Source organism: Monodelphis domestica, chromosome 2, assembly GCF_027887165.1.
Source record: "Monodelphis domestica isolate mMonDom1 chromosome 2, mMonDom1.pri, whole genome shotgun sequence".
Classification (NCBI taxonomy): domain Eukaryota; kingdom Metazoa; phylum Chordata; class Mammalia; order Didelphimorphia; family Didelphidae; genus Monodelphis; species Monodelphis domestica.
Window position 1 is genome coordinate 6837969 of NC_077228.1, and position 116909 is coordinate 6954877.

A 116909-nucleotide genomic window follows, 5' to 3' on the forward strand; every position below is an offset into this window, starting at 1 on the left:
TCTGACACCCCTGTGGGGAGCTCGGGGTGGCCTCGGCTGGCCCCTCTCCCTAGCAGATGCTTCATGCCTCGAGAGGACGTGGATGGATCCCAGCGTTCAGGGTCATCGTTGCTGGTTTTCAAAGAAAAAAATGGGGCCAGAAATGGATCGCCACCCAGTCTAGTCCGAGTTGTTGGGCAAGGCAGAGCCAGGTAGTGCAGGGGTTAAGACGATTCGATTCGGTCCAGGGTTCAAATGTGGCTTCAGACACTTCTTGGCTATTTGTGGGAGACCCTGGCCAAGTCATTGAACCCTGCTTGCGCGGCCCTTACCCTTCTGCCATGCGACTTCCCATGTTTGCTTCAGAAGGAAACGGGCTCCAGTCCTTCCATTGTCAAAATAAGAGCTTTACAGCGAGGTCAGGCTAGATTGGCCCCGGGATGGCCCCTGTCTGGACAGATGGAGCTTCTCCATCCGACCCTCTGCCCCCCCCCCCCCCCCCCCATGGCACTGTCCGAGGCAGGCGGGGAGCCCTGGCTTCTGGAAGGAGGTCAGCAGTTCATTACTGACAGGCTTCACGGCAATAAGAACAAAACCCAATAAAGTAGCTTCCAAACAGTTTGGTCCAAGAACTGCTCAATGGCCACTTGCCAGGGGAGCCATTTGGTCAAGCAGAATCCTCAAGGCGAGATGCCCCACCTGAGATCTTTCCCCACCAGTGGCTCCTCCTGGGGTGGCCACGTCAGGGCTGCGCTTCCCCTGGGCTGCCCCCCTCCCAAGGGAAGGCTGCGCTCCCAGAAGGGCTTCTGTCCCGGATCCCTCGGCGCCACTTCCAAGGATTCCAGCTCCCCCCGCAGACTGTCTGCCCAGGAATAAGCCGTACCTCGTCCCCCACCTTCACTAGCCACACAGGCCGGGGGAGGACAGGTAGGGCGAACACGGGAGGAAAGAGCCGTCCCCGTATCTGAGCAGATCCTTCCTTCCAGGTTAGACACAGTAGCTGGGCCCTCGGCAGGGCCACAGCGTTGCCCTGGCTAGGCAGAAATGCTCTGCGCTTTCCCGTTGGGTTGCACTGCCCGAGCTTGACCAGCCTTTAGACAGGAACAAGACGCTGGCGGGGTTCAGAGGCTCTTGGTCAGAATGGGGGAAGTGGCGGGAGGATCCAGTCTGCATGGAGTCCCCAGGCTTTCCCCAAAGGGACTCTGCTCAGGGGGCTGCGTGGAGTCCAACCTCGGGACGCGCGGCGACACTGTCCCCCGCACAAACTTGGGCGCGTCACCCGCTAGCCTGTGCCCTGCAGAGATCTGAGCCAATAAACACACACTTTTCTGATAAAACCAGTTTTATTAAAATCAATTTTACTACCAAATACAGAAAACTCGGTGGTTTCGGTGGGGTCCCCCGGTGAGCCCATTTACTAATTCAAAGGCTCCCAGCAAAACGTTTTCAAAAGTGGCATCTACAAACTAAAAAGGGCTTTCAAAACTGTCTCCGGGCAGAATGGAAAGCAAAGGCCCCCTGGTGCCTCCCTGCTGGCCCCCCCAGGCGACCCTCCCCGTCCCCCAGGGCCGGCCAGAAGGGGGAGGCGTCACGGTGCAAATAAACACAAGTGCAGTTTCTAGGAACACGAGCTTCGTTGAAGGGTTTTATTATCAAAGTCTTGTAAAACAACGGCAGAAACTGTACATCAACATGGCACGGACGGGGAGGAGCTTACTCGGCTGGTACCTACGGAACAGCTTGGCTAACAACTACGCATCTAAGCGGCGCCGCGGCCGGCCCAACGGGGTCTGTCTACAAGGCGAGCTCGGAGCAAGGGACGCCGGGACTCTCCAAAGCTACAAGCGCCCCCCCCCTCCCCGGCATCCCCCCCGCACCTTCCCAGTCGCACCCCAAGAGAAGCCCAACCAGACTGTGCCCGGGGTGGGGGGGCTGGGGGGGGCTCTCGGCTACGGGGGGGGGGGAGGGGGGGGCGGGTGGTGAGGGGAGAACAAAAGCCTAATCGGTCAGGAGGGAGTCGGGGGGCATCTGGAACCTGGAAAGCCAAACCAAACGCACAGGAAGAGGAGGCGGGCGGCGCCCCGAGAACATGCGGTCGGTGCATTCCCTACGCGGCTCTAGACTGGAAGGAATCAAACTCTAGAAAGGTTCTACGCGAGCTTAGTTTAATAAGGAGATCATACAACATCCACAATCCATGCCTGCTGGAGATGCATGCAGCTGGTCGTCGGGGCCCCGCGGCGCCCGCACGCGGCAGGCAGGGCCTGGCCGGGCGGCTCCGGGCCCCGGCCGGCGCGAGGGGCGGAGCTTCCAGCCGGGCTAGCTCGGAGCTCGGAACATCTAGGTGGGGGCGGACGGGGCAGCGAGCGGGAATGACGCCGAGGCACGGGCCGGGCCGGCCCTCAGTCGCTCATGTCCATGTCCTCCTCGTGGTGGTCGTCGCCGTTCACCTTGGACTCCCGCAGCGCGTCGCCGCCGGCACCCTTCTCGTTGGGCGGCTCCTTGGCCTTGGGCGAGGCCGGCTCGGGCGGCTTCTTGTCGTCCTTCTTGTCCTTCTCGCTGTCGTAGCCCTGCTCCTCCTCGTCGTAATCTCTCGTCACCTGCTTTGCCGGGGACACGGGCCAAGTCAAGCTCTGCCGGGGGAGGTGGGGGGGGGGCTCCCCCGGGGTGGCCCGCCCCGCCCCCCGCCAAGCCCGCCCTCCACCTACTTTGACGTCCTTGTCGCTCTCCGACTTCCTCTCGCGCTCCTTCTCCTTGTCTTTGCTCTTCTTCTTCTTGCTGGTGGAGCGCTCCCGCTCGTCGCGCCGCTCCTTGTCCTTCTCTTTCTTCTTCTCTTTTTTGTGTCTGAGACACAGGGAGGGCCGAGGGTCAGAGGCCGCCCCGCCCCCCACGTCCCCCCCCCCCCGCCCCGCCCGAGCACTCACCTCCGGGGAGAGGGCGAGCGCGACAGCTTCCTCTTGGGCGAGCGCGGCTTCTTGGGCGAGCGGGTGCCGCTGCGACTCCTCCGGCGGCGTCTCTCCCTGCAAGGACAAAGGTGTGCGGCTGACCCGATGCTCCTCCAGGTCCTCCCTGTGCCAAGTGCTCGAGACCCCCCAGCCACCCCCAGCTCGGGCAGGCGCTCCCCTGCGGAGGAGGCAAGTCGGCTGGCCAGAACTCAAAGACGCCCCCCCCCCCCCCCCAGCTCGATTCACAGCCCTTGGCTTAAATAAAAGCAGCTGAGGAGTCGGAGGTCATGTGATGCAGGAACAGTCTGATGGGGATGGGGGATGGGCTGCCGAAGGCTGCCCCACTTGGGTTGGTTTTCAGGACCAGCAGGAGCTCCGCAGCAGCATCTTGGAGGAGGCCCCGCTGCCCTTTGGGGCTGCCCTGGTGGTGCTCCCACCTCGGGGAGGCGGGCGGCGCTCGCCAGCCCCGGATCAACGTCGAGCCACTCACCGGCTGGTGCTCCGTGACCGGCGGGCGGTGCTGTAGCTTTTGGGTGGCGTTTTCGAACGCTTCTTCTCTTTCTCTTCTTTCTTTTTGTCTCTGAGGTGGGAGTAAAAACAAGGCTCAGAGGTTCTGCCGACGCACACAGACAACGTAAAACTCTCCAGTTCTCTTACGAGGAGACAAAAACGTTGCTCTAAACGGGGTTTTCCCACTGTAGGCCATCACAAGGGTGTCAATTGGGGATTCCACAGCCCCCCCCACCCCCCATGATCTAAAAAACCCCAAACTGTGAGAAGAGCCTGTGATAAGCCGGAATCTGGGAAAGGCCCAGCCGCGCCCCCCCCCCCCCCAGAAGGAGGCGGAGCCTCACTACCCAGGCCCAGGAGGAGCGCATGGCCTGCTGGGAAGGTCCTTGGCCGAGCCCCACCTGGTCTTGGACGTGCTCCGGGACCGCCGGCCCCGCTCGCGGGAATGGGACCTCCTCCGGCGCGGACTCTTCGATCGTCGCCTACTTCTCGATTTGGAATGAGATCTCCTTCTGGATCGGCTTCTCGACCGTCTAAGGAGGAAAAAGCCACACGGCGTTGCCCGTTAAGAACGGGCGAATCGGTTCCTTCAGGCCAACAGAGACGAATTCTGAGACTGCCGGGACCGCCCAGCACGGAGCCGGCATCCGGCCAGCTCTGAGCCAGTCTTGGCGGCCTCCTGGCTAAAGCACCCCCCCCCCCCCCCCGCTGGGGCTCCCGCCGGCACCCCTTTTGAGCTCTGCTGCCACTTCCGCTCCGCCTGCCGAGCGGGGACCCGTTTAGACTAGGTCCAGCCCAGCCACGTTCAAAAGATCTGCTTATGACCGTCCAAGAACCAGGCCTCGGCCAAGGACGGGTCATGGAACAAGCTCGGCTCAAGGGGACGAAGGGCATTCACAGGCGGTCGCACGCTGCCCAAAGGGAGCGAGGGGGGGGGGGGAGGGGGATGGGTGTGGGCCAGGCTGGCACTCCAGGACCAGACAGTGAGGATGTCAAGGGGCAGAGCGCAGAGAAGGCCGAGTTCCTACTTGGCCTCAGACTCTCTGAGCCCCGCGGTTGGAAGGAGGGGACACGGTGCCCCGAGGCCGAGCTGGCGGCGTCCTTGGGGATCAAAGGGGAGTCGGTAAAAGAGGAAGAGCAGACTAGGGGCGAAGGAGCCCGAGCTGCCGTGCGGCGCCCAGCCCAGGGCCGGCCCTCTCCAGGAACGGACCACCTCCTGCTGCCCGCGGGCAGCCTCCCTGACCTTCTGTTCAGCACCTGCCCATGCTGATCAGGCTCAGCAAGACCCCTGGACAGGCACTGCTAGAGGCAAACGAGGGGGAAACAGGGCTCTGACCTGTGCCTGGAAGATGAAGGCGTCCTCCTCCTCCGGGAGCGCGACCGGGATCGGGAATGCCTCCGTTTTTCTTCCTTCTTATCTGCAATGAGCGGCCATCAGGTTTGTGGCGTCCCCCCGGAGGCACGACCGCCTGTCCTTATCCCAAGCCTCCATCCCCTCTCCAAGACTAATTCTCGTAGCAAACGTTCTGAGGAAACAGGCTCGATTTCTCTTGTGGGTCGCCCAGGAGAGTCCCGCCACTGGCCCTCAAGCCCCCGACCTGGCTCAGCTCCTCAGAACCGAGCGGATCTCTGTGCCGGGCCTGGAGGTGTTCCCTGGCTTCCCTTCAACTCCACTCTTTCACTATCGCTTCTGGGGGGCAGAATCTTCACTGGACCCAATAAGGCATCTACTATGGGAGACCTTAAAACTGTTTTTGAGATCACGCTCAGAGGGGAGAACTCTGAGGTTAGACGGGATTTTCTGGGGCTTCATTTTATCACTCAATTAAGGAGTCCAAGAGAAGACCGTGAAGGCCCCGCTGCTTCGAGCGGCCCAGGCCCCGGCCGAGCCGAGCGCCTCCCCAGGTCTCTGCTCCACAATCTAAGGCCAGGCCCAGACCCCCCCCCCCCCCCCCCGGTCGCGGACGGGGCGCTCACCTGGCTCGATGGCGGCCGAAATCAGCGACTGCGCTTCCCTCACTCTCTTCATCGCCTCCTCGATTTCTTTGCTGGAGGTGTCGGACTTGAGACTCGGTGAAACAAGGCCTGCGGCTACATGGTTCAACCTGAAATCAAGCCAAGCGCTCAGTTTCTCGAGCCCCCGAAGAGGGAAAGCTGCAGGGACGGAGCGGAGCCGGGAGGGCGGCGCGTCTCAGCGAGACCATTCGGAGCAGGCACGGCTGCCGGGATGCTCCCCCAGAACGCCAAAGCCCTCTTGGGGCAGGAGCTCGGCTTCGCCGCGGCCTCTCTGACCAGGCCGAGGGGTCCGCTGTGCCCAGGGACGCCTGCCTGCCCCCCCCCCCCCTCGGTGGGGTCTCTGGAAGCTGCTCGGAGGCCGGGAATGCGGGCCTTTTCTCATACTTGCACCACCTGAGCCTCGGCACAGGGCCTGGCACAAAGAAGGGACTTCGTAATGCTCACGGACTAGGGACAAAAGCCCAGACCCCAAAGCGGGGATGGGAGCGAGCCTCCCAAGCAGCCGAGGCCAAAGGCAGACTCGAAAGGAAGCCTTGAGCCCCCTTTCGCACCGGCCTGCTGCTGCCCCTCGAGGGCGCAGACGCTCGGGGAAATGGCCCATGGCAAGAGCCGGACAGGCGAGATTTCCCTAAACGCCCAGCGAATGGCCCAGCACACCCCGGCCGCCAGACCCCCGCCCCCAACCGCAGGCCTGAAGACCCCGCACGTTCGGGCCGTCCAAAGGAAGGCGCAGACTTTACAATGGCGACTCTCCCCCACGGGCAGGAGGACCCGTCACAAGCGGAGAGCCCCCCCCCCCCCCCCCCCACGAGACTTTTACTTGTAACACTTACTTGGGATCAACAGTGCTCATTAGCTTCAGTAACTGATCTGCTGCGAGAGACTGTAAAAAAGAAAAGGAAAAGGCATTTCCAACAGAGGAAAGACTGGCCAAGTGTTAGATTCCTCAAAGGCTCCTGGGTGGGGAGGGGCGTGCAGGGCTCTGTATCACCCCCCTCCCGCCTGCCATTTGATAGTCCCAGCCCCCCCCCATCCCGACCTTTCATCTTAGACTCAGTGACACTGTACTGGTTCCAAGGCAGACGGGGGGAGGCACCTGGGATTAAGTGACGTGCCCAGAATCATACAGCCAAGGCCACATTTGAACCCAGGACACCACCCATCCACGGAGCCACTCAGCTGCCCCATGACACAGTTTTCATTGTTCCTAGCCATGTCCTCTAAGGGACGATGAAGATGGAATGGAAGGACAGCTTTTCACACACTCTCAACATTTTAAAATTCACCCCCGCTAAGAGTACACAAAGTGCAACTCCGCGACAGTATAATAACCGATAACCCAAAAGAGAGCTGTGAAAGAGGCATCTTTCCAAACACCAAGAGTAATCAATGCTCATTTCTGTGTCTCGACGAAGCTCCCAGCATAGACGATGTGCCCAAATCGACACAACGCTTGCAGCTATAAGCACTGTAATTCTGAGTGGGAACCAGTAAGTCTGAACAGCATTTGGGCCTCAGAAGAAAACGAACTCTCTCTAAGTATCTCAGGCACAGAATCGCAGCTTCAAAATACAGTTAACACTGCCTTATGCTTGGGGGATGCAGATCAGGGAAGAGGGAAGGAAACTAGACCTGAGAGTTCAAGTTTGCTCCAGGAAGCCCAAGAGCAGCAAGGGCAGGGTCCAGAGCAGGGGCTCCCAAAGCAGCCAGAGGGACAGCACCGATCTGTGGGAGACATAAAGGAGGGAGTCAGCTCTGTGCCTCGAGTGTGTTTCCCAGTCATTGATAGGGAGGCACACAATCGGGTACAGAATGGTTACCAAGTCTTTGGTCCTGAAGCATTACTGGAGAATGTGCACCACAGGCTAACGCAATAGAAGACTAGGATACATTTTAATCCAGAAAGAACTTGGTTCCTCCAAATCCACATGGGTTAGGTCCTGTTATCAAGGGGTTCACATTCAAACTGATTTTTCCACAACCAACGAGTCACTTACATTCTCTGGATCTCAGTTCCTCTGAGTGGACGAGCTTCTTCTCAGGACCCTAGTCAGCTCTAAAATCACACAATTCTTACAATTGAGTGTTTTGTAATGTTTGTTGCAGATTCAGTTTAATTTTCTCTAGACTCACATAGAACTACCAAGAATACTTACTGCAGCTACCAAACACCCTTCAAAAAAACAAGGCACAAATCCCTGGACCTATCAACAAGTCAAAAGACTTGGAGCAGAAAAAACTTGATGTGTAGCCAGCCGCCCTCCCCCAAAGCCCAGCTCTTTTTATTGGCCAAGCTGTGGAAGAGCAACAGTTAACAGCTCCTTTTCTCATCTTGGTCCTACGGGCTGGAAATGAGACCGCAGTTAAAATGTTAGGAATGATATTTAACAGTGTATTTTTATCAGGATTATTTCAATCACAGTTGTTTTCTGAGGTTTTCTAGAGCATGATCCAGATAGTTAAAAAAAAAGAAAGGAAAAGTTTTGCTGCCACGTGCCACACAGCTCTTCACTACCCCAACCCCGGCACTTAAGAAGAAAACGAACTGGTCAAAAACCATCTGCCGGGTAGCCAGTATTAGAGGTGGCCCGAGAAGCCTACAATCCTGGGTTTAATCCTGCTTGCCTCTGGCTCACACTCATGGACTCTAAGGATCCAGCGGGTTAACAGTGTGATGGACCCAAGTGCAGGACAGCAAAGGCAGCAGTCTCACAGCTGGCAGATGGCCAAAGCCTGGAGGGTAGCCTGTTCAGTTGTGGAATGGCTTTCACACCTTTAACTCCTCACACTGAAATCCCATGTCCAGTCATAATCGATCACCCTACATCCCCCAAACAGAGGCACCTTATGATGTCCCTTTCCGTTACTATAATGACCTCTGTTCCTCGTAACTGGTCTCATCTTATTCATCCAGTCAACTGAGCCACACTGACTTCACCTCAACATGCATCCAAGCCCTTCCCCCCAGTAGTCCCTAACTTGTGACCCCCGCGCCTTTAAGTGATCTTTCTATGTGGGCTGCCATAGTTACGATCTTTTTTTTAAAAAAAGCATTTCAAATTCAATTTTATCTTTTCCATCACCCCATCTCTCATTCTTTACCTTCCCTCGCCCCAAAAGGGGACGATGCATGACCATAAAAGGTCCTGAGGGAGGGAGTTCACTTTTTCCTGACTTTCTCAGGGACCATTGTGGAACCAACCAGAATGGATAATTTAGTTACTTTTGCAGAACTCCAAATCGCAATATCCAAGTGTTGAACCACGTTTTAGTTCCAAGTCCCCCTGAATGGAAACTTTTATCACTTTTGAAAAATTAAATGGCATGATGGCAAACCCCTATTTTAGTAAGCATTTCTTTATTACTGATTTGTAGGATTTTCTCATATAGTTAACTACCTGAATTCTTTAATTTCATTGTTTTAGTGAACTTGTAGCTCAGCACATTCTCTGAAATTTAAGGGGCTTAGAGAGCGGTGCCTGGGGAACACAGTTCATGTCAGGAGGTAACCAAGCCTTCCTGATTTTAAGCTCCACTCTAATTCTGGAATCTGATGGAAATGTTCTCTTCCATTTTAGATATTTAGGAATTTTAATTTTAGGAAGTAAAAATTATCTTACTGTAGAAGGTTGATGTTTTTTATTCTTTGTTAAGAATCATGTAACCTTGTATACCATAAGACTTAAGACAATGGTTGGAATCTAACTTCCACCCAATTGTTTTCCAATTTCCCCAGAAGTCTTTGCCTCTACTCTTTCTCCTGAAAGAACTTCTTCAATTATTTGTTCTTGAGACTAGAAAATATCAGGGTGCTTAGATTTTTGCTTCTCCATTCTGTTCCATCATATTAAAAAAAAAAGGCTCAAGTGTTGACATTTGCTGTTTTAAAATCGAGTTTAAAGTATGGCAACACCACACCTTTCAACTGTTGAGCTTCATCTTGATGTACTAGGACTTTCATCTTCCAAATGGATTTTGTCTAGTTCGAAAAGGCTTCTCTGTGGGTACTAAAAGTCACACAATCCTAATTCTGTAAATTAAGGGTGTTTTGTGAAGGCTATCAGCTCAGCCTGATCAGGAGCAACGACTCTCTCCAGTGATTAAATATCCCCCCCCCCCCAATGTGTTTTTGAATTGCATTTATATAAATTATGCCTAAGTCCTGGCGGGTTCATTTTCAGGTAGTTCAAAGAACTCTGTAATTATCTAGAATATAATTTCTTATTTCTTCATTTTTATTTAGTACTAGACATAGAAATCAAAATAAGTGCAGGTAATTTTGCTGGACTAATTTTATATTCTGATAACTTTCTTTACTGAATCCCTAGGGTCATCCAAGTATACTGTCATGCCAGCTATAAATGAATCAATTTTGACTTTGTACAATTCATATGTATCTTTTTGTTCTTTTGTTATTCCTTGAATTATGTCAACAAATAATGGTTGACAGAAGAACATTTATAAGTGGTATACAGACTTTCTTTTACATTTGTGTAGGACAGTGAAGAACACCTAGATGAGGACCTAAGACAGTCCCCAAAGTGTAGCCTTATGAATTATGGGCCACATGACCACAAATCCTTATATTAAATCCAATCGAGTTACTACCATAATGAATTATACTGACAGTTATAACCATCAATTCACAAAAGCACGAGACCAGGCAGCAGCAGCCGACATTTTTGTAGCAGTAAGCACAGCCGGATATTTAGTTCCTACTGGCTTGATGGACGTGTTCTAGCACACCCTTCCTTGTCTTTTGGGGGCAAGAGAGTTTTGACATTCCAAATTTTATACAATGTGATTATATTAAATCTGTAGTAACCTTTTATATCAGCACAAATATGAAAATAATTAATGGAGAAAACACTACACTGTTAGCTCTCTAAATGAGTGAATGTCTCCTACTTGTGATGTAATGAGATCATGTCTTACAATGGCTTCATTCATGATTTTACATTCTTTCTCATCTTCTCCAAAGTTGACAAGGAGCCATACCTGGGTAAGGGGGTTTGGAGTAGGCAGAAGTCCACCACCAGGCAGAAGACCTGCCACTGCATTAGCTGGTGCCAACAGAGACAAAGCCTTAGTCTCATCAGGAATAACTCCTGCAGAGAGATAGCCATGCATTAGAATACATTCTTTTTCAAGACAGAAAACACACAAAAACACCCAGAAAATGTCTCCCTGATACACCACCTGAGTTTGTTGAAAGTACTTATGTTGGCTAAAATATAAAGCTTGATTTCTATTAATATTTATCACTAATTTTATGTCAGAATGAAACTTCAATGTGTGAAAAATTGACTTCCTTTTTCTCTACAAATGGTTAAGTTTCTAGAGTAAAAAAAAAATAGCACAATACACACTACTTTTTTGTTAACACTGCCAAGATTTCATCACCTGTACTCGATTTTTAAGTCATGAACCAAACGTAAGCAAGCACAGTCGGTTCTCCAGGGGTGTGCTCTCAACTTTCAAAAGCTGTTTTATGAACAACGACTCGTGTCGGCTGCTTCACTATAAAGCACACAGAAAAATCAAGATACACAAGACAAAAAAAGTTTGATTTAGGGGTTAATAATATGGTACAGTTCACTATGATTTTTTTTACACCTACCATACAAATTTTGTAAAAATTAAAGAGAAGAAAGGTATGTAAGGAAATTTTCTGTCGAATCAAGCGTAGGGCTTTTGCTGACTCAGTGAATCTGAATGTCTCTGAAGATCTCTGAATACACACTGGGTGCGTGAAGGGTCTATACTTTGGCACATTCCTTACCTGTGCAGTAAAATGCTTTCTGTTCCAATCTGTGCCAGACTAACTGTACCAAAAAAGTCTGCTACTTCTTGTCAGTTAAAAAGCGAACTTTGGCCCAAGCTCTGGAAGCCACGAGAGACGAGTATGTCGTCTGGGTATTCAGTATAGACATTACAAAAGGTCCTACCGTCAATGAGACATATACTCAGGTAGACAGTTTTAGTCCTATCCAACAGCAAAAGCCCTAGAGATAGATGGACCAATCTGTTGATGTGCCCAAGCCCCCAAAATGAGAGTTCAATAACACAATGTAACTACATATTTGCAAATACCAGTAGAGTTTCGGTAAAACATATTAAGAAACTGCATCTCATCATAAACATACAATATGTACAGGGCACTTAAGAGAAACTGGACAAGCTGCAGAAGAAAACTGTTGGGTGGTATTTTCAGCAGGGCCTGGTATATAGTTCAGGCTGAACCAGGGAAAAGAACTGTAAAACACAACAACAAAAAAGAAAAACCACTGTTAAATAAAGGTCACGGTTCCTTCACCTACACTGCGAGTGCCGATAGATAGATAGATAACATCAACAAGCGCTAACACACAGCACCCTCATCTGGCTCGTCTGGGCCAGAGCGAGACTTACAGAGGGAGCGGGAGCGGGGGAGGTCATTGGGAGGGGCACAGGGCACTGCGTGGGCATCTATAGTATAGATATTAACATACCTCCGGAGATTGATCAAGGGGAAATTGTGCATGCAAAACTCTGTCTCAGGAAGAGGATATAGATAGATATGTAGATATCTATGTATGTATATATCAACTAGCAACATTTCTGGCAGGCTAAATCCTCTCGGGCTTATTGTGAGACACCTCATAGAAGATCTGCATCCATTAAAAAAGTCATGCATCCGATCCTCGGATTTAAAAAAGGGAAACTATCGAAAGATAAAACTACAATGGGGAAATAGCAATGAGGCCCCTCACCAGTTATTTTCATGCGTCAAGAGTTTTTTTTACTGCGGCTTTGATAGAACCATGAAATACTGCATGAATGTGTAGAAATGAAAGAAAAAGAAACAGACAAAAAGAAACAAACATTAACCGAGGAACCTAAATTACCCCCCATCCATTAATATCACAGCTCCTTCCGAATCTGACTACAATCGCGCTGTTACCAAATTCGGGGCACGCCTTCCCCTTCCCCACACTGTGTGTGTGTGCTTCAAGCACGTGAAGCGAGAGCCGCCACCAACGGGGAAGAGTGAAAAATGGAGCAGGTGGGGCTGTGCGCCAGGGAACGCGCACCTGTGCAGCAAGACGCCTGGGGCCAGGCAACATTAACACCGCACAGCACTAAGAGAAATACACCAAGAAGAGGGAGGGATTGGAACGGAAAAACATCCAGAATCCAATAGACTAAAAAATTTCACTTTCAAAAACATCTGAAAAAGTGAAATGAAGAGCTGCTCTCATAAGATCTGCTCCATTTTATTTAGCATCTGGAAATGTGAGAGAAGGCTTAGCCAACAAAAGATTGCTTTTTTCTAGAAAGGCCTCCCTAAAATGTCCGTACAAATTCTTTTATGGGCATTTGCCCCCAAAGACCTGCCCCAAGACCCATCGGTCAGGCTCCCGGTCTGAATTTCTTTGGGTGCCAGATTTCGTCTCCAACAGGCACAATGACAAAAAGAAAATGGTTTAACCAACACACGCTGCCACCCCCCCTCCCCCCCGGAAGATCTCACTCTTTAGGACTGAGATGGTTATGCTAGATTAACATGCCTTTGTTTGCCTGGAGCAGAAAATCAAGGCAGTTTCTTTAGAAAAACAAAATCCATCTCTCCAAGTTTCTGGATATCCAATTATAAGGCATGGTGCAAATTCTCAAGTTGGTACTGAGTGAGGTAAGGTATCTTCCTTTTAGAATAGGCAGTATCGAGAAGTTAGTGGCCCTGACCAGTTCATGGAAGGAAAAAAAGGGATGAATTTAAAATGCCTGGCCAATAATGCAGCGATTATACATATTTATTACCTAATTCCAGTAAGTCTCTTATATTTCACTTAATCATATGCTATATTTATAAAGAAATTAAGTCAAGTAACGGTACATTTAGACTAAGGTATGCCTTAAGTTTCAGAAACTGGCTGTCAAAGTGCTGTCTTGTCCCTTTAAGATCCAACCCCCCCCTTGCTTTTGTCCTGTCCAATTACTTTAACAGCCTAAAATGTAAAAAGAGAGAAAATGTGGTTAACATTTGGTTACACCAGGAAAACACCTGGGGGGCTTGAGCGGGGCTTGCTGGCCTTTAGTTATTGTCTAGAATCCCCTGTAGCGGCAGAGGACCCACTGTTTTTCAGTCATCTGGAAGGGCTTTGCATTTGCCTTCTCCACTACAAAAATCACACACACAAATAACAGAGAGAAGAGTTTATTATTTAGTGAAATTCTATAAAGTATAGCAAGGCTGAACAGAATAAAATACCCAGTGCCCCTCTGGCACCTAACCTATAGGAATTTTTGGCTTTTCACACAAACCACAATCATTCAACCCTTGGTATACTGGAATCTACAATTCGGTCAACTTAAGTAAGTAAAAGTGACTGCTGAAAGGAAATGATGGCTCCCATCTGTTCTCATTTGTTATTAAAGTGGAATTCCAAGTCATGCATTTAGTTAAAGGCATCTATAGGAAGGTGCATATAACGGACTGCTTCTTTTGAATGACTGCTTATTGGAAGGTGGGGAAGGGGGAAGGGTTAAACTCAACACCAATTAAGATAAGAGCTTATTAAATGTCTTTTAGGAATTGGAGTTAAGGACAGTTATTTCAGTCTTACTAATAAAAACAACTTAAACTAGAAAAATTGGAACCGATTCTAATGTTCAGAATTAAGATCAACTAAGAATTGGCTGCAAAGTAAGCCAAAAGTACGGACCACAGTATACCAAGGGTCTCCATATGTTAATTGCTTTCATTTTTCACATGCTACTATTACTCACTCTACAAAACTAGACTGAGGTAGACGGTCATCGAGAGGATGGCCACATAGGCAGTGAAACAAAGCACAAACCTTCTGCATAGGGTACGACTATCAAAGCTCTGTCAACGAATACAGTGTTTGTCAGATGCTGGGCCACAACTGCTGAGTCTGGGTCATGGAACTTTACAAAACAGACACGTGATGAGACTGGCAAAGGCGAGTCACTAAAAAAGAAAAAACAACAAATCAAAAGGGAGAAAAGAGTTTAGCTACCACAGAAACGGCATTATTACCAAAAACCAATCACATGCAGGGGCCAGAAGTGAAGTTTTCAAATACGGTTCCGAATCTAGAACACAAAACCCATATGCACATTGCCACTTCACAATTGAATAAATAAAGTTGTTAAATCTCCCAAAATACATATTTATGGAAATAGGTTTAGTTAGCTAAGACATAATATTAATTGATAGTGTAAAGTAGCCTCAAAGGAAATGTCCAATTTTCACTACAGCAAAGAGCTGGGATAGTTTTGCTCCCAAGACAAATGGATGCCCGTAGTCATTAATCAATTCCCTTGGCCTTCTTCCTCTAGGCTTCACTTTCCCCTTTCTTCCATATAAACTCTTGACCAAAAGAAATTTATAATCAGACAGATTTAAGAGCAGATGGCCCAGGTTTTGGGAGGTGTAGATCTAGAAAAGTGAACACCACACCACTTTATCAATCTGATATTGGTATACTTCAGGGAGGGGAGGCTTATTTTTCTTAAGTAAGCAATTCCAAATTTGTAAAGGGTACTCACCAGCTTTACTTTTGACTTTCAAGCCCAGAGAGCACAAGTCTCAATTGATTAGACTTGATCTCATTTATCCTCTAAACAACTATGAGGTTTTATCAGGCTTAATAAGGTGACCAGGGGGTGAAAGCTCCATGCTCACACATGCTTACATATGTAGCTTACTGCTATCTATGCAACATACAAAAAGGAGTCTATTCTAAACTCCCACTCTAGCTGTGCTGGCTCTTTCCATGATACACCTTTTTTTAAAGGAAGAAAAAAAAAGTACAATTAACCTTGGAAATAATGAAGAAATCAAGATCCTTCAGCCAGTAAACATCCTGCCTTGTACATTTAGTTGAATTACAAACAAAAACATCTTAATTATTTCATGTGCTGTTTTGGAGTGGAAAGCACACTATAGAGGGGAAAAGAAGCTCAAAGCTCATCAGTGGTTGGTTACAGCTCCTTGAAGGCTCAAAATTGTCAAAAGCACTTGAAGTGGGAGTAGGGATGAAACTACACTGGTTTGGGGAAGTCCTAAGTAAGGAAAACTGTCTCTTCCAGAGTGGGTCACTTGCCTCTTCTGAAACTACTCTGGAGAGAGTTGCCCAGGGACAGGAAGAAGTTAAGCAACTTGCCTTTAGTGGTGACATTTGAACCCAAGCCCTCCAGGTTTCAAGGTTAGCTCTCTCTTTCAGCAGAAGTGGGTGGCTCAAGTCCCTAAAACAATTTTCCCCACAGAATACACTCAGGAGCCCCTCTTCCCAGAGGAGTGACTCTTGACTAAAGGTGGTACTCTGAAAAGCATCTTTCCAAGGATCATCTCAGGAAGCAGCTAGAAGGCAATAGGAGTCTCTAGCTTAGGAGTCTAACGTAGGAATTCAAATTACCCATGCTACTGAGAAAGGTACAGCCCCTTCTGAGCTTCAGAGGATAACAGATTTGAATCTCCAATGGATCTTAAGCAATTGTATGGCTCAAACCATTCATTTAAAGAACCTGAGATCCAGAGAGATAAAGGGATTTGCCCCAAGACCCTGTGATTTTAAAACCAGTGCCCTGCTCTTTCCACTATATCAAGATCTCAACAATGAAATTCTGTATCTGGTATTTTTACTTTCCTTGTAACCACAGGAAAAAGTTACTTGAGCTCTGAACCTCAGTTACTCCAATCTATAAAATGAAGTAAAACACTACATATATAACATCTTGTGTAAGGCCCAGATCAAATATCTGTAAAGAGCTCGGCAAACCTCAAATAGCTATATTATCAAATTTAAATTATAGGCAAGACTTTGACCCATTTACCTGATTTATTTTCCATCTAAGGACAGCAATAGCACTAAGGTGAAAGATAACATGAGGCTTCAGATCCAAAAGATTAAATTTAGAATCAAGTAAGTCATTGTGCTTTATATTACCACAGGACTTTTATTTATTTATTTTTTAAATTAATTCAGAAGAGAAACTTCTGCAGAACCTCAACTGAGCCATCACTTCTTAATTTCTTAATGCTGGACAACTTAAAGCAAATGGCAAAAATAGCTGGGGGGGGGGGGGGGGGAGAGGACTTATATGGTAGCCAACAGGCTTCAGAATTTGTTTTAGAATAAAAAAGAATTCATTAAACTAACATTTCTTCAATGTTTACCAAAGCTGAACTCTTTTTTTTTTTTACACTTTGGAATTTCCAACAAGTTCAGTGCTGATGCACATACTTTTTATTTCATTTCCCAGTCACACAACTTTCCAGAAACAAAAGGTGTGCCATGGTGTGAACAGCAATAATCCACCCACTTTTTTCTTCTTCTTTTGAAGAGCTAAGCCTATTGAGGCAGAACATTATACTTCATGGATGTAGTATTGAAAATGGGAAGAAAAGAAAGCTGTTCTTATCTTTTCCAGAGCTGTATCTTTCAAAAGCAATATACTTGTTCAGTACGCTAATCAGCATCAGTAATCATCAAATCAAGAAAGGACTGAGCTCTGAGGTGGCTTGTTCTCAATTCATCTAGATCACAGGTTATCAAAATGAGTCCCCCACTGATGCCTGGGGTTCAGGACTGACTCTAATAAAGGTTAGAAGTACTCTGATGGGCACATTTTGGGGACCATCTCAGCAGCTAGAAGGCAATAACAGGAAACACAAGATTGGAATCAGGGTTATAGCACTAAATTATACTAGTCACTATTGTGTTCTTTGTAGGCACAACCACCCAGTAAAAACAACAACAAACCAATCTGTCCATTTAAATCCTTGATGTAACAGTGTGTATGAAATGTTGGCACCCCACCCCATCTTCTTAATAGTCTGTAGGGCATAATGGTAAGTAGTCGTTAAGACCATGTGCCATTATATAGATATGTATATATACACACACACATATATATACCATTGGGTATATACCCAAGTAGGAAAAGGTGCCCTTTAAATTTAGAGCTCAAAACTGTTATTCGAACTTGGGGAGTATGTAGTATATTTGGCAGATACAGTTTGAAAAAAAAAAATGTAAGCTTTCAAGCTAAGATTTGATTTTTTAGAAAATTTCTACCTGCTATGGCTTTGCTAACTTCCCAGTACTTAGGACTTTTCAGATGAGATTTTTGGTGACATTAAGAGGACATGTGTTAACACACGCAAAATCTAGATAACCAGTATTTTCCAAACGAACAATCTGTGAGATATTACAAAAACCACCCACAGATGTAGAAGTTATATTCATGGATTCATAAAAATTAACAATATGGCTTTAGAGCTCAGATGGCAACTATGAGTAGTTGAGTTTCTGTGCAGTATAGAGAAAATAACATTCACAATTATCTGGCAGTTTTAAAGTACTCCTCCCTATGCAACTACTATCTGTCTGAGGCTAGATTTTCTTCATATACCTCAACCAAAACAACATATTGCGATAGATTGAAGAAACTAATAGGAGAATCCAGGTTGTCTTCTTTTAAGCTAGATATTAAAAAATGCCATCTTTTCATTCAGTGTTCGGTTCTGGAAAAGAGATTTTTCATTAAAATGTTAAGTTAAAGTAAACGACACGCATTAAAAAAATTTATATTTTAGTTTCCAATACAGTAACTATCAGTAGATAATAAAACAGAAGCTCTTTATGTTTTTCTAAGTTTATTTAAACTTTTTAACTTCAGGTGGAAGAGCAGGAAGGGCCAGGCAACGGAGATTAAGTGATTTGCACAGGGTCACAAGTATTTGGAGATCTAATTTGAACCCAGGGCACCCTGGCCTGGCACTCTTATCCAGTGAGTTCCCTAATCCTCAATCATTTTAAGAGCTTTGAGGCGGCTTGAGAACCTTTGCTTTTGGTCAGGATGAGGAAAGTGAGGTTTCTAAGACTTGTTCGCAATGTGTGGTGGTAGAGGTATGTGCGGAGCCAAGGTCTCTGGGCCCCTAACTTGCATTTCTTTTCCACCCTGCTCCTCGATTGCTTTGTTTCCTCTTCTAATGCCTGCCTTACTCTCGAGATCTATGGGAATAGGCCAAGTGGCGGATGGCTGGGGGCACATCAAGAACTGCGAGCTCTTCTGCCTGCCACTAAACTCAAGTGAAGAAAACAAAGTGCCACAAGGGAAATGAAGAGCCCATCCTGCTGCACACTTTGTTCTGCCAGAAATCTGTGCCGGCCCCCTCTAGCCTTCTTGGTGTTCAGAAACGGCCCAAGGCACACCTGGCTTTACTTAGTGACCTGCCATTTTGTCTAAAGACAGCAGCCACAAGCACAAAGGCATAAACAATCCCTCAGCGCACCCAAAGCCTGTCAGGACCACCAGTAGCCGTACTGTAAACAAGGAAGGAGGGAACCTAAGCCTTTTCAGAATATGGCCACTGGGGCCAAATGGCCCCAGGCGGCAGAGGGCCAGAAGCCAGCTGATTGGCTGAAATCAAGCCAGCTCTCCTAGGCCCCGGGAGGGGTTTGTTTAGCGCCTCAGCAGGGAAAGAGCTGATCTCCTAGGCAGGGGCAGGGCTCGCCCGACAGCCACCCCGCGTCCCCCACTCCACCTGTGTCCGGGTACTCTTGGAAGCAACTTTCTACAGAAGAGCGAGGAGGAAATCCCGGCTCCCCTCCCCCACCAGAGTGGGTGGATCGCCTCCCGCCCTCCCCGGCCCAGCCAACGGCCGCTGCCGCTACTCACTCGGGCGGGAAGAGGCGCAGCTCGTCAATCTTGCCCAGGAAACCGAAGAGGGTCCGCATCTGCTCCGAGCTGGCGCTCGGGGACACGTTCGTCACCTGGATGACCTCGGTGCCGCTGCCGCCCACGCCTACGCCGCCGCTGCCGCCCCCGGGGCCGCCCACGCCCACACCGCCCGGGCCGCCGCCGGCGCTCGGCCCCGGACCCGGGCCTGGGGCGCTGGGGACGACGGTGGGCGTGCTCATGGCGCTCTCGGGCCTCGCTCGCTCCTGCTTTAACACATCAAACACACAACAACAGTGAGAGGAGGGGAGGGGGAGGGGAGCCGCTCGGTCCGCCGCCAACGCCGCCGCCGCGCCCGGGAAGGAGGGGGAGGGAGAGCTCGACCACGACGGGGTGACCAAGGCCAAGGGAGGGCCGGCCAGGCCACGGACCGCGCGCAGGCCTACGCACGCCCACAACAAACGGCCGCCCCACTAGCTCGGGCTGGGCCGCAGCGTCCCACAATGCCCTGCGCCGGCGCGTGCGCGGTCCCGGCCTGCGCGCCGCGTCACGGGTACGAGCGCCGTCATCCCACTGACGTCACTTGAACGAGGGCTCAAGCCCAAACCTCTCCCGGCCTACAGGCTACCCAGGCCTCGGTTAGTTTCCAGAACACGCCTAACCCCTCCCTCCTTCCCATTAGCCTGGAAGCTCAAGGGCGGGATCTGCATCCCCAGCCACGCTCTCCAAGCGCTGATACCCCCCAGCCCTGCCGGCGGGTTTCCCGGGGGTGTTACTGGCAGGCCAGATGGAAGGAGGAGGGGGAGGGAATGGGGTGGTGTTTCCTGTCTTTTCCACCACGCTCTTCCAAAACTAGTTATTGCCATGGCGTGACACATTCTATTTTTTATTTTACCTATATGGGCTTATCATTCAATTACCCCCAAAGCCTAATGGTTTCTGCTGCCTCAGGAGCTCTGGGGCGGGTGTCCAATACCTCAGTGCTTTTCCTTAAAGGGCATTTCCTTCTATAGATGGAACCTTTACCGCTGGGAGGTCAAAATGGATAGAAACAGGCCCTGCACACCCTAAGGATCCCTGCCAGTTGGCTGCATTTGACTTAGGAAACCACACATTAACGTTGTTTCTACAGTGTCTTTATGGATTTTGTTAACTATTTCCCAATTTCATTTTTGGGGCCTCTCTGGGGGCTTGTTTGACACCTCTGCCTAAAGTAATCTCAATAGGTGACTACTTTATAATGGCCTCTCAATAATTTGCTTGATAATAACCCACGGAATGCTCCCCAACAGCCTCTGGGATGATGGAACCACACCACCCCAGCTAAGGACAATTTAAGTCCCTTGGGAGGTGTTTCTCTCCCTGTAACTATCTAGAATTTAATTTAGCACAATCCCAGGAGCACGAGAAACGTACCAGCTTTTGGACATTATAAAAACAAAAAGGCCAAACTCACCTGCTAATACACAGTTTTCATCCAATGAAATTAAAATGCAGTTCCTATCAGATACAGGTTTTTTGAAGAATCCTGTGCCCTTAAATGGATGCTCTACAAATGAAAGATACAAACCATTCAGGCACAGATAGGACAAGCATGGCTTCCAGCTTACCCACATCGGTGACAATTGTCTCCAAAGGGATTCAAAGCAAGTCTACACATTGTACCTGCTATTTCAACTAGTTATGGAAGAGTATGTTCACACATTTATGAAGTACCTGCTGTGTGCCAGGCACTGGGCTAAGGAAGCAAAAGGGATACAAGTACGAAGAATGAAACAATCCTATGCACTGAGGAGATCACATTGTAACAGGGGAGACAACAGACATAGAAGTAGATACAACATAAACATATAAAGTTAATAAATACAAATATATACAAAGTAGTTAAAGAGGAGATAGATTGGAAGGGAGGGCACTAGCAGTTGAGGGGAATCTGTCGGCAGAATTACCTGTTAGAGGAGGAGAAAGAAATTTCTGAGGTGCAAGTAAGGAGTGCATTCCTCTAACACCTGACAGTGCAAAGGCACAAAAAGGGGAAACAACCCAAAGGCCAATTTGGCTCCAGTGTGGAGTGTGGGAAGCAGAAGCAACATCCAAAGAGGATGGATAAATAAGATCAGGGCCAAGGGGTTGTAAAAGTTAAACATAGGAGCTTCTATTTAACCTGGAGGCAACAGGAAGCCACTGGGGGGTAGAGATATGTTTAATGAAAACTATTCTGGGTCATGGTGTGCAGGATGGATTGGAGTGGTAAGAGACTTGAAGCCCATCCAGGAGGCTGATGCAATATGTCAGGGTGAGGGGCAATAAATGCCTGAACTAAGGAAATGGCCACATGACCAAAGAGGGATTGGATAGCAGAGTTGTGGAAGTATAAACTGGCAAGCCCTGACAACAAATTGGACATGGAAACAAGGGAGAGTGGAGGGATAATGCTGAGCTTATGAAACTGGGAGAATGGAGGGCTGGTGATATCTTCACCAGAAATAGGGAAGGAAGTTTGGGAAAGAGTTACTGTGGGGTATAAATATAATGACATCATTTTGGACATATGGGTTTAAGATGGCCCTGGGACATCCAGTTTGAAACATCCAACAGGCAACTGGGCATGTGGGGCTGAAGTTGAGAGGAAGAGCCTGAAGCTGGGTATGGAGATGTGGGATCCACTGGCATAGAAGATAGTGTGTCCACATACAGAGATATACAGAGAAAGAGAAACTTTCATTAGGCAAGGCAAATTAGTAACTGTTTGATTAAATCCTATTGGTCTTGGCATTAGGCACTTTGTATATATCAGGCATAAGGCAAGGAGAGGGAAAAGGTCTCTGACCTCAAGGAGCTCACATTTTAATGGGTCAGACAAAACAACATGCAAACAGTAACACACATCAGAGGGAGACAGAAGGGATTCAGGGTGGAATCTGGCCTATGGGCACTCCAGGTCTAGGGCACCAGCCAGGGCAGATATAGAAGTAGATGGAGTATTTCATTTCAGACCTGTCTTTATTCTAGAAATATGCAGAGCAATGAGGATCTATCTCTTCTTTTCAGACCTGTCTAGAAAACAAACTCATTTTAATTTCTCAGACACAAATCATATTTTTAAGTCTGCCAAGGTTTTCTTTCCTTATTCCCTCACATTTTACATGAGGGGCCCAGCACCAGTAGAACTCAAGAGATGAATGGCCTTAAAAATCAAGAACAATGTCTTTGTTCAAAAAACTGAGCATGTACCTGAATATTTGTCTCCTAGTTTTCTTCTCCCTTCTACCCCATGTCTATGTAAGTTACAAATGGCAAAGGGAAATTATTCTCAAGATGTCTTTATTTTCCCCTTAAAATGGAAATTAAAAAAAAAAAGGGGGGGGGAGAGTGAACCTGTTTGGGGCATAAGTTACTCCCGCCCACATCCTATAAATATGGGCTTATTCAGTGCCAAAATAGAAATAAGTCAGTGTACACCAAAAATCTCCTAGAGATTAAGAATTAAGAAATTAAGAAGTTCTTTGTCTATGTCGCTTCAGATTTTGTTTTACATTTGTGGCTATGTGGTAACTAAAGGGTGAATACTAAGTGGAGGAAGATCTGAGTCAAGTACTTAATAATCCCCTGAAACTGTGACCTTTAAAAAATACTTATCTCTCCAGTTCAAACTTTTTTTAAAAAATGCAATCTGAATTGAAAAGGGGCCGTGTGCAAATCTTTTTATAACTGTGTAAAAATATATCAGACAGCATAACAAATGCACTAGTGCTCCTCAGAAGAATGTTTTCCACTATTAATTTTAATTCTACCGGTATATGCATAAGCTTAATGTTATATTATTTGAGATTTAACTTCAGTCTGCTTTTTTTCTTGAAAAAAAAAAGAAAGAAAGAAAAAACCTTTTAGGAGAGTGAAAAATGACCTTGAAAATTATTTTACACATCACATTGAGAAACAGCTAGTGTCCTGAAGTCAATTCTAAGTGACTTTGGTACCAAAAAAATGACAGTATTTCCATCTATACAAGGAATAGCTTTCTTTTGTTGTGTATGATTTGGGGAGAGGGGTAGAGCCAAATAGTTGTGCAGCCATTTCTTATTAAGCATCTACTACATATGTGCAACAATTCCCTTTATATAGAAGTCAAGACAAAAATGTCAACCTTACTGATGTTTTATTAATGAGATTAATATTAAGTTTGTTGCAGGTGATATTGTTCTTGACAGATAACATGATTAATTTCTAAAAAAAAATACATAATTTATAAAGTCACTTTATATCTGGCACTCCAATCTAAACCTATGTTTAAAAAATTAAAAGGTATATGGAGTAACAAAACAAAACAAAACCCCTTACCTTCTGCCTTAGAATCAATACTATGTGTTAGCTCTGAGGCCGAAGAGTGGTAAGGGCTCAGCAATGGGGGTTAAGTGACTCAGGGTCACAAAGCCTAGGAAGTGTCTGAAGCCAGATTTGAACCAGGACTTCCCATCTCTAGGCCTGGCTCTCAATCCACTGAGCTACCCAGCTGCTTCCTAGAGTAAATTATAAGAGGGTAGGCTCACAGGGTTGATTGCTGAGGAAGAATGTAGCTTTTTTTAAAGTTATAAACTTAGTCACACAAATGAGCATTATTGCAAAGGAACTCACTCAAACTATTTGAACTGCAACACTAAAGGGAATATCAGACCTTTCACAATTTCTTGATTTGTTTTAGAATTAAGTAAAACCCAAACCATTAAAAATTCCATGCTTCATATTAATATGAAACTTTTAAGATACTTCTAGTTTCCTACGGAGTAAGAGGGACCTTTCTGTGCCATGCGCTTTTTAAAGCAGCCTAGTGACAAATGGCAGACCCCTCTTTCAAAACAAGATAAAGTGCATGAAAATAAAATACTTAATTTACAAAGGAAAGCAAATTGCATTGAACTACAGTTTCAAATATATTTTTTAAAAATGAATTAATGGTTAAGAATTCATATTCTAAAATGATCCCTTAAATGTAAATATCAAAAGTTTTAAATATGCACATGTTTGTATTTGATGAAAAATTTCCACAGAATACTACTGTAGTGATTTGACAATTTAGAATATTAACATTTATCTCTGAGTGGGGAGCTACTGGTCATGGTCTTGCTGGAAACAAATTGTTAAAATACTAGGGATTGCCAAGTACCTAGTGCTAAATAAATGCTGGTTCTTGTGGCCCAAGTGGCCAAAATAAAAGTCTCTCTCAAAATGCTCCAAGGCCCAACAACAGAGGTTTACTCAAATTTATCTAACAAAGTAAATCCTCTCTTCAGAGAAATTTGAAACTCTAAGAACCCTTTGTTTTCCTCTGGGCTTCAAACTCCCCTAGTCTCAATAAAGTATGGTTTACTGTTAATTTCAAGCAATAATTAACTTTTGATTAGAGGTTTAATTATCCAGGTCCTAACCAGGGAAAAGAGAGGGTTGGGGGGGGGGGGGTAGGGAAAGAAAGACAAGAGAAAAATGAGAAAATGAGAGTAATTGAAAGGAAAATAGAAAGGGCCCCAGGAGCTAATGCAACAAGCCAACTACACATTTTTTTAAAAAAGGTTGAAAGGAACAATTTGGTTTGAATAGCAACTTTAAATATTTGTTAGTGTTTATACATTCTTTGAGCCAATAATGAATATGCTTAATTTTTAAAATCATAGTCCTTATATGCAGGATAAAGAAAAATATCTTAGGAAAGGCTCCTTCCACCCTTCCCCAAAGGATCCAGATATCTTTTAAAGGAGAGGTGTCAAACTCATGCCAATAAAACTAAATGCAGCCAGAACCAGACAAAAATGTCATTGGGGTATGTTTAACAAAATAAAACTACAGCATAGACATTAATTTGTGCTTTTGTAAGTCAATGCAACCTGCAAGGATCCATTTATTGCTTAGGATTTGATTGATTTCTGAGAAAGATTACAGAGAACTGAAGTTCTAATGCTCCTATTATAATGGTCAAGTTATATAAGGTTACAATATTTTAATCCAGAAAGATAAGCTTATGCTTTGGAGGCATGGTGTTATACATTTCTGCTCTTATTTTTGTTTTGCTCAAAGCTAAAAGATGTCAGGACTGTATTCTAACTTTATTCTCAAACCATGTTTTGTAATCTGTTTCTTAAAATTAAAGTTTAAAATTGGTCTGAGACCTCTTTTCTGAAGGAAATCATTCTAAAGAAACAACAAAGAAATCTTAATTATAAACACAAAAACACTATATAAACATACATATTAGCTGGAGGATGGCATGGGTGGGGGGGGGGAAGAAAGGAAACATTTTCAGTTATCTATAATGAACATAGTTTTTAAAATCAAAAAAGTACTTTTATTTCTTGAGATCAGTACCATCCTGGGAAAATAGGGTTATGTGGATACTTAACAAAATCCTTTAGGGGAAGAGAAAGACCCCAAATTACTGAGGTTCAGGTCTTTTTAACAAGCCCAAATCAGAATTCATGACGCTCTTTCTCCCACATCACAAATCTAAGGGACCCTACTTGACCCTTCTGAGCACAAGCTCTTTGTGCAAAGGCCATCCTTACCCCCCCCCCCCCCCATACAATCAAAGTCCAAGTCCTGCCATTTTGTTTTCACAATCTTTCACATCCTTCTGTTCCCTTCAAGGCCACAGTCTCAGCCCTCATGAATTCTTGGCCACATTATATGGCAAGAGTTTCATTATCAGGGCTGGCACTAACTGCTAACTCCCCACTCCCAATCTCTCTCCTCTCCAAAAATGACTGCACTTACAGCACAGGCCCGACAGACATTAGTACATTAATCCTGGAGAGAAGGGGGGAGGGGAGGAAGAGTTTGAGTAGGTTCTGTAGTCTCAAAGATAATATACAAACTCAGCACTTCAGGACTAGGTTCCAACCTCTTAATTACTTAACCATCCTCCTTCAGGGCTGCTCCCCAGGGTAGTCACACACGTCTACTTCCTCTCCCCTGCACAGGACATTCCATCCCCCACTGCAGTGCATTTGCCTAAAATGCTCCCTCAGCATTCTGACTGTTGGGATAAACAGGCTTTTCCTGAAAGTTGGATCCCTTCACCCAAATGGCCATATAGTCAGAGCTTATCTGTACTTTGTACTTATTTATGTGTGTCTGTGTGCATCCAACAGAAGGTGAGTTTGTCTTACGTTGGCACCATGCCTACTTGGATAGAAAGGCTGTTTAATAATGCCTGCTGACTAGACTGTCCTGTAGTCCCAGGAACTTTTTCAATAACCCAACAAACCTGGAATTCCTTAACGGAACAAAAAAGTTCAAGATAACTTCCATTTTAGAAAGCTCTATTTTTTATCTTCAATCAAATGGAAAAGACAATCAACATGTAAGGGAAAAGCCAAGATTTTCTTAATGCTGGGGCCAACACTTTTTTTTTTATGGTGGAAAGTTTTAAAAAGCCTGAGCAGACAGAGAGATATTTACTAATATTTGAAATATTTGAGGCAAAACTACATAAAAGGCAAACATTTTTGTGATGTTCATATACATTTTTAAATTCTTGGGGATGGATGTGAGAATTACACTAAAGATTTCCCCTTAATGAGTAAAAAAAAAAAAGGAACTATCTGAGGCAAAACTAGTCCTGCAGAGCAAATGACTTCTGTATCAACTGAAAAAGTAGGAATGCCACAAGCTAAATTAATATTCTTATTTTGACATGGAACAATTATTTTACTTTGTTGGCAAGGTCGTGTATCAGAGGGAAAAAAGATAGAAAAAGTAGCACCTCTACAGTCTCCCCCCACTTGAGGATACAAGTAAAAATGTATCAATAATATTTGTGGTTATCAAAGAAACAAGGTACTTTCCTGAGCTAATAGGAGCTTACTTATTTTTTAAAGGCATATTATTTGTACAGAAAAAAAAATACAACATAGGGATTGGTTTAATCTGAATTTTCACATGAGAATTTTCTTTTGGAAAATGAGAAATAGGGGAGGACTCAAGCTATCAATAAAATTTCTGAAAGAGAGAGCACACAAAATATGTTCTGAATAGTTTCATTTTCTGTTTAGATTTATTTAAAGTAAAGATTCTCAAATTTTTTGGTACCAGGACTTTTCATACTCTTAAAAATACCAGGGTCTGCTTATATGGATTATTTATTAATATTTATAAACTGTTAGAAATAAAAATAATTGTAATATTATGAAAATAGCTACCCTTCTTTCACAGGATAGAAATGGGGCCAGGCATTGTAACAAAACTGTATTTAAAGAAAAAGTATGTGGTGAAGCAGGATGGCCCAGGAGTTAGGAAGGCTTTGGGTCAAGTATTGCCTCTAAATACAAACTGGCAAAGTGACCATAGGCAAGTCTTTTAACCTTTGTCCCCTAGGCACTTCTTTCAGACAGGGTAGTTATGCTCGAAGAAAGAAAAATGTAAATCTGCTTTGGTAGAAGTCCCCTTATCAGGAAGCTTCCTTGGCTAGTGAAATGATAGGTTCAATCCTTAACTTAAAAAGTATATATGAATGCAAAACAAAACTTTTTTTGCATATCACATAAAACAAATTAACAACCCACATCAATATAGGAATTATGATGTTACAAAGGAAAATGTCAAAATTTATCTAATGACCCACTTTTAAAAAGATAACCGAGAAAGGTAAAAAAAAAATGCACATTATAAGACTTAAAATTTTTTTGATATGTTTAATACCTCCCTCCCAACGACTCAAATCAATTTCACCCTCCAGACCTTGGAAACATAGCTTATGCTTGGGTGAAAACTAGTTCAAGGATTAAAGTGTTGTTTTTAAAATATATCTAAATATTTACAATGTTAACCGTTGTTTAAACCAAATCTAACAAATGTCTTCAAATACAGTTGTATTTAAATGTGTTACTGTTAAAGAGCTATATCTGGAAGACTTTTTAACATTTTCCCCACTATGTGAAATAGAAATTATTTGTTGACATCCCCCCCCCCCCTTTAGAGAGAAAACAAAAGCACTGAAAACTTATGGATGCAATAACTTAGAAATTCAAGTTCATATCCCTTCCTAATTTTAACACTTTGAAATGGTTATTAATAATGGATTTAAAACATGTTTCCGATTTAAATGTTAGAAGAAACTACAACGGTTGTATTGAAGCCTCGGGTGTCTGTGTGATTATGGATAATGAAGCATTATCAACATTAGATCTGTATGCACCAAGTTATAGCAACCAGAGTTTTAGAGGGGAAAAAAAACAGAGATACAGATAGAAATAGATAAAAAAAATTATAATAGCAAAGGACTTTTTGATTTCCCCCTGTCAAAACTAGAAAAATCTAACCAAAAAGCCATCCCTATATTAATCGAAACTTTTGTACCCTGGTCTATAACTTTCCTTGTCCAGTGATACCAAACTCAAATAGGAATAGAACCTTAGGTTAAATATTTCTTAATTTCTTAAATTAAATTTCTGGAGTCCCCTACACCTACATGAAGATTATAGATCTAAGCCTGAGGACACCCATAGTCCACATAGTTTTTAAACTGGAAAAAAAGAAAATATTACTTTAAAAATTTTCTCCATAACACATTAAGATACCATATCCAGAAGTGCTTCCTTCCATTCTCACCGGCTAAATAAAGTTGAGTACAAGAAAAGATTGGTCATGGGAAAGGTGTCAAACATACAGCCCTACCTCAACACTCCCAAAGTGAAGCCCAAAGTAGATTAAAATGTTAATTGGGAAAGATTTAACAAAATAAAAATGCAAACTAATATTACTTTTTAAAAGGCACATAAGGATATTTATGTGGTCCTCTATTCCTATTTGAATTTGGTATCACTGGACAAGGAAAGTTATAGATGAGGGTACAAGTTTCAATTAATAGGGATAGTTTTTTGGTCTTTTTTTTTGGCCTAAATTCAGAAGTCTCATCACAATTAAAAAAAAAAAAGTCAGATCAATATTTGTTGTTATTGTTGAGCAAAAACAAAACAGAATGCACAATGACATTACAGGTATGTATAAGTAGTTTAAATAAATAAAATTTGAAATAAAACACTGCAAGATGACAGTACTTAAGACAGTGAGCTAACTGCTGTTAAGTATACCTGTTTCACTAAGGAAACCAAATTCAAGCTGTTAACATTTCCATCAACTCAAAACAAAAATTGTGGTAGTTTTCCTATATTAATCCAGTTGAATGATAAAATATTTCATCCCTATATATCAAGTTCCAAACCCTCTACTTTGCCAAAACATTACTTAAAATAAACAAAAACATCAATAAAATTTTTATAAACATTAGTCAATACTTTCCATTTTCTGCCCCTGAACTTAGCCCCATGAGTCAACTTTAAATAAATGCTTCTTGTGTGTGTTCAGGCACCATGCTAGGTGCAGAGATGAAGTAGTATATTTCGTTGGTATAGAGCAGTGATAGCTAACTTTTTAGAGTTAGTGTGATGGGCCCGGCCCCACTCCACCTTTACCACACACAGGGTAGGGAGGAAGTGCTTCCATTAGGCTGCTGGACAGAGCAGCAGGTCATGTGAATAAAATGTTATGGGGTGGTAGAGAGGGGGAAGGGAGCAGCACCACCGAAATCCCTCTGCCTTTCTAGCAATTAACTTGGGGGCATGGAGGCTTTATGTCCACAGAGTGCCCTGAGTGCCATAGGTTAGCCATCAGTGGTATAGACACTCTCCAAGTAAGGAAACCCCTTACTCTAACAACATAGGTCAAAGCTTCTGCAACTTAGTGTGAGAAAGGTGCCTAGAGTACAGAACCATTAAGTGACTTATCCATTGCCACACAGTATGTCTTAAAGAGGGCACAATCACAGATGTAGAATTGGGAGGGACCTCACAGACCACCTCCTTCAGCTTTCATGGTCAGGGAAACTAGGGCTTAGGGTAATTAAAGGATTTGCCAGTCACAGAAATTGTACATTCAGAGGAATGTCCAGACAATACCCAGCTAAAGTCTGGCCTCAAAGGGTTTGCATGCTGTTCCAGGGGACTTCTCCACAGTGCATATAAAGTATAACAACAATTTTTAGAAGAGGAATTATATATAGGGAGGGAGAAAAGGGATCAATTAACTTGCAAAAAATAATTACCAATACCTCAGACTATTGCTTAGTCTGTCACAAATAAAGCAAAATATTCTTCTTTCTTTAAATTGAACCATTTCCCCAATATTATTATTGTAATTCAACATCAATAATGAAAATGTTAATTTCTAATAACAATATCTGCAATTCTATAATGAAGCTATTTTTTTTTTCTGTATTAGAAGTGAAATAAGTATACTAACACAAAATTAGAGGCTAAGGTTATTTTTTCCTTCTAGCCTTAATTATATTTTAATTGTCTGACAATCTCTTTATCCCAAATTTTAGCCTTAGTGACAAGCTGGTGGAGAACTATAACTGTGCATTTGTGCGAGTGTTTGCACTTCTGGGAAACTGCAGAGCAAATCATATTATGGGTTAGACCTGAGTTTAAGCTGTTTCCCAATGAGGTAAGACTTAGGCAAGTCTTAGTTTGTTTATAAAACAAACAAAACCCCGCCTTACCTTCGGTATTAAAACAAATATTAAACACTAGTTCCGAGGCAGAAAAGATAAGGCCTAGGCACTTAGTGACTTGCCCAAGGTCAAAACAACTAGAAAGTTTGGGGCCAAATTTGAACCTAGAACCTCTAGACCACGCCCTCTAACCACAGAGCTACCTCAGGGTTCCACTTTGTTAATCTTTAAATGCTCTCGCTGTTCATCCACCTACTGATTTCCATGGCTTTCCAACTAAAATGCCACCTTCTAATAGAAGCCTTTCCCAATCCCTCTAGTTTTCTATTTTTCCTGTCGATAACTTGCTTAGTCTATATGTTTGCGCGTGGTCTCTCTTTAAACTACAAACTCCACGAGATAATAGATAACCAACTCCAGGAGGGCAGGGACTATTTGTGGTTTGTCCCGGAACCTAATGGACGGGCCATCTCCCAGCAATAGGTGCTAATTAAGGCACACGCTTTAGATCTCGGTTTGCCTTCTCTCGGACTAATCACTGAGTCAAAGGAATAGCCTCCTATTCAACAGATGGTTAAACTGAAGCCGGAGGCTTCGAGAACTCAGCTCTTTGCCCTCGCCGGGGGCAGTTTCCGTCGCGGGGCTCGCCCTCAGGAGATCGTCAGGAAGCGCTGCCCTAATATCCGTGCCCAAGTTCTCTCTCCAGCCAGTCTCGGACACGTCTACACCCTTCTGGTGAAACCCAGAGGCCTGGCTCAGGAGCAGCGCCTCCTGTGGGCCCGCGGCGACCTTTCTCGGCGGGAGGACGGTTCTGAGGCCTTACGCACCCCTCGCCCCCAGACCTGACCCCTGACCCCGCTAACATGGGAACGAAGAGAAAGAGTAGGGGCCCAGGGAAACCCAGACATTTGCCCTCTCCCGAACCAGGCCCGCACAGTGGCCAAGGGCCTTCGGCGCGGCCTGGGGCCTGCGCGCTCGGCGAAGCCTTCCCCGGCCCATAGGCCGTCTCCGCTCGCCGGCCTTCGCCCGCAGAAGGCCTAGGCGCCCTTGCCCGCCCCCGCTCCTCGGTCTCCGGTCCCGGGCCCTCGGCCTCTACGCCCGCTTACCTAAGGAGGACGCTGGCTCTGAGGAACACGCAGTCAACCCCGGCACCTCTCCAGAATCCTCCTTCCTGCCTCCCTCCCTCCGGGCCCGCGACGCCGCTGGCTACGTCACAGGCGCGCCAGTCAATGCGTCATCGCGTGCGGGCTCCACGTCCGTATGACGCTTCCCTCCCTCAGAGCGAGGCCCAGCAGGCGGGGTGGGGCGCGTATTTTTTACGTCACAGGCTAGAGGTGATGGAGCGGGGGCGCGCAGATTGTACGTCACAGGACATGTGGGGCGGGGCCTTAGAGCTAAGGCGCCAATCGGTTAGGGTGGATTGCGGCGTGGCGCGGCGCGCCCTTTGTATGTCACAAGGCCAGAGCAAGGCTACCCTGGCTGAGGCGGGAGCGTCAACATGTCGCGGCTAAAGAAGCAGGTGCCGGGCTTTTGCCATGAACGGGGTGACAACTGTGCAGTGGTTCCACAGGGGCTGCTGAAGGCGGCGCGGAAGAGCGGACAGCTCAACCTTTCGGGCCGAGAGTTGAACGAAGGTGAGAGCCGGCTGTGCCAGTCGTGACTCCGAAATCGCGCCGGGCCGAGCCTACACCCTCCGCTCACCCCCCCCCCCCCCCAGCCCCGATTCCTCAGGCCTTCGGTTACTTCCTCTATCTCTCCTCATTAACCTGCACCCCTCACGAAGGGCATCACCAAGAACTCCGAGCAGCATTAGGAGGAGAGGGCTCAGCACGGACATCTCTCCATTTTCCACCTTGCTGCACCATTTCAGGACTTCTCTGACTTCTCCACTGTGCCCCCTATCCCGCCCCCCCCTTCCCTTCTCTCCTCACACTTTTCAGCTCTGTGTTATCTGTCCAAGTTAAACTGTGAGTTCCTTAAAGGTGTGGATCTTTTCTTCCCTTATTATGCATTCTCTGTGATTACTTAGCACAGTTCCTGGCATATATAGTAGGTATAGCCTTTATTTATATATATACACACACACACATATAGACACACATATATATGTATATGTATATGACCTAGTGCCATGATGGCAAACCTATGGCACACCTGCTGGAGAAGGCAGGCAGTGACTTTTCTCTGGGCACTCTGCTGGGGTTGCCTGCCAGTTAGGTACTAGAAAGGCAGAGTGACTTGGACTGAGCAGCTCCTCTCCCCTCTCCATCTCACCTCCCAGCCCCTGTTCTCTGCAGCCCAATGAAAATGAAAGCAGAGCACCTGGGCCACTCCCCTTCCTTTCTCCCTCCCTTCCAGGTGCTGAATGGGGGCAGAGCAGGCAAGCAGTCTCTAAAAGGTTTGCCATCAGTGGCCTAGTGAGTTGGGCAGGAGAGTAATGTTTAAGAAGTCTTGAAACGTGGGAAGAGATTTAAATGCCAAACAGGAGTTCCTGCTTGATCCTGGAAGTTATAGAGAACCAAGAGCTTCCTGAGGAGTGCTGTGGTCAGACCTGTGGTTTACAGAATCACTTTGGTGGCAAGTATATGAAGGTTGAATTGGAGTGAGGAGAGATTTCAATTAGGAGGACTGTTTGGGAAACTGTTGTCTGTAGACCCCAATCACCTCCTTTCTTTGAGCTTGATACCTGGCTTTAAATTTTTCTTGCCTTCCCAACTCCTACACTCATTAAGGAACTTCAACATACCTATTAATTCTCCCTTAAATACCCTAAGCAGATGAGTTGGGGAAGAAAATGGGGAAGGGGAGAGGCAGAGAGCATCATTCACATAACTGAATTAGAGTTAGGAGCTCTCAGCGGCATATCAATAAAGGTGGGAGAAAGTTGGGGGACAGAAATTGGAGGTCTTATTTTTTTAAGGTTTCTTTGAGAAACATTAACTCCTATCTGTGCCACTTTAAGATTAGTTCATGAACATGTCCAAATAATCTCAAAGTTATAAATAAAACTTCAAACCCTTTATCTAAAAGTTATCAGCATTTTTTTTTTTTAATATTCTGCTGGTCTGGAGTTGTGAAGATGTAGATTTTATTTGGAAATTGCATATTGTAGGACCAGAACTTTGACAAATAGCCCATAGGTTGGGATTTCTCCTGATTTGGCACTTATTGCCATGATGTGAAATTTAGTTAATATATGATAAAATTTGTAAATTTGCTCCTTTGGTCTTTGGGATAGTTTGTACATGACTTCCAGGTTCCCCTTTGCAATCTTATTTCCTGCTAAAATTTACTGCACTGACTAGAAAGGGAAGAGGTGGTCAGGGAGACCAGAATAAAATGCAATTTTATCATAGTTCTAATCCCTCTTCAAACCTTTCATAGTTCCCCTTTTCCTTACCCTTTCAGCTGGGAAACTGGCCTCATGTTTTACGGAAAAAAAAAAATTGAGGCCACTCACTACTTACCTCCCTTTTGGTCATCCTTCTGCCACTCTCTCCTATGCTTCTGTTTCATATGATGAAGTCACCTTACTGCTTTCATCTCATCATCTCTATCAGATTGACCCTTCTCTCTATCATCCCATTCTTTCACTTATTTTCAATCTCTCCCTCTCTGCTGGCTCATTTCCTACTGCCTACAAATATGCCCATGTCTCCCCTAAACTGAACTAACTCTCACATCCTTCTCTGCTAATTATCCTCTATCTCTTCTGACCTTTGTAGCTAAACTTGAAAAGACTGTTACAATAGGTACCTCCACGTTTACTCTTCTCACTCTCTTATTAATCCCTGTTAATTTGACTTCAGACCTTATCATTCAACCCAAACTGCTCTTCAAAGTACAAATGATTTCTTAGTTCTCAAGTTCAACATCTTTTTCTTAATCCTCATCCTCCTTGACCTTATTGGTATAGCTGGTATTTTGTTGTTTAGTCATTTTTCAGTCATGTCTGATTATGCCTGGCCCCATTTAGGGTTTTTTTGGCAAAGACATTGGAGTGGTTTGTCATTCCTTCTCCAATTCATTTTCCAGATGAGGAAACTGAGGCAAACAGAGTTAAGGGACTTGCCTAGTGTAACAGCTAGTAAGTACCTGAAGCTAGGTTTGAATTTGTATCTTCCTGATTCTACTGCAGCACCTAGATGCTTACAAGCACTATTAAATAATAGTGGTAATAATTGTGAATCCTTGCTTTACCCATGATATTACTGGGAAAAACTTTAACATTTTTCCATTATATATAATGTTTGCTCTTGAATTTAGAGAAATCTTTTTTTTTTAAGGGACAGTCCACTTATTCTTATTCTAGAGTTTTAAAAGTAGAAATGATTGTTGAATTTTGTCAAAAACCTATTCATCATATATGTAATCACATATTATTTGTATTATTAGCAGAATTTGTTATATATTTATAGTTTGCCTTGTTGAGCTAGTCTTGCATTTCTGGTATAAACTCCACCTAGTTTTCTAATATGTTTTTGTAGCCTGAAAATGTTCACTTCTGTGTTCATTAGGGATAATTTGTTAGTAATTTTCTTTCTTTGTTTTGTCTCTTCCTGGCTTAGGTTACAAGACTATATTTGTCTTCTAGAAAATGATTGAATGGGTGTCTTTTCATCTTACTACAAACAGTTTGTATAGTATTGCAATTAATTATTCTTTGAATGAATAATAGAGTTCAATGAGAGCTTAACAATCTTTATTTTTTCTGAATTCTTTCTTAGAAGCATAGCATTATATATGAGCTAGAAAGGATGTCTAGGAGATCTTGAGGATATCTCGGCTCGCCTTCCTTATTTTATAGATGAGTAGCGGTAATTGATATTTATCAGAAAAGAGAAAAGACAACTCACAATAACCTGTCTTGGTGCTGAGGATTTAAATTCTGTTCCTGTCACCCCAAATCCATTGTTCTTTCCAGTCACCAATACTGTTTACTCCTAATCCTTTCCTTATTTTTTTTTAATTTTTAATTTTTTTCCTTTCCTTATTTTTTAACAGAAACAAGCTTGAAAAAATTTTTTTGTTGGTACTATACTAATCTGTGATTTTCATTTTTCATAAACATTAATATTAATTGTAAACTATTAATGTAATTACATTTTTTTCTTCTCACTTTTGGAAAAAAATAGTCCCTCAAATGGTCTGGCGAATAAATCTGGATCTTCCTGAGGAAGCGAACCAGAATCATTCCTTTAATTCTTCTGAACGGTGGTGGGAGCAGACAGATTTGACTAAGCTAATCATATCCAACAATAAACTTCAGTCACTTTCGGATGACCTCAGACTTCTGCCTGCACTGACTATTCTTGATGTAAGTAAGTTGACTGACTGCTTGATTGAAATATAACCTGACATTGTGAAGAGAAGATGTGGCTCAGCTTATTTCTTGAAAATGAAGTAGGAAGGGAAAGGTTTCTACTTCCTGTTGGTGTAATGCAGGAAAATCATGTCAAAATTATGGCCTTTAAGCAGACTGGAATCTCACAGCTCACTAGGGCTTGGTTGAGAGAGCTGCACCCTGCAGCATATCCCTATTCTCTCATAAAAAGTGTAGTTTTTGTCCTTGCTATTTAGAATATCTCAAGTGAAACCTCTTTAAGACATCCAGCCATCATGACAAAGCTTTGTTTTAGAGATTATAATGATTGAATAACTTCATGGACAATGAATTTTGATACTACAGACCATATTGTGAATTTTTTTCATATGGCATAATATTTTAGATCTCTAAACACTATCAGTTTGAAATTTAGAATCGATAGGTTTTTTAACTTGACAGAACAGGAATATTTTTACTTTCCCTTTGGATTTAAATTAAAATATTGGGTTAACTGAATTTTACTGTTCTTTCTGAAACCAGATTTTTAATTTTGACATGCCATATTTTCAAGCTCATTGAATCAGTAAGACTTTATTTCTATGATTTGGGGGCTTGTTTTACCTCAGCCAGTATAACCACTCTTACTAGCTTATTCTTTTCCTTGCATGTTTGCACCAGATCACTGAAAATGAAAATCCAAGAAAATGTGGAACAAATTGGCAGTGATTTGTATGATAGACTCAGAGTGTGTGTGTGTGTGTGTGTGTGTGGTCCTGTGGGTAAACTGGAGCAGGAGTCAGGAGGAATCTTCTCTCCTTTACTGCCTTATTCGCAGCTGATAAGTTCATTGCTTCTGCCCAGGAAAGGAGGTTTGTCAGTTTCTAGACCCCTCTTAGGCAGTAGCAGTTGACTAACTTATGTGTGGAAGTTGGATTGAGGCTTGAATCAGACTTCCTTGTATCTGACCACTTGAGCAAAGCTTCAGTCAGCATCAAGGAACCTTCCGCTTCCAAGGATGATTTTGCATCAACAGCCTCTTTTACTTATACCAAAATTAGAAGGAGATTAAGGGAATTGGCTAAGTTGAAAAGTGGTAGTAGAAGGAATGGTGGAGAAAATTGGGAGCAAAGGACTAGAGGTAAGAAGAAACATTGGTTATCTAAGTCTGAATCTATGGGCTTTCTTTCCAGATGCATGATAATCAGCTGACATCCCTTCCTTGTGCTATAGGTGAACTGGAAAATCTTCAGAAGCTTAATGTCAGGTAAGGCTGAAATGCACTTATTTCTAATTTTGATAATTGTAGGGAAGAATTTAAAATTAGTTTGGTTTTAATTTTCTAAGTAATGAGAGAGGGAGGAAGAGGGGAAGGGTGAGGAAATTGGGCCAGTGTTCAACTCTGGAGGGTCTGTACATACTCTGATCCTGGGAAGGCTCTTAACTTGGGTTTTTTTTTTCTTCAAGTTTTAAAACTTTTTAAAACCAGATAAATTGACCATCAGTAGGGAGTTTGCATGCTGTGAGTACCCTTTGTGGGAGAAATCACAGGTCTACCCTGGAGGCAAATAAATAAATAAAGACAGCAGCCTGATTTAAAAACCTACTTCTGCTGTGATTTGGGAAGTCACAACATTTAATTCATCATTTATTGATTGACAACAAATTTACATTTTTTAAAACCCTTTACCTTCTGTCCTAGAATCAGTATTATGTATTAGTTCCAAGGCAGAAGAGTAGTAAGGGTTAGGCAATAGGGGTTAAGTGACTTGCCTAGTCACACAGCTAGGATGTGTCTTAGGCCAGATCCTATCTATAGGCTTGGCTCTCAATCCACTGAGCCACCCACATACCTCTCTATGGAGGTATAAGAATTTTAGTTTTGAAAATCAAAGAATAATTTTTTTCTCCTGTTCAAGTTACCTAAACTTTTCTTGGCTGATTATAAATTTAACCCCATTATGAAGACGATCTAATTGCTGCTAAACTTTAATCTTATTGATACCATGTTTGGTTAAATTCAGTAATCATCATTTCATCCATCTACTTTGGTCTGGCTTGATTTGCTTTTGTTCCAACATCTAAATTACTTTTCAAGCCCTGTTAATTTTACCTTCACAATAGCCTTTATATCTGTCCTTTTCTATTCTCTTTCCCATTGTAACCGCCCTTCTGCCTTAGAACTGATTCTAAGACAAGATAAAAGTTTAAAAAAAAGTTAGAATTTGAGATGAGTCTTAAAAGAAAGGCCAGGCAAGCCAAGAGGGAGAGGTGAAAAGAAAGGCAGAGGGGATATGTGTGAGGAACAGCAAATAGACTAGTGGAACTAGATGGAGAGCAGTAAAGAGGAATTAGATAGGAAAGATAGGAGGGAGCTCAGAACACCAAACAGCAGTTTCATTTTGCTCCTGGAGGCAGTAGTGAACCTCTGGAGGTGATTGAAGAGGCTCTGTATGATGTGGTCAGAACTGGACTTCAGGAAAATCCCTGTGGTAGCTGAATGGTATACAGAGTAGGAGTGGGGAGAGTTTTGAGGCAGATAGACCCCTCCAGCAGTTACTGCATTAGTTCTGGTATGAGGTGACCAGAGCCTACACCAGGATGGGGGCAGTGTCAGAGGAGAGGAGACATATGGGGGAGTAGACACAACACACTCCAGTCAGGAGACAACATATAGATGGCTAGTGAAGATGGCAGAGAGAGGGAGAGTGATGGAAGGGACAGCCTTGACTGTCTAGGACTGGAGAAGATAGGATGCAGTGGGTCACAGGTGCATGCCGTGGTGGTGGTGGTGGTGGTGGTGGTTTTTTACCTTGGAAAGGAAAAGAACCACCTCTTGATGTGAGACGGAGGCAGAGTAGATAGCAGAGGGGAAGTTGAGGCATGTCCAGTGAAAAGGGGGAGCTCTCAGTGAATAATAAGGTAAGGTCCTTAGCTCAGAGGACTAAGGAAAGGGTCATTCTTTGAGACATGAGGGAAGACATATTTGGAAGAGCTACTGTATGAGTGGGCAGGTGGTTAGGGACATAGTAAAGGATTGCCATACCACACTGATGGCCCAGCTGAGGTTATAAAATAAAAATGTATACTGGTCCGATGGTCAGCAGTGCTCTTTAATCTTTTCTAGCTCTGCAAAGCAACCTGTGACTAGGTGAGCAACTTGGACAACTGATCTTATAAAATGTATGCCTACTACTCTGAGAGATCCAGGGGAGAAAGGCATTCTTAGTGTGAGGCTAATGGAAGTAGGGGTCCCTGATTGGACTTTTAAAGGCAGGTAGGCTTTCAGCAGGGCAGGGAGGGGCACTGCCTGAGCAGAGGCTTTAATGGGCATAGAGTAGTGGGTTTGGAGTCAGGCACATCTTGTCCATAGGGGAGAGCAATGGGAATGAAAGCAAGAAAAATAGACAGGATCCTAAGTGGGAAGGGCCTTAAATACTAGACATGGCAGTTTTTGGACTTTCCTGTTGTAAGGGGTAAACTTAGGGTTTTTTAAAACTGAATATAAATTTAGTTGGTCACTAGGGATTAATTCAAATCCCAATAAAAATACTCAAGTCAGTTTGGGAATTTTATGGTGGTTTAATTAATATAGAGGGAAGGAATTAAGAAGAGAGAACTTGAAAACAATGTGTCCATCGATCCAAATTGAATGCTTTCAGTTAACTGTGTATGATAGTGTTACACAAAGCATTTAGTGCTTTTCTAGCATTATGAGTGTATATGGGCAGGCATCCAACTATCTATGTCTATAGAATAAAGCCAAAATATTCCACCACAGCAACCCCCCTCCCCCATTAGAGAAATAATAAACCTAACTTGCTAGTATTTTTTTGGTTTAAAATAAATGTGCATTGATACAATGTATAATATGTATTTGGGTTTTTTAAATATATATATATATATATATACACAATTTTTTTAAAACTTGGAAAAAAAAAAGAAGAAGAGAGAAAGAGGTATAAGGATTTTCTGGTCTAGGCTATGCTAAGGGAAGTTCAGAGACCTCAGCCACGAGTCCTCCTCCAAGATTAAAACTAGCTTGGCTTCCAGCCAGGAGGTCTACTCCAAGATGAGGGGCCTCCTAAGAGGATAGTGCTTTTCAAGGTAAAGGAAAAAGGAATCAGTCTAAACTCACTCACCTAGCACTCTCAGGCCAAGCCCAGACAAGAGTTGCAAGTACACCAAAACGCCAAGATGCCCAGCATGCTCCCACTAGCCATGTCTCTGCTGTGAAAGAGAGAGAGCCACGTCTCCGTGAAAAGAGGTCGGAGAGAGGAAGTGATGCGAAATATATAGACCGTTTTTTACATCACTTCCTGCATCTCACATGTCTCAATGGTAGCTTAAGCTTGACTTAGGACAGCCCAAGGGTTTTGTCAGTTGTTTCTGATTTGTCACTTGCTAGCACATGTCTGTCATAGGCCATCTTTCTCAACACTTAATCCTTAAGTAGGGGTGTAGACATTCCTGATTGCTAGATTAAGCAGGGTGGAGTAAATCTAAAAGTCATACTGTAAGGACTAGGGAGTGATTGACAAATTTTGAGCAGAGGAGGGAGTGCTAGCACAAGTTCTTTGCTTAAGAAAGATTATTCTGATGGGGGCAGGGAGCAGGGTGGAGAACACTGCAACAACAGTAGTGGATGGTATTTCCATAGCTCTTGAAGGCTGGCAAAGCACTTTACACATCTGATCTCATTTGATCCTCACAATTACTCTGGGAGGAGGTGCTATTTATTCCTATTTTATAGAAGTGGAAACTGAGGCTCATGGAAGTTAAAGGTTTTCCCAGGGTTCTTGTCAGAGTCTGAGTCTGGTCTTCTGACTCTTCAGCCACACTGTATCACCAAGTCTCATTCACTAGAGGCAGCACAGAAGAGGAGTTGGGAGTGAGAGATTTGAAGAATGTGGAGTTGAAAAGACATGGTTGTTTATTAGATGTGATCTGAGGCAGAGGGAGGAGTCAAAGGGAATCTCCCAGTTTTAAGGATTGAGTGACCTGTAGTGCCCCTAGAAACAGCCATGGCCCCAGGACAGACAAGTTAGGCTCTGACTGTCTGCCCACTTCTTGTCTTCTCTCCCAATCTGTCCTTTGTGAGGAATTTTCCTGATGCAGGCAGCCTTGCTCTGCTGGCCCAAAAACTTTCACCAAATAAAACCCAGATTCCTTAATTGAAGATTCTTCACTTTCTAAATTCTTATTCCAATATTTTACTTTCTACATTTACTGCATTCTATTTTTGTTTTTAGGAGAATAGACTCTGACTTTTCCTTTGATCTCCAAGTCTAGACACTGATCCCTCTGTTAGATTAGTTCTTCTCCATAGCTCCTCATGATGAAATATTTCCTTGGATTCAAAACTCACCTTGAGGGCCCCTTCCTCTTTGAAGTCTTGCCTGATTCTCCCACCTCAGATCCTAAATTGCTCTCTCAGGACTTTTCCTATGCCTTTAATCATGTTCTCTCTCGCATTATCCCCATATTCTTAACTTTATAAATTCCTTAAGATCATGATTTGTGTTTTTTAATGTATTAAGTATCCATGAGTGGACTTTGCAAAGTGATCTGTAGCTTCACCTTTGGGTCTGTGTCAGCCACAAGAAGGCTGAGCTAGAAAGAACCAAGAATTTCCCAGAATTCTTTAATCCAGATTCCAATACATTTTAGATTATAGGTATTTTAAAAGACCTTTATATCTAGTTTAGTTCATATAATTAATTATAATTAAGAGTTAACTATAAAATATATGAAGTAATATGAAGAAAGAATTTCCCTTTCTCCTTTGAAATGTCTAAAAGGTCGCCTTATTATTGTCTTTTAGTGCTCAGTGTCATGAAAGAAAATGGAAGTACATTTAAAATAATAACAAATCAAGTTTTAGTAAGGCCATGTAGTTTGGTAACAAAAAGTGACCCAAAACTTTGGTATATTTTCTTAAATTTTTTCTTTGAGTTATTTAACATTTATTTTTATCTGTTGATAGTCATAACAAACTGAAAATGCTACCTGAAGAACTTACAAAATTAAGAAACCTGAAGGTCCTGTTTCTGCAGTACAATGAACTTACTTGTGTCCCTGAAGGATTTGGAGGCTTGGACAAATTAGAGGATTTAGTAAGTTGTGCTTTTCTAATCCTGATGTGTTTTTTACTTAAATGAAAAATTATTCATCGGCTTTCCAGTGTCCTGTCAATAAGTTCTCTTTGATCCTCTGATGCTTTTGTTTCATTGTTTCAAACCAAAGCCCCTTCCCTTTAGCCTCCTTCACCATCTTTTTTCCAAACAGGGTTAAGAGCCCTCTAGATGCTAGAAAAGAAATGTTTTGCTAGATGAGACATAAGGGGAATGACTAGAAGAGAATAAAAGCAGTAGACTCCCCAGAACCAATTATTGTTTATTGGCATCTGAATGGAGCACTTGGAACCCAAAGAGAACATGAAGCTTTAGCTGGAGAAGCAAAGCCAGAGCCAGGGTCAGATGCCACCTCAGATGCTCATTCTGTATGGGAAGTGACTTCTTTATGCCCCAGATTCCTCAGCTATGTAAGGGTTAAATTTAATGGTTGGACAATAATTTTATGAAATTATGTGGTTGCCAATATTTATTATATCTCGAGTCAGAAACGTATCTACAAATATGTACAAATAGAGAAGAAACAATAAAGAAGAGAAATGTGAAGAGCTTAGAGAAGTTATCTATCCTATCTTAATTCAGGCAGAAATTAATTAGCTCTCAACCAGGAAGGCCACGTGGCCTCCTCCAAGATGGAAGCTAGTCTTCAGAAACTAGGAAAGTAGTCAACCTTTCACTCACCCCATGAAGTAGTCCAGGAGTCAGAGTCCAAGTTGAAGCCAAGCTCCAAGCCTACAATCCAAGCTGCAGTCTCCAGTGAAGCTCCCTTGAAGACTCTCTAGTCAGGGGATTATCTTCATAAGACTGACTCAAGCCGAAGGATTCATGGCTTTTATGGTGCTAGCACTGCCCAGGGGGCAGTCTTTATGGGAACCAGTTCTCACCTTCTGGAGGGGTGAACTCTTATCAAAGGCCTGTGAAGGTATCTCTGACCATAGGATTCACAGGTTTCTGGAGTTATCACCCATTGTAGTAAGTAAGTGACTACTGAACTCCTGCATCTAGTTCAAGTTTTTGTTGATTCAATCCAAAAGTGCACAAAGAAGAGTTAATCCTGTTTTCACAATCTAGGGAGGTACTAAGTAGGGGTACTTACGTTATTGTTTAACTAAGTATTAACTCAGAATAGACACAGGGAATAAAGAATTCCCTTTTACAAGTATAAACTCAGAAAAGAGAACAAAGAATTCCCTTTCATGGCTGTCAAATGAAGGACTCAAATGAAGAATTAATTCCATGGTCTTCTAGCCCCAAAGGTCCCTTCTACCTCTAACTCCATAATTCTATGATAAGTGTACTTAGCATTTACATTGCAATGCATTTTGGGACATCGTTTCACAAAGGGGACTGACATCAAGTAGATCCCATATTTTTAATGTTTAATGATGGAGGTCTGCTTGTCTTACCAAGCACTCAGAGTTGAAAAAAACAAAACCAGAAACGATGAACAGTATGTGAGGAAAGAAAAGACTGATTAGAAAAACACTATTGTAACTTGAAGTAAATAGCAGCCATGCTGGCCAGTGGCCCCACTGTGGTGACCCATCTTTGTACTGACCGTAAGTATCATGACAGCTCTGCCACACTAGAGGTTTGAGCTAAGTGAGGCATCAGGTACAATCTTTCATGACCCTGGTGATAGAGATGATGCACTGTTAAGTGGGAATAATTGAGGAATGGGTAGAAAAACTTTCCGCGGAGGTTTTGATTAATGATTGCTAAAACTATCAGACCATTCCACAGACCTTTAACCTGGGCTCCACGTGTCATAAGTGTGCTTATGGAATAGTTTTGTCATGTTCAGTGATCACTGGGGTATTTCTCTTGTTGCAGATCATTTTTTTAAAATGGTAAACTTATCCATATTTGGCATTGGCAAATTCTACTTCCTCCAGGGAAGTTTGAATTAGGAAGCTAAGAAAAGTGTGAGGAAAAAGCCATTTAATCTACGTGTTCTCATCCTTGAGGGCCCCTGGTTGTTCAATATTTAGTTGTTATTGTAGCACTGAATTGAAACTATAGTCAAAATAATGACTAGCACATGGACACACTAAAAAGGAGCTTTACAATGTCTCTCATCAAATTGCTAAGACCGATTACCTGACAATCTGGTCACCCTGGAATGATGCAGGTATTGAGGAAAAATGGACATGAAAATTAATTAGGCAGCCTTGGCTCCATGAAAGATGGGAGTTGGCCATACTGGCAAGTTTAACCCTGGCCTTTTATAAACATTGAGTAAGAATACTTTTCTTCACACCTTTTTTGGGTCATTCTTTCACCTTCCACTTTCAGTTTTGAAAGTCTAAAGCTAAAGAGGAGCTACATGACTTAGTAGATTGAGAGCTAGGCCTAGAGATGGGAGGTTCTGGATTCAAGTGTGACCTCAGACACTTCCTAGCTGGGTGATCCTGGGTAAGTTACTTAACCCCCATTGTCCAGCCCTTATCACTGTTCTGCCTTAGAACTAATACACAGTATCTGATTATCCCCAAAAGCCAAAGTAAATGTTAACACCTGGTTTTATATAAATACTTGGGTGAAAAATTAGAATGATTTTAAAAAATAATCCCACTTAAGAGGTGATAGTTGGAGATAGAGGGGTAGAGAAGGAAGCACTCCACTGTGAAATGGTTCTTTTTCAAAATATGCTTTGCACATCCCACAAGAATCTCAAAATCACATGTTAAAGCACCTTGGAAGGAGCCATTTCTTAATTTTGTTTTTTACTTTTTCAAAAGGATCTTTCCAACAACCGCCTTACAACTGTTCCAGCTAGCTTTTCTTCTCTCTCTAAGCTGATGAAACTCAACCTTGCCAGTAACCAAATGAAGAACTTGCCAGCAGAAATCACCAGGATGAAAAGTAAACTTTCTCCGTGTTAAACTATTTAAAGTTGAATGTTGCATTTCATATATTTAAAATAAGCTATTTTGTTACAGTTGTCTTGATCCAGGAGCCCTCTTTTCATGGGCTATGTTGCACTTTGGCTGTTTGAGGTAGAAAAGGTAAACGTATTGAGAAGTCCGTTTTGTAGAACTCAAAAAGAGAAATGAATAAAGTTCCAATGGCTTTGGCACACCTGTACAGCTGAGTAGCTGATTAGTTTGGGGATGCTTGCCATGACTGTGTCTTAACCGCCACAAGGTGGTTAGACCCTGGTCAGAGCAGAGACAGGGAAGCATAATTGCAGCCATATGGCTTTGCCAGTGAAAAGGTCAAGGACTCAGTATCTTTTGCCTGAATTCTCAGAGAGTGACCTTCTGTTGGAGCCCAGAGGATCATATAATTGATTTTGTAACTTCAGAAGAGAAACAATATGGCTCTTTAGCCAACCTGTTAAGTAGCCAACCAGAATAAGCATTAAAATGACCTCATCGTGGTGTGGTTTTTGAAAGTGCTAGTGGAGTGCTTCTCTGGCAGGTCCTTCCATCTGGAAAGGCTTTGAGTCCAAGCCCAGTGATGTGTTCCGTCTGTCACAAGGACCAGCAGAACTACATTCAGCCTGGCTCCTCATTTTAAATAAGGCCTCTGGGGGAGCAATTGTTTTAGCCACAGAAACTCCCCAAGACTGTTTCCTAAGGCAAAGGAGGTTGTAACCTGGTCTTGGTTGGTGGAGAGAATTCCTATATTAGCTAAATCACAGATTTTTGAAGCATCAAAGTAAATGTTTTTAAAGCTATATTTTTGAGTCAATTTCTAAACACATGAAGTAAAATTTGATACCTTTTTCTCTAAGAGTCTTCATATTTTCTTTATCATTTCACCCAGAATTTGAAATTTGGCATAAAAAGCCTTTTCAGGGGTTGGTCCTTAACTTTACACCTGGCTTAACCCCCACATGTCAGCAGGAGATGCTTTTTCTTGCTTACTTAGGCCATTTGAACTCCTTCTCAGGGAAGGATTGCAACAGAAGAGAGAAATCAAGTTCTGTAAATTGTTTGGACAGTTTGCTCTTTACCTCATTCCCATCCTCTCTAATTACAGGATTTTCTGCTGGTCTGCCTCTTTATTTTTATTTATTTTTTTGAAGACTCAGCTCTACACATTATTTCTCTTCTCATTCACTCTACCTGGGAGCTTGTTTTAAAACATGCAGGAATTTACTTGGGTCCAACTCGGACATGAGCAGGGTCAGTCTTAGAGACAAAGATTCCCAAAGCTATTTCCTTTTCCCGTTTTCTCCTCCACAAAAACTGTGAATATTAATGAATGTAAGAAAAGCTGGGTAATCAGCCCTTGAATAATAAGACATTCAACACAACCTTGGGGAAAAGGATCATTTTCTCAGTGTTTTTTTTCTCCTGTCTTGTAAAATAATAACAATCATGGTTGGTTAGAGTCTGGTAATGATGCTGAGGTTGTCCATTCATTTCCCCACAGGCTGAGCTGGCATTATATATAACGAAGAGGTACTATCTCTCGTGTTACCCACTACCAGTAGTTTGAAAAGAATTACCAAATGAAGAATTTTAGAAAAATGAGAAGCATAAAAATAGGTTATCCACCATACTGCTAATGTCTCTTTCTAAGCCACTCTTGTCCAAGGGAGGAAAAAAGCTGAAAAGCACCCTAACCCCAATTCATATGGGTTTAAATGTATTTTGGCTCAAGAAAGGATAATGTTAGTAAGTGAGAGTACCTTTCTTGGATATTATTTATATATTAACTGAGCTTTTTGTAGACATATATATTAAAGCTAAAACTGTTTTTTGATAGCTTGAATTTATGTAAATCCATTGGGTTTTGGGGAAGTGGGGGAATTAATTGATTATAAGAATTCATTTTGCTGTAGTTTAACATATTTTCATGGTGAATTTGTGGTTCATTGTTAACAAAGGTTTGTGAATTGGCAAGTTTTGATCTTTTAAAAAAATCTGTTTTTCACCAATTATTTTCTATAGGATTAAAGCATTTGGATTGCACTTCAAATTACCTGGAAACTATCCCTTCTGAATTAGCTAACATGGAATCACTAGAACTGCTTTATTTACGGAGGAATAAACTGCGTTTTCTACCTGAATTTCCTTCTTGTATGTTATTGAAGGTACCATCTACTGTTTAATATAAAACATATTGCTTTTTGAAATACTATTTAATAGGATGTCTTACTATACAGTCACCTTTAAAAGTGCTTTTTCCAAAAGCTGTAATCAAATTAGTGATGCAGATATTATTGTTGATGTATACTTCCTAAAGAGAAGAATTAACTTAGTTTTAAAAATAATGACCTATTGTGTGTGTTCTGACCATTCTTCATATTTAGCCATTGATTAGCAGGTCTCTTAAGAAATATTGTAATTTTCTTTTTGGAAATTAATGCTAAAATCACTTTGTAATTCATGATATTTTGATTTCTGTTTATGAGGTTTTAAACACCCACTCATAGAACCTCAGAGTTGGAAGCTTTCAGAGATTTAAACTGAAATCTGAGTGGATACTCCTTGTACAGTATTGGCAAGAAGTGGAAATGTAGCTTTTCTTTGAAGATGTATAGGATGAGGCACTCACTACTTCCCATGTGATCTAACGTCTATTTCTCTCTGACTTCCTGTTCTGTGCTTCAAAATCAAGTAAAATAAATCTAATTTCTTTGAATGGGTTGTAATTTTGTTAAGTAACAGTGACATCCCTGAAAGATATTTATCATTTAAAAGATGATGAACTTAGTGGGACACTGACATCTCAATAGTCAATAAAAAGCATTTCATGTTTTGGTTTTAATATCCTATCATGAAATTGAAATTTCATTGAAATTTTCATTTCATTGAATCATTGAAATTCATGAAATGAAATGAAATACTTATTTCATTAAGTAACACATTCTTATGATCATGGCAGCTTAATTTGCACTTAGAAACTTTTTATTATTGGTTTTTTGTATCTTCAAGAAGGTCCCAGGCACATTAGGTAGAACCACTGTGGCCAGTTTAGGAGAGATTATGGGCAGGAGTTGCCCACAGTGGACAGGCATGATTGGCTAAGAGCTGCATCTTGAGAAGGAATAGCCAAACTGAGATCCCATGGCCCTTTGAGTACTTAGGATAGGGAGGCATTTTGGGGGACAGGCATTCAGATGGGAATTCAGGTAATCTGGATTCATTTATTGTTCTAGGCCAGGCTCTGTCACTAAATTCTTTTCTTTAACCTTTGGCAAGGCCTTAACCTTTCTTGGCCCAGGTCCTTCTACCACTCTGTGAATCTAGTTTATTGAATTAATTGCTGCTCTGCCCTTTCCCCTTTTATATAGCTTGGCTAAATTGTTTTTTCCCTCCTTTATTTCTGAAACTATTCTTCATAGAAGCTTTGTAAGAATTTTAAAATTATAACCATCTCTAGAAACTTTTCCTTTAAATCTTTTTTTGTTCAGCTGTGAAAAAAAAATTTTATTTTCACATTATGGAAAATTTGAGCAAATAGAAGATCTATGTCCCTTGTCAGTAATTTGAATTTTATTTTTGAATCATTTGAATTTGTTTGCCTTTAATTGACATTTCTTCTTGTAGATGATGAACAAATTACATTTACTAAGAAGAAAAGAAGTATGGATAACTGTTCTTTCCTTCTTGTAGGAATTGCATATTGGTGAGAATCAAATTGAAGAAATCACGGCAGGACACCTTAAACATCTTAAATCAGTCCATGTGCTAGACCTAAGAGATAACAAGTTAAAATCGATTCCTGATGAAATTACCCTACTCCAGGCCTTGGAAAGACTTGATCTAACTAACAATGATGTCAGGAGGTAAGCTGAAAAGAAAAAAACACAAAGGAAGTAGGGGATAAAGGGCAGGAAATAATGTCTGTTTTATTTAAAGAATTATAACTAATGTTTACAGACCACAAATAAAGATTTTTCTCAGGTATTTCAGTTATATGGGGCAGCTGAAGTGACTTTTGATGCTACTGCTGGCAGAGCAGTGTCTCCCCCACAGAAGCCCCTAGACTAATGAAGTGACAGGCTTAATTCTTGTCCTTCCATTCCCTAGAATGGACATTAGCCACTTTACATAATCAACTCCAGATAGTCTACCTTTTATAAAAATTTGTAGAAATTACCTTATAAAGTTGTATATTTACTTGAAAAAGGATCATGTTCTATGTTATATTCTTATTTTTTTAAACCCATAACTTTCATCTTAGAAAGCAGAAGAGCAGTAAGAAGTATGCAATGGGGGTTAAGTGACTTATTCAGGGTCACACAGCTAGGAGGTGTCTGAGGCCACATTTGCACCCAGAACTGCCTGTCTCTAGGCCTGGTATCCTAGCCACTGAGCCACCTTGTTACCCCCATTATATTCTTGTTATATGTATGTGGCCATGTCGGATAAGGATCAATTTTTTTCCCTGTCTCTTATCCAAAATCACATTGAAAATAAATTGGTCATTTGCTCTTAAAAATAAATGTTATTGTTTTCTTGCTTCCTCCAAAATTTTCTGTGTATCATTTCTTCCTTTGGCCCTTTTGCCACCCTTGACATAGACACATTGTTATTTAATGAAAATAAAAGTTAAAATAAAATAAAGACGCTAAACCCCACTCTGCAAATTCATGGGTGTAGACTTGGGTGTTGTGGCTCTTCTCCAGATCTTTGTTCCTAGAGAACAGAAGTCAAAGCATGTGAAGAGTGGCTGTGGTCAGCCAGTGTACCGCAGCTGGTTAGTAAATCCTCAGGCTCTCTTAAGTTTGGAGAGGAATTCTTTTTATTTAAATAAATGAGTGACTGCATCTGGGATGCAAGTGAGATCTCAGAAGAAAGTCTTTGGATTTCATTTGTAATATGTCTTCCAGTCCAAATGCTTTATTACTTAATGGGACCATTAGATAATGCCTGAGGCATGGCTGTTAAGGAGGGCTGAATCATTCAAAACTGGCTTTGCAAACAGATATTTTAATTTTACAACTCAATAATTATTCAATAATAGTATTAACATTTTTCAGAGCTCATTTTTTTCACATCATACAACTATTAAGTACATTGTTCCTTTTTGAAAGTGAAGCTGCCATTCAATGAGGAAATATCATAGGCCAGACTTACTCAGGCCTGCCTTTTGCAAATTAACAGTAATGTTCCCTTCACTGTCTTTGTTAGTTTTGCAGTCATCCATGTAGTTGAATTATATTTATATTTAACAGGGTTTGTTTTATTTTTACTAGTTTGCCCCATATATTAGGAACCCTTCCTCATTTGAAATTCCTGGCATTAGAAGGAAACCCTTTGAGAACTATTCGTCGAGAACTCCTAAATGTAAGTGTTTTTGGAATTTAAGTTTATGTTTTATTCATTTCACATTTAGCCGTTTATTTTGATCTTATGTAGAAAACTGCAGAGGTCACTCTGAGTGATGGTTTTGTTTTCTCCCCCATTTAGAAAGGAACGCAAGAAGTCCTCAAGTATCTAAGAAGCAAAATTAAAGGTATCTTATCTCCTTTTGTATTTTCAGGCTAGGAAAGCAGCAGCCAAAGCTTTTCATATTAAATTAGCTTCGCTATGCTACTTTTGATTTTATTTAATAGGAATTAAACCCCTGGAAGTCTAGAATCTGGTCTTAAGTCGTTTGAGACGAAGTATGTGATCATGGATTTATATAGATACAGATATATGGATGCATGCATATAAATATCTTTCAGACCAATGGTGCTTAACCTGGGGTTGGTGGACTTAAAAAAATGCTATCATAACCTTATTTTAACATAATCTGTATCCTTTCCAATCCTAAATATTTCATTTTATGTATTTAAAAGCATTCTGAGAACAGGTCTAGGCTTCACAAGATTGCCCCTGGTCTCCAGGATACAAAAATGCTGCAGAAGCAGGGTTTTAAACCATGTTAGACTTACTTTAGAAATTCATATTTTTTAATCTCTTGATTTATGCTGCATTCATTCCATAGATTATTTTTAAAAATAGCGTAGTCAAAAACATCTCCTTGAGCCTGGCTCTGTACAAGAGCTTATTAAGCCCAGTAAGTGCAGAGCACCTCTTCAAGAGATAAAAAGTCCCCCTTTTCCTGTGGTGTCCTAGTCAGGTGCAAATGTGAGATAAAGAGTTTTCATTTCTCGTATTTAGATGGGGCTCCTTGAATAAGTCTTATTGAATTCTTTCATTTCTTTATTTGAATTGACCAGTTGTTTTAGATACTGTCCAAGTTGGGTTTGGATTCAGAATTATTTTTGTCAAGACTGTGAGCCATTCAGGAAATCATGTTGGGTGGCACACCTCAATTCAAGTCCTGCAGCCTCTCTCTGACTCACTCCTTCTTAGCTCTCCCACTCTCACCCATACTCTTGTTGTTGAGTCGTTTCAGGCATGTCTGATTCTTTGCAACTCTATCTGGGGTTTTCTTGGCAAACACTGTGCAGGAATTTGCCATTCCTTCTCCAGCTCATTTCCTAGATGAGGAAACGGGGTGAAGTGACTTACATAGATCACACAACTAACCCATGTCTAAGGCCATATTTGAACTCCTATCTTCCTGACTACAGGTGCAGCTCTATCTACTGTGCCACTTGTCTCTATACAGAATAAAACAAGACCCTGACTCATGGGGAAGGGACGCTATGATACCTTGACATAAGATCACTTGGAGCATGCTCTGAAAAGGGTGCTTATGTCCCTAGTTTAAAAATATTTTATTCAAAACCTTGGTTTGAGCCAAGTAATTTTACTAAGCAATATTCTGTCCTCCAAAGTGCAAGAAAAGACTGCAGTTGTCTAGCATGTATGGCACAGCATAGTACAGAGGAGGAAACTGGCTTTGGCTGCTGAGCCTGGATCTCTGGGGTTCTGCTGCTGGCTGTCTAGGGACCTCAGGTCCTCCTATGTATCATCCACGTGAAGAGGCTGACTGAGGCCATTTTTAAAAAAGTTTATTTAATTAATATAGAATATTTTTCCATGGTTACATGATTCATGTTCCCCCCCCCCCCCCCCCCCGTCCCCGTCCCCATCCCCTTCCCTTCCCATAGCCAACGAGCAGTTCCACTGGATTTTACATGTATCATTGATCAAGACCTATTTCCATATTACTAATATTTGTACTAGGTGATTGTTTAGAGTCGACATCCCCAATCCTATCCCCATCAAATTACGGGATCGATCCTATTTTTCTTCTGCACTTCTGCTCCCACAGTTCTTTCTCTAGATGTGGATACATTCTTTTTCATAAATCCCTCTGGATTGTCCTGGCTCATTGCATTGCTGCTAGTAGCAAAGTCAGTTACATTCGATTGTGCTACAATGTATCAGTCTCTGGGTACAATGTTCTGGTTCTGCTCCTCTCACTCTGCATCAATTCCTGGAGGTTGTTCCAGTTCCCATGGAATTCCTGACTGAGGCAAAGCCATTTCTAAGTTTCCACATTCTATATAGGATCAAGTGAAGACTAGAATTTGACCAGTTATTTTACTTTATACAAGATCTGGTCAACAGCTCAGAGCTGGGATATTATTCAAACACTGTAAGCTGTTTCTGTGTATCAGGAACCATTTTTTATTTGAGCAGCATGTATATGAACAGCCACCTCTAGTTATCCTTCTGTGGAGGTGGAGGAAGAAGCTGTGACTCAGTGCAGGACTGAGTTGTTCTATTTCCCCCTGACAAGTGCAGATTTCCTTTATTTTTGCACCTTTGAAGTCAGAATCATCTGCTAGGCTGTTTAGTAATATGAGAAGCAGCAAATCTGTTGCTTTTAGGAAATTCTTCCTCAACTTTTTGCTTTAAAGACATTCAACCCGGAGAAATCTTTTTTTAAAAACAAAGAATTCCTGGCCTTATGTCTAGCTCTATGTGCCATCATTGTTACTTATAGTATTGGGAAGATATAGCCTCTCGTTTAGGTGGTGCATATTTTTAAGTGGGCCTTTAAAAAAAAATAATTTGCTAATCTTTAAAATGGCAGGCTTTTTCATATCACAACAATTTTAGGATTTCTTTAGGAAAGAGACATTTTTCCTTCCATCTTTGTACATTTTTTTGCTTGTTTTCCTTAAAGGACCTTCATATCATAATGAATATTTTTCATTACAATTTTTTTTTGTTTAGTCATGAAGATGAAATTTAGTTGTGAAATAAATTGTTTTCATTTTCTCCTACATAGTAAATTGTGAGAATAATTACAGTGGACATTTTCTCACAGTGCTTCCTGTATGACAAAATATGAATGAATTTGATGTAAGATCCCAGTCTAGCAGTTTTTTTGTGTTCCAGAAAAGGAATCCAATGGTCAGTAGCCATCTTCTGGTCTTGACAAGGCTACTCTTAACTGGTCTTTTTGCCTTGGGAAAACTCCCAATTTCCTGTCTCTAAAATGGGAATAGTGTTTGCTCTATCACTTCTTGTAAATCTCTTGGGAAACAAGGAAGGAAGGTGTGAGTCTTCTTGTTTCCACAGCCAGACTCTTGTGTCCCCATTTCCTCTCCTCATTTTCAATCCTTTGTTGTCCTATGTAAAATCTAAAAGAATGGATTGTCATAAACTGTAATACTTAAAATAGTTGTGGCATAAACTGTAGTGATTAAAATAGTGGAAGATATAAATTGTGATAGATATAAAGAGTGGATGAGTAAGTTGTGACTGCAGGAAATATGTTTTCACTACAGTGTTTTGTTTTTAAATCAAATATAAGGTGGTCGCCAGGGAAATATTCCCAATTATTCAAATATACCCAAGTCAGCTGGGTTTTATAGAGATTTTAATTCATACAAATGAGGAATTAAAGAAAAGGAGAGAAAGAATAAGAAAGAAATAAGTATGAAGGGCCTTAAGCCAACATGGCCTAGACCTGAATCTTAAGAGAGAGATCAGTCAGTCCTTAATCACTCACCACAAGATCTGTCCAAGCAAGAATATAGACACCAGTTCAGCCAGCCATCCTTCTCCAGAGAGGGATTCTTCTGACTGTCCTGAGACTCAGCTTTTTCTCTCCTTATAAAGGGAATTTTCTCCTATGTCTCCTCCCCTAAGTTCTCCCATCTACCAATCACAGTAGACGTTTTTCAAAGGACAGACCATTCTTAGTTCACACCTAAGTAGACTAATCTTTTGAGTAATTCACACCTGAGTAGACTAGAATCTCTGAGTAAATTTTCACCTCTTTGCTCCTCAGACAACACAAGTTGTCTGACCTTTATAGGTACTTAGCACCCCTTTGTATTATATCCAAAAATAGGCATGGCTTAAGAACTTTTTGTCTTACTATAAGTATGGGTTTAAGTACTTTTCATTGTTCAGCAAAGAGTTTACAACTTTATCTTCCCCTAAGGCATACTTAAGTATGGTGAAGTAGAGTTCTCACATTCCTGATCAAGTACCTTCACTGCCCAAATGGGGAATGGTCTTAACCCAGCCTTATGAAGTAGGGTCTGGGAATTTTTAAAGTTTCACAATCCCCCCTGATGATCATTGGGAGACTAGTCTCCCCATTGATCACCTATTTCCAACCTCACCATTTAACTGAAACTGCCTTTTCCACAGATTCAGTTATCTCTTAAGTGCCAAATGCAAATCTTCTTCTTTCTTCATCTCTCTCCGGCATTTGACTGTTGGCCTACCATTTCCTCTCGGATACTCTTCTCTGCGCCTTCTGTCTGGAGGCCTGTCTATCCACTGAGCCACCTAGCTGGTCCCTAAGGTAGGTCTTCATAGAGACAGATGTTAAGTCCTACTTTGGGGTTCAACAAATGAGTTTTCCCAAGTACAAGACCTGAGGAATGTGATGAAATAACAATCCAACATGGAGAAATTCCAAGGATTTGGTAGACTGTAAACTCACTTGAGTTAACTGTGTCATGAGGCCATCAGAAATGACTGCTCATAAATGCAAGTATACTATTCACTGCAAGTTGAAGAATTTACTTGTCCAGATTAGACACTTCGAGAGAGCTGTGTCTAGCTCTTCATGCTTCGGTTTAGAGAGAGGACTGACAAATGGGAGTGCATCTGGAAAGAGGTGACCAGGATAGTTAAGGAGTTTGAGAATCCCCAAATGAAGGCACGAATGGCAGGGGAGGAATGGGGACGGGCCACGATCTGCAATTTTCAAATATTTGGAAGAATCACAGGGAGAAGGGACGAATTTTATTTCACATGTCTTGGGAAGACAGAGTAACAAGAAGGCCCATTTTACTTCTACATTACAAGATATGTCTCCATAATGAAACCTAACTAAAAGTGGAATGAAAAGTCTCCGTTTTGAGGCTCTTCCAGCAGAGGCTGCCTGGGAATTTGTTGAGAATACTGAAAGACCAAAGATTTTTGTTCAGATGTGTATTGGGAAGGGATCTTGGGGATCACTGGGAGGAGGAGGATTCATGGAATGTTCAGCTAGTTGGGGATGGACTAGGCTGATCTTTGAGCTCTTTCAAGCATTGAGGTTTAGGATTCTACTAGAATTCCTAAGTATGAAAACAATAGTTATTGTCTACAGGTTAGCTTCTTTTGTAGCTTTATTCTTCTCCACTGTCTTTCCTATTTTCTTAGTTTCTTTTTTTCCTCCACAATGTTTTCTTCTTATTATATTCTCATTTTATATCGAAAGAAATATTCCAGCAATAATTTTTTTAAACTCTTACCTTTTGTTCCACAATCAGTATCATATGTTGGTTCCAAGGGAGAAAAGTGCTAAGGGCAATACCTAACTTCATTGCCTAACCTTTACTGCTCTTCAGCCTTGGAACTGATACTTGGTTTTGATTCTAAGATGGAAGGTAAGGATTTTCAAAACAAAATAAAACAAAACAAATCAGCCTCAGGAGAATTTTATTAAAATGATCTTTAATTTCCTAGAGACTTGATTTTTTTTCAGTCACCTTTCCTTACACCTTCCTACGTTTTCCCAATATCTTCACTGTGTTAGTTAGAAAACTGAATTGGTAAAAATTGAAAACTCTGGTAATTATCGAGCTTAAGGTAAAACCTTGATAATAAAGGGAACGTCTTTCTCTTATGGTCTACTTTCAGTATACTAAATAAATGAAGCATGTAAAGGTGCGAACCATATTAGACTGATTTTGGAAATTTGGATTTATGAAAACATACTTGTCTTGGGCTTCAAAAATAGACCCTTGACTCTTCCATAAACACTAAAATTCAGAAAGCACTTTAACTTTGAACAGTAAAAGAAAAATCTTAATTGCAGGAAAACTCATTAGTTTTGATAAAGGTTCACTTGCATAACATGAATGAAGAGCACCTGTCATCCTAACAATTTGTACTTTAAACATGTTGGTGACATTAATTTTTTTTCCAGTTATTTCTAAAAATCTGTGGAAACGAACACATTTTCCTAGTTAAGTAGTAGAGTTCAAATTTTAATTTTTTGTAGATTTTATTTTATTTTCCCTTTTACAGGGAAATTACGGATTTTTCTTATCTATGTATTGAATGTTGATCTTATAATCCTCTGACTTTTATGGTTTGTTCTTGTTCTAAAAATCTCTGATTTTGTGCTTCTGTTATTTATCAACCTTATCAACACAGCTAGCTACCAAAATACGTTGTGTTCAAAACATCTTCATTAGGCCATCATGTATATATTTGTATTTTACAGGTAAATACTAGAAACCTAAAGAAATTATAGTTTATAAAATATTGCCAAATTTTCCTTGCTTCGGTGTCGTTTTGGAGCATACTGGATTTTGTTTAGGACTTAGCTAAGTTCTAGTTGGTTTCTATACTTTTAGCTTGTTTATTGACTTATGATCCTCATCTTTAGGCAGATAGAAGCATGTTCTGAACTTAAGCGATTCCTTGAATGAGTTTGCCCAGCTATGACTTACTAATGAAACTGAATCTCCCTCACTGAAATAAGATTCCATAGTAATTAAAATCAGTTCATTCCATTAGGGAAAACTCAACTCACCAACGGGAGTCTGTTAAGGAAGCTTGCCTTATAAGAAAGAAGATTCCTGCTTTAAACTACACTAAAGTAACTTGAATGTAGAGCATTTAGAAGTTCCAGAGGTCATTCAGTTCAGCCTCCTCATTTTATAAATGAGGAAACTAAGGGCGAGAGAAATGCAATTCCTTGCCCAAAGTCATTCATCTAGCTGGTAAGGATTTCACAACCCTGCCCCTGTCTGGCTCTAAACTCACCCTCATTCCCACCCTGTCCTCCTTTCCACAGTGCTTAGTGTTAATGGTGGGAATTTCACAGGGTTCCTCTGTCCTGCCTCCACGACTGGCATCCCATCTTTGCCTGCCTCTTCTCGACTACACTATGACGAGGTGTCTGTCTACACTGGCTGCTCATGATCTTTTGACTCTTCTTTCACTTGGTTGGGCCTGCCCTCTCCAGTGTTCCTAAGCCTCTTCCTGTTCAGCAGCTCCCACGATATTCTCTGGGCCTCGACGATACCAGTCTTCTCTTCTTTGAGTGCCAACTGCCTTTTGCACATCTTGAACCCAATGTCCCTGGGCTCTCTCTGACTTCCCACAGCTTTCCCTCACCCCTCCTTGTTCATCCTGTCCCCCAAAGCGAAAACACAGACATGGCCTTGCCCCCTGTTGTCTGGAGCCCTGGAACATAGATGTCGTCCTTCAGCTGGTTCCACGGCTTTCTGCCTCCTCAGACCATCTGCTGCCTCTCCTGCTCAGATCTCTTTGGACCTGAGTATGGCCCCATGCTTCCCAGCCCCTTGTCCAGCCGCAGTATTTCTACTGACTAACCTCTGAATGTGCACAATTGATGTTCTTCTTTTGTCCCTTCCTTAAGAAGGGGCAAAGGACTTCAGCCTCTTGTCATCTTATGAGGCCCTGGCCAGGGTCATCTCTGGTGCAGATCTCCCTTGCTACTTCATATCAACAGAGATTAACTGAATAATGCCATAAAGATAGCACCAGGAAAAGGAAGAATGTCCCAAATCTTCACAAGCCACTTTTTACAGAAAAGGTAACCCAGGCATGCACCTACCTCACTGACTAGCTTCCCCACACCCGACTCTGCCTACATCCAGCTTGGTGTCCTTGGCCTTGCACGTTTGTTGCCCTGGGAGACGTTAGCCATGGCAGTGGATGGGAGTCTCTCCGTCCCCCTCGAGGATGGAGATACATGAATTGGATCAGCTTCACCCAGTAGTTGGGATTTCCCAAAGGGAGTTGGCTGGGGAGGAAGTGATGCAAGTAAGGCTAAAAATGGGTTCTTCTATAGAATCTTCTCAGTGTTTCCCTTTGGCAGTTTTCCCATCTGGACCCTTGCCCTTTAGTGGTTTAGAGTCTGAATGGGACCATTCGTCAGGATTAGGACTGAGGAGAGGTACTGGCCAGAGTCGAAATTGGAGCTCAGAAATGCAGACTTGATAAAACACCACCTAATACGATTCAGGAGGGAAAAGACGACCACAAATAAACAATGGACACAGCTACAGAGGCCTCTTAGGATTTTGCCTCTCTAGTGCCTGATTGGGCCCTTATAGGGTTGGGATCCATGAAATCTCAGCAGTCATTTTCAACTGCTGCTAGGGAAAGATATCTATGAGGTGAGGAGAGGGTAGGGTGAACTAGGGGGCACTTGGTAAGGTGATGCTGCCCAACAGGTCTCAAAAGATGTGAAAATGAATTTTTCTTTCTCCTCCCCCCCTCTTGTCTTACTTATTACCTTGTGGACTTTGGGAAATGGATTAAAGAGGGAGAATCAGGATTTGGGTCCTGCCAGCAGAGTGAAAGAATACTTTCTTTGTTGGCATTACTTAGCAGACTGACAGAAGTTCAAAAGATGTGATGGATCTTACAGCAGGCAATTTTGACCAGTAGCTAACAGTTGTTGCTATGGAGAGCAGAGTGTGGCTGATGAGAACTTTCCTCTTTTCCCCAGTGGAAAGAGCAGACAGAGATAAATCTATTAGATCATGGCCATCTCTGCCCATGGGACTTTTCTTGGGATGCTCCCTTTCCTCTGGTCACATCTTCATTCTCTCCCTCAGTCAGAAGGTGGAGAGTTTGCTGAACCTCAGGCATCAGTGTCCATTTGGATCCAGATGAGTAGTTATGCTCTTACTTTTAACTTGGGGACAATTTTTCTTCCTGATCCCTATGGTTTCTTTTCTCTGTAGAGTTATGAGTTTAAGCAATTATAAATTATTAATAAAATTCATAAAAACTCTGGGCCCTTAGTGACCTTTGGTTACTGAGCCAGATATGCCAAATTTTGGGTAGTTCAGTAGCCATTCCTGTCCCTTGTTTTGTTCTCTCTGGACCCCACCCCACTGATAACATACACAACTTTGATGCTCAAATATAGGGTGTACATAAAGAGAAAACCAATCAATATCAATAATTTTGAGACACACACACACACATAGATAGATAGAGAGATAGAGAGATAGATAGATGGATAGTTGGGGTTTTTTTGGGCAGTGCTTGTTAGCACACTGTATCCAAGGAGAGAACTTTGGTTAGAAAGTTTAAGCCTCTTGTTGGTTTTCCACAATTCTTTTTTTTTTTTAATTTTATTTTATTTCCCCCCAATTACATGTAAAAACAGTTTTTAACATTCATTTTTCTCTCTCCAATTCTCCCAATCTCCCAAATTCTCTCCCCTTTCCCCCTCCTCCCTTCTTCCCTCTCACCCTTTCCGTCCTTGAGACAAAAAGCAGTTTGATATAGATTTTACATGTACAGTCATATAAAACATTTTTCCATATTAGTCATTTTGTTTCCCAATTTGTGAAGGACAATCACTTAACACCCGATCCCCAACTTTACTTCTCCCTCTAAGCTTTCCTCTCTTTCTCTTTCACTTTGATTATCCTTTGCTTGTAGTTGTTTCCCATGTAGGACAAATAGCATGCTAGAACCTTTCATTTCCCTGACTAGAAAGATTGCGACAGTGACAGAAGCTGTTCCTTGTATGTCTCTTTTTGTCTTGCAGAAGAACTGAGCCTTGAAAGCTTCAGGTGTATGAATACAACTTCAGGGGTAGCAGAACATTCCTGAACAATGGATTGTTCCCCTTGATGTGGGAGAGGGAGAGGTTGCACCCCTCCATAAGGGGGTTGTGGCTTTATGTGGACAGAAGTCCAGGGGTTCAGTGTTATGTCATCAAGATGGAAACAGGTGAAGAGGGAGAACAATGAAGTAGGACAGACCCTGCTTGACTCAGGTTAGATGTATCTCACTCCCTTCTTCATAAATGAATATTCAAAGGTATCTGGTTACTAAGACCCTTCAAAAAAGCGAGGAGAAAGATGAAGAAAGAAGCCGGGGGTGGTGTTGAATCTTGTTCATTGGTGGGTGGGTTGGAAGTGAAGATAAAAGTTTAGTCTCCCAGATGTCTTCAGGGATATGCTTCCATGCACAGCTCATGAGCAAGGGATTAGATCCTCAGCTATTCCAGAACAGGGGATGTGAGGAGGGGCTTGCAAGAAAACAGCATTTCTTAGAATAGTGTGGTAGGAATTAATGGCATTCTGATTCCAAGAATCAGGGGTAGGAGCAGAGAGACCTCTGGTTCCTAGCTGAGGGAGGAAAGGATTAGTTTACATTTTTACAGTAAAAGTACAACTCTCCAAAGTTGGAATCAGGCAGAGGAGTGCAGTGGTCAGGTACTAGGCAGACACTAAGCTCATATTAGAAGCAGCTGAATGAAGTGCAGATACTTAACAATGAGTGATTTCTCTTTTGTCTTTGGCTCTTGGCAGTCTCCTAGGAATTTCTCATGGGAATCCAGGCCTCAGACTAGAGGCCTTCCTCTGGATTTTTTGGTCTCTTCTGGGCTGTTGCTCTGCTGTCCTCTGCTCCTACTTCATGGCTCTGTTGCCTGCTTTTCCAACGATAGGCCTTTCTGATGTTGTGTCACGACTTACCCTCTTCCTGCCATTTTCATTTTTTGTGAATCATCATTTTATGAAGCTTCATGACTAGGCCATGTAGGCCCCCTAGAAGGATAAGATAGTTTTAAAGAGAAAAGAAGAAAGCTGATGTTTTAGAGAAGCTTGTGTAGTGGCTTCAGTGACTTCTGTTTTCAAAGATAATCCATTGGTTAGTGGTGAGCCTGCAGGAATGTTGTAAAAAGTTAAAATTAAATCTCAATAATATTATTATATTTTAAGAGATTTATTAATGATCATTAGAAATCAAGGAATAAAGAAGATACAAAATAAAGACCATGTGCCCATGGCTGGTTGGCCATTTTTAGCCATCCCCACTCACCACCATCATTGCTGATTCTACATCAGAGAGAAGCTTCCAAAGGCCACGCCCTTTATCCTCTGTCTACAGGAAGTATGTAATGACAGGAAGTCAGTGGACTCTTGGGATCTGTAGTTCTTTTTTTTTAGGGTAACATTTTCAATCATACAATGAGGTGTTTTTAGGAAAACCTTTCACTTCTCATCCTTTAGTCACAAATGCTCCCCATGTGTTTAGAAATTCTTTTCACCAAAATTTTGTGGAGATGGGAGAGATTTTCTTGATTGGCCCTGTTGGGGGGATCTGAGCCTCAAGAGAGAGATTTTGGAGATAAGATTTCTTGGCATCCTGAAGATTATGTTCCCCCAGCATAGATCTCTGCTTTATACTCGTTCCATTTTAAATTCTCTTCCATCATTTTTGTGGTGTTTCTCTATTGGTATACATCAGGTGGGTGGGTCCAGGATCCATGATACATAAGTTGGGATGTACCATCTCACTGTTGTGGAAAGAGGAGAGGATTGATTTTTGGCTGAATATGGACACTTCTTTCCCTTAGTCATCACTTGTTTGTCTTTACACTTTGTAATAGATACCACTATTAGGGGATTTATGGTAATATGGAAATAACACCAGAAAGCAAGCTAGGGAAAGATTGAATCTTTCACTCCTCCTCCCACACCACTTCTTGTTCCCCTCTCAACTGATTTGAGTGTTCTCCCCAGGAATGGTAAAGTTGAAGATTTCTTTTAGTAACTAACTCCCACCCTCAAATATTTAACTAAGAGGTCTTTTATGTTTTAAAATAGAGAAGGTAAGGAGAGGGAGGAGGGAGAAAGAGGAAAATAGGTTTCCCTGACTTCCTATATTTTTTGTTGATTGGAGATTTCACAATGTGTTCAATTCGGGAAATAAAGTTATTTTTCTCAAAGGGGAGATGTTGACAGCAAAGCTGACAGAGTTTCTTTTGAGCTAAGCTCCAAAAGTCTTCTTAGTACTCAATCATATAAATAGTCATTGACCAAGAGAGAGTCTGGCTTCTACCTTCCTCCCAACAGTCAGAGAAGAAGTGAGTTTCAAAACAGCTCAAGCTGCCCAACTGCTTCCTTCAAAATTCCATGAAACTGTGACTCCATCTCAGTTGATTGGCAGTTCCCAAAGTTCCAAATCTCTTGCTTTTTCTACTGATTCATCTTGTATTTCCATTTCCTCCATTACAACTTTCAATCTTCAGTCTTTTTGGGATGATTGAGTTTCATCAAGCTTTTATTTATAACTTGTTTCCCTTTCCTCCTTTGGGCTGATTTGTCTCCTATTTTCTTTCCTCCTTTTTACAAACACACCTGTGCCTCCCCTGTCTTCAGAAAGCCCTTTCTCCATCTGTCCATCCCTGCTAGCTATTGTCCTGTATCTCTCCTTGAGGAGCTTCTAATCAGGGCTTCCTCTTCCTCTCATTCTCTTCACTCTAAGCCTGGCTTCCAGGTTATCATTGAAATGGCTTTCAGCAAAGTTAGCAATAATTTCTTACTTGCCAAATCTACTAGCCTTTCCTCATTCTTCATTCTTTTTGATCTCTCTGCAGTCTTTGTCTCCTTGATATCTTCTTTCATTTCTGGTTTTCTACCAGATTGTCTGATCATGGTTCATTTTTCTTTGCAGTCTCACCCACTAACTCCTCCCAAGCCTCTATGCTGAGCCCCTTCTCTTTCCCCTCTATATTACTTTAGTTGGGGACCTCATCCATTTCAATGGATTCAATTATCATCACTATGTTGATGATTACCAGATCTTCCTATCCAGCCCTATAACCCTCTTTCTTGATCTTCAGTCTTGAATCTCTAGGTGCTTATTCAGCATCGTTAATCTGAATATTCTCATATTCATATCTTCATGCAGTATGTTCAAAACTGAACTCATCTTTCTCCTCAAGACCTTTCCTCTACTTTACTTACTCCATCTTTTCTGTTCCCCAGACTTGCTGTCTAGGGCTTATCTTAAACACACTCTCTCAACTTTGATATCCATTGTGTTGATAGCTCCTGTCTATTCTGCTTTTGTGATATCTTTCATTTATGTCATTGTGAGAAGGGAATTCCTCTCTCTGTTTTGATATAATCAATCAGAGACTTGGATAGGCTCTCAGAGAAAGGAAGCTGAAACCATTGAGACAGGAAACTGATCCCACAGGCCCTCACCCCCTGGGTGGTGCCAGGCAAATTGAGGAACTATGATTGGTTCCTGAGATGTGATGTGGGCGAGCTAGTTAGTGAAGAAAAACTTCTTATAAAGGCAAGACCAGGGCTCTGCACATTGACTCTCCCACTCTTCTGACTGGAGATTGGACCTGAAGGAACCTTTGTCGGTGGTGAGCTTCAATCCATCAGAATGGCAATTAGGGTATTTAACTAGGCAACTCTCTATCTCTTTCCTACATTTCCCCCTCTTTACTATCACTACTTTGATATAATAAAGCTGCTAAAGCTAGTAGCAGCCTCATAATTTAACGTAAACTATTACATCTTCTCCCCTCTGACACTGTCACCTCTTCAATCAAGGCCCTTGTGACTTTACTCCAGGGTCCAATCTCATATCTCTCCCAACTCTAGTCCATCCTGCACTTAGCTATCCCATTGATCTTCCTAAATATATAGGTCAGACACCTCACCCTTATTTAGTAGACTTTAATATCAGATATAAGGTCATCTGACATTTTTAGCCTTTCATAACCTGGACCCCTTTCTAGATTTCTTACATCTTCCTATTTCCTCCCCCTCACATACTCTGCAATCTGGTATCACTGACCTTGTTTTTGCTTCCATAAGACATGGACATTTTCACTAGCTGTCTTCCTTCCATGCCTAGAATTCTTTGCCTCATCTCCTTGTGGCCTTCCTTTCTGCCTGCCTTCAAGTCCTAGCTAAAATCTCCCCTTTGTAAGAACCCTTTCCTGATATTTGGTGCTAACGTCTTTTCTCCATTGATTATCTGATTTTTTCTGTTTGTATCTTGTCCATGAAGAGCTGTTTATAGGTGCTGCCTTTCATTAGTTTGTGAGCACCTTGAGATAAGAGTTTGTTTTGTTGTCCCTTGTACCTAACACATAGGAGGATCTCCAATCAGGGTTGTTGGCTGATCAGGGGATAGATATCCTGTTAATGATCTCCCTCAACTCTTCTATGATTGACAATGACATTTATATTCCAAACTCTTGTGGACCTCACTTGACCTGACCCTTATCTCTAGCAAAGAGAGGAAGTATTTTATTGGTAGTTATAGGTTCTTTTAGTCCCTTTACTGTGTTAACTGATTTATATTAGTGAACCGTGATTAGGAAATAGCTGTGGCCTATTGATATCTATTCTTTTATCTATTTCCAATTCTCTGACATCAGTGAACAGTGGGTCCATTTACCTCAATCTTCTCATTTGGCACTAATCTTTAATATGACTGAACATAGATGATCAGCAAATAACTCCCCAATATAGTAGCCATTTGTTTTCTTTCTGTTTCAATATAATAAGCAATTTTCTTTTTCCTTTTTTTTTTAAACCTTATCTTCTGTTTTAGAATAAATACTGTGTATTGTTTTCAAGGCAGAAGAGTGGTAAGGGCTGGTGAAGTGAGGAATGTCCTTAGCAGGAGTGGAGCAGGGGAGGGGAGTGGCTTGAGCTCTCTGCTCCCCTCCAGCTCTGCTGCATATGCACCCCTGACTTTCCGTCCTGTGTGCTCCCATTGAGCTGCTGGGCAGAGAGGTGGGTGAGGTGAAAAAATGCCCTCAGATACAATAGAGAGGGGGAGGGAACAGCTCTGCCTGAGTCCCTCTGCCTTTCTAGTAATGAACTCTGGTGGTAGGTAGTGATGAGAGGGTAGGGAAGAAGGATGGCCAAATGCCCAGAGAGTATTCTGGGTGCCATCTTTGGCACCTGTGCCATAAATTGGCCATCACTGGGCTAGGCAATGGCAATTAAGTGACTTGCCTAGGCTCACACAACTAGGAAGTGTCTGAGGCCAGATTTGAACTTAGGACCTCCTGTCTCTAGATCTGGCTCTCAATCCACTGAGCTACTCAGCTGCCCTCAGAAATTTGTTTTTGGTGATGTTTTTGATACTTGTGAGATGTTGTGGCATAGCAAATGGATAGAAAGCTGTGAAAGACCAGGATTCAAATCCCACCCTGGGCAAGTCACTCAGCATTCCCTGTTGCTCCAAGCCTGTCATTTGGCAGAAAAAGTGCTAAGCTACATTGAAAGAGGATGTTTTCTTTTAAAACATTCATTTCCAGGGCCTCTGAGCAGGCTTCTCAATAGAAGTGCATGTGATATACAGGTGTCTGGTTTCTGTGTGTTCCGGGCCTTCGTCCTGTCTCCTTTCTCATGGCCAACCATGTTTTCCACCATCTTTTTCTTGCTGGCCTCCCTTGCACCCTCGTTTGCTCTGTTTATTTCCCAGTATGTGTTCAGTTACTTTTTGGAAGTTTCTTAACAGCCTCATTAAAAAACCTTCCAAACCCTTTCTTCTCTAGCACAGATCCTGGCCCTGTAGCTACAGCATTCGTTGGGATGGTGTTTTGGGAAGGACTTGCTTTGAATGCTGCCATCCTAGCTGACTGGTCCACAAAGTGGTTATAGTTGCCTTTGTTCCCAAGGTCTAACTGGCTTATCTAATCTCTTTATTTCCCTCTCCATGGGAGCTTGTGAGCCATCCTTCCGTTTAGCGCCAACTTTTGTCTTCTAGTTTTATTCACAGAGAGAATTTCAAGATTAAGATCTTCTTCCCCTTCTAGCATGTCCCTTTGTCAGTCAGTGGACGAAGGTGACACACAAAGACAGTGACTACCAACAGCTAATCTGATTTTTATGGCTAGCCTAAGTTATTAGCCTCTGCCACTGTGACTGTGTAGGCGGACTGAGAGGTACTTGGTGTTTGCCTTTGGGTGTGTGGAGTTTTCCAGGAGGATCAGCATCTCTGAAGGGAGGGTTTGCCGAGCTCTTTTCTGGCCTGCTCATCCACCTTTGAGGCTACTCTCTCCTGTGCCTTAAACTGTGGTAAGACTTTCTCAGCAGATGGGCTGAGCCAGCGGAGGGTAACCGACAGGCCTCAGACCTCACAGTGATTTGAGGGTGACTGCCCCGGGCATGTGAAGACTTCACTTGGTGGAATGGGTGGATGAGAACAGTTTATTCCCAAGGCCATAAAAGCAGCTGAAGCAGGTGCTGTGTTCAGACGTGGTCAGACGTGGAAGATGCATCCCTGGCCATTGCCACGCATCCTGACTTTTGTCCTGCCGTTGGACTTGGGTGATTCTAAAAGAGAGTGAAGCCCATGACTTTGGGTGTCTCTGCCTCGCTTCAGTTGACTTCATGCGCAAGTCAAGATATGACCCTGTGACACCATCACTCCTCTTCAGAAATGAAGAATGATGAACAATTTGCCAGGCCAAATGCCCCCAAAGCATGCCTGCCCCCTGCCAGTAAAGAAGTGTGTGAAAGCAAGCCATGTATGTCAAGATGATTATACACTGCAAGGGCCAAGCTCACCTTTACCTGTCTTGGAGGCATTTGTGTGAAACAAGGGCCTTTCATTCTCTCCTACCCTTACGAGTAACTAGAGCAAATACTTCAGTTTTTATAGGACCCAGAAATGAGGACATAAATGGCTCTTGGTGGGCATGGAAGAGAGTTGTAGCCTTTGAAGGAAAAAAAAGTGCCATGTCCCCCACTCTCGTTAATCTCTGTGATTCTCTACACCATCATACGATGGTAATGTTACAAAATCTCTCCAGAGATTAGGGGAAGAACTCACATATTATGTTTGGGGGAAAGACCACTGGAATTAAAATCTTACAGCTATTGGAAGAAATAGCCCTCACAGGTGTCATGTAACAAAAACTCACTATATTAGATCATTCAAAATGGCAGAAAATAAATGTTGGTTAAACCAAATTTGTTGTGATTTGATTAATACTTGCTTGATAGACCTCTTTTGGGAATACCATTCTATCTTAGCTCAGCAGTTTCTTTAAAATGTACCATGTTCTTTGGTTCATGAGAGAGTGCCGATTACCGTTTGCTCGTAGAATCTTCGAAAATAACATTTTCTATAAGGTTTTAGAGCTGTGTCATTCGTAGATGTTTGATCAACATATTGGGTTCTATTCTCAGATGTTTGAGGCATTGTTGATAGAGCATATAAATTAAAAGGCCCTCCAAGGGGGTGTAGCTAGATTGGATCTTAATTTGATATGAGTAATAATATCTTAAGGCTATTTAAGTATGTTAACATCTATCTGGATGCCTTTCTTTCTTCCCAGATGATACACCAAACCAGAATGACTCGTGCATTGAGACAGCCATGACCCTGCCCAGTCAGTCCAGAGTCAATACACATGCCATGACTACACTGAAGCTACTGGACTATAGGTTTGTAATAATGGCACTTTTGTTACTCTTGCTTTTGATTACTGACGTAATATTCCAAGTGTGATGTAGGACAAGGAGCCAGAGCTCCTAGGCTGCCTGAAATAGATTCCAGAAGATTAGAATGTGTAAGTTAGGAAAGAGACATATTCTGTGATTTGAGGTTTTCCTCCCTGTTGTGTGAGTGAGGTGGGAAACCTGCTCCAATTTATTTTTTCTTAAGTTATTGTATAATAGAAGAAAAAAATCTGTTAAGAAGAGCCAGTGTGGCACAGTGGCAAACCTCCTGGATTCTGAGCCAGAGGAGCTGGGTTCAACTCCACCTCTGACAGGGTGAACCTTTCAGTTCTCTGGCCAGTCTTCTCTTCTGTAATTTTGGAGCAAAGAGGGAAGACACAGCAATTATGAGTTTATTCATGATTCTTTCAGTTAGAGCTACACAAATAGGCAAAAGGCAGTTTTTACCTGCCAGGATCTTACAATTGAATTCTTTTCTTCTCCTAGTCTTACCTTGCCCATTCCTATACCTTTATAACCATTTCTTTCTTTCTTTGATTTAAAAAACAAACAAACTCTCACCTTCTATCTTAGAATCACTGCTATGTCTTTGGTGTAAGGCAGAGGAGTAGTAAGGGCTAGGCAATGGGCTAGGGCAAAAGGGCTAGGGATTAAGTGACTTGCTCAGGATCACACAGCTAGGAAGCATCTGGGCCTGTTTTTGAACCCAGGACCTCCTGTCTCCAGGCCTTACTTTTTATCTACTGAGCCCCTTTCCCACTTATTTCTTAAGAACTGCCTCTAGTTCCCAGCTTTCTAAGCAGTATATCTTCCTTTTTGGCCACAACAACTCTCAAAAACCAATATGGGGAGCTCAGGAGGAGCTGTGGCCTGTGAACTGGAGAAAGGAGCCCACAGAGGAGGCTCACAATTCCTTCAAGCATCAAAACAAGTACTGTCATTGGGAAACAGACCAGAAGGGAGGGCCAAGCTGGGGCTTCTCTGACCCCCAGGCCCCGGACCATCCTTGGCTCCCCACACAGCATTCACTGTGCAGCCACGCTGGTGACGAGCATCTGTCTCCAGCCTCAGCCTGGACCCATGAGCTGGCAAAGAGCCTTGGTCTTCTCAGCTTGGTGGGACCCATTAACACTTGTGCTGGGCTAATAGCATCCTGGAGAGTCTGACATCGCAGTCACAGGCGGTGCTTCCGAGGGCGCCTCCTCTAACGCCTCCCCTGACCAGACACTTTTCCTGCATTCTTGTGGATTGTGATTATCCCCCCCCTCGCCGTGCCAGGTGGAGTGTAAGTGCATAAGGGCCGAAGTGGCCATAGCTCTGACAGCATGGCATTCTGCCTATACGACAGACTCAGTCAGTGGGGAATTATCATGGCTGTGAGCTTGTGTGTGAAAGACCCTGTGCTAGGTGTTGGGCATCTAAAGATAACAGCGAGCCGGCTCGGTCTGCCTCCGAGAGCGCACGTTCTGGGAGCACAAGCTGTCTGGGAGCATGTGGCCCGAAAGCATTCTCTGGAGTAGCACCGAGTCTTTCTGAGAGGGAGAGACCTCTGAGACTCACGGGGGTAGGTAGAGGGGTTCGGAGCATCTCAGGGGAGGGGGCAGTCCCCAGCCGAGGCTTCTGAGACAGGGTGTAGAGGGGCTGCGTTGTCTGCATGGGAGACCCTGGGAGCCAAAGGACCCTCCCCTTGGGGTGTCCTTGTGTCCACTTTTGGATTCCTGTCTGCTTGGGGAAAGCCTGCCCCGAGGCCGCTTGGCTATCCAGAAAGCCTTGCCCGAGGGCAGTGCCCTGAGTAGGTGTTCTTCTTGGATCTTAGTTACTCCCTTCTCCTTGGTAAGCTCCAGGAGAATATGAGCCATCAATGCTGACTTCATGACAAGTAACTCATTTCCAAAAGGGATCTCACTTTGTTTTTTAGTGACAAAAAGGCAACACTGATTCCTGATGAAGTGTTTGATGCCATAGGAAGCAACACCATCACCTCCATAAACTTTACCAAGAATCATCTAAATGAAATTCCCCAAAGGTAAGAACTGGGCTGCCGAGCCCGAGTCTGTTACGGATGAGAGCGCTCTGGCCTCAGGTGGGAGAATGGCTCTTTTTCATTCCCTCCTTCATGGCTTTGTCTCCTTTGTTGACTGGCATCATGCCTCCTCATATTACCAGAGCTTAGCACAGTCTCTGGCAGAAAGTCTGTATTTGTTAAGTGCTTGTTGACTGACTGACTGATGAAACATTTTTAATGTGCCATTGCACCTTTTTAAAAATGGAATTGACTTGCTCTTTATTAAATGGACTCAATGTATTTTTCATGAGATGGAAGGATCCTCGAGGGAAGCTATTTGCTTTTCATATATTTTACCTGTAAAATGTATGTAATAATGAGGTGCTAAATGTCAAGAGAAAGAGCCAAAGAGTTACCAGCGGTCAGTCCTTGTTCATCCCTAGCCAATATTAATTTTCACATCAGCTCTGAAAAGTGTCAGATAATCCTGTCCCTGAGAGTTGCTACCTTCAGCTTCCAGCAACATGGATTAGAGAGAGCCTCATTGCTGTTTTTATCCCTAGAAAATTCACCTTTGTTTTCAGATTTTCGACATAGATTACATTTCTCACCCGCTGTGGTGCTCAGTACAATTTTATTGACTCAGTTCAGTGTGCTAGGAAAATGGCCTGCGTGACCTCTGATTGCAAAGGTCCACCACATTCCTTTAGTGGAAGGATCTGACATCGAGAAAGATGAAAGCAGGTTCTCATTTGGTCCCATTTCCACTTTCAGAGGACACTTGGGTTCCAAGTTCTCCAGCAGACAGCCTATAAGTCACTGAATATTCACTCAGCATCTGCAATGTTCCCAGGTACCATGCAAAGCTCCGAGGGCACTAAAGGAGCAAAATGGTTCCTACCCTCAAGGGGCTTCCCTTCAAATGGGTGAGAGAACATGCAGACCAATAAGCAGGAGAATAAGCAGAGGGAAGGCATTGGAAATGGAGAGGCTTCCTGGGGAGAAGATGGAATATTAGTTGGAACCTAAAGAGCCTGGGAGGTCCAAGAAGAACAGGGAGAGCATTCCTACCCTGGGGGTGAGCCAGAGAAAATCTCCAGAGCTGCGAGACGGAGGGTCTTGATTGTGGACTAGCTGAGAGACCAGGGTCACTGGATCAAGAGTGTGTGGTGGTAGGGTGTGAGAATTCTGGAAAGGTAGGACAGGGCTGGGTTAGGAAGGGTCTTGAATGCCAGATACTTAGACTTTAGGAAAATCCACTTTGGTGGCTGAATGTGGAGAGACTGGAGGCAGGCTGACTCCCCACCCTTATAGCTATTGCACTAGACCAGGTGTGGGGTGGCCAAGGTGGCAGTGTCTAAGGTGCGGAGGGGCCATATGCAAAAAGATGCAGAGAGGTGAAATGGACAGGCTGTGACACCATATTGAAAGTAGGGGCTGAGAGAGAAAGGGATGTCCAGGGTAGCTCATAGTTTGGGAGCCATTTTTCTGGGCTACTGGTCACAGGAAGTGTAGGTGACTTGAGGTTCAGTCCAGACTGTTGTCTCTTCCCTGCTCGGTCTTGCCCTCCATTAAGTTCCTAAAATACAGTATGGCTCCCCCTTTCCCTTCACTCAATAAACTCTGGTGGCATTGTAAGGGTTAAAAATTAAGGTTGTACTAAATATAAGAGTGAAATGAATATATCTTAAATCAAAATGACTTTATAGCAGTATTTATTTATAAAAAGAGGGAAAGAGTAAGGTAGAGAAATGAGAAAAGGGGTAGAGTAAGAAATCTAGCTTAACATGCTAAATATCTGCTCCGGCATCTGGCTTTGCTCTGGCAGGGCTCCAGAGGTCAGTTAGGAATCATCCACGCCGCCTATCTGGTGTAGTCAGGAAAGAAGGTCAGCTTTTTCCACTCACCAATCCAAAGTCCAAGGGAAGAAGATTCCAGAGCAGTCTTACCAAAGGCTAGGAGGAAGGTCCTCCACCAGCCTCCAGAGCTTTGAAAAAACCTTACTCATAGGAAGTTGCAGCCACTTTAAAAGACCCTTCTTTGCATTACTTCCTGTGCCTTCCCCCACTTTACCAATCACAGTTTTAGAATTTTCTTAGGACTACCCAGGGGGAAGTAAGTTGTTTCTGAGTTGTCACCCACTTTAACACGTGGGTTGTGGACTTCCCTCCACTTAAGCATAAAGTGGGGGTGTATACGCTTCTGGTGATTAAATCTAAAAGTAGGCTGGGGTGGGGTGGGGAGAGTTAATCCCATCTTCACAGCACCCTATCGCCTCCAAGGTCACATACAAAATGCTGTTGGCATTCAAAACCCTTCATGACTTGCCCCCTCCCACCTTTCTAGTATTCTTACTCCTCATTCCTTACCATCTACTCTGCTCTTCCTCAAACTGGCCCTTCTCTCTGAGCTCTGGGCATTCTCTGAGACTGTCCTCATATCCGGAAAGTTCTCCCTCTTGCTGCAGACCTTCTTGGCTACCTTTAAACCCCACCTAGAATCCCATCTTTGATGAGAAGCCTCCCCAGCCCTTCGGAATTAAGGTGCCTTCCCTCTTTTGATTGTTTCCCATTTTACCCTGCATGTAGCCTATCTGTATGTATTTGCTTGTTGGGAGCTCCTTGAATGCAGCAACCAACGTTGGCCTCTCTTTGTGTCTCCAGCCCTTAGCACAGTGCCTGGTACATAGAAGGCGCTTAATCAGTGTTTATTGAATCGAGTGAATGCCTGGTGAGGAAGCAGCTTGGTGGGTTGGCAGCTGACCTGGTTCTTTATGTCCTGCCTCACTTGGGTGACCTGACCTTGGGCAAGGCATTAACTTTTGTGAACCTGTTTCTTTCTCTTGAAAATTAAGAGGTTGGACAAGCAGCCTCCTTTCTAGCTTCCAGTGTGACACTCACAAGATCCTGGGATCTGTGCTCTGCACTTATGTGGGATCCAATTAGCAGAAGAAATTGATTAGGAAAGTGACTGTAAGAATTGGATTGATCTGGATTTTCCCCAACTGTTTCCATCTGTTCAATGAAGCATTTATTAGGCACCTTGGGCAGCTCAGTGGTGCAATGGATAGAGTGCTGGGCTTGGAGTCAGGAAGTCATCTGGAGTCAACTGAGGAAGTCATCTTCCTCAGTTCAAATCTGGCCTTAGTTAGACATTTGCTGGCTGTGTGATCCTGGGCAAATCACTTCACTCTGTTGGCCTCTGTGTCCTCCTCTGCCACATGAGCTCAAGAAGGAAATGGCCAAACTCTCTAGTACCTTTGCCAAGAAAATCTCAAAATGGGGGCATGAAGAGTCAGGTGTGTCTGAAAAAAAGGCACCTATTATGCGCCTGGCACTGGGCTAAGCTGTGCTCTGAGGAGACAAGAGGCAGTTCCTTCCTTTAGGGAGCTTACAGTCTAACTTGGGGAGACAACACCAGACTGCCAGTGGTAGTCCTAAAATGAAACTAAGCAAGCCACACTGCTCTTGTTGGTGTTGGAAAAGGGAGAGGAACCTGGAAAGCTCATTTTGATTTTTGTTAAAGCTAAATAGTTCTTTTCACACATGAGAAACATTTTTCTTAAAGCAAGCTAGATCACAGGATTCTAGATTTCTAGCTCTGTGCGACCTTGGGGCTATTGTGGAATCTCACCACTTTAGAGATGAAGTCACCAAGGCTGACAGAGGTTTCTGGTGATATCAGTAGGAAGTGTCTGAAGCAGAACTCAAACCCACATTTTCCTTTCTCCAAGCCTAGTGCTCTCTCCACTCTGACGGACAGTTTTAAGTTTGTGATAATAGGTTGGTTGGTTGGTTGTTTTTTTGGCTGGGTGGGGAACTGAATTGTTTAAATGTCTGTGGGGTAGCATAGAAACTCTTCACTTGCTACAGGTCACTCTTCCAGGCAGCTCTGGTTGAAGATTTCATAGTGATGTGTGTACTTTTGTTTCAGGATTGTGGAACTGAAGGCAACCGTGTGTGATGTCAACCTTGGCTTTAACAAGCTTTCCTGTATTTCAGCAGAATTGTGTGCTCTTCACAAGTTGATACACTTGGATATCAGGTACGCTGTGCTAGGGTTGTAGACCCTCGCCCTGCATGGTTTGCCGTCTTTCTTGTTCCCATTTTCCACATAGTGAAACTAGTCTTGGAATCATAGCTCTCCCAGCTTTTTGGGAGGACCTTAAAACCTTGTGTTGGAGGACTCGGTCAGTTAAGCCTGTATGGAACATGGCAGCCTGTTTGGAGCTGAATGTGAAAGATGAGCTGAGCAATAGAGCATCTATTTGGCTTTTCCCCCAAGAAGAACCTCAGAAGAGATGGAGCTACATTGACTTAAGTTCCTGCCAATACAGATGAGTCACTTGGAGAAAACCTGTCTGTGGCAAGACACACCAGGAGGAGATGATGCAGATTTGTATGGGGAAAGAATCCTGTGCTTGTCCAAGAGACCCTGGGGTAGCCAAAACAGGACCTTCTGGTCGAGATGGCCCTCCACATCCATTGGCCTGGCACAGAGCAGGGAGCAGCCCACATCCTTTTGGGACTGCTGTCACTGGGTGAAGGGATTGTTCTGTGCATTGGCCTTTCAGTTAGCAAGCTGCCTTAGAGAAGTCGCATTGAAGCCACAGGAAGAGATGGATGGAGGCAGGAGAGGGCCAGGGACCCCAGAAGGGAGTGGGGAGTCTGAAGCAGCGGTAGCAGGGCGTTTAGTTGGTCCATAGTCCTTAGGGTATCACTGTTAATGTTGACACTGCCTGAGATGAGAGGTGGAGGGAACAGCAGAGAGATTGTTGGGCTGGTCTTTTGGTTGATCCTGGCCAGGTTTTCAAAACCAGAATTGGAGGACTCTTCTTCACTGATGATGAGAGATAGGAGCAGAAAGCATCCAGTATCCCCAGCAGTCTGTGGAGGTCGGGACTCAGGCCACACCAGCAGGCTTCCCAGAATCATTGGGGCGCTCTGCTGACCAGAAGGTTTCCAATAAGATGAACTTTCTGACCCCTCAGCACTGTCCGGTGTGTCCCAGTTACCTCACTCGCCATGCTCCTCAAGCATTTTCTGGCCCATGCCACCTCCCAGGATGGTTCCTTCCTCAAATGCCCTGGACCATCTGGCAAGTGGACTGAGGAACCTCAACTGTCTGTGCTAGGAAAGGGAACTTCCTCCTTACCTCCGAAGAGGAAGTTCAAGGTACTGTCATTAGGGATGGGACTGGTTTGTGGAAGGTTAGAGTCCTCTCTTCCCCTCCGGCGCCGAGGGGCAAAGGAGGTGAGCCCTAGGGAATGGCCAAGGGGCCTGAGGCCCTGAGCAAAGGTGAGATTTCACTCTGGCCTTAGGCTGGTCACTGTGTTCTTGAAGAGGCTTTTGTACTTCTGTATGGTGACCCTCGCCAGATTGTGAAGTGAGCTGCCTTCCCTCCACCACAGCACATCAGGGAGTGAAAAGGCGATCTGTGGCACTTCTCACCCCCTCTTCTCTCCTCTCCTTCCTTCTCTCCACAGAAATAATCTTTTGACTTCTTTGCCTGAAGAGATGGAAGCCTTGAGCAGGCTGCAGACTATAAATCTTTCCTTCAATAGGTGAGTATCTGCGAGCCAGACTCCAGGTTCTTTTCTCTCTGACCTAACATACCACCTCCTTCCCTCTCTTAGAAGTAGCGAGGGGGCACCACCGTGCCCAGAACACTGGGCCTGGAGTTAGGGAGTCCTGGCTTAAATGCAGCCTCAGACATTGGCCAGCAGTGTGTCCTGGGGCGAGTCCCTGTAGCACCTCCATGGCAGGCTTATTGTGAGGATCAGAGGAGGTAACTGCTGTAAGGTACACTTAGCACAGTGCCTGGCACATAGTAGGTGCTTCCCTGCCTGCACTTAAGCCATGGTGACCATGTTCATAACCGATTTAAAAGTGCTTCACATAGTTCAAAAGCTACAGTTTCCCTTTCATTTCCTGACGGAGCTTGTTGTTTGGAAGCAGTGAAGTGGCCTGAATTTTGTTCTTACGGTTCATGGTAAAAGACACACTTTCAGCTTTCCTTTCATTCTGTCAGTACAGATTCCTTCAGTTTTGCTCCTTAAATGTTAAAGGAAAGATTCAGAAAGTCCGTGATCCACAGTCGTTAGAACCTCTTTGAAAAATCGTCTACCATTTTGGACCAGTTTAGTCATCTCTCCAGATGTTGGGCCTATGGAGGATGCTCCTGGAGGCTGGAGAAGGAAAGCGGATGGAGCCTGCCCAAGTGCAAAGAAACAGGGAAGGTCACCCCCTAAGAGAGAGTGCCAAAGTGGGGCCCGGAGCTTCTTTGCTTCCATTTACCTGCCAGCTTTCAGCCTGATTATTTTCCCCTGCTTGTTTCTGTCTTCTTTTTCCTGATCTTTCCCTCTCTGCTCTTGCAAATTTTTAATATTGTATTCCTGGGATAATTTTGATTTTACCAAACCAGCTCCCTTTCTTGCAGCAGTACTGCATGTTTCCAGTCACCCACGTCCAAAATCTTTTTAGTTGTCTTTGATTTCTCCCTTTTCAGGCTTCTACATACAATCTATAAATAGATTTTCTCAATTCCTTATTATTTAGTTTATCAGTCTGTAATGTGAGATTCCCAGTAATGTGCATTCTTGGCAAAAGAGTGGTAAGGGCTAGGCAACAGGGATGAAGGGATTTGCCTGGGGTCACACAGCTAGGCCAGGTCTGAGGACAGATTTGAACCCAGGACTGCTGGTGTCCAAGCCTGGCTTTCTCTCCACCGAGCCACTTAGCTGCCCCCGGCATGGACTTTTCTAATAGCATTTTAAGCTGTTTCCCCTAGTGCCAGTGTCGTTGTTTCTGATATCATCAATGCTCTTTTTTGTTTGGTTTCTGAGGCCTGTGGGTGGAAGCCCTCCCTGGGAAGGGAGGCGGCACCAACACAGCTGGGCCCTTGTGCCAGGGAGGCTCTCGGTTGTCTGAAGCGCTGAGAGGTGGCACGATTTCCCTGGTTCCTGCAGCCAGGGTTTGTCGTGGATGGGATCTTGGCTCTGGGAGCAGCCTCTGCTGTGCCAAGCTATTTAGGTTAGCATTCAAGGCCCCTGTGACCTGCCCCCAGCTCGCTTTTCTGACTCGCCTTGTTGCCCCTTTCGTTTGTGAATCTCCTCCTTCAGATAGATTGGCCTCCATTCTGGCCCCTCTTAGAGACCAGCCAGGCAGTGAGAGTTGGGACTCGGATGCCGAAGGGATTCCTGTGCTCTTGGAAGGGTCCATGACGTGGACGGGGCCAGCTGAGCCCCTAAGGGCAGGCGGGCACCGGGGAGGAGAGCCTGGGGGCAGCGCTTCCCTCAGGCTTCTGGGAACCTTCCCTTTGTGCCAGCGGGGCCTGGCACGGCTCTGTCTCTGGAAGGAGAACGTTGGCCAGGCCCAAGAGGCCAGGGTGGCTTTCAGCATTTCTGTGCTGTCCCCAGACTCAAGGGAGAGACCGGGGCCTCCTGACACCGTGTGTCCGGGGGGGCGGGGGGGGGGAGTCTGGGGGAGAGTCCGGGGCCTCCTGACACCGGGTGCCGGGGGGGGGGGGAGTCTGGGGGAGAGTCTGGGGCCTCCTGACACCGGGTGCTGGGGGGGGGGGAGTCTGGGGGAGAGTCTGGGGCCTCCTGACACCGGGTGCTGGGGCGGGGGGGGGGAGAGTCTGGGGGAGAGTCTGGGGGAGAGTCCGGGGCCTCCTGACACCGTGTGTCCAGGGGGGCGGGGGGGGGGAGTCTGGGGGAGAGTCCGGAGCTTCCTGACACCGGGTGCTGGGGGAGAGTCCGGGGCCTCCTGACACCGGGTGCCGGGGGGGGGGGGGGGAGTCTGGGGGAGAGTCCGGGGCCTCCTGACACCGGGTGCCGGGGGGGGGGGGGGTCCGGGGCCTCCTGACACCGTGTGCTGGGGGAGAGTCTGGGGGGGGAGTCCAGGACCTCCTGACACCGTGTGCCGGGGGGGGGGGGGGTCCGGGGCCTCCTGACACCGTGTGCCCGGGGGGGGGGAGTCCGGGGCCTCCTGACACCGTGTGCTGGGGGAGAGTCTGGGGGGGAGTCCGGGGCCTCCTGACACCGTTTTCCTGGGGGGGAGTCCGGGGCCTCCTGACACCGTTTTCCTGGGGGGGAGTCCGGGGCCTCCTGACACCGTGTGCCCGGGGGGGGGGGAGTCCGGGGCCTCCGCTGGGAACCCTGAGGAAGGAGGAGACCCACAGAAAGCGGGCAGGGAGGGGCCCTTCCGTCAGGGTGGTGCCTTTCTCGGCAGGCTGCAGGCGTTCCCCTGCGTCCTCTACCGGCTGCGCACTCTGGAGACGGTGCTCCTCGGGAACAACCAGCTGGGCTCCGTGGACCCCCTGCGGCTCCAGCAGATGGACCGGCTGGCCACTCTGGACCTCCAGAACAACGACCTCCTGCACGTCCCCCCCGAGCTGGGCAACTGTGTGAGTCTGAGGTGAGACGGCCCCCGGGCGGGGTCTGGGGAGCCCCTGCCCTCTCCCCGGGGGTGAAGGGAGCGCCGGTAGCAGAGGCACCCCTTTGAGCTGCATTTTTGTCGGTCATTTTACTTTGAGAAACGGGGGCCGTCTGTGAGGAAGACGCGTGCTCGGGGCTCACTGGCAGCAAGCCTGCGGAGCAAGGCCTCGGACCCTGGGCATCCGATGCCCAGTCCAGCTCTGTCCATCGCCCTGGGGCTGGCGGCCAGTGGAGAAGGGCCCAGCGCTTGGCCGTGCCTGTCTAGCCTCGACCTGAAGGGGAAGCTTCTCCGCGTTCTAGGCCGTCCCTGAAAGTCCCCGGGGGGGGCCCTCGGGAGCTCCCCAGGCCTGGGCCGCTTCTGAGTTTGGCGGCGTCGAAGGGCCCTTGGGGGGAGTCCCCCATTGCTGGTGCTGGAGGCCCTGTGTCGGGAGTCTGCGCTGGCCCGTCGGGCGTCTCCGGCGCACGGGTTGTGGGCTGGGAAACTTGGGGCTGGGTATGGGCGTCCGGGGCGGAGCCAGGGGTGGGGTCAGGGCCAGGAGAGCATCCTGTGTGTGAGGCGGCAGTGCAGAGGGCGGCCTCCAGGGCGATCCCCGCCCTGGCCTGGGCTGGGCGCTGCTCCGAAGGGGCTGAGGCGCAGGTGGCCTCTGGGTGCCCTCTCCGGCCTCAGGGAGCCGGGCAGCCCAGAGCAGAGCTACACCCCACAGGGAAGAGGCAGCCGTCCTTCCGGCTCCTGGGCCGGCCCAGTTTGGTCAGAGCCGTCGGATGGAGGTTTGGGGGGAGGCCCGTCTCGTTCAGAGGACACAGCCCCCCTTTCTCCTCCCTCCAGGACCCTTCTGCTGGAGGGCAACCCGTTCCGCACGCCTCGAGCAGCCATCCTGGCCCGAGGAACCGACGCTGTGCTGGAGTACCTCAGAGGCCGCATTCCGACTTAGCGGGGGTGGAGCCCTGGGCGGGCCGCCCTGCCGCCCCCACCGCTGCCCACCTTCTTGTGACCCTCTTCTCGGGGTCCGCACGCTCCCCTCCAGGGGTAAAAGACGGCTTTGGGCGCTTTGGTGACGGACCCGGAGGGGGGAGGGGGAGGGGAGGGGGAGGGGAGAGGGGCGCCCCTTCTTTGTACACTTTTGGATTCATTTCTTATATGTGTGTGTTGTTGGCTCTGTAAGAAGCCCGCTGGGCCCCTCGTCAGTTTTTGTAGCCTTCCTGGTGTCTTGTGGGGAACGTCACTGAGAGGACTCGGGGTTTTCTGATGCGAAGTGCACGAGGTCCTGGCTACGCGCCCCGGCAGGGCTGCCTTGGGGGGGATCCTGCGCTGGCGCAGAGCACAGACTCCGGGGAGATGGGATGGGCTCTTGGGGACGGCTGAGAAAGGGTCCCCGTCAGCGTCTGCTTTCAGACCCCGAGGATCCGGCCTCGCCTGTGCTGTGGCCGAAGAAGCAGCCGGCCTCCTCCGACGGGAAGAGGCCCTCTTGAAGTCAGCCCGCCTCCTGCCAGCTCGAGGGGTTCGGCTGCACTTCGGCAGCTCGACGGCCGGCAGGGCTTGGCCTGGAAGCAGACTTAGTAATGATCGCAGACCAAGGCCCGAGAGGGGCCAGTGGGGAAGATCTTGCAAACGGCTGGCTTTAAGAAGAGCCCTCCTGGTCTCCAGCTCTTGGCTCGTTCAAAATAGGATCTCGTGAGGGTAGATTCAGAACCTTTTTGAAAAAAGTCATCAAGGGCAGCTAGATGGCTCAGTGGATAGAGAGCTGGGCCTGGCTTCAGATGTGGCCTCAGACACCTCCCAGCTGGGTGACCCTGGCCAAGTCACTTGACCCCCACTGCCTAGCCCTGACCACTCTTCTGCCTTGGAGCCAACACTTGGTGTTGATTCCAAGACAGAAGGGGAGGGAGAAAGAACGAAAGACAAAATTAATGAAGATCAAATACTTCTGTGGGGATAATGTGTTTTTTCAGATTCCAGTTACAATTGTTCTCTCACTAAGGGGAAGCCTACTGTTTTACAGTTGCCACCTCACAGGTCTGCTGTGTTAGAAAACGAAAGACTCTTTACAATAAGGTGAAATTTTATTATTTGTACAATAAAGAGACTTTTTGTTATTCAAAACACTTTGTCTTTAAATACTGAAAAAGTTGAGCACACCAAAGCCGAAAAAAGGCTCTGCTGCAGGCTGCACAGCATCGTCTGAGTCCGTTTTGTATCTGTCAGAAAGCATCTTCAGAATGCAGTCGTCACGCCGCACCCCTTCACCGCTTCGTGTCAGTACAGCTCGTGTGTGCAAGTGAACAAGACAGCGGTCCATTGCAGAGTGAGTCTTCAAGGACGTTTGCATGAAAAATGAAGCCGTGCCCAAGTGCAGTGCGTTATAACCGCAAATTAAAAGCCCATGAAATCCCTTCACAATCTATGCTCATAAAGTAGGAAATCATTCTTCATCCAGCTTTATTTACAACAATATGCAGATCAACTGAAAAGTACAGGTCATTGTTTTAATAGAGCAATCTGGAACACATACAAAAATGACAAGTATTTATAGAGAATCGAAGCTCAAAATCACAATGATCTCAAAACGTTAGGTACGATACAGCCGTTTCCATCATTATTAAACATGTCGTCAAATAACTTTGTTTAAAAAATGGTAAAACTTGTATTAAAGTAAGCTATTTGTTTTGAATTGGCTACAGTACTTACTCCCAAGTAGAAAACTGTTGAGTTTGTTTTTCTCGCAGAATAACTGATAGGTAAAGCCTCCCGTGTAAAGCCAAGAGACCGGAAAGGCCCCGATTTAGAAAGATCCGGCCTCTTGGGCAGTAAGAAGAGCTTTACAAGGGGGGTGTCTGTCCAGAGTCTGCAGTGAAATGACATGCGTTAATAGATAGGAGGATGGAATAAGTCAGTGGAGACTCCCCGTGCACGTTCAAATGTTCACAGAGATGACAAAAAGAAGTCTTAAATGAGGAAGCAATCATTAAATCCAGGCTTGAACCACTCCCCCCCCCCCCCCAAGAATATCTCCATCCCACTTTGGCCTGACACCCCAATAGCAGCAGCTGGGCTCCTATCTGGCCCATTCAAGGCCACCAAGGGTCACTGCTGTGCTGTCCATGCCCTGAGCCCCATGCCAGGTGCCCTCCCCTCCAGGGCTGGCCAGAAGCAATCTGGTGGACAGCCCTGAGCTATTGCCTGAAGCTAACCTAGGCATCACTCCTTGGTGATGCCCAGAATCTTTCCCCCAGTGGGCTGCCAGTGTCCACAATTGGAGCTCTGGCCATAGGGAGGCAGAGGTGAAGTGTGAAGTGTTCACTACTGGATGGTGAGGGGGGCAGCAACCCTGGCAAGGGGCACAGAGCAGGAGAAGAGGGATGAGCCCCAGAGCCTTTTCCCATCACTGAATTTGGAAACTGGCCCTTGGGCGGAAGAATAGGATTGTTGGGCCCAAAGCGGCTTCTAGTTTGGTGATTCTGCTCTGCCTAGGAGGAGCCCCCACTATAACACTGGTTTACATTTACCGGGTGCTAAAGAAGGAACTTGGAAGCTTCCCTCTTGCAGGTTATGTGTTATGGTCCAGTATGAAGTTCCCAAATGGAGAACCTCACAAGATTCACAATGCAATTTTCTACTAAAAGTAGTTTCCCTTCACTGGAACACAAGAAAGATGCTGAAGCACAGGCCGCCTTTGGTCCCCCCACTGTTTCAACTAAGGATCAATGATGGAGCAGCCACAATGGGGGTTTCTATCAGAATTTTCAGGGCTCCTTTTCCAAAATGTAAACAGTAAAGCTAGGTTTCCTAGAGGGGGGGGGAAGTGAGGCTCAGCAAAGGGAAAAGATGCCTGTGCGTTCATGAGATGGACCCAAGAGGGGAGCCAGCAGGGGGCCTAACTTAGAGTATGCCCCACTTCTCTTCACTCTTACTACTTCTGACGCTTGCCCCTGGCCTGCAGGGAAAGGTTTTCAGATTTTGAAAATAAAATTCATTGCTCGGCCACATGATAACAAATGGTTTCTTGTTCCCACTATGGGAAAGTTTCAACAGTCTTCAATAGATGGGTTTTCCCAGTTAGCCTACTGGCGGGCAACAACCACCACCACCACTCCAGCTTTCCTGCCTAAGTTGCTGGGCCAGTGGGAAGGGGAGATCCTGAAGCCCAGAGCTCGCTGGGCAGGATGGGAAGTAAAATGTGCACGTACCTTGGTTTCTCTGGCCACTCACAAGGGGCCACACTAACCCTCCTGCCCTTCACTGCACAGGATGAATGCAGCAACAGAAAAGAAAATACCCATATATGTGCGTGTGTGTATATATATATATATATATACAAACCTGAGTCAGAATAAAATTTATTTAATATATGAAAATAAACTTTAAAGGGCCAAAAATACTTTGTGCAATAATAAGCAGCTAACATTTAAACTTCAGACAAGAATTCTTGGAAGCGGATACATTCTAGAAAGAGCCAGCAAAATCGTGAGCGTCTGCATAGGGTCGCTTTCCTAGCTCTAGTCAAGACGTGCCCGACTCCGGCGGCGCAAGTGCTGATTCTGTTTCCATTCCCCTGAATTCATTAAGTTTGTAGAGAACATTCAAGTATGGGATTTCTACGCTCTTACCAACGTGGCCATTCCTGGTGTTTGCTTATGAATTGGATGAGCTCTAATGGCAGGGGGAGGTGGGGAAGGCTACTACCGGCGGCCCAGTTGGGAGGGAAGAATTCTCAAAGAGAACGTAGACTCTTCCAGAATGATTCCATGGAAGAGAGTAAAGCCCAGTCTGGTGCATTAGGTAAAAGAAGGGGGGAAGCGCTCTCTGCTCGTCCTAGGGTCCCTCCTTTCCTTAGCTCCCAGGTCATTTCCCCTGACTTTTTTTCTCCCCAGGTCACAGGAAGGACCATTTGACTACCATCTCGCATTCCCTCAAATTGCAGCCATCTTGCTTCCCACCCCAGTGGCACTTCTGAAACCAGGCAGCCTTCCTCTCCGTGCCTTCTTCGAATCTTCCTCTCCTCCTGTTCCGGGGGCAGAATTTGGTTCTCCTGGGAGCTCCCATGTCTCCCCTGAGGGCAATGCTGGTTTACCACTTACTGCTAGAGATCTGCTCTCATATTCCAGGGTCCTTTCATCAAGGATCCTTTCTCTTCCTCCTCCCCTTAAGCAGCATCCACTTCCCTGACTGTATGTTTTCAGTCTGTCTTAGATCCCCAGCACCTAACCCAGGGCCTCACAAGCACGGAATGGGTCTCTAGGTGACTGCCCAATGAATTGCGATGGGCAGTCATCAGAGATGACCATGAAGTGGCCGTGACTCCCAGCTATCTCCTCAGGTCGGGCTCTGGCTGGCTGATAGGAGGGACCCCAAGCCCAGTGCCACGACCAGAGGGGCTCTCCAGAGGTAAATGGGCCCCGAGAAGAGAGGAAGCTCTCTGGGACTGATGGGACGCATCTCATTTCTTGGCCTGTAGCCAGAGAGGGAAGGCATGACCGTACTGAGCCGTTGGGCAGCCTTCCTCAGCGCATGGGAGAGATGGCATGGAGCCAATGGAACTTTGGTCTCCCCTTGCCTTTTCCTGCCCGTCGGAAGGGTCTTCTCTGGACCCTTTCCCTGCCAATGACGGGTTGCCATGGGAACTGGCATGGAGAAACTCAAAGATGACGGAACCCTGGGATAGAACACGTGAGAAGATCAGGGGCGGCAGCTCTCTGCCTTGCAGGCCGGGTGGCTCCAGTTTTTAGAGGCCAGGATTCTCTCGTGGGGGCCCCTCATCAACGGGTGCACAGAGAGACCCACCGGCCTCTTGGGGCGGAGTCGGGCCTGGGCTGGAGAGGGAGAAGAGTGCAGGCCAAGCAGAGATGGAGCACATCCATCTCCTGGCACAGGGAAACTCTAACTCAACCATCAGATGAGCCACACAGGCCCAAAGGCCTCCCAAGGAGGCACTCCTGCTCCGGGCAGGCTTCCTGCCAGCCCTGCCTGCCGCTGGCCTTTGCTGGGAGCCCTCACTGCCTGGCCCCATCATTGCACACTTAGCTCAGATTATTGCTTAGATACAACTTCCACAGCCTCTGCAGCATTCACAAGGAACCTGGAATTGAACTGGGCTGGTTCCCCAGCAAGAACGAGGCCTTCTTGTCCCTGACCCAAACACCTCTGGGGTCCCTTGGGTCAGGGGAAGGCAGGCAGCCACCCATGGTGTCTGGTTTTGGGGAATCCTGGGAAGACCTTCAAAACCTATCATGTGTGCCTTCTCCACCTGAGAGGGCTGATGCCTAAAATTCCACCCTTAGAGCTTCTTTCTTTTGGCGTAAGACTTCATGAAAACGCAGACATTCACCCGTCCAGCCATGTGGGCTCTGTACAGCTTGGGATTCCTGAGAACAAATGTTGATAAAAGCAGTGCCGAGGTGTAAAGGGGGAGAGCAAGCAGAAATGGGGGCTGCTCAGTTTCCCCGCCCTGTAGTTTTGCCTAGAGCCAGCTCTGGGCTGCAAATCTCTGATAACAGACACACACATGTGAGACAGAAATTCTGCTTGAATCCTGATGGCCGCCCCCACTCACGTGAGCGAGGAAGTGCAGCCGCTCAGGAGAGGCCCCTGGACCAGCCTGTCCACCCGCAGGTGCAGAGGGAGAAGTTCTGAGGGGGCGCAAGGAAGGGCTGACTGGGGGGACGAGGGACCTCCACGTGGGGGATTGTTGCTGGAAAGGCCACTGGACTGGGGCTGCGCCTCTGAAGTGGGGGTTTCCTCCCAATTTGGGTGAAGCAGGAATCATGAAAAGAACCAGGATGACCCCAAAGCAGTGACGAGGCGGCGGCTTCTTTTGACTTTGACAAGATCCCTTTAAACTTCCTGAGGAAGACCTTGGCTGACAAAGGGTCTGCTGTGGTGGCGGCCTTTGGCTGCTCCTTTACGGAGGTTCTCGTTCAGGCCAAGATGAGCTTCTGCCCCTCCCAGCTTCCTTCACGTCCCTGCTATCACCCTAGCTTGTCCAGGAAGCCCCTCCTCAGTCCGGTGCTTTCCCTCCTCTCGTCATTTCCTCATTCGGACGGGTCCTTTGGCTCGGTGTCCTGGCTCCAGTGGCCAGGATTGCCTCTTGCCTTCTACTCTGACTCTCCAGTGCCCGGCGCACTGCCTGCCACATCACCGTCGATGGATCAATGCTTAAAGGCCAACCAACCTGTCGTGGAAGTCCTGAGACCAGATGTCCGAGCCCCTCCACTGGCTAACCATCCCTTTAGAGCCTTGGGAAGAGTTTGTGTTCGGCTCTTCTTTCCAGCACTTTCTGCACAATCTAACGCGTCCTCTCAAGCCCCCATGAAGCCACAGGATGGCTGATCTTGTGCTGACCGGTGCCCAGGAGATTCCCCTGCGAGGACTCGGAAGCTCACCCCAAGCTCCCGAGCACATGGGTTCTGGGCTCGTGTGCCTCATCCCCTGACTTCCTTTGCTCTGGTTGGTGTGTCCGTGTCATGACTGGGCGCTGGAGTGCACTTCCCTAGAACCAAGGACTGGTCCCTGGCATCTGCAGGCAAGGCTCCTTCCTGCAAGGGCTCTACCGCCTCCTCTTGGCCGAGGTGCCTGGCCCGAGTGATGCCTGTGCGGGGCCTTCCCCTGGGTGTTGGGGGGTGGGGGGGGGCTCTCCGGTTATGCCAGTACCACAAGGGAGCCCGCAGAGCACTCAGGCAGTCGACTGGAAAAGACTAGGAAGACTGGCCTCATAGCTTGGCCTCCCCCTCTTCTCAACTTGTTTTTAGATGGAAACACCCTGGGCGTTTTCCTGCTTTCCATTTCTGTTTTATCAAGATGTCCTGCAAGTCTTAAGAAGCAGCGGCCCCCTTGGGGAACAGCGCTCTAAGCATCCACCTAGGGGGACCCTGGAGCTCCCAGGGAGGAGGGCCTGGGCTTGTCCTGCCTCGAACACCGACCTGCTGTGCCATCTTGGGCAATTCCTAGTTGATTGTCCTCTCTGCCTGCCCTTCTCCCCTTTCTCCCTCCTCTGCTCACCTTGATCCTCTTTCCTCCTTCTGGACTCCAGGCAACAGAGGTCTCCATGATGTTCTTGAGGACCTGCCCACACCAAAGACACCCCTTTCAAATGGAAGCTTGACTTTTTGTCTGGATCCTTCCTGAAAGCACTTGGTGATGGCAGCTTTTCTTAGCTCCTTCCCTTGTGCCTGGTCACCCCATACTTCCCTCTCCTCACCAAAGGGGCCATCTACAGCCTACTGCCTGCCTGTGGCCCACCTCCCATCCCAGGAGCCTGTTAAGGAAAGGGCCTTGATTTCAATTCGTTTTTCTTTAAAGGAGGAAATGCCCAACAGTCATCCATTTCTATGGCTGTCTTGGCTCCCGCCATTGGAGCCTGGGAAGAGGCCAAGCCTTAGGGGACAAAGCCTTGCTAGTGCTCACAGCATCCCCAGCGGTCAAGACCCAGGAAGAGTGACCAGGGGACCAGGGGTTTGGGCATCTCTCAGCTGTCGCAGGCCTGGGCCCTTCTCTGACTGCCACAGGGCCTGAGACTGAAGCTCCATGCTTCTTTCCCTTCCATCAGGAGGAGTTCCTTTGGGGTCACCCTGGGCCTCTTAGTAGCAAGGACCCAGGAGCCCAATTTTCCTCCTTCCTACATAAACAAATACCGCTCATCCCAAACCTCATGGTGGAATCCCACCACAGTCTCTGTTGTATTTGGATTTCAGGCCCTTGAAAACAGTTCTTAGAGGGAGAATTTCCATTAAACCATTAGGCACATAGTTATGATGGCCTCACTTCAGGGTCTCCCACTCCCTAAAGACTGCATTTCATGTGAAAAAATGGACTAGAACAGAGGGATGAGGCTTCCCTGGGACACAGCCAGCACCCCAGCCTGAAAAAAGGGGTCCCTCCCTAGCTCACTCAAAGGCCTGGTGGCACTTCTGGGGAAGTCAGGATCCTGGGTGGCCCAGCCTGAGTGGAGCAGCCCTGAGGGAAGTGGCTGCTACAAAGGGAGGAACAGCTTCTTGGGAAGTGGAGGCGGGAATTTTCTCTTCCCCCTGTGGCAGCCTGACTGTGCCTGGAAGGAGGCAGGAAGAAGGAATCCTTGCTCGACAGGAGCCATAGAAGAGTCTTCCCACCCATTCTTTGAGAAACCCAGCTAAACCTTCAGAAGAAAGGGACAAATGTGCCTTTAATACACTAGAATAAAATAACGAGTATGGAAAATTGCCATTTTACTGGCGGGAAAGGGGATGATACTAGAAGACAGCAAAGGTTTTAAATAGCTATCTTGCTTTTCCCTCTCTTTTCCTCCCTCTCTTTTCCTCCCTCCCTTTTCCCTCTCCTCCCATCTCCTTTCCTTTCCTTTCCTTTCCTTTCCTTTCCTTTCCTTTCCTTTCCTTTCCTTTCCTTTCCTTTCCTTTCCTTTCCTTTCCTTTCCTTTCCTTTCCTTTCCTTTCCTTTCCTTTCCTTCCTTTCCTTTCCTTTCCTTTCCTTTCCTTTCCTTTCCTTTCCTTTCCTTTCCTTTCCTTTCCTTTCCTTTCCTTTCCTTTCCTTTCCTTTCCTTTCCTTTCCTTTCCTTTCCTTTCCTTTCCTTTCCTTTCCTTTCCTTTCCTTTCCTTTCCTTTCCTTTCCTTTCCTTTCCTTTCCTTTCCTTTCCTTTCCTTTCCTTTCCTTTCCTTTCCTTTCCTTTCCTTTCCTTTCCTTTCCTTTCCTTTCCTTTCCTTCCTCTCTTCCTTTCCTTCCTTCCTTCCTTCCTTCCTTCCTTCCTTCCTTCCTTCCTTCCTTCCTTCCTTCCTTCCTTCCTTCCTTCCTTCCTTCCTTCCTTCCTTCCTCCCTCCCTCCCTCCCTCCCTCCCTCCCTCCCTCCCTCCCTCCCTCCCTTCCTTCCTTCCTTCCTTCCTTCCTTCCTTCCTTCCTTCCTTCCTTCCTTCCATCCATCCATCTATTGTATCTATCCATCCATCTATCATGTCTATCTTATCTCTCTCTATCTCTCTCTCTAATCTATCCATAACAATTCATAACTCTAAATGTTATGTAACCATCAACTCTGAAGTGGGAAAACAGGGAGGTGGGAAGAGTGAGGTGGGAGGAAGAGGCAGATGTCTGGCACTTCGCATGCAATTCACTGTTCACTAGAACCTGATTTAAATAGCAGAAAATGAACAGAATGAAAATCAATCAGCACTTGGAGAATGGCAGCTGGGGAGAAAGAAAATGGGGCGTTTTCTTCCTTTAATTTTTCTTAATAGGCAAAAGTCTGGGTCAAATGAACAGGATCGGGGTTAGAATTCAGGTCATCGGTTCCAGGGTGGGGCTGGGAAGTGAATCCTGGATTTGGAGTCCTACTTGCTCCCGGGATGTCCTTGCCCCTGTTCAGTTCGTTTCCTAGTGAACACCAAGGCTTCCCAATACGAAATTTCAGGCCTTTATAGGATCAGGCCCAGCTGTGAGTTCCTCAGTTACTTGCACATGTTTGGGCTTAAGGATTGCAGGTAGCCAATAACAGCCTCCAGAGGTGTGGTGGGAGGATGCTCATACCAGGGAGGTACCTTTCACAAAGAGCCATGAGTTGCCATTTTCTCCTTCCTTTCTCCTACGGCTTAGGTCCAACCAAATTACTCTTTTGCTCCAGAAGCCCTGGGGCTTCCTGTTGCCTCATGGGAAAAGTACCAGGGCTCTATTTCTTTTCTATTTAAAATTTATTTATTTTATTAATTGGTGCCTCTATTTGGCATCTAAAGCCTTTCACAGCAGGACTCCAGGCTATCTCCTGACTGATTAGACATTATTGTCACTCCACGCTCCACACTGCAGCCAAACTACCTACAGGCTGTTCCCTGTAAGGACCTTCTCTTTCTCTGTCCCATTCCTGGGCCTGGAATGCCCTCCCTCCTTCCCCCAAGTTTTGGATCGTCCACCACTCTTCAAAGCGCAACTGAAATTCTACTTCCCTCAGGAGGGCTTCCTGCCATACTCCCCCAGTCATTGGTTCCCCCTCTTCAATGACTGCATTCATGTTATATATCTTATATTTATTTATCTAACTTTTTTATTCATCTACAACCATACTTCCTGTGGTAGAATGTAAGCTTCATGAAGCCAGCAGGGTTTCCACCCTGGAATACTTAGTGCCTAGCACATAGGAAACCCTTCAATGCTGGTTGATTGATTGCTGGTGGAGCCCTGAACAACACTCTCATTCTCCCTCTACAAATATGTCTAGGGCTGATCTCCCTATTTTCCCAGAGAGTGCTGATGAAGAGAGACTTGAGCAAATGTTGCCAGAAAGATGAGCCAATGGCCAGAGTGGGCACACCTTAAGAGGTCTGCCGGCTGGCTGTACTACACTAGCATGTCAAAGGAGCTCTATCAATGGAAGGATGGCAGGGCAAAATGTTGAGAGATTCCTCCCATCATCCACTGCAAATTAAACTCTTTGAAGTGGCTGCTTCTTGACTGTAAAGCTCAAGATTCATGGGATACGCTTTGGACAGTCAGAGAAGACAGAAAGGATGAGAAAAGTTAGAGAATTAGACCTATGGGGAAAGGAAAGACCATGAAATTTCATGGTCTCCATGCTGTAATGATGGATTCAAATGAAAATTCCCATTCAGGATAGACCTGCATCTCCCAAGATGCCCCACTGAAGCTCGACCAATGGGCAGGGAACCACCTGCCTGCTCCACGCGTCAAGATCTTGCACATGTATTTCTAACAACAAAGAAGGGAACACGTGTTTATATGGCACCTACTATGTTCCAGGCATTATAGAAAGCACTTAGAATTATTATCTCATTTGATCCTTGGCTGTCAACATCACCATTTTGCAGTAGAGGAAACAATAACAAACAGATATTAACTGACATTCCTAGGATCATATAGTGCACAAGGCTGGATTTGAACTCAAGTCTTCCTGACTCCAGGACCCTGGTTCTATCCACTCCATGCCACCTCCCCAAATGCCTTTGAATGATTGCTTCTCTCCTGAGGGAAGAGATACTCTAAGAAGAACCATCCAGCCATGGGTAGCTAGACTGAAAGTCAGGAGGCACTTGTGGGCTGTGCAACTTGGGGCGTGCCAGTCACTTGCAGACATACACTTACATCACCTGTAAAATGGGTGAACAAGACCCCTGGGGGCCCCCTCCTGAGATTATTGGGAGGCTCAAGTGAGCTAACTTTGTAAAGAGCTTATAAACTTTTAAGCGTTAAATCAATGTGTGACTGGAAAACTAGTTGGGTCAGGTAGGGAGTGAGAGAGGGACCACCTGGGAGTCCATTAGTGTCCACACACATTCCACTGGCATTTACACATGTTACGTAGGCTTGAGGAAGGGCTCCAGCTCTCTGGAGTGAATTTACGGTAAGGCTTGAATGCGAGGCGTTTCCCAGGTGGGGAGGCTGAATGGGTTTCTGCCTACCTTACTCACACTTCTCTTGTTCTAGGATATTAGTTCCAGTCTTCCCAGTGCTAAGAGAACTATCATTTCCTGGGAGGAAATAAGGAATTTAGCCACACAGTCCCATGTTGCTGGGCTTTTTGTGTTTTGTTTCTGGCTTCTCGTCTTTCTTCCGGCCTCGTTCATGGAGATGGCACTGCCAACGATTGGCCACTCCTTAGGCGTGCCAACTCTCCACTCTTCAGCATCGCCCTTCCCGAATGTGGCACAGGTGCTGCTTCACTGGTCTTCGGAGGGACAGTTAGGGCCAGAACTGAAAAGAGAGGAAGAACGGTGGCTGACGTGCATTGAAGGAAGGGTGGAGTTCTTTGAATGACCCTCAATGTCTCCCTCAACAAAGGCTGATCTTATTCATGCCGATAATCCTCCAAGAATGCTGTGGGCTCTGAATCATGGGATGCGCCAATCTCTGAAGAACTGAAGTTGCCTAAGAGACAGCACTGACACAAATGAGGGGCGAGAGCAGGCTTATTACCGATGAAGCAACGTCTATGTCAGAGCTGGCCCAAAGGGGGGCATCCAGGTGCTGTGTGGCTGCAAAAGGGGAGTCTGGTTGCAAGAGATACGGAAGGACCATTTCTGGGCACCTGTGCAAAGTGCAGATGGAAAGGAAGTCCTCAAGGACATTGAGCGGGAGGGAAATGAGCCAGAGTCCCCTTCGATGAGAAGGTGAAATTGGGTTGTGCTCTGACCACAGGAGGCAGCATCCACATGGAGAGAGAAGAGAGATCCACCAATAGATTTCAGTTGTGTGCGTTTTCTTCCTGTTGAACTCTGGGATAGTGAGGTGGAAAGAGACAGAAATGTTCCTCTTTGCATCATCTATAATGGATTAATTTGGCAAAAGAAAAACTGGAATGTGGAATGACTCCCCGTAACGATTGCAAGGATAATTCCTTTTCTAGAAAGGCTCTCCCCTCATCTAAACACTGAGTGACCCTTCATCCCTTGCCATTTACCAGCTGTTGAGAAGAATCTCCTTGATTTCTGCCAAGTTACCAAAGAAGCCAAGTCATGGACCTGCCTTGTTTGTGCCTGTTATGGGCCTCACCAGCGCCCTCCTTACTTCAGCAAAGTTTGCCCCCATTGGCTATCTTCTCCTAGGAAAGCACGAATCCCACCGCCCACTTCCTCAGAATGAGAGATGTTTGCCCAGAAGTGGAGGCAGATTGGGTGTGCAGGGGTGCTCCTGTCTGGAGGGGGTGGTCTCCAGGCAATGCTGAGCCCTGTTTCCTCAAGCTCAGAAAGATAGCTTGGACAGAATCAGGCTTGGATTGTCTCCAGGTCCAGCTACCACTCTCCCATGTGCTGGTATCCAGGCTAGGATTATCCCCAAATGGGCAGGCCTGAGGGACAGGAAGAGTTGCAAAAGGCATTCCCGGACCAAGGGGAGGGATAGAAGGAAGTTTGCAGGAAACTCTCCCTCTGGAGCTAGAGGCCATCAGAATAAGGGGGATTCAGAGAGGGAAGAAAATTCCATGGAGCTGGACCAGGCTGCTGCAAACTATGGGGGAGAGATGTGCCAAGGATGATCCCTTTCACCATCAGGAAAAAGGAAAGACCAGGGGCTGGGGAGGGGGCATGGCTCATCTTCCTGGCAGAGAAGTGAACTGGGAGCCAAGGGTGGGAGTCCCAGAGAAGCTTGGTGGAAAGGGAAGCTCCCCACCGTTCAGAGCTGAGCCATAGTGGAATTGGCCGCTTTGGGGGGCCTCCTACAGAGGCTGGACATCCCCTTGTCAAGTAGGCTATCATGGGGATTCTTTGTCCCATTATAGGCTGGACTGGATCACCTCCGAGGTCCTTCCCAGTGGAGATCCTGTGATTCAAGACTGTTGGCACTGCTGGGCCTGATGGCCAGAAGGTGGTGACAGATAAAAATGGCCTCGGGCACCAGGTACACACCCGATGAAAGACTTGCCTCTTAGAGAGGGATGGAGGGGACACAGAGAACCCTGGCAATGCGGCTGACACACAAGTCCTAGAACGGAACCAAAAGGAAATCATCTCCTTTCTGGAGCGAACCCAAGTGAAGACAACGCCAGGTTGGCTTGAAACTCAAGTCACCGGCAACGCCAGCAAGGCTTCAAAGAATGTCCCTTCCCTCCATCAACACTGGAGAGAACCTTGAGGGAGAGGATTTTAGCGATGGTCAGCTCTATCTCCTCCCCTGCAGAAGCCAGAGAACACGACTAGGCGGACGAGAAGTTGATTTCCTATGGAAATAGAAGCTGGGATTCACAACTCAGCTCATTGCTCAGGAGAGGTTCGGTCTCCTGTCCTGCGGGCGATGCCTGCCTGCCTGCCTCCCGAAACGTGGGTGCTCAGGGTCTGCAAGAACTCTCCAGAGGACCTCTGAAGGGAGCTCAACCCCTCTGGCCACCTTCACCCAAGGCTGATGTCGGCATTGACAGGAGAGCAAGAAGGACGGACCCGGCTGCACTGGAAGCTCAAGGTCTGCATGTAGGCGGGAGAAGAAGCTGCTGGCGTGCCAGAATGGGGCACTGAGGGAACAGGCAGCATCTCCTTCTCGGGAGAGTTAAACACAGCCTGGAGAGTGGGTCAGCATAAAAGGGGGCAGATGGCCTCGATGGCCTCTGAAGATCCTGCTCCCAGCAGGCAAACAATGGGTTCCCTCATTTAATGTGCCCTTTGATTTTGGCTCCACTTTCCTGCAGATCACTTTGAAGTCCATAAAAATGTCGCTCTTTGGTTTGTTATTGCAAGCGATCTCTCCTATCTTAAACAGAAGAATTGGCTCTGTTTTCTTAGGCTTTTTTGTTTCTACAAAGAAATGACAATCCAACTAAAGAATAATTGGAACCTCTTCCCGACATAATCATGTCTTGTTTTCATTTGGATTCTTCCCGTTTCTTCCAGTCCTCACCGTGCTTTCACAGTGCACTGGGCATCCCTTAATATCTCCCCCAACTGGGCATTTGGCTGGGCCTTTTGTAAAGTTTGTGGCCTTTTGGGGGAGCTAAAAATGAAGGTCCTCCGTCTCCATTAATGGCGATGTAATGTCCCTGAACAATTTGCAGGGATCCAGGAGAAAAAAACAATATTCATAAGCAAAGGATAAACTATGGGAGTGGAAACACCGAGAAAAAGCAACTGCCTGACTACAGAGGTTGAGGGGACATGACAGAGGAGAGACTCTAAATGAACACTCTAATGCAAATATTATCAACAAAGCAATGGGTTCAAATCAAGAAAACATGTAATGCCCAGTGGATTTACACGTTGGCTATGGGGGGTGGGGGGGGAAGGAAAAGAAAATGATCTATGTCTTTAACGAATAATGCTTGGAAATGATCAAATAAAATATATTATTTAAAAAAAATGAAGGTCCTCAGAAGTCCAGAGGATCAAAGATAGGAGATTCCACTCACCTCCTGCCAAGAGGGAATGGCCTGAAAATACAGGGAGAGACACAGCTTTTCTGGGAACTGGTTTTCCTGGGCTGTGCAGGTTTGTGAGGAGGCCTTTTTCTCTTTGGGAGAGCACTGGGAGGAACAGCTTATAACTACTCGAAAAACAAATATGTTGATTTGGAAAAAAAATTAGGCTTCATTAAGTTCATATTTGTTGGTTTGATGAATAAAAATATCCTCCATGACCGAGTCAAAAACTTAGAAAGGAGGAAAATTCTTTAGGTGCATCAGCTCTCACTTTCCTGTTCCATGCAGCTCTACCTTGACTCTAGCTCCTACAAAAAGCTCTGACTATGGCTGGTCAACTCTGTTCCCCTTCAGAAGAGCAGGAAGGGAACCTGAGGGAGGTCTATCAAGATGGTGGAATCAAGGGAGCTAATCAGCTACAATGGGGACAAGCATTTATCAGAGGAGCAAATGAAGGAAAACTTGGGGAAGTTTCAGATGGGTCCATACATCAGGGCATGAAGGAGCCAGCCTGGAGCTGCCCCCAGGAGCCAGTTGTTAAATTCTCAGCGTGAGCCTTGATGTCTTGGAAATCAGCAAACTCCGAATCAGAGGTTAACTTTTTGTTTCGTTGTTTGTCTAAACTTTAGATGGTGATAGATTTAGAAATTGTAGCGATGAAGATATGGAAGGGGCAGCAGCTCGGTGGCCCAGTGGAGAGAGTGCCCTGGGTCAGGAGTGCCCAGGCTCAAATCTGGCCTCAGAGGTACTTCCTAGCTGTAAGAACCCAGGAAAACACTGAACTCCAATGGCTCAGCCCTTGCCCTTGGGTCTTAGAGTTGTGACTAAGACAAAAAGGAAGGGTCTTTCAAAATGCCATTAAGCTTAAAGTGGATTGTGTATTTAAAAAAAAACAAAACATTCACCAACACGTTGGACCAAGAGATCAGAGGCTCATTCATTCATTCATTCATTCAGTGTGACTCCTGGTTTTTAGGACCCAACTGAACTGGTTGATCTTTTCTTTCTGTCTCTTGCTCACTTTCCTTCCTTTCAGCTCCCTTTTCTCCAGTACTCTACATCTGGCCCAGCTTTGCTTGGATGCTGGTCAAATCTGGCTGGAGAAGATACTGGTAGCCACCTGCCAAAACACCATTTTGTTTTCCCGATATTAGGCGGCTCTTCCCCAGATGTGGCTGCCCTGGAGGCTTAAGGTGGGTCTCAGACCCAGATGTTTAAGGTCAGTGAGCTAATTACCCCCAGAAGACAAATATCGCAGGTGATCTATTGACTCTACAATGAATGCTTCCTCTCTAACGGCTTTCCCGTCCCATTCCTCAGTCGGTGAACTGAAGAGCAGAAGTCATTCAAGAGGCTCCTTGCAAGGGTCTTTGTAGCTTCATGGGGTTCTCTTGTTCTAGTTCCACCAAGTGCTTCTCTCCGTTTTAAACAATCCAACGCAGACTCCTTTGTACATGGTCACTTTTCTTTATTGATGGGACCTTGGATGTCCATGTAGGTGGGTGTTTCTCCAGGGCGGTCAGTCAGGTGGGCAGAGAAACTCAAGGAATCAGACAAAAGCAGGGAAGAGCTACAGAATCCAGGGGAAGAAATGGGCTTGCATTTCTGTGACTTTCAGTTTGGGGTAAGAGTTGGGGAGAGGGCTTAGGCTGAAGGCCTGGAGAGAAGAAGGAGCTCGGGGTGACCAGGTTAATCCAAGTCGGGAAAGGTTTGCGTTTGGGGCAGGGATTGGCTATTGTTAGAAGTCAACGTCAGGCCGAGCCCAGTAGGAAGTCCTCCAGGAATTGGCCTTGCAGGGCATTGCATAGCAAACTCTCTGAGCTGGCCCCTTCTCTTCTCTCCTGGGGTATTTCCTTCCATTAGACCCTTAGCGCTGCTTGCCAGGACACTTGCAACAACCTTCCAATTGGAATCCCTGCTTTAGGTCCTGGCCCACTCTAATCCGATGTCTACAATCTGCCAAAGCGATCTTCCTGAAGCCTTGGTCTGATCCTGTCCCTCCCCTGTTCCCCAAGCTCCTGCAGCCCCCTCTGGGCTCTAGGGAACACTTATCTGGTACAAAAGGTCACATGCTATCACCTCATTCATCCCCAAAGACCCTGTGAAATGGGTGCTACGGTGACTATTAATTCCATTTTTATAGATGAGGATAAAATACCAACTCTTAAGTTTGGCCTTTTAAGATCTTCACAGGCTGGCTCTGACCACCCCCTTCAAGGCTGATTCCTCACAATTCAACTCCCCCCCCACACACACACACACTTTGTCTTCTTGCCAAACTGACCTGTTACTGTGTGCCCTGTGTGAAATTCCATCATCCATCACTGGGCTATCGCACAGGCTGCCCCTCATGTTTTAAATGGAATCTTTCCTTACTTTGTATTTCTAGAATTCCTGTCAAAGCTCAGCATCCATGCTCCCTCCTCCAGGAAGCCTTCCTGAATTCCTCTGGGCCTCTCCTCTTTGGGCTGGAAATTCTTTCTGGAAATTACTTTGTATCTCTATATTTAATTTTCTATGTATGAGTTGTCCTTCACATCCCCACCCTACCCCATTCTTTCACCCCCACCAGAATGCAGCTTCCTCAAAGAAAGGGATTTGGCTTTTTGTAACCCCAGGACCTGACAAAGCAGCTGCTCTACATTAAATGCTGTTGAATGAATGCTTCTTCACTGTTTCCACTTGTTTCCACCTGCTGGACATTCCTCTGCCTCTCTACCAGACTGTCTGACAATGAATGAAAAATGACAATCCCACAGAATCTCGCCAGTTCTCAGAAAATCTCAGAAGCCATCCCTTCATTCAATAGCAACAAGAATGACAATAACGACAAAGGCCATGCCTTGGTTTCCAAAAGAGCAAACCGCCCCCCCCCCAACCCTAGAGGGGAAATGAGTCCCATAAACATCTTCATTCCAAATGGGAAGGAAAGAAGTCTGTTTCTAATTCAACAGGAGCTTTCAGAGAAAGCACCACCCAGCAGTCCATTGGTCGGAAAGTTAGCAAGTCCTCCTGTAGGACCAGGGAAGAAGATGGGGAACTAGAACAAGATAGCTGCCATAGTGGAAAATGAAAATTAGATTTGCTATAATAAACATCTAAACATATCCAGCTCTGGGGGCAGTTTGCTTGGATACCCAATTAGAACAATATGGCAGCTCTTACTGAGTCATAGTAAGGAAAGTGGATCAAGGTGATCATGGCCCATAAGCTAAGCCTTGAACTTGAGGTCAAGAATTCTCTCTAGGCAGACAGGAACAAGCAAGTAGATGCCCTGCCCTGCCCTGCCCTGCCCTGCCCTGCGCTGTTCAGGGTGCTGAATCCTGTGACTGTCCAGCTATCACGTGGTGGACCTTGGGCTGTGCGTGTTGAAGGGGAAAACATTCTTGGTAGTAGATAAGACGTTTCCTTTCTGGCTTTAAGTGAACGGGTCACATGCTGACTCTGCGTCTCCGAGGGGCTTCAAAGAAGCCATTTCTGAGTATCTGGTGTCCCCCAAGATTTCAGGCCCTTCATGTGGCTGCACATCATCTTGACTCTTGACTAAAAGAACATACAATGTGGGATTTGCTAGCTCTGTTAGCGAAGTCATGCCCAAGCGGACTGTGCCCCACGCGCTGCCCCAAATCACCTCCCAAAGCACTTATTTTGCAGAGATTAGAGCTTGTGTATACTTGGTAAAAGCAGTCACAGGAAATGATAGTTTGAATTAAAGTATGTATTGAAATGAGCTTGAAGGGAAAATAGGTTGAAAAGCCCTTGGCCCTTCTATTTCTTTAAAAAAAAGCAGAGGGAGGGAATTCCTTGTCAGAAAGTTGGTGCCTGGCACATAGTAGGGGCTCATTGAACTGAATCAGTCTGTGGTGCTTTGTACTTAGAAAATAGTTAACAAAGACTTGTTTTAATTAACTGAGGCTCAGCTACTTTTCAGATACCAATGAAATCTAAAGGAACCCAGTGAATAGATGTAGTGAAGACCAAGCAGAGATTTAAGGGGCAAAGCCCTCACCTTCCCTACGGTGGCGGTGGCATGATCAAGCATTTATTTTCTTAAAACCCAGGAACAAGAAGTTAAACACAATAGATGGATTAACTAGAACTAATTAAAAATACTATTGTTCCCCAATGAGAAACTGCCAAGATTATTTATTCAGACATTTGTGCTGGAGTAGGTACAAATTATATTATCTGCCCTAATTCCAGCTCGGAAAAAAAACTTGAGGATCCCTGGAGAAATCTGTAAGTGAGAGGGAGGCCAAATATCAGAAGGGAAACAGTTTTCATTTGGGCTTGTGAATAAATTAGAAAAGAGTCCCTCTGGGAGGTCCTGACTGTTGAAAATGTCTGTGGTCCACAGTGTGAGATTATCGAAAGCCAAGACTCAATCCCAGGGCCAGGACCTTGGAGGAGTCTCCTAGATAGTTCTATATGATTTAGATACAATGGTGTTTGCAAACAGAAGGGGAAGAAGAGTTACCAAGCCATCATAGAATGACGATGTGTGATGGTAAGGGAGCCCAAGGGAAGCACCCCAACCTGCCAAACGCAGTCCTTGGAAAGACTATTCAACTCATGACATCCTTGAGTGGGGAACAAAGAAAGAAGGAAGGATGAATGGAAGAAGAATGGAACTGGGCAACACTAGGGTCTTTCTCCTCTAGGAGTCATTGATCTTGGGGAATGTTTCTGGGACATTCATCTGTAAGAACTACCTCCCTTCAAACTCCTCAGGGCCTTGCAAGTGCTGGCATCCATCTTTGTTTTCACATCAGACAAGGGGCAGCCAGACTTTGTGCTGGAGTGAGAAGAATGCATCTCTTCACATTTCACTTTGAAATGAGTGTCAACAGGACAGTTTCTGACCCCTATTTCGATTCTAAGACAGTGTCAGCCCAGGGGCTTTAGGGAGTTTGGATCTATTTTCATTAGGACCAAAATCATCAGGGACTCCCCCATCCCCATCAAGCAGTGGCCTAACTCTTAGGGTATGTCCAGAATTAGCTTGTTCTCCAAGAGGACATGGAGACCAAGAATTGTCTATGGTGACCCATGTCCAAACCTAGAGAGATTTGACCAGAAAAAAAATAATCTTAGAAATGCTAGTCCTATCAGAATGATGTGGACTTGGGTCAAGAAAAGGAGCTTCGGGTTACCTCATATATTCCCCATATTAGAATATGTGTATGCCTTATGTCCCCTATTTGATGGGAAATTACTAGATTGTAAAGTCAGGGACAGTCTCATTTATTTTTGTGTCCCTCACAGCATGTGTAGCACAATAGGCATACACATTGTAAAAGAAGGACAAAGCAAAGAGGAAGGAAGAAAGGAAGGAGGGAGGAACAGAAGTAAAGAAGAAAAGGATGAATTTCAAAGGTGGGAAGAAAAAAGGAGAAGAGATGGAAGGAAAGGAGAAAAGGATGAATGGAAGAAGGATGGAGGGAACAGGAAGGAGGGAAGGAAGAAAAGGAGAAGAGGAAAATGGTGAAAAGAATGGAAAATGGTAAAAGAAAAAAGAATGAATGAAAGGAAGACAAAAGGATGTATGGAAGGAAGATAAGGAGGAAGGGAGGTAGGAAGAAAAAGGAATAAAGGAAGGAAGGAAAATTGTAATGAATTGGAATTTAGACAATTGTTTCCCTGAAAAAAGAATATGGTTGGGGCAAGTTTCAGATGAATATTAATAAATCTGTCATATATCTTTATCATGTTTTTATTAAACTATATTTTTGTATGTTTTTTTGGTAGCTAGATGGTGCAGGATAGAGAATCAATCTGCAGTCAGATTGATTTAAGTTCAAATCTGGCTTTAAATATTTAGCAGCTGGATGGCCCCAGGCAAATCATTTATCTTTCTATTTGTTTGCCTCAGTTTCCTCAACTGTAAAATAGGCATAATAATAGAATTTATCTCCCAAGGTGGTTGTGGGATGAGATCAGAGAATGTTTGTAAAGTGCTTTGCAAATGCTAAAGTGCTATCTAGATAAATGCTAGTTGTGGTTACTATCATTGCTATTAAGGTACAAATGTTTATGGATACTTTTTATGCAAATATAGTCACAAGATAAGTCTAAGTATTTATGGAAGGAAATTCTTCCAAATCCAAGAAGGGATGGTCAAATGTATTGCTTGAACACAATTCAATTTGTCTGTGAGAATCAGATTTCTTCAGCTTGGACAGCTCCTTCCACCATATTCCCAGTGCTCTTGGCTTTGGGGATAAACCCCAGGAAACTACCCCAGGCTCTGAGGGGTTACATGACTTGCTTCCAAACACAGGCTGGGGAATATTAGAGGCAGCATTTGAATTTGGGTCTTCCTCATTCACAGGATGGGAGTCTAGCCATGATGGCACTAAGTTCAAAACAAAGTACAGTTGTGATCTAAGGGTCACTAATTTGTGCTCTAATGTGCTCTAAGATCTAATGGGCAGGGCGGAGGGGAGGAAGAAGGACTTTCCCCCTGGTTCAGGCTTAAACCACCTACAACTCCTTGCAGAGAAGACAAAACAAAAGGAAACCCAACAGCCCCCACAAATGCGGTGCTGATTTCCTAATCGATGACGATTGCATCACCACCACTATCAGAATAAGGCAATGAGCTCAAGGCAGGCTGGAGCTTGTGAAGATGTAGACAGCATCAGAGATGCCATCCATCTTGGCAGAGCCAGGACCGAGGGTCTATACTCGGGCTCGCTGGGCCCTCAAGGAGCTATCACTAAGTGGATGATCTGAGGGTCCCATCGGGCTGTACTTCCAAAGCGGAAAAGAGAAACGCACCCTAAATGTGGAACCAGCGACTGTTCTCTTGGCCAAGAAGCTCCTCTACGCCAGGGTCTCCAGCAGAATTTTCCCCAGTGTTACGATGGGAACTGGATTCGTGCTAAGGCGGACCCAAGTCTGGCCTACTTTCTCGGACTTCTACCAGAAATCGAGCTCCGTTCCAAATGTACCCTTTCCCTGAAATTGACTCCTTTCCTAAAACACGCAAAAACATTTGCGAGGGAACCACGTACACACTGCATAGTGACGCCGTCTTCCTAAGGTTCTCTCCGGCACTCTTCAAGCTTTCAAAAACACTGTCGCCTACTACGCGGTTGCAGAAAACGCGCGCCATAGCCTGAGTGGCAGTCTGGTGTCCTAGCAGTCAGCTGGGAATCTTTGGAAAGTCCCCCAACGCGGGGGGGGGGGGGGGGGGGGGAGGAGGGGCAGGAATACCCTTGCTCTAACAGAAGTGGCCCGAGGGAAGCCCCCTTCTCATTTCAGAGCTGTCATCTCAAGCCACAGCGTGGCACGCTTCTCAGAGGCACAGTTGGGGAGGCCCGTGTGGGGCCATCCACACGTAGAACATGGTTTTCTAGCTGCCTCCCCCCCCCTAAATCACATCTCCAACTGGAAGTTGGGGCTCCTTCGAGAGGGCTAATTCAACAAATCGTGAATGTCCCATTTCTTTGCCACAGGAGAGCACGGAGAGACTGATTCCTGAGCTAGGCACCAACTGTATACAAGTAGCTTCCTAGACAAAGGCTTAGGTCTACCCCAAGGTAATTCTGTCCATGAGTTTCAGTAAATGTAGGCAAAGCATGGCTGCCTCTTAATATATAGCTGGGACATTTGGTTAGCAAAGGACAGAAAAACTTCTAGGACTCATCACCAAGGCAGAGCCTCGAAGGTAAATTCTTCGCAAAATTTTAGGTCAGCCAGGAGAACTCTGGGGGCAGCTATCAATTACAATCATGATCCACTCCTGAAACGATCCTTGCCACTGCCCCCTCCACTCAGTCCATGCCAGTGCTTTCCTGGAGTAAACTTCCAGGATTACCTAAAACCGCCCCATTTCGCTTTTAAAGCCTTCTCAGTGTTGCCCCTTCTCTCCACATGCTCTGGGACCCCGGGATAGCGGCTCCTTGGCTTTTTCTCATACAAGACACTCCACCTCCCAATTCTTGGTTTTCCCTGGCTGCCCTCCATTTCTGGAATGTTCTCCCTCCTTCACTTTGCCTTCTGGCGTCCTTGGATTCTTCTGCAAGGGGCCTTTCCCAACTCGTCTCCCTTCCCATGAAACCCTTCCCTCCAGTGACTTTCTAGCGCCTCCATCTAGAGCAAAAGCTAACTCTAACCCTAAATTCGTGCACTTAGACTGGGAGCTCCTTGAGGGCAAGGCCACCATGTTTACTCTTCCTTGGATCCCCAGCTTCTGGACCATAGCAAATACTTAATAAATGCTTCTTGACAAAAAATGGAAATAAAACACAGTCCTTGCCCTTAGGGAGCTTACAGTCTGGAAGGGGATTAAGCCACAAGGGCAGGACACCATAACACCCAATATCACAGCAAAAGCACATGAAGGAGTCATGGCCCAAAGTGCTGCCCAAGGGGGGATGGTGCTCTCTTCCATGTTTCCCAGCAAGCACTTTCTCTGTTCTCTCTTACTGATGGCAGCAGCAGGGATGAAGCCAAATGTCACTGCAAACAGGTCAGTGCTTGGACTGAACTTGGAGCATCTTGCCTGCCTCCTGCTAAAGTTATCTTTCTTTCTGGAGGAGTAGAGCTTCGGGCCGGGGCACAGGAATCACCACATTCATTGATGTTATGAGGCCTCCATCTTCAACATCTCCCCTGAGATGAATTTTGAGGGCAATAATGCATTTTTAAAAAGTCCAATGAAGTACAGGTGAGAGGGGTGCCTAAGAGGGCCAGTGGTGTGAGAGCAGTAGCTGTATGGACAGATGGACGTAAGTGTGCATCTCTATATGCCTCAAAATTGCTTTAGACCAGCTGACTAAGATGGCCAAGTGAGATGTGATCAGCACATAAACAGATGGTCTGGACTATGATTTTTTTTTAAATACCTTACCTTCTGTCTTGGAGCCAATACTGTGTATTGGCTCCAAGGCAGAAGAGTGGTAAGGGCTAGGCAATGGGGGTCAAGTGACTTGCCCAGGGTCACACAGCTGGGAAGTGTCTGAGGTCAGATTTAAACCCAGGACCTCCCATCTCTAGGCCTGGCTCTCAATCCACTGAGCTACCCAGCTGCCCCCTGGCCTATGATTTTTAAAAATTAAAATGTCCTTTATAAGCCTTGTACACCGTTCCAAACACTTGTTAGACTTTTAAAGGCCTGTTAAGTCAACCTGAACCCGACCCCCCTATACCCATGTTTCTCTTGTCCTTCCTTATCTTTCCCATACCTGACTCTAGCCTCTATCGCTCCTGAACTTACTAGATATTGTCAGAGCTTCTCCAGGAGCCTGGATTCTAATGAAACCAACTGCAGAGAGGGAGAATCCACCGGCTTCCTCAGTATTCCTATGGCCCTCCCTGATTTGTCTAGTTTGGGATCTTGTATGTTCCAGAGCTAGTTTTCAAGGCTGTTTACCAGGTATTGCAATCTGTTACTCACTGAAAAAGTAAGTACTGAATCATCGGTGCATCACCTCATTGGTGGCGTCCACCTATGTGGTCAACCCAATTCCTCTCAACTTCGGAATCGCCTTTGCCAAACCAAACTGAAACACCTTTGTGACTCCTTTCTCCTCATTGGCTGCCCTTCTCTGTGCAATGCTCACTGAGAACCCATGCAATGAAGTACGTACAAGCTTGGTAAATGATTTTCCATTGGGGGAATGTTTCCATTTTTCTTCTTCCTACCTTAAACACAGAAGGCTGACTCAAGGCACTGGCCAAAGCCTTGAATGTTGGTATACTAGCAACAGTAGAGATGTCAACCAGAATTCCACAGTGCTGGCAAGTACCAAACAGGAAGCCCTTTGAGGTCTTCAAAAGCCTTCCTGCAGTCCTGAGACCGGTGGTGGTATCTGCCAGTGATATTTATGAGAAGCTCCATTGGGCCACGGGAGAGAGAAGGCCAGAAGGTCCCTTTCTAACCCTGTCCTCTGTTCCACCTTTCTCAATCTCTGTTAGATAGGCTATATTTGTGAGTTTGGTTTTTGGTAGAAGAGATTCTATGAGTTCAACATGGATCCCCAATAGCATGGTTATAGAGATTCCACAAAATCATGACAGCTCATTTTCTTTGGTTGTAGGGGTCAAGGTGTGAGTATTTAGCAAAGAAAATGAAGCTCTGGAGGGCATAGCGCATCAGAACCTGCCACTTGGCTGTGATGCAGATAGAGTTGGTTCCTCATGGGAAACGACTCCAGCAGGCTGCCATCTTAATTTCGTGGTCCCTGCTAACCCTATACACTCCATGACACTGAGCAATGGCACACACCTCAGGGCATAGACCACAAAGGGCGTATGCCTCTTTACCACTGCGGGAGGACCAGTCTACAAGTGGCTCCTTCCATGTAGCCCAGATGACAGCTTCTCTTGCCAAGAAACACCATTTCAGCTCTTGGGAGAGTCACTTATTTTAATAGACCCTACAAAAATACATATTCTCATTGGACTTAGGAAAACAGTTCATTTACAAAGAGCGTCCTCAGAGCTGTGGTGACATCAAGATGCACTGCTCCTGTGAGAATGTACACACTCTGCAGGATACAGCAGCTTGAAAAGGAAATGGGGGTCTTGGGCTGCTCCTAGGGAGCCATGCTGACACAGGAAGGGAATGAACATTGCAAGCTCTGTGAACTTGTCTTGTAATTTCAAACATCTTCAATAAGTGGATGAGTAAAAACACAAAGAAATATTAAAAAGGATTATAAAATGGATAGTTTTCCCATCACTTGTACTACAAAATGTCTATAATTTTAAAAATCCCCAAACTCCCCAATTGGCCTGCCCATCTCTCTTTCCAATGGTAAGGGAACGCCAATGTTCAATGTTCCTTACCATTACTTCCAGAGGAAAAAAATGAAAAAAGCTTAAATACGTGGACTAGCAGCACTTGGGTTGAATTTGGGATTGTCTCTAGTCCTGCTCACAAAGGCAAGCACTGAGATTGATTTTACAGCAGACCACAGCTCTGGGATAACACATCGGAAGTTTATATTTAATACTAGAGTTCCAATAGAGCTCCCACCAATGGATCTCTGCTAACAGTCCTTCTCAGTGATCAAGCTTATCAATCCCCAAAGCTCATGGAAATGACTGAAAAGCAGCAAGTCAGCTGATGCAACACGCGAGGAAATTCCACATCAACAGCAAAATGAATCACAGGGGCTACTGGTTATAATCAAGAGAAACCTGAAAAAAAAAATAAAACAACTTTCCTGCCACCCATCACTCACTGCTTATAATGGGGGAGAAACATGGTTCCCAACAAGGGTCTTTTGTCCATTTCCCAACTTTGCACGTATCGTAATCAGCTGAAGGCATTGAGCAAGTTAATTAATTTTGTACTGACTATTTATATTCAGGTCCCAGAGGTGAAAGGCTAATTTATGAAATATTTCACTCTGTACGGTGAGAATTTAGCAATGAATATGGAACCAAATATAAACACTGTATACCATATGTACAGTTACTTTCATAAGGCATTATCATGTATTTTATTGAAAAAGATTCAACATAGTAAAGTCTTATTTTAAGATATATTTTCTTTCTCAATCCGAGGTGTTTAGTTTATGAAAATATCATTTTATCTATATTCTTTTTGAATATATGCCAACATATAACTTGTGCTAGAAATATTTTATGGGAATTACAATTTTTATATCTGTATTTTCTATAGAAAGGCATATACAATTTTGAGGCAGTGTTTCTGATGGAGAGCGGAATTCTTAAAGAGCTTGTGTGTGCTTCCGTGCTCTGAAATTATAGGAAATCCACTTTGAGAAGAAACTAATTAGATAAAAAAGAAAAGAAAAGAAAATAGAACAAAACAAAACAAAACAAAAAAAAAAACCCGCACCAATGCACAGCCAGAGGCTGACAATGAAAACTAATACATAACCACGTGAACATCATATTTATATAGTTAACATTTTTAAGGATGATCAGTACTGACATACAGTATTATACATTTGGCACTAATGTTTGCCATTGGTCCAGCAATTGGCAAAAATGTTTTCCTATGTATAAATTTATCTTTGAACATTAGGTCTGATTTGACGAATCTTCACTATTTATAAAAAATATTTAGACAGTAAGCTCACGCTGAATAACTAGGTCTACTGTGTTCTGGAAACTCTTCAGGAGTAATACCGCCTTCTCATGTTCCATATGCACAAAACTGTGTCCATTTGCCTGTAAAACACAAAGGAAACAGCATGATCAATCCCAAATATTATGTAAGTTGCTGATCATCATTATTTCTCTTGTAGGTCTAAGAAGCAACAAGATTTTCTATCATTAAGAACCTTATTTTTTTAAGCCAACCATGAGATATTCACTCAGAGATGAAGATGTACAAATACTCAGCAATGTAAGTGATTGCTTCATGATACTCCCAAGTACATCCCATCTGGTTTAAAAACCAATAGCACAGCTGAGATGATTTCTCTGTGCCCACATACATATGGCAGATTCAAACAAAAAGCAGTGGCCTGTCTGCTGGCTGGAGGAATGGTGAGGAGCTTTGAAGACCCCACTTTGGGCCATATTGACGAGACATGATTCATCATGGTGGCCAATCTTTCATCTGGGCTGCCTATCTTGATGCCTGTCTAGTTTTCCTACATAAGGCAGCTGTAAAATGGATTCAGGTTCTGACTTTGGGATTTATAGACTACGGACTTTGGCTTCATCCAGGTTTGTTGACAGTCATGGCTACTGGGCTGTGACCAGATGACACTAAATATCATTTTTCTTCTTTTTGGCCACAATGTGAAGGAACAGGAGCTATTCTTATCGGCTATTTCATAGGGGATGGCTTTTGTCATCAGTCTATAGTGAGGTAGGTCCCATAAAGACTGACCATACTGGATCTCACTGACATGGAAATTATAGAGAAAAAAACAATATTATTTGACCCTCAGGACTTCACTGTCCAAAAGTCAAAACTTGCCATTTTGTTTGTAGACAAAACCTTGATCAATTAAGCTTAAAAAGAGATTTATTTTGATTAAAGAAATCAGTTAAGTTAGTGATTGGCCTTGCACAACCTTAAAGAACAAGGTAATTGCTTGCATTTGTCACTTTGGGGCTGGCTGAGTTGGTTTTGGATAGACCGAACTTTTGTTATTGCACTTTTACCTTCTTTTGAGGTTCATTAAATATGATGAATATTTCTCATAACTACTCTTTTCGAATATTAGACTGCCTTTGGCATTCTCCTATCAAAACAACAACACATCACCAGTGGTATTGGATAAGGCTGGAAACTTAATGAGTTCTATATATCTGGCAAATTAAAACCTGGTGGTCAAGGGGAACATCAAGCCCCTCAACCAGTAGGATAATACTGAGAAACAAATATGGAAGAAGAAACCTTAGAAATAAGAAAAGGATGGTTTAGAATGAAATAAACTTCCAACTGTGCTTTCCCAAGGACATTTATTTAATGTAAGAAACAAGCAACGATGGCATGAGAATACCCAGGGAAACTGTAGAAAGCCAATAATAGAGTGGGCCTTGGCCATTGGATTCTTGTGCTCAAACATCTTGCCCTTAGTCATGCTAAGAAGCAATTGGGGTGCAGCCATTTTTCTCTCAAAGATGGAGATGTGGTTTGGAGAGTTGAGCCAACTGGTTTACTGTGACCTGACCAGAGGTGTGTGGTTTGCTGAGAACTCTATTTTCACTCTCATGGGGACGTCATGGAAAGGGTCTCTCTCTTTTCTTTGCTTCCATAAAACATGAAACTGGTGACAAAATCTTTTCAGTGACAGTTTTGAGAGAATATTGCTTTGATACCGGTCCATTTGCTCTACTGAAAGAAACTAAATGGATTAAATGTGAGTTTCTGAAAGGAAAATTTGGTAAATAATTCTGCATCATATTTAAAAGGCCTAATATTCAATGAATTTCACTTCTTACTAATTAAGTTGATGAGATAAAATTCAATTTAAAAATGTTCTTCTAAGGGCCTTCACTCCAAGGAACAGAGTACTAGGCAAAGTGTAGATAAGCCATATTTCTACCTTCGTAGAGTTTATTGTCTAATAGCTGACATAAATCAATCTTTTATTTCGATATTCCAATCAACTAGAATTTACTGTGTCTGCTAGATGCCAGCCAGGGAATCAGAGAAAGGCCAAAAAACAAATCCCAGGCTTCTCTTTCAAAAGACTCATCACAGCCTAACAAGGGAGATGACATGTAAACAGCTATTTACCACCAAGGCACATAGGAGATAAACTGGGGAAAGCCTTGGTATTAAGGGGGATCAGGAAAAGCTTCCTAAAGAAGGCGGGAGCTTAGTTGGGATGTGATGGAAGCCAAGGAAGCCAAGAAGTGGATATGAGAAGAGAAAAACTTCTAGGCATGGAGGGCAGTGGGTGAAAGTCCATAGAGTTGGGTGTTTTAGGTGAAGAATGTCCAGGAGGCTGGTGTCACTGGATCAAACAGTAGAAAGTGAAGACTTGGGGGGAAGGATAATAGAGAAGAAGAGGAAGGAGCCTGATTATGGGGCTCTACTGCCAAAAAGTGATTTTTATGTTTCATCCCAGAGCTAAGAGGGAACCATTTGAATTTACTGAATGGGGGGGGGGGAGGGATGTGGCCAAATCTACACTTGAAGAAGATCCATTAGACTGTTGAATTGGGCATCGCCTAGAGTAGTGGAAAGACTTGAGCCTGGGAGACCTATGGGCAAGCTATTGCAATAATAGAGGCAGGGGTTGTTGGGGGCCCAGATCTGTGGTAGCAGTATTGGAGTAGAGCAGAGATGTGGCAACAGTAGACTCAATGGAGCTTTGCAATTGATTGGACATGGAGGGTGTGAGACAGGAAGGTGTCAAAGATGAGACCTAGAGGGAGAGTTGGGCAACCAGAAGGCTGGTGGTGCCCTTGACAAGAAGTAAGAAAGGGAAGTGAGAAAGAAGAGGGAGTTTTTGAGGAAAGATCAGCAGTTCATAGACCACCATCTCATACTATACACCATATGCAAGTTGGGGGAAGCACAGAATAATCTACCTGTCAGATGTATGGAAAAAGGAAAAAAATTATGATCAAACCAGACACAAAGAAATTATGAGATGTAAAATAGGTAACTTCATCACTTTAAATTACATAGTTGTTTTTAAATTACATAGGTGTTTTAAAAAATAAAACCAGGGCAACCAAGAATTAGAAGGAAAACATCAGACTGAGGAAAAAATTAATAGCCAGTGTCTCTTACATAGTTCTCATTTCTCAATTTATAAGAATACAAGTCAAAGAATATGAGGCAGTTCTCAGATGAAGAAATTAAAATTATCTTTAGGGGGGCAGTTGGGTGGTACAGTGGATGGAGAGCCAGGCCCAGAGACAGGAGGTCCTGGGTTCAAATCTGACCTCAGACACTTCCTAGCTGTGTGACCCTGGGCAAGTCACTTAACCTCAGTTGCTTAGCCCTTACCATTCTTCTGCCTTGGAACCAATACACAGTATTGATTCTAGGACAGAAGGTAAGGGTTTAAAAATAAAAATAAATAAAACTATCTTTAGTCATGTGAAAAATGATCAAATCATTATTAATTAGAGAAAAGTCAATTAAAATAACTCAGAGTTACCACTTTATACCTATGAGATTGTTGATTATGACAAAAAAGTAAAATGATAAATATTGGAGAGGATGTGGGAAAATTGGGACACTAATACACTGTTCGTGGAGTTGTGAACTGAGCCAACCATTCTGGAGAGCAATTTGGAACCCTGTCCAAAATGCCATCAAACTGTGTCTACCCTTTAATCCAGCAATACCACTACTAGGTCTGTATCCCAAGAGATGAAAGAGAGGGGAAAAGACCTACTTGTACAAAAATATTTCTAGCAGCTCTTTGTGGGGTGGCACAGAAGTGGAACCTGAGAGGATGTCCATCCCTTGGGGAATGGCTGAACAAGCTGTGGTATATGGATGTAATGGATGACTATTGTTCCATAAGAGATGATGAACGGGATGATCACAAAAATCCTGGAAAGACTTATATGAACTGATGCAATGTGAAGTGACCAGAACCAGGAGGAAATTGTGCACAGTTACACCTTTTTGTGGTTAATTCACCTTTTGTAGTTACTTAACACCTTTTTGTAGTTAAATCTAAAAATGGATTGTAGCTTACAATTCTAGCTTCACTATAAAGGAAGAGCTAAGGACCTTCATTGTTACAATCAGGAGATAGCTAAATCCAATCTTCACAAATGTTTAATGATGCATTACAGTGATCTGGGAGAGCCCCAAAGACTCAGGATGAGAAAGGCTATCGCTTCCTAGAAAGAACCGGGGGAGTCTGAATGCAGATTGAAGCAGGAACCGCCTCACTTTATTTCCTTCATGAGCTTTTCCCCCTGAATGTGTAATTTGCGTCTTCTTTCACAACATGATGAATATGGAAATACTGTGGCATGATAGCACATGGATGACACCATATTGTTTACAGCCTTAGGGAAGGAAAGAATTTGGGAGACAGAATATCTGAAAAAGGATAAATGTTTCTGTAGGCAAATTGGGAATAAAACAAGAGAAAAAAGAACGATAATGGATTCCGTTTTGGATAAGCGAAATCTATTGAGTTTGAAACGCCCATGAGACAGCTGGCATGGGAGACTGGAAGCCAAAGAAAGGTTAGGGCTGGATTACCAGATTTAGTCATCATCAACATGGAGCTGATCATTGAATCTCTGGGAAGTGATGAAATCACCAAATCAAGTAGCATGGAAAGGGAGAAGAAGAGCACCCAGGACAAAGCAATGGGGAACACTTGCTCTTAGTGGGCATGGCCTCTGTGAAGATCCAGCCAAGGAAACTGAGGGAGAATGGCCAGACCTGCAGGAGGGGGAGGAGGAGAGGGCAGTGTCTCAAGAACCTAAGGAGAGTAGAGTATCAAGGAGAGCCTGCCAGACTCAAAAGAACTTGGAGATGGCAGAATGCACGAGCCCGCCAATTCCCATCGACCCATGACAGGCGGTTGAGATCCCTGGTAAGCAGCAAACAGCTTCAAAGTAACCCCCAAACTCCCAGGGGCGCATCCTTTTCTCTCCTTTTTCCTCTGTCAAAGATCTTTGCCCATGGCTGGAATTTCTTGTTCCACAATGATTTCTTATTTACGAATTACTTCTCCAGAGCACACAGAAAACGAGGGCTGCCTGGCACCAGAGTCCCAGAGTCTGCCCCCGGCCTGGCATCCTCCACCTGGCACAGAAGCGAGAAGCCCTGGATTGGGCGGAGGCTCTTTTGGGTCTTGACTGGGAAGAAGCAGCAATGGAACAGGCTGGCTTCTACTCCGTGTGCTTAATTGCATTGGCGAGAACGAAACAGAGACATCGTTGGGAGCCTCTGCTGATGGGATCTGCTGCGCCATCATGGAGTCTAACGTTGCCTCGTTGAGCTCCTTTTGCAGGAGTGAGTCTACACTGAAGATGCTCCCAAGGGCCACCCCGGCAGTGCTGTGGCTCAGCTTTCAGCACTGGGATTCGGATTCAAGTCTGCAGGGGTTCAGTTTGGGTCATTCCAAGAAACTGGGGGAAATGACGGTGAGGTCTCCAAGTAGATGCTGCACAGACGCTGGGGCTTGTCATTCTTATTACAGTTCCCTCTCCTGGCTTTTTGGGGTGGTTTTAACGTATGAATTTAGGTTTGTTTTCTTTTCCAAAGCAGAAAAACAACGTGTTAGAGATCCCTGCTCTCTGCAGCAGAAAACGGATGAATTCCTTTTGTCACCTTCAATGTGCCGCTTTATGGTGGGGCAGTGGACAGGCATACAGTGTACAGCGACTCAGGGATGATGCTAGAGCCAGGAACCCCGAGTTGAAATCCTGCCTCAGACACTGACTAGCTGTATGAGCCTGAGCAGCTCGCTGAGCCCTGTTTGCCTCCATTTCCTCATCTGTCCACTGAGGAAGATCATAAGTAGGGGAACCAATGAAATGGTGCCTGCCAAATGCTTGGCACATAGTCGGTGATGTATTAGATGCTTGTCCTTCACCTCTTACGTCCAAGGTTTTAAATAGGTCTGTGACTCTTTCTTAGCTCATGCTTCGTCTATATCTCCAAGAGAAAAAGTACAGAAAGCATCACACCTCAACGAGGTTCCCAGAGGATCCCTGAGTACCTGTGCCAGGGGCCGCGCTGGGTAAGAAGCTCGGGAACACGTTCTGCTTGATCTTATTATTGGCATTCACGTGGGAAGCTCTTGCAGAAATACAAGCTAAATTTAGACCTAAAGCGAGAGGATGGTTTTAGCCTGAGAATGTATTTAAACTCTATTTAATCACACGATGTAAATTTGGTTCCTAATTCCAGTTCCTCGCTGTTGATGAGGTGCTCATTTCCCCCTGGGGAAGAGAATCTCCAGCGATGCCACGTTGCCCGTTAGCCCTTTGTTGTCTATCCTGCTCCTGAAGTGCAGGCGATAATAGAAAGCCCTTCAGAGACCGAGAAGTGGGATAGAAGTGCCAGTGATTAGAGTTCATTCCCTCTGAGGCCCCACCACAGCCCAAGTGACAATCCTGCTCTTTGAAGTTTTTGGAAGACTTTATCCACTTTATAATCTTTTCTTTGCTCCACTGATAGCTGCTTTCTGGCCATGAATCTCCTGAGAGAGTCTTGCCGTGGCTATTCTGCTGTGCCCTGGATCTAGGGTCTTCCTCCTGCCAATGGGAGAAAGAGGTTTCTCCAAGGGTCTCCTTTTCTTCTTCTCTGCCTTAAAGCATACCCAATGCTCCTCTTGCCTCTAAGACCCTTCCATCCACTCACTGGCTCTCTTTTCACCAACCACGCTGGATATCTCCACTTCTTTGACACTCATCCGTGGCTCGACCACTTGGAAGCTGGCTTTCCATCCTCGGCTCAAAGGGTTCCTTGAACGTTCAACACCAACCTGCTTCTTGCGAATCCACTGCTCTTATGCCTCATCCTTCTTGATTTCAGGACAAATAAAAGGTGGACTCCAGTGGTTCCTACAACTAACCCCTGCATCTTTGGTTACTGAAAGAGCTGGCAGATGACACTGGCAAGCCACTGTCCGTAATACTCATTTGTGGAAAATGGAAATGAGATTGGGAAGAGAACAGATCTTACAAACAACAAACTAAAGAATGTCCTGCTGAATCCTTAGAACATTCTAGAACAGATGGATAAAGTTACAGTTTACACATATCCAGAAAAGGAAATGGCGATCCTAAAGAACCATTAGGATTTTGGCAAGACCAGGTCATGGCAGACAGATCTAATGTTCTGAATTACTAGCCCCTTTACTCTTATTGGGACCTAGACTTCAGAGAGTTAAGAAGAGAGAGGAAAGGAAGTAGAGGCACCAACCTTCTCATGGAGACAGAAGAAATATGTGATGCTAGTTAATGAATCAATAGTTAATATGTCTTCTGCCTCTCTTGGATCCTCAGCATATAACACAGTTCTTGGCACATAGGGGGATGATGAATAGATGTTTCACTGACTGACTAATAATTATTGCCTCCTGCCTGGACTACTGCAATAGCCTGCTAGTTGGTGTCTCTGTGTCCAGCTTCTCCCCACTCCAGCACACCCATCATCCAATGAGCTGCCAGAGTATTCTTCTTTCTACAAGGTAGGCTCAATCATGCCGTAATCATGTACTCAATCAACTCCAGTCATCTCCTATCACCTCCAGCTTGAAATTTAAATCTTCTGTTGGGCTTTTCAAAGTCTTCCATAATCTGCTCCTTCCTAACTTTCTAGTCTCTGTACACTTTCTTCTACTTCATTTATTCCAGGAGTCAATGACATGAGCTGGCCTCCTTGATGTTTCTCATAGATGGCAGAATCATGTGGAAACTCCCAAAGTGAATGCAATCTTGGCCTGCATTGAGAGTTCTAGCTTCCAGGAGTGTATGTACTCTACTCTGGCCAGAACATAGTGTCCTAGGCATCCCAGGAAGAAAACTGATACGCCACAGAGCTTCCAGACATGGGCGACCAGGAGAGTGAAGAGAACCTTGGGCACATGACATATGGGGATAGGTTGAAGGCACTGGGAATGTTACGATAAAGAAGAGAAGACTCAAAAAGTCTCAAATACTCAAAAGGTTGTCATGGAAAGGAGGAATTGGACTAGTTTCGGCTGGCCCCATCCAGTGTTAGAACCAGAAGAAGGGCTAGAACCCAAAAAAGACAGATGTAACTCTTATGTCAGATAAGATTCCTAAGAATTAGAGCCACCCAAATGGGATGAACTTCCTGAATATGTGATGAGCTCCTCATTCTTGGAGGTCTTCCAGCAGAGTCTCAATGGCCATGTGTCCTATATGTGAGAGGGAGAATTCCCTTCAGGTATGGGTTGAACTACAGGTCCCCTTTCCAACCCTAAAATCCCATGACTTGTTGAATAAGGAAAGTCAAGAATAGAATCCAGGTCTTCTTTGGTTCCCAGGACTTAGCAGTGTTTGAATAGAGTAGACACTTAAAAAGCATTTGTTGACTTGCCTTGCCTGATGCAAATAAAGCCTTGATTGCTCCTTCAGTAATCCTCTATTTCTGATAGACTCCTCCCTGCCATTTCTCTGAAATCCATATTAGTTACATCAGAATTTTTGGTGCTATTTCAACTGACCTGGGGTCTCCCTACCTCTAATCTTTCCTTCTGCCAATTAACCTATAATTATTAGCAGAAGATTTTTTTCTTAGTGCATAGTGCCATATAAGAACAGAAATATGTTGTTATATCATCGTCCCATATTCCTCTCAGTGGTTCCCCATTGCCTACAGCTTCCTTGAACTGACATTGAAGGTCTTCCATGAACTCACCTTTCCAGCCTTACTTCCCACTATTTTCTTTTACATTCCTTAGATTACAGTCAAATTAGATCACTCCCTTTCCCCCCACACTCATTGCTTGTTCCTCTCCTCTTTGATTTTTGCTCACTATTCCTTATTTAGTGACTGCTCTTTCCCAGGCCATCTTTCCTCATTGACCCATCAGCAACTGATATGTGTACATTGGCTTATATGTGTACAACTGTGTGTATGTTAGAGCATAAGTTTCTTGAGGGCAGAGACATTTGTATAAATGGCATAAATTAAAGCATTATTTAAATTCATGATTTAAATTTCTTTTATGCTGATTTAGTTTGGAGAATTTTGAATAATGCATTTTAAATTTAATTTAAAAAGCCAGTATCTTTTTAATGCATGGAACGTGGTATGATTCTAGATCATATCTTCTGAGATTTGGTCACCTTGATCACTTGTTTAGTATAAATAAACCTTGAAATTTCTCAGACTTGTGAATGTTAAAAATTTCCCCATTGGACTGGGAACATTCCCCATTTTGATGAGAAAACTCCTTGCTATGGGAGGACCTCTACTCCACCCATACTTAAGACTGCTTTAGGGGAGAAAACTCCTTGCTAAACAATGAAAGTATTTGGACCCATGCTTATAATAAGGCAAGGAGTTCTTTGAGCCATGCCGGTTTTCAGAATTGATACAATGGGATGCTAGGTACCTAAAAAGGTCGGGTAGGTTTTCTCTTAATGAGATTAGTCGACTCAGCTGTGTTTTCTCTGGTTCAGATTTACTGAGGAGATTAGTTGACACAGCAGCACTTTTTCTGGTTTAGACTTACTGAGGAGATTTGTCGACTTAGCATGAATTCAGATGGGCAGTCCTTTGGAAAACGTCTACAGTGATTGGTAGATGTAAAGACTTAGGGGAGGTGACATAGGAGAAAAACCCCTATATAAAAAAGAGCAGAATCTCTTGAGGAAAGAATCCTTTTGGAGGATCTCTGATGAGGATCGCTTGGGAAGAATCTCTTGAGAGAGGCTCTGGAGAAGGTAAGCTCTTGGAGGACAATCTCTAAGGAGATCTTGCTGGAGCTCCTATGAGGGGACTCTGTCCCTCTGGAGGCTCTGGAGAGAGGCCCTTTGGAACAGTCTCTGGCTGGAAGGCTCTTTAAGGAGGACTCTGGCTGGAACTCTCTCTGGTGAGCTGGCCTGGTGTCACTAGAATCCTTGCTTAGACAGACCTTGTGGTGAGTGTTAAAAGACTGACTGACTGATCTCTCTCTCTTAAGACTCAGGTCTAGGCCATGTTGGCTTAAGGCCCTTCATACTTATTTCCTTTTTCTCTCTTTCTCTCTTTTCTTTAATTCCACAATTGTATTAATTAAAATCTCTATAAAACCCAATTGACTTGGGTATTTGAATAATTGGGAATATTTCCCTGGCGACCACCTTATATTTGATTTAAAAACCAAGACACTGTAGTGAAACATATTTCTGCAGTCAAATTTACTCACCCTCTCTTATATATATCACAAATTATATCTTCCACTATTTTAATCACTACAGTTTAAGACCTCAACCATTTAAAATCTCACATTAGTCTCCATTACAATTTTTCTTATGGAAGCATTTCAAAACTATAGTATATGCCCCAAAGCTGTATTATTCTGAAGGCTGAAATGAAAAGTACATCCTGAGCCCAGCAGAGGTTTTACAAAGTGTGAAAATTGATAGACCAAGATGGCGGCCTTGTTGACTTAACTGTGCTAAGACTTTTGGAAGACCCTGTTTGACTTGTATGTCCTGGGGCATTCAGATTCTGTCTCCTCTGGGTCAGGGGCTGCTTTGCCTTTTTTTCCTGGTGTCTCATCATTATTTAGCCTGGCACCTAGCAAAGAGTATGTGTGTATTCAGTATTGACTGGTTGAGTTATTGATATGATGAAGATTGGTTTGGGAGTCTGAAAGCTCTGCCTCTGATCCATCTAGGCTGTGTGACCCTAGACAAGTCACTTACACTCTTGGTTTCCTAGGCCACCTCTAGGACTTGAATGTGCCTCTCTGTATTGACAGAAGAAGTCTTCGCTGGAAGATAGCCCAGGTGCAGTCCAAATAGTAATTCCTCCTAGTTCCCTAACACTTCATGGGGACAAAACACTGCTGTGTATTGGAACCTCACTACCTCCAGTGAGATGAAGTCAGGTAAATAGCATCCATGTCCTCCTGTTACAGGT

General features: G+C 44.6%; 3 protein-coding genes across 18 annotated transcripts in view; 1 reads left to right on the plus strand and 2 right to left on the minus strand.

The window, feature by feature from the left end:
* Positions 1–1611: 1611 nt before the first annotated feature.
* Positions 1612–31900, minus strand: SRSF11 (serine and arginine rich splicing factor 11). Of its 9 annotated transcripts, none has more exons than XM_056814940.1 (14): positions 31749–31900; positions 20599–20691; positions 19143–19411; positions 14291–14424; positions 10449–10558; positions 7083–7175; positions 6284–6333; positions 5412–5539; positions 4771–4852; positions 3836–3967; positions 3415–3504; positions 2904–2999; positions 2688–2823; positions 1612–2579 (listed from the first exon to the last, which is right to left on the minus strand). In XM_056814940.1, the coding sequence occupies exons 3-14, from the start codon at positions 19382–19384 to the stop codon at positions 2382–2384; spliced, it is 1491 nt and encodes a 496-aa protein (XP_056670918.1). In that variant the 5' UTR covers positions 19385–19411; positions 20599–20691; positions 31749–31900; the 3' UTR covers positions 1612–2381. The 9 variants fall into 9 exon arrangements, with proteins under 9 accessions (XP_056670918.1, XP_056670915.1, XP_056670914.1 ...); XM_056814937.1 differs by having other exon boundaries at positions 1612–2582; positions 19143–19408; positions 31749–31899; XM_056814936.1 differs by having other exon boundaries at positions 1612–2582; positions 31749–31899.
* A 100-nt stretch (positions 31901–32000) lies between these two features.
* Positions 32001–80203, plus strand: LRRC40 (leucine rich repeat containing 40). Of its 6 annotated transcripts, none has more exons than XM_007480397.2 (15): positions 32001–32276; positions 35778–35959; positions 37159–37232; positions 41952–42081; positions 44841–44964; positions 47004–47146; positions 48672–48844; positions 50258–50348; positions 50472–50517; positions 67537–67645; positions 69579–69686; positions 73599–73709; positions 75151–75228; positions 77897–78071; positions 78929–80203. In XM_007480397.2, exons 1-15 carry the CDS (start codon positions 32141–32143, stop codon positions 79262–79264), a joined length of 2016 nt encoding a protein of 671 aa, XP_007480459.1. In that variant the 5' UTR covers positions 32001–32140; the 3' UTR covers positions 79265–80203. The 6 variants fall into 6 exon arrangements, 3 of the variants coding, with proteins under 3 accessions (XP_007480459.1, XP_007480461.1, XP_001379454.1); XR_008915979.1 differs by lacking the exon at positions 78929–80203 and adding an exon at positions 74656–74839 and having other exon boundaries at positions 32006–32276; positions 77897–77967; XR_001627592.2 differs by lacking the exons at positions 77897–78071; positions 78929–80203 and adding exons at positions 74656–74839; positions 75701–75771 and having other exon boundaries at positions 32006–32276.
* A 24077-nt stretch (positions 80204–104280) lies between these two features.
* The window catches only part of LRRC7 (leucine rich repeat containing 7), a 572907-nt gene continuing 560278 nt past the window's right edge, over positions 104281–116909 (minus strand). For 2 of the 3 annotated variants that reach the window (XM_056814946.1, XM_056814945.1), the window contains one exon: positions 104281–106078. In XM_056814946.1, the coding sequence (XP_056670924.1) occupies positions 105971–106078 (108 nt within the window). In that variant the 3' untranslated portion in view covers positions 104281–105970. The remainder of the gene's footprint in view (positions 106079–116909) is intronic. The other variant, XM_056814947.1, reaches the window with a different exon arrangement.

What these genes read in the sequence shown, in the direction of transcription:
- LRRC40 (XM_007480397.2), top strand. Translation starts at nt 32,141, where the DNA reads ATGTCGCGGCTAAAGAAGCAGGTGCCGGGCTTTTGCCATGAACGGGGT. An exon ending in CTTCAGAAGCTTAATGTCAG is followed by an intron (nt 37,233 to 41,951) that starts GTAAGGCTGAAA and finishes ATCTGTTGATAG; the next exon opens with TCATAACAAACTGAAAATGC. An exon ending in TGGACAAATTAGAGGATTTA is followed by an intron (nt 42,082 to 44,840) that starts GTAAGTTGTGCT and finishes CTTTTTCAAAAG; the next exon opens with GATCTTTCCAACAACCGCCT.
- SRSF11 (XM_056814937.1), bottom strand. Translation starts at nt 19,384, where the DNA reads ATGAGCACGCCCACCGTCGTCCCCAGCGCCCCAGGCCCGGGTCCGGGG. An exon ending in CTGCGCCTCTTCCCGCCCGA is followed by an intron (nt 14,425 to 19,142) that starts GTGAGTAGCGGC and finishes TTTCTTTTTTAG; the next exon opens with TGACTCGCCTTTGCCAGTCT. An exon ending in ATGAGCACTGTTGATCCCAA is followed by an intron (nt 5,540 to 6,283) that starts GTAAGTGTTACA and finishes GCTTGATTTCAG; the next exon opens with GTTGAACCATGTAGCCGCAG.